Consider the following 121,896-nt stretch of genomic DNA (forward strand, 5'->3'; position numbering starts at 1 on the left):
CACACCTGGGTCAAGTGCCCAGGTCGGTCCAGTGGATCTTTCTTGCATGACCCTGCTCTGATGCTTGCTCTGCCCTTCTTACCGGTTTGGCTGAAGGGTTTGTTGTTGTCAGACTTCCATATAGTTCAATTTTCTGTGGTTTGGCTGCATTTTTGTTGCTAAAACTTTGTTGTTTTTAAACTTGGTTATGTGAGGAGGCACAGTGCTTCCACCTACGCCTCCGTCTTGGCAGAAGTCTCCCAAGGGTAATTTTGATAATAAGATGGTTTCTTTTATTTCACACTTCCATTCTATTTCATATGTTTTCCCATCCTAATAAAAGACCAAACAGCATTTTTTAACCCTATTTTGTAAATGGGAAAAAATGTTTTTAATGTCTTCTCTAAAATTGACAGAAACATAAAATTAAAATTCCTTTAGATGCTAAAATCAACATAATAAAGAATAAATTAATAAGATTTTAGAAAACTTTTTATTTCCTTTAGCACCTCCAGCTAAGAAAAAACATAAATTCAACTCTATAGTCTGAAAATTTTTTCATGAGAAATAACTAAGGCTTGGAGAATGAAGTATAGGAAAGGAGGGGAGAGGCCATTCTTCCACTGTGGGGATTAATTTCCAAGGTTAACATCATTCATTAGGTCCTGAAAACTTATGTGGATAACTTCTATATCAGAAGAAGAAACCATTGTCAGGGATTCCATCTACAAAGGATTAACTGTTGTGGAAATTGCCACCTGCTATGTACAACTAGAAAACCAGACAAAACAGTTGAAACAAATGTTTTCAGACTGTGGACAACAGGTGATGTAGGTCAGTACTTTGTGGGAAATGGGGGGAAACAGGGTAAATCCTATAATTACCCTAGATTACTGCCTGGAGGCAGTTGCTAGGACCAAAAGCAGTGAGGCAGAAAACAAAGAGGCTGAAGTTCTCTGAGTATAAGAGATCACTTTGGAGCTTGGAGAAGCCAGAATGTCCAGACTTTTCAAGCCAGAACAGTGGAGAAGAGGGAGGTACACAGCCAGCCCCATCGATCTGCAGAACTGTCTGCTAAGGTCATTCTGAATACTGATCTGCACAAGCACATGGTAAAACTTCAGCAGGCTGGGGAAAGAACCAGAAAACAGTAGGATGGAAAACTAAGAGGAGGCAGAAAAATCCGGAGAAAAATAAATGAATATGACAAATAGATAACAACCATCAAGATGGCCAAATTAAGCTGAGATTATCAATAATTACATTTACATGAATTGTCTAATATCTGATTAAAAGTCAGAAATAATAAAGAAATAAAACCCAGCCCTATGTTGTGTCCAGAAAACCAATTTAAAATATAAGTGCCCAGATTAATTAAATGTAAAGGAAATGCCGTAAGAAATAATCGGAAGAAAGCTGGAGTGGTTATAGTAACACCAGACAAACTAGACTTCAGAACAAGGAATATCATCGGGGACTGGGATTAAGGAACATCTCATCAAGATAAAGAAGTCAATCCATCACAACACTAAAGGCGCTCAGACCTGGTGACAGACCTTCAAAATACATGAAGCAAAAATTGATGAAACTGAAGAGGGATATAGATAAATTTAAAATTATTGTTAGATATGTCAATATTTTCTCAGCAATTTAAAAACAAGTGGAGAAAAATATCTAAAATATTGTAGACCCGAGGAACAACATGATCAATCAATATGACCAAACTGATGTTTATAGAACACCCCCCCCCAACACAGAATAGATATGATTTTCAACTACTTGGAACATGTCAACTGTACATGGGACTCTGCATGAGTAGATTTTGTTCTGGGCCATAAATCAAATTTCAATGGTTTAAATAGAATGAAATAATGCAAAGTATGTTCTTTGACCACAACAAGATTAAACTAAAGTCAACAAAGAAAGATATCTAGGAAATTATTCTTTGGAAATTAAATAACACACTTCTGAATGATCCATGGCTCAAAAAGTATTGCAAAAAATGAGAAAATATTTTCAACTAAATGGTAATGAAAATACATCTCAACAGCTGTAGGATGCAGGAAAAGCAATACTTACAGGAAAATGTATTGCTTTAAACACCTATATTTAAAATAATAATTATAAAACACTTATTATTTAAGAAATTAAATCCCCAAATAACAAAAGAAAATGAGGAAAAAGGAGGAGGAGGACAAAGGGGACAATGACATAAAAACTGGATAAACAATAGAGAAAAATCAGTGTAACCAAAGGATATAAAAAAAGGATATAAATTACCATTATTAAAAATGAAAGAGGTGACATCTCTATTAATTCCACAAACATTAAAATGATAAGAAGATAATATAAACACATTTATGTCAATAACTTTGATAGTTTAAATAAAATGGGAAAATTCCTTGAAAGATAAAAAATGTTTACTAAAGAAAAGACATTGTTTACTAAAACAGTGTTTTAGTTTATTTATGTTTACTAAGTGTTTACTGAAGTGTTTGCATAAGTGTTTACCTTATGTTTACTAAATGTTTACTAAAGAAATAACATTAAAGACCTATATCTATCAAATAAATTGGACTCATAGTTTAAAAACCATCCCATAAAGAAAATTCCAGGCTTAAGTGGCCTTATTTGTCTATTTAACTAAAAACATAAGGAAGAAATAATGCCAGTGTTCCCAGAAAATAGAAGATAAAAGAATGTTTCCCTAAGGTCAGCCTTATTCCAAAACAAGGCAAAAAAATACACAAGAAACTATAGCAGAAGATTTTTCATTAACATAAAGGCAAAAATGAAGGCATAAAGTCAAACGCAATGAGCAAGTCAAACGCAGCCATGAACAAAAAGACAATGTATTCTGACCATGTATTACTCTCCAAAAGACACTGCCAAGAAAATGAAAAGATAGGCCACAGACTTGGAGGAAATATTTTCAAAACATATATCGGATAAAGGTCTTGTACCTAAAATATGCAAAGAACTCATAATTTGATAATATGAAGTCAAACAACCCAGTAAACACTGGGCGCATCATGTGAACACTCCCTAAAAGAAGATACTCAGATGTCACCCAAGCACCTAAATAGCTGCTCAATTCATCAGTCATTAAGGAAATATGGCTACCACTACAGGCCCACTAACTTGGCTAAAGTTAAAAAGACACACTCTACCAAGTGTTGGTGGGACTATGTATTTATTAACTAAAATTTTATACCTCAGTTCAATGTATAAGTAAAATTAAAATTGCTACTGCCACTTTGCAAAACAATTGGGCAGTTCCTTATAATGCTAACAGCATATTTACCCTACTACCCAATATAGTCCCATATATTTATTTAAGAAAAATGGAAATATGTGTCATGCAAAGATATATCTGAAATATTTATAGCAGTTTTATTCAAAATATGGGAAAAGTATGGCCAAAATTGGAAACAAACCAAATGTGCCTCAAGTGGGGAATGCCTGAACAAACCATACAGCCATACAAAGGAATACCATCCAGTCATCAAAAGAAATGCACAGCCAATGTACTCAAAACAGAGATGACTTTCAAAAGGAATCATGCAAATGAAAGAAACCAGAGAACTACACATTATATGACAAAGACAGAGCTATAGTCATTCTATAGACAGAAAGACCAGTTGTTGCTAGGGCTCAGAGCAAAGGAATGACTGAATGCAAAGGATCACAGGGGAATATTTAGGGCTGACATAAATGCTTTGTATTTTGATTGTGGTAATGCTTACTTAGCTGTATACATTTATCAAAACTATACAATAAAAACGATGGATTTTATTGTATAATTATGCAACAATAAAGCTTAGTTTTAAAAATGAGTGGAAGAAAATACAATCCACAGAAACCATCATCATTTATTTAAATATTATTATTTATTTAAAAAACTGCTCATTTTTTATTATCCCTATTATTATGCATCATGATGCATGTTTTATCTTTTATAGAACAGGAGGAAAATCAGGCTATTTAAACCTGAAGTTATGCAGAAAAATCTTCAAATAATGTAAATCAATTAATATTAAAATTAGAGTATTTTATAGTAACGAATAGTTTTAAGATATATTGTATAAATGCAAAGAGTACATGTGGGAGCACTCATTATGATTTATGACATAGCTGGCTGTATCTACACAAATGTCAATATTTACCACTTTCAGTACCTCATTTGAATTCTAGTTTCATTTAGAGCCTCTAATCTTTATAATCAGTAAGTCGTTCCTTTTTATATATAATTCTAATAAAAATAGCATTGGGATAATGTCATGTTTACCCTTATGCAGATTTACTTCTAGACTATGTTGTCAAAATTTGGAAAACTAATTCATTGATGGGAATAGATTTTTCCCTAGTTGGCTTTCAAATTCATTGTAATCAATTCTGTAACATTAAGCACATTTCCTCATCAATATGAAAATTAACTGACCTTATAAATAGATCAGGGAAAGCAGAAGGGCACTCAGAATAAGTTAATAACATTACCAGATAATCAAGCCCAATATAAATGTAGTGTTTGAATGTGCAATGTGCAGAATAAATCAAATGCAAAGATAAATTTCAAGCTTTTCAATAGCCTTGCAGAGTAAGAAAAGAATGACCTGGTAAATCATCATCACCTTAAATTGGGAACACTCTGAGTGTGCTCTGTGGTAGGTGTGAGTATTGGACACACACATGCGCACACACACTGAGTACATTAACAAATCAATTAGAATAATATTGGGTTGAACGACATAAAAACAATTTTCTCATATAAGGACTTCTCAGAACCTCCAGTATGCTAATCTGAATTGCAGTTGTTGGGAAAGACACACCTCCCCCAAATTATTTGACTGTGAATTCAATGATCAGCTACCGGAACTCATATATGGAAAACCAACTTTGAGAAAGTTCTCTTCAAGTGGTGTTTATTTTCCCAAAGAAGCACTTTCTTAAGTATATGAGCACAGTCCTCTAAACCACATCTCACTTGATCTTTTAATAGGTATATTGTTTCATTTGTTCTGCTTCATAAATGTCAGAAATAAATAATTATTTTCTTGGTTGTATTCAATATCTTGGAAAGTGTTTATTTGTATGCATGTATATACTGATGCAATTTGTTTTCAATAAATCAGTAATTCTAAAGTGTATATACACACATACTTTAACTAATTATACATGTTTCTAACTTATTTTCTCAACCTTGGAAAAGCTAGTCTGGTTTATATCAGATAAGTATACCCACCTCTCTGCAAAGGAACACACTTTCGAAACCAGAAACAGTTCTTAGAAAACAATTTCCATGGGTTCCTTGCATTTCTGCACATCTTGTGACCAGAGGCATTGGCAGCTTTTTCCAGCGCTGTCCTGTGAAAGACATTTGTATGGCAAACAGCCTTGGAAAACAGTCTCCCTGTGGGGAGAAGGGTTCCAGACCAACAATGGGCAGGTTTGTTCTGAACCCCTTCAAAAGAGTGGTTCTTTAAAAAGATTGGTTCCTGAGGTTTCTTTAAAAGTTCAGGACTTCTCAGCCATGAGGCAAAATCATTGCACGTAGAGTGTCTACCTGGGTTGCTCCACGTCACACCCGTAGACCTTGGGGGGTGAGGGGAACACTATGAACACGAAGTTCCTGCTTTCTGCTGGGCCATAAGCAGTGACACCATTGCCTCTGACCAGGGAGTCTCATATCTTTTACAAGCATCCATGAGACTGTGACAAGCTACTTATTAGCTTGCGAATGGAATAAAATCTTGGGCTTTTTATAGTTTCTGGCAGCTGTAACATTTGCATTAAGGTGACATTTTCAGATGACAATCATGCCATGTAAGAGCAGGAAAGGTTTGAAGAAGATGTCAGCGGAGGATTAAATGACACAAGATAGGGAAGGAGTAAGGAGGGTTAGTCTTGTTGGAAGAACTAAATTGGTTCCCAGAGACTGCCAATGTAAGACACAATGACAAAGAGTGTGATAGCAGCAGGATTTCAGAACACAGCGGTATTGTTTTCACGGCCCAAATGTACAAATAGAAGAGGGCAGTAGGATGCTGCAATCACGATAAGTACATTCTATGAATCTATAATATCTATATAAATATATGTTGTATTTATATACATACACATATGTATCTAGAAAGCTACAATAGTTCCATGTGTAAAATACAGTACATCTTTATTTTTATCGTCCTGTCATGATCAGAATATTCATTGCCTATTTGCAACTCTAGAATAGAAGGAGGAATTAGAAAGGTAACTTGTAGGAACAAATGCAAAGCACAACATTCCAGAAAAATAGATGCTCTGAAATTAGAGAAATAAGATTGTACTGTCTAAACTCATGGTTACTGCCTAATAGGATATTTCTGTATCATTTTGTTTATTATACTTTTTAGGACAGTACTGTGGAAGGCAGAAAATGGCCCACAAAATATCCATGCCTCAGTTTCCTGAACTTGTTTGCCAGCGGGAGGCGGGAAGATGCAGCAGAAAGGAAATTAGGAAGATCTGAAGTGTAAGAGGGACTCGACTCCCTGCTGAAGCGGCACCAAGCGAAAAGCAGGAGAAGCAATGTGGACAGGCTCCAGGAGGAAAATCCCTTGCTGACAGCAGCCAGGAAATGGGGGTCTCAGTCCCACCACCAGCCTAAACGAGTTTAAGAATGGACTTGTCCCCGGGGTCTTCAGAAAGGAGTGCAACTCTGCCATTGTATTGATTCCTGGCTTACGACACCAAGCAGAGGACGCAGCTAAGCTAAGATGTACTGGAGCTTCTGCCTGACGTACGGAACTGTGAGATAATAAACTAGTGTTCTTTTAAGTGCTCAAGGTGTGGTAATTTGTTATGGCAAAAATAAAAGCCACTGCAAATACTAAACCCCTGTATACCTGCTGATGGGCAATTTTTTATGAGGCTTGCCTATCTGAGGATTGAAGCAGTAATAACCAAATAAGCAAAGCTATGGAGATGTTGCCAGTTTTTAATTCAAATGTCATTTATTTGCCTACAGACATTTGTCTAGTAAATGAAATAACTTGATGAATAATTGAAAGTTTGCTGTTTGATACCTTTTCAATTATTCAATAACAAAAGAAAATAACAGTAGCACTGCCAGAGAGTTTAAATAAATATTTCTCTCCTGAATTTAGTTAACTCTTACACTGTGACCACAATGTCAAGGCTAACTCTTACACTGTGACCACACTGACTGAAGACTGGAGACTTCCTTTGAATTAACTCTTTTAGGAATTGAATATGAGGTCACGGCAGTTAGTGAAGCACATAGGTTAGTATTCACATCCTTCCCAGCATATGGCCTAATCCATCTAAGAGGATCTTTCCTGTTACTTTGAACAAAGGAAGCTAACTTCTTTGAGAACAAAATTCTTTGATAATCTACACAATGAATTTGAAGCATTGTAATCTGCGCTTTGGGGAGATGTTAATGTAACTGATCATTAGTTAACTCACAGCAAGATTATCTTTATTAACAAACCACAAGAATAGAACAAAAGAAGTATGCAGAGAGTAGGGGCCTCTCCAGGGTACAGTGGGTGATTCCAGAAGAGCCTGTTTACTTACCCAGTAACTCAGAGTCAATGCTCTAGAGGAGGAAGTGCATTTCAGGATCATTAACAAGGTCTTAACTCTTCTCATGGCTTCTCCCTTCTCTTCCATTTACCTTTAAGGTACAGTGACTAATAACAACACATTACCAATTGCCTCCTTCCAAAGGTAACTATTTCAGAAGCAGGCGATTTTGCCTATTTGCAGGCTTTTGAAATCAACAACGATGAAACTAGAGTAGAAACATGTGCTGGCACCTCCCTAGAAAACGCCCTCCCATAGCACAGCTTGGTACAGAGGCTGCATCCCTGCAGATTGAGCTTCCACTCAGATGGTAACAGTATCTCGCTCTCCTCACTTATTACCTATAAACTCCAGTAAAGGAGCAGCAGAGAAATTTAGGGGCAATTTTTTAATTGAGTCCACATTTATTTTTTTAATTGCACCTGAGCATGGTGAAGGGGGGGGCTCCAAAGGGAGCTTAAGGACCACACCAAAACCATCTCAAGGAGGATGGAAGCCTTTCCTATTTGAAAAAGTGCTCCAGTTGGGGAAATTCCATGGAGACAGAGTCCCAAGGCAGCGCATATCAATATAGCATTTGCAGAATATTTATTTTCATGTATAATTCATCTATGGAAGCTACCTTTTGAAAAAGTATTCAGTTAATATTTATTAAATACCTACCACAGTCTTATTTTTGTCTCTCATCTTAACAAGCTTTTGAACTATAATTTACACTTTAAAATTCACCCATTTTAAGTGTTTTTAGGTGGCTTTCATGTATTCCGAGGTGCACGATGGCCACCCACATTCTGGTTAGAACATTTTCATTGCCCTAAAAGAAATCTGTGAAAAGTCACCCCAACACCCTCCCTGCCCCAAGCCCTGACAATGACTCATCTGCATTCTGTGTCTATAGATTTGCTTCTTTTGGATATTTGATAAATCAATGGCATTGTACTAGACATGGTCTTGCATAGCTTTTTTCCACCTAGTAGAATGCTTCAAGGTTCATCCATGTTGTGGGTTGTATCAGTACTTCAGACCTTTCTATGGAGGGATATGCCACAGATTATTTACCCATGTATAAATTGATGGACATTTGAGTTATTTTCAGTTTTTGTTCCTTCTAAATAATACTGCTAATAATCATTAACGTACAAGTTTTTGAATGGATATATGTTTTCATTTCTTTTAGATGTTTAGTAGGAGTGGAATGATGTATCATTAGGTATGATTTTGAGGACCATTTTGAGGGATGGCCAAGCTGTTTTCCAAAGTGACTGCACAGAGTAACATTCCCAACTAGCAAGGTCTTGCATGTCTCACCACACTCGCTATTACCTTTTTATTACAGCCATCCCCATCATTATGAAGTGGTAGCTCATTGCAATTTTAATCCACATGAAGGCAGTTACTAATCACACTGATCATCTCTTCATGTGCTGATTAACCATTTTATATCTCCTTCAGAGAACTGTCTATTCAAATACTTTGCCCATTTATTAATTGGCTTATTTGTCTTTTCTATTATTGAGTTGTAAGAGTTATTTTGGATACAAATATCTTATCAAACACATAATTTGAAATTACTTCCTCGCATTATATGGGTCATTTTTTCACTTTCATGATGGGATTATTTTAAAAAACCTATTTTTTTACTATTGAATTGTCTTAACACCCTTGTCAAAATCAATTTACCATAAATGCATGGGTTTATTTCTCAACCCTTAATTAATTTACGTATTTACTGCCAATACTACACTGTCATGATTATTGTAGTTTTGTGAGTTTCAAAATTGGGAAGTGTGCTTCCTTCAATGTTTTTGTTTTATTTTTGTTTCCGAGATAGTTTTCACTCTTCTGGGTCCACTGAGATTCCATATGGATTTGAGATGACTTTGAAAATCTCTGCAAAAAATAAAAGCCAGGATTTTGATAGAGATTGTGTTGACTCGGTAGATCAATTTGGAGAGTATTGATTGGCATTTTAACTATATTGTCTTCTGATTCATAAACATAGGATGTCTTCTTTTACTCATTTAGATCTTTTATTAGTTCCTTCAACAATGTTTTGTGGTTTTCTAGTGCACAAGTACTTCTTTTATGAATTTGTTTTAACTTAATTTCTCTAATCATCTTAAAGATGTTTATTCATTCATAGAATAACCTTTAAAATATCAGTCTCGTGAATTAATTGCTGTTGTGTTTACTAACTAGGCACAGTGAATTCTCCTTTCTATGGATTGAATCGCCCACAGCACCTAGTTAAAGCATAAGGTACTTCATAGGAAGTTTGTAAGTGCTGAGTGAACTGTTTTACAGAAGGTTATTTTATTATAGATTATGGGAATGAAATGACCATGAACATAAAAATTAAGACAATATGCCAAGAGATATGGGGAAAGTCACTCCCAGAGTCTTGCCTAAAGACTTAAAATATGCAAGTCTCTGATTTACAAATGACCTTTGGCTGTATAGCAAATTCTGCTGTTTTTAAATGTTTTCCCTTCCAGAAACCTATATATTCATAAACTCGGGGGCTGAGGCACAAGAAGACACTTCAGTCCAGAGGAGTTGAACTTTTTATGCAAAGAATTAGGTAGCAAAATATTTTAGATTTTGTGGGCTATCTGTTCTTGGTTTCAACTACTGAATTATGCCATTGTAGCACAAAAGCAGTCACATACCATACGTAAACAAAAGACTATGCCTGTGTTCAAGTGAAACTTTCCTTAGAGAGACAGTCAGTGGACCAGATTGGGGCGCCAGTAGTTAGCCAACTCCTGGTCCAGCATGATGTACCTAGAACACAATGTTGTCCTTACAGACCTAGAGAATAAAATAAAATGGGCAGGGGGTGGTGTTTCAGAAAGAAATTGTCTTCGTTATTACATGGAGTATCAGATGCACATCTCCACCAGGCATTCAGCTGACCAAGAAGAAGACGGATTCTGCTAAGTCTATGCCTCTACTGATGACTGACTCCTGAGGATGTAGGTGGGAGAGGGTGGCTCATGCAACCCTGCAATGAAGAGCTATAATAGCCCAGGCCTTCAGGATTATTCTGCTAGGACTGTCGAAACAAAGTGCCACAGACTAGGGGCTTAAGCAACCAAAATTAATTTTTTCACTATTCTGGAGGCTGGAAGTCCAAGATCAAGGTATCAGCAGGGTAGGTTTCTTCTGAGACCTCTCTCCTTGGCTTGTAAAAGGTCATCTTCTCCCCATGTCTTCACATGGTTTTCCTCTGTTTATCCTGTGTCTACATTTCTTCTTCTTGCAAGAATAGCGGTCATATTAAATTAGAGGATAGCCTAGTAACCTGATTTTAATTTAATCACCTTTTTAAAGATTCCAAATATAGTCACTGTTCCGAGGTACCAGGGGTCAGGACTTCAACATATGAATTTGGAGAAGATATGAATCAGCCCATAATACCTTCTCTCTGAGAAAACCCAAAAATACCTCAGCCTAAAATCAGCCTCTGAATTTCCTTTTTCCTTTTGTTTCACCTCCTTGGAATCAGTGCTGCCCACTTTCTTTCCATGCTATGGAGAAGTCGGAACTTTTTCCTGCCATAGTCTACCAGAACACACACCAGCTCCCAGCTTCTGCCTAATTTCTCTTCATCATAAAGCATGCCATAGCACCTGAAGATTTTTAAAAGATTTTATTTATTTATCTTTAGAGGGAAAAGGAAGAAGAGAGGGAGAGAAATATCAATGTATGGTTGCCTCTCGTACGTCTCCTGCCGGGAACTGGCCTGCAACCCAGGCATGTGCCCCGACTGGGAACTAAACCACGATCCTCTGGCTAGCAGGCCTGTGCTCAATCCACTGAGCTACACCAGCCAGGGAAGCATCTCAAGATTTTTATAGACTTCAAGTAATTTGCAATAAATGTCCTCGCCTTCTTTCAGAACTTAGACCTTGTTAGGAGAGACAGAGTCACACAAGGAGAAATAATTGTGTATAAAATGAACCAAAGATGGTTCGTATATGTTATTGTTAATAATAGTAACTCACATTAACATAGAACTTTACCATACATATATTGCTCTTTAGTGCTTTGGTAGCCTGTGAGGAAAATCGGACAATCCCATTTATAAATGAAGAATCTAAGTTTCAGAGGAATTTGGGGATTTGCCTTAGGTGATACTAGATTACACACCTAGAAGGATCCGGGAGGCTCTGACTCAGACTTGGGATAATTGGTTCCTGGTACTGCTCCTATTTTCTAAGCTGCTACCTCCTGATTTGAAATGAAACTGAAAGTATGGTATTTCTGATGGAGAAAAAGGAGGTGAGGTGGAGGGTGGGCTTACAGGAGGAGTGATGAGCCAGTTCAGTCCCAGAAGAAGGGGGAAGAGGTAAGGGAAATAGAGAAAGGCTACTGCCCCCCACCCACCTCCGCTAAGTGGATGGTCCCCAAAGTCTGAAGCACTAGCTGGGGGAGAGGAGATGCAGAGCTGCCTGGCCTGCCTGACACATTTTCCAAGAGGAAAGGTGGCAGAAGCCTGTCCCAAGAGGTAGCTGCTCCCATGGCCCTGGAAGAACAGGCGTGAGGGGCTATTTCAGATGCTCCCCACACCTGTTTCTCAATGTGCCACCAGTGTATATGGTGGGCACAGGTGAGCCAGGGTCTGCCTGCATCCTTTTTACAGAAGGAATCATCTTGGGGAAATAAACCTGAGGAGAAATTCTCACATCAGAATGCTTCGTGTTGAAAAGAAATTGTGCGGTTTTTCCTCCCTATTCTCCAAAAGAAGGTGGTTTTTTAAATTTATTTTTTAAAGGCTATGATGCTTAAATTGCTCCAAACAAGGCTATGCAGAGCTTTTCAAAGGGGTTTCACAGCTGCCCTTGGGAGACAGTGTCAAAAAAATGTTAGATTTTGAACTCTAATTTGAAAAAATGTGTCTAATTCAGATCCCACAGTTTCCTTTAGTAAACTTCATGCTATAATTTCTTATTGTACTTCCTCCTGGCATTATATATAATCCTACCCTTCCTTTCATCTTTCAGATTGAAGTCAAGAGTTACTGCATCTCTTCAATTCATCACTTAACTAAGACATATAAAGCATATTGAGTTATTTTAGCCACCTTTTTTTAGGCTTAGGTCCTAAATATGATCTCTTTATCATCCCCAGTACTCTTCTGGCAATGGACCTCAAAGTTGGGAGGACTTTTAAAGATTGCCTTTGTCTAATCACCCAATGAATATCTAAATCCATTACCAAGCAGACCAAGGATCAGAACCCTAAATAGCTGCTCAGCCCTCAGGCAACTCACTGTCTTGTGAATCAAACCTTTATCTGGACAGTGGAGATGTGTTGTGTGTGTATTTTGTTCTGGTGGGGGGGAAAAGTCTGTGGCTACATGCTCTCCAAGCCAAGCAGAAATCAACCTTTCAAACAAACGGCCAATCAAATATTGAAAAAGCTTTCAAGCCCGTTGAAATCCCAAATGTAATGCGGTGCAGAGTATATCCTCCACAGTCCCTGACTGGGGGAAGAGGGCTGTGGATGATGCCGCATTTAAGATACAAGGTGTAACAATGGCAAGTTAGTTGCCACGCCTTCCTGAAGGGAAGAAGCATGCAGCCCAGTGCAAATTGTGTACTGCCCGAGAACCTACAGGGACTCCTGACACAGCCGGGATAGAAAACCTGCGCAGGAGATGGGCACCTCAGATGTCCATGCTTCACTGGGAAGTTTTGCTCTAAAGATGGCAGGCAAAAAAAAGGTAAAAGATTCCAGGGAACTGGCAAAAATGTCAGACACTAACACATCATAGGAGGGGCTAGACATGAAGTCACACAGGAAGTTCCAGGCCAAGCATTTACATGAGGCCAGGCTGAAAGAGAAAAGGGAGAAGCTACTGTGGTCTAGAGTAGGAGAGAGGAGAAGCCATGCTTCTGTGAAGGACGTACAGAGAAGCCACTCTCGTGGGCCTGTGCCTCCCTGGACTCCACCGTGATCCAGTGTAACAGGGCACATGTGTTCCTGACCACTACATGGAGGTCAAGAACAGTACACCCCAGCCCCTGAAGGAGAGAGCAGCTGGGAGAAGATGGTGACTCCAAGACCAACAAGTGCACACTCCAGAGAGGATGGAGACCTGCTAGGATGTGGGGACTTCTGGGTGTGGATTTGGCTTGTGGCCTTTTGGAAAGCAAGGGAAGCCCTGGGTCTTGTGGGAAAGGAGGGCTCTGAGCAGGAATACTCTCAGCCCCCACCCTGGCTGGAATTGGAACACTGTTAATAAAAAACTGTTTCTTTTAACACTAATTATTGGGTCTAGACACCAGGTGGCACAGCCCCAATTTGCTTGGTAACACCAAAACTTTAGTTAAGATCATACATTAGGTTCAACGATGAAGTAAGCAACTTGTTTACCTACCTGCTCATGGCCTGGACCAGGAATCACAAAAAAAGCATCAAAATTCCGAGTCCCCATTATCCCCTTGCCTTCTGTAGGCCACTGTCTGGCTTGTTCTCCTAGGAGAGCCTTTACTTGACATTTCCCCCATCATTTACCTGTAATTTTTCCCTTCAGTCCCTACTAGGTGATTGGTAAAACTGTAACATGTGAATTCAGACTAACAAGTAAATGTGATAGAATGACAGCCTTTCCTGTTAACATCATTTCATTTTATCCAAGACCATCATCCTTTAACATGAATAATTACATGATGTTGAAAACACCAGATGACCTGGCAGTTTGAAAGGAGTGAGGCCTTGAGATCTGAAAAGTGCTTTTGACCCTTTTAAAAGTGAACTTGATTTGTCTAGTGTAGGGCCTGGTGCTGGAGAACAAGAGTAATACATCTCAGATTCTAGAATGAACTACATTTCAATGCTGACATAATTGCTTGTGTTATTTGTTTTGGGAGGTGACTGAACACTCCTGGCAGAAGCTGCAAATCAGCTCAGCTGAATGCATTTGCATCCGGGAAGCAAGAAGCTTACCATAAGCATTCTCCCATGATTACTCATATATTCAAGGGAGAACACTCTTGGCTAAATCTTTACCCTCATTTCTAGAAATACCTTTATTCTCTGGATGGAGAAACCCTTTAGCTCATCTGTCTGTCAAGGGAGAACTCCTGAGCCACCCCTGACGGATGGGAAGATAGAGGTCTCTCAGGAAGGAAAATGTCACCGTGTCCTGGGGTTACTTTTTCCAAAGTGGCATTTAAATAACAACTGTGTGTCACCCTGCCCTTCACTAATTCCTAAACTTCTGAGTCTCCCTGCCCTTTTCTATTCTTCCCATAAATGGTATTTTCACTCTCCCAGCCCTGAGGTTAATCTTTGCTCTGAGTGGCTCGGAAAACCCCAGCAATTCCATTTGCTTCCAGAATGAAAGCCAGACCCAAGGGGGCCATCCAGATTCTTCATGAGGCAGCCCACTCCCTCATGACTTCCCACAATCCCTTCCTGAGGCCACTGACCAAGGCAAAGCCAACCGCTGTACCCAACCCCACAGCCATTGCCACACCGGCTGTGCACATCCTCTCTGCCTGGAGTGCCCTCTGCTGCTCGTGTCCAAGTGAGTGTGCTCTAGCTGCCCTTCTAACACTAAGGCCTCCGCGGAGAGTTCTTTAACACCTCTCCTCATTTCCCCTACTAAACTCGCAGGGAACTGCTCTAGTTCCTTTCTGGTGAGGAAGGAATAATCTAACTATTTTATCATCTTTCTGCCTGACTACAGTAATCAATGGCAACAGGGCGTAGTGCACTGCTTTGAATCCGTAGCGCTCCAGGAGTGCTTATCAAATGATAAGAAACCTAAGCCAGTACCATGACTTTATTTATAAGCTTAAATGCCAAGGAAAAGAAAATCAAGAAAGGATAGATATATAAATGGCATATATACATGTTCACTTTAGGCCCAAGGCCAGCTTTTCAGAATATCAACCTTGGGCACTTGATCCAAGGTATTTTGGGGGTTACTTCATTGAGCCCTTTGATAGAGGCATATTTTGCTAGTAGAAGAGAATGAACTAGCCCTTGCTTTTCATAACTTGCTTTCATCAAGTGTCAGTACTAATAAACCATCCTGGAAGGCCTTTTGCATTTCATTCATTGCCGGTTCCCTTGCAACTTTTGATTCCATCAGTGCTCTTGCATCCCTTTGAACATTTCTGTGCTGTTGTCCTGCCGCCTTTGGGGCTGTGGAAGAATATCGTTATGTCTCATAATTACAGAGGGCAGTGTAACAATTCCACTTCCTACCAACAGATAGGAAACCCTCCTTTGCTGCTAATTCTGAAAAGGACCAGAATACACAAAGAAAGCATCAAAGTACGATTTCCTGAAATAACTCCAGTCTCCCTGATGCCTTCTCAAAAGTAATGGCAGAGACCGAGGACAGAAGGTGCAGCTCCCAGAAGCTAATGATCATGCTGCCATCCAGGACCGAGATCAGTGAGCTCTCATGTCCTGAGCTGCTGCTTGTCATAAATCCTCCGCGTGTAAAACTTGAGCCTTGGCTGGACGAGATTAATGGTTAGCCGTGTATACAATATTTATTAAACCTCTTTTTATGTTGCTTGGCAATCTGCGCTACCATCAAACAAGTTGAAATAATTGACATTTAGCACGTCAACCTGCTTTTGACTGAGAAGCATGACATTCATGCAGATAGTAAACATTTGGCAATTGCTGTAAATGTCTCCAAATTTAACGTCATGACCTTTTCTCAGGTAAATGTTTTTGGATAAAATGTAAATAATGATTCACTGTATGTCAAATACCACAGTATGTCAAATACTGTGCAATGTCAAGTTTACTGTCTTGTTACCCTCCAGAGGTTCATAGATTGGTTGACCTGTTGCGTCTTTCAGTGAGAACTCACGATGATTTGTTGTAACTCGTTGGCTGTCCAAACTTCTTCCCCCAGAATATTCCTGGTGAAGAATAAATGTGGTTTGGTTTCACTGTTTAATTAAATGAAACTTGGCATTTAAAAAATCCATACTCAGCATGAAAAATTAATTCCATTTTAGGTACCTCCAAGCCCAGGATATATCCATGCCTCTGAACCTCTCAAACTTGTGACTTCAGATCATCAAAGTAAGACTATGCAAATGCTTTCACCTTCCAACTTTTCTGGGCTCCTCTCCAATCACATAACGAATGCTACTGGTATCAAGGCATAATGTAACTGCATCCAATATTGCTGCTCTGTAAAAATTCATGCTCATTCATCGGTGTGAAAAGTATCACTCTAATTAATAGTCCACTAGGTCCTCCCAACTGCTCTACTGTATTTAAATACTTTCCCTAAGAGGAGAAAGACTTTCCAAATGATGTTCCCTTTGTACACGTTAAGTGAAAATTGAATTTTTTCATAAGCCTTCCATTTAGAAATATGCCAGACATATTTCTAAGCTCTTTACCAATCCTAACACATTTAATCCATACAACAGCACTACAAGTGTATATGAGCCAGGTGCTGTTAATATCCCTACCTTACAAATGAAAATATTGAGGCACAGAGAAATAAAGAAACTTGCTCTTCAATAAAAGTGCTCCTCAAGTTAACGAGGCAGTGAATCCAGGAAAAGGAGTAAGCTTACAATGTTATGATGTGCATCGATGCTATAAGATTTCCATAATATGTTGTGAAGTGAAATATTTGCTTTTATATTTGTGTATGTGAGTGTATATATATTTTTATGGACAGGTTTGGAAAAAATATATATATATGGGTATATTTCAAATCTTTCCACAAAAAGTCCAGCCATTATTAATATAATGAGTGTAGTTTGCATGACGTCTATGTAACCTGGCAGCCAAGGAGAGTGGCCTAGAATGCACATGAACAATGATGACTTCACTGCAGCCATTACTAAAGCATTGAAGTGTGAGCAGCATGCATTGTTGAGTGAGCATGTGTACTGTGTGGCTGTCATATTCAAAATGACTGAACAAGTAGAGCAATGAATCTGCATCAAATTTTGCGTTAAGCATGAACATTCCTCCACAGAAACTATTCAGATGATTCAGAGGGCCACAGCCCTGGGAAACCGGTGTTTGGCAGCTTTATCATGACAATATGCCCACTCATGCATCATGTCTCATCCTTTTTGGCGAAACTTCAATCACCCAGGTGACTCAGCACCTGCTACAGCCTAGATTTGGTGCCCTGTGACCTCTGACTTTTCCCAAAACTAAATTCACCTTTGAAAGGGAAGAGATTTCAGCCATCAGTGAGATTCAGGAAAGTACAATGGGGCAGCTGATGGTGGTTAGGAGAACTGTGTGAGGTCTCAAGGTGCCTACTTTGAAGGGGATTGAGATGTCATTGTCCTATGTACAAAGTTTCTTGTATCTTGTATGTTTTTCAATAAATGTCTCTGTTTTCCACAGGACATGGCTGGTTACCTTCTGGACAGACCATTTTATACACACACACACACATATCTCCATATGTGTGTGTTGCTATTGTTTGGTTTAATCACCAGAGAAATTGTCAAAATATACTGTCCAGGCTTCTAACCCTAAGCAATCAAACAAAAATATCTCTGGAGGGGTCTGTACCATGGATTTATAAATAGGTGGCCCATATGAGCCTCCCCTGGTACAAATAAACTCAGCAAGGATGCAGTGTTCTAGTTAACAGATTAGAATAAGTTATATCAAGTTATAAAACCCAATAATCTTAAAATTCTTAAGTTATATTTATGTCTTATAAAGGAACAAATACACCCCACATCATGTGTTAGGAAATTCACACAAGGAAGAGGAAGAGCTGTCTTGGCTAATACTGAGCATCCATGAAATTGCTCCTGTCAACCATATGCCTGAAAAACAGGGCTCAGAATTTTAATGGTTAATCTCGGATTTAGACCATTGAACTGCGATGCCCTTTAAGGCTAAACTAAATTTTAAATTCAATTCACTGGAAGGAGTCCATTGGTGACCTTTGAGAAATCAATTGTGTAGTATCCCAGGAAAAATGGACAGTCTAACTTCCCTATCAACAGATGACCTTAGAAGACATGTGCCATCCCCACCGAGCAGACTAGGAGAGCAGTTTCGGCAGTGAAGTTTGACAGGAACCTGGTATGTCCTAACTCAAAAGTTTGTCTTCACAGAACAGGATGGGGCCTAGACCCCGAGGGCCAGCCCTGCACCTGGTATTCTGCAGACACATTTAGCGATTTTTACAAATATCGATCTTCCTCACTCATTGTTTTGACTACATGAAAAAAAACTAAAGTCACTTGTTGACTAAAATCTTTACTTTAAAAGCACTTGTTTTTAGAAAAAAATGGTGAGAGTAGTTTGTATATAGACAAACTTTAGAGGTAGTCATGGAAACAAAAATTTCAGAATGTAGATACAGAAAGTAGTAGCTACCACCGTGAATTGTCCTAAGTACCCAATCAGTGCACTCCCGTGAGTAGCCCCAGCTAGGCCATGTGCCCTCTGTCAGAGCACCAAGACCCCTGAACATCCAGATTCCAGAGTTCCTTTCCTGCTGCCCAAGCCGATTTCCATTGTATTTCTTACTGATACCCATGGAGCTCCCTGAATGACATATGACCTATTGCTGAGGACCTCCCTTTCTACATTCCCCTGGCATCCCAGGAAGCCCTACTTCCTCAGAAGCCCTGGCCCCAGCTCCAGTACCAGAGACAGAGGCAACCTTTTCAAAGACTCTATGATTGACTGCACCCACCAGTTCCTAATTTTCGTGACATTTATTAGTTTAATATATCCACCAGGGATGCAAACAACCGAGTATCAACTTGAGTCAAAACACTTGAGATGTCTCTTGATTTGTGAGATCAGCAGAAGCATAGAGTAAAAAATGAGGACTGGTCCAGGAGATAATGACAGAGGTGTTAAGATGTCCCACGTTTCGTCGGTTTTCAAAGAGTGTCTGTCGGTTACCCTCTGACTCCCCATAAACCACAACTCAGGTCCCATCTCCTATTTGCCTAGCCTGCAAAGGTAAGCATTGCTTTTCGGGACAGCCCTATATAAATAAGTTATGGACAATATATTGCCAGCTTCCACCAGCTAATAACATCATGTATTTTTTATGCATTGCTGGGATTTGTAAGTTGGAGGCATATCCATTGAGATGGATAATGGTTGTGTTCTTTATTTTATGCACTTAGCCTTCTTTTTGAGAACTGAATTAATCTTGTGTTTTATAATGGTGAATGCCAAAGAGGTGTCTCTCCTCTGTCTGTTAAAAAAAGAAGTCTTGTTTTGGCTTCTAATGTACTTGCTACTTCTGTTTATCCCCTGCTTAGACATTCTGATTAGTATAATTGTTTTTGGAAGCATAAACCAAAAGCTGGAATCTAAGGAGACCGAATTCCTATGGAACAGATTTATGATCCAATATGCAAAATCCCTGTACTTTGAAATGCAGTCCCTGAAGTCAGGAAGGGTTTGATGTCAGAACGTTTTTGAGTCATTTCCAAGAAAACATCTAAAATGAGTGCTGGAGACTCAATGTCTCCAACAAATGGAGTTAAATTTTGGATTAATTTCCATGATCTATCAAGGAGTATTAGGTGATTTAACCTTCATTAGTTTCCCGTTGTTATACAGATTAAATAGCTGTTTTATCCTAAATGCAAACAAAAGGGCAGAATGCAGAGTCTTCCTGAACTGTTTGAAATAGACTGTGCTTTTGAATATCCCTAGTACGACAGGTGTTCTCAACCCCTCTGACACGACCGGTGCTGCACACATGAGAACAAGCCCCACACCCTAGAAAAGAAGGCTTTGGCAGATACTGGTCTTCTGCAGCTGCAAACCTGGGTTGACATTCTAATAAATTTCCTAGTTTACAGAATGTCAGAGATAGAATGGACCTTTAAAGATAAGGTAGTCTACCACCCTTATTTTACACTGGACAAATCTGAGTAAGTGGATTATCACACAACTGTTTAGAGGAAGAGATTACATTAAAATGCAGCCCTATCTTTTACTAAGTGACCTGTTCATCAGACTGTATCATGTCAGTCTGACCATAAAAAAATGAAGTGGTAGTATGTACTGGAAATTACTTGCCACCCTTGAATAACAATGGGAAGGACCCCGTTATAACAAGAGAAGATTCTGATGTTAATGTTGTAAAAAGTGAAACTAAGTAAAAATGAAATTTTTTGTAACAATACTAACCTTTTCTCCTATTTTTGTTTCATTTTATTGATAGTTCATGGAACTTATTTTTACTGTTTCTCTAATCTTGAATCTGTCTTCAAGAAAGTGTTATTTCCTGATCTTTGTTGTTTTCACTTACGGTGCAGTATTCACGAAGACTTTGTTAAAATTTGAAAGGGACTATCTGCATCATTTTGGTAAAGCCATGAAGAGCCAGGTAGAGCTATTACATCTCTATCATCAATTACTCTGTTAAATGCACACATTTTCATCGTAAGCTCAACAATATGATTAAGATCATCAGAGTAAGAATCTGAAAGGACAAATCTAATTAACAAGCATATATCAATATTAAAAATTAAAATGTTGCACTACTGGGAATGTTCATTGGTCCTGCCACTAGGGAAAACAGAATAGAGGTTGAAATCACTATCTCACAAAAACACCTGCACTCCCAGTTTTTACCGCAGCATTATTTACAATAGCAAAGACATGGAAAGAACCTAAGTGCCCACCACTCAGGATTAAGTGGATAAAGAAAAATGTAGTGTATTTATACAATGAAATATTATTCAGCCATAAAAAGGAAAATTTGCCATTTATAATGAAATTAATAGATCTTGAGGGCATTATGCTAAGTAAAATAAGTCAAAAAAGAAAAACAAATACTGTGTGATCTCACTTATATGTGAAATCTAAAAAAGAATTCTCATACATACAAAGAACATATTGGTGGTTGCCAGGGGCAGGGGGTTTGGTTGGGTAGGTGAAATGGATGGAAATGGTCAAAAGGCACAAACTTCTGGCTATAAGATAACTAAGCCCTGGCGATGCAATACATAGCATGGTGACCAGAGTTTACAAAGCTGTATTGTAGGTCTGACAGTTGCTCAAGGAGTAGATTTTAAAAGTTCTCATTATAAAAAAAATGTAAGTATGTGTGGTGATAGATGTCACCTATTGTGATGGATGCTGGTCATTTCACAATATCAAATCATTCAGCTGTATACCTAATATAATGTCTGTCACTTATATCTCAAAAATTGATATGTATGTATCTTGCAAGAGTTAAAATTTATTGAGCACTTACTGTGTGGTTGGCCTTTGCCAAGTGACTTACAAATGTGTCTTTTTTTCCCATTTGCTTCTCAACGCAAAACTACAAAGCAGATGGCATTATTGCTCCAGTGTGCATTTAAAGATAAAGGAATTCCAAAGAACTTGGTTAAGACCATATTGCTAGCCAAAGATAGATCCAATTTCTGATTCTTGAGATCTGATTCCAGAGCCTTAGCCATTTATTGGGCACTCAGTTCTAACTACTGTGGCATATTGCCTCTCCTAGATTCTGTAGCCCATAATTGGCAGTCCAAACTTGACTAAAATGGTAGCATGAGCAAATATGACTCAGAAAATACTATAATCATAAAAACATGGTTTCACTGAAGGGACCCAAGGGAAACTCAGTTAACAGTTTCACATGGAGTAGATTTAAGACCATTCCATCTTCAACTGTGCAGGTAACACCTTCATGAGATTGGAAAGTTCTTTTTCCAATAGCCTCCATCAATGGCTTTCAATGTCTTATGCAAATGAATTTAAAGATATGTAAATGCAAAGTCAAGAAGAAATGCAAACCTGATGAATCTGTAATAACACCACCCTTGTGAACAGTCTATAAGGTTCCAAGGAGAATTTACAGTAGTGGCGTAATTATTCTATTTCTCGTATGTAGCTTCTGTAGTGGCACCAACTTTGTAGTTTGTCACATGGGTGACGGCACAAGTACACAAACAGCCGGTCATTGTTAAAAAGTCAGATACATCAATGGCATTCTCTAGCGATGACATTAGGGGATGTACTTATGAATGTGCAAGGACATGGACTTAATGGCACAAATGAACACATAAGTGAATATGGCAGACAATGGAACGCAGCGCACAGATAAACAGATGTGCTTTTACAGTTTGTCATCTTTGCCTTGATACACACACACACGTATATATATATATATATATATATATATATATATATATACATTCATGTGTGCTGTTTCTAGTTGATGTCAGAGTGACGAATGTCACCACGATCACATCTTGTGTGAAGAGAACCTCTTGTATCATGTAGTTATAAAGGGAAGAATGATAAATCTAAAATCTTCAGCATACATAAGCACATCTGAAAATACTTTGGAATCTTATTTCTGAAGTATTGGTAATTTTTTTATGTCATTGCTTTAAGGAAACTTCAGTATCTCGCTTCAAAGTATAAGATATTGATAATGGTCCCTGGCTGGTGTGGCTCAGTGGATTGTGCACTGGCCTGTGAACCAGAGGGTTGCCAGTTTGATTCCCAGTCAGGGCACATGCCTGGGTTGTGGGCCAGGTCCCTGGTGGCAGGGGTGCACGAGACCAACCACATATTAATGTTTCTGTCCCTCTATTTCTCCCTTCCTCCCCCTCTGTCTAAAAATAAATAAATAAAATCTTTTTAAAAAATGAAATAAAATATTGATAATAGGGTGATTCATAGAGAGTGATGACAGGAACCTTTTACCTTTATGGACTGTATAGGCACTTGTTTATGTAATCGTATACTATATATATATATATAGTGAAATCAGATGTATAATGTCAGAGGAGAAAAAGATGCTTCAGCCTAATTTTCTCCTACATCTTCTAGATTGAAACTCACAATGACACGTTTTCACATTAACTTAGTATGCTCAAAGAATTCCATCTTGGATACTTCCTGCACGACAGAAAATGTGGCGATAACTCCTAATGATCTTCACGTTTGCCCCATAACACCATGCATTTTCTTCTATTTTATTGCTTTGTAATTGTCAGTTAACTGGTCTCTCCCACGCCCTAAATTATAAGCTCCTTCAGATGGTGATTGTGTCTTCTTCCTCATTGAATCTTCATGTTCCTCTTCGGATCCTTGGTGCTGCAGCCATGCCTTGTGCACAGCAGGCTTGCAATACTCATTTCTGGAGTGGAGAAAGGAAGAAGAGGAGGGGAGAGGAAAGGAGGTACGGGAAGAAGAAAGGGAAGAAAGAAAGAGATAAGAAGGGGAAAAGGAAGGAAGGGAAATGAAGGGAGAGAAACAAAGAGGGGAAAGGGAAGAGAGGAAAGGAAGGAATGGGAGGAAGAAAGGGAAGGAGAAAGGAAGGAGAGAGGAAGCAATTCTGCTGCATCCTCATAAAGTAGGAGACTCCACCCTTGTGGTCCTAGCAATGGCATACATATGAAGGGCATAGAAGCTTTCTAGATAAAGATATTCATGCAGTGAGGATACCAAGAAAATGCATCAGCACTATGTTCTCCTGCTATGAATGCAGAGAAAACTCCTCTGGTTACAATGTACTTGCAGTTCCATTCAATTGGGTGAATCAAGCATGATATCATACTGATCACTGCTCTTTAATAATAATTTTAAAACACTCAAATAGTGCTTATTAAGTGTCTAGTACAGGCCCAACGTATTGCTAGCTGCTGAAATAAAAGCAAAAGGAGTTGTACACTCACCCATTCATTCAGCATTTATGGAGTATTCAGTAATTTGCCAGATGTGCTGAACACTTTCCCTGTCCTTGAGATAATCACATTTTTCCTGGGAAGCCAAAGCAAATAAGTATAAAATAGAACATTATGACAACACTGAGATAAATATAAGCATTTAATAATAAAGCTAGTATTAGCCCAAATTCAGTAAGTGCTACTACATGTCGGTCAAGGTGCTAAGCATTGTACATGCATTACATTACATAACATTCAATTGTGCTTTATACTCATTGTCATTGAAATCCCCATTTTATAGCTGAGAAAGCTCAGCTCAAAGCAGTTAAATAATTTGCTCAACTCATCAGTTAATGGCATGAGCCAGTGGTTGTTCTGGCTCCAAAATTCATGCACCTTAACATTATGCTCTCAACCTCTGATCACCTTCCTAAATATCTGGATGTAGGTAATATATTCCAAGGAATAGAAATTCTGTTCTTTCTAAAATTATTTTTTTTAAGTTTCATGGAAGAGATAAAATTTGAGATACAGCTCCTGAAGTGTTGACATGAGTTATACTACTTGAATAAATAGAAGAGAAATTGATAATATCAAGATGAAAGCAGGAATAGGAAGTTCAAAAATGTCAATGCAATTTTATGCAAAATGATGAGATCTGTCGGGGAGTAGACGGTTTAATGGGATGGAAGCTTTGGACCCATAAGTCTATTAAGACCAATGAATATGCCCAGAACGGTAACCTAGACCTTGGGAACCTCCACCCTCCCCTTCCCATCACCATTTAATGATAGCAAGTTCTGTTTCCTTAAATTCTGAATTAGTGTTCTCCTTTCCACCTCCACCCAAAAAACCTTTGTGCAGGGCCTCACAGTTTCTTCCTGGGACTAGTGCTTCAACATTAGCTTGCTTTGGATCACAATGGAAATATTAAGTCTTTCTCTATTCCTTGATTGTTGTTGTCATTGTCGTTGCTGTTGTTGCTATTGTAGTTTTAACCAGAGGAGTGGACAGGATAACAAACCCATTCCACAGGATAGTGTGTGTATTAAAGATGATCGGTGTAAAGTACATAGCTCAGTACTTTACCTAGCAAATACTATGAACTCAATAAATGTTAGCTTTGCCATGTTCTTATTTCATCTTTTTATAAAGTTTTCCCTATTACCTATCTCCTTACCTATGGCTAAATATAATCTGTCCAAAAATGCACATCTAATCACTTTAGCCCAATGCTTTAAATTTCTCCAAGGATTGCTCATTGCTGCAGATAAAATCCTAACTGTTTAATCTGATCTCGGCCTGACATGCCATGCATTCATTGGTAGGTTACTTTAGTTTCAAAAATAAGTGAGTCCCTTCTATGTGCCAGGAATGACTCTAGGTGTGCAACAATAACAACAAACTTGGTCATTTAAAGCACAGAGCCCAAGAGGAAGCTCTGGTCTAAAAAGAGAGATTTGGGAATCTCTCTTTCATTCTCTCTTTCATCACCCTACTTCATCATTAGGGTGAAACCAAGAGCATGGTTGAGATTCCCACTGCAGAACATGAGGTGTGAGAAGGAAAAAAACTTCAAGAATAAAATCTTTGAGACCACCAACCTTTAAGGGCTAGACAAAGGAAGAGAGCATGGAGCAGCCAGAGAAAGAACAGTTGGGAGAAAGAGAAGGGGAACGAGATGTGGCGGCCATTAAGTCGAGGGAGGAGGAAGTCAAGAAGAAGGGAGTGGCCAACCACACAGGAAATAGATCCTGCAGAAGAAAGCCAAGGGCAAAGTGTGCCCTGGTGAGGGGGAAGAGCTAACTGCAGCAGCCTGAGAAGAGAGTGGCAGTACGAACATGAAAGAAGAACTACAAGGTGGGTCTTGAGGTGCTTCTCAATGAAGTGGAAGGGAGATCCCTGTGCTCCCAGCCCTGAATCTCCATGTAGCCAAGAGCAGAACCTTCTTTAAAGGGAAGACTTCACTGGCCAGTAGTCTTCAACTAGGATTCTTATTAGAATCCCTTCAAGATATTTTAAGAAATAATGACCCGAGGACTATTGCCAAAATTCATATCCAATTGATTTGGAAACAGATCTGACACATATATTGTTTTAAAGCTTCCTAAGTGCTTCAAATTGCAGCCGGGTTTGAAGACCATTATCCTAGGTGACAGTGAGGGAACCAAGCCCAAGCCTCCAGGTCTCACAGAAGAAACGTGCAGACCCCTGTCACTCAAGAGGAGCTTTTAGAAATAACGTCTAACACAGTTTATGCATTTAAGCTGCCCTGTGCCCAGGAATTGACTTATAGCATCCTAATGTATCCTTAAACTCATGTTATCAGTTTTATAATCATCTCCATTACATGGCTATGGAAACTGGGGTTCAGGAAGGTTAGTTAGTACTTCAGCCAAGTTCAGCTCAAGAGCAGAGGCAGGATTCATAGGAACTAGACTGACTGTGTGCCTACCTCGGCTGCCTCCCACATTTAAATCATCAATCCCACCTCCAAAGCACCATGGCAGATGACACAAAATAAACAAATTATTAGCTCCTGGGGCTACGCAGACAAAGAGGATAAACCAGGTGTGAAAATTTAAGACTAACAATGAAAAACGCACTATATTATACATAGTGGAACCCGTAGTACCTGGGAGCACCCTGCTGTCAGTTTCCAGACTCATCCCTACATCATTTACTGGGCTAACTGCAGAATTTAATTAGCAGATCCAGCACGATCCAGATACACCATGAGACAGATAATTAATTTTGCTTAAATTTACCTTGAACCTGAATGGCACTTCTGTTTTACCTTCCTAAGTGACCCAAAACTAAAGGCATACAATGACATAAACCTAAATAATGATTTAGTAGAGCCATTACCAAAAGTTTAAAATTTTCTCCTCAATGATCTGTGTGAGAGAGAGTCCTAAATGTGCACAGAAGTGAAAGTTTGTAAATTACTCCAGAACGCTAAGCAGAAGAGCATCACCAACCGCCCAAACTGTAACTCATTGTCATTGAAATGCGATTCCTTGCACGCACGCACACACACATCATGCCTGTCCTCAGGGAGGGGACATAAACATGTTCGTGTGGGCATGCGTGAGTGCAGCACACACCATGTTCCTTCACATGTTCGAGCTGAGACCCACTACAGCTTCTGCTGTTGCCCCAACAGCTCCAGCATTGCAGCGGCCAAATAAACAATGGATACTTTTTAATTTGTAAGTGACAGGATGAAGAATCTTGTGGATTTTCCCACCAGACTGTAACAATATTAAGGTAAATCAAATTTTGCACCTCATTTACTTAACAATGTCGTTTTTCAGTTGCTATGGGGTTTTTTTTTTTTTTGCCTCTCAAAATACAAGGCTGCACAAATTTCCTAGAACTTATTTTTAAAAAGAAAAAAAAAGTTAGCTCTTGAACATTTAATTATAATTGGCTACGCTTCTTTTCTTTTATTAAGTGATAATTTATGAAAGACTACTTCAAGATCGTCTAAAATGCTGCCTTTGGAAAGACTGAAGCAAGGGAATATGTAATCACTCTGTAATGTAATCAGAATATTTAATTAACATGTAATCATAAAAGAACAAAGTAGTCTCATAGTCTTTGTGCCCAAAAGTCAGCAACAGGGATCTGTTGGAAAGGTTATATGTGCTTTTTAAAATATCGTAATGGAGAATAACATAATTTTTATGAAGTATTTGCTCAATCATTGTTTTATTTCAAACAGAAAAAAACCCAAAACCTTGACCTACAATTTCACACTGAAAGGGCACTGCCTCTGGTGTCTGAACGGTGCACGTGCTCTCTCCCTTCCTCAGACATCACACAGCTCCCCATCACTCTGCTCCCCAAGTGCTCCCTTAACCACAGCCTCCTCCATCCATCTCACAAACTGCATCTTTCTCTTGAGCCTTGGGTTACTGCTTAAGGGCATCCTCCAACATTAATCTCTAGTCATTTTTTTTCCTATTTAAGGATCCATAAGAACATGCAGAAACAGTTTTAGAAAATCGCTGAGGAAGAAGGATACATAATTTTGTGCACCAGACTAATAGCAAGCGTGGGTCAAAATATTAATTCGATTAAGAATCAGTAAAGGTAATACTCAGAATTATAATCAACATAGCTCAAAATCCAGTGTTTTTTATGCAGTGTTCCTTTATTCATGGACATGAAGTGGTTAAAACATTATTTTATTAAGCTGCAGTAAACGTTTGTGCATGTCTCCTTGGGTACGTGAGTGAGCGTTTCTTTAAGGCAAGTATCTAGAGAAACGGCTAGGTGGTGGCGTGTACACTTATGCAAGACAGCTACACTATTAGCAGCTTTCCAACGTTGTTACAACAATTAACACTTCCACCCACAGGCTGGAAGAGTTCCATTTCCTTCTCCTTGCCAACTCAGTAGAATCTGTCATTTTAATTTTTGCCAATCAAATGAGTAAGAAAGAATACTTTGTTTCTTCAGATTGTATTTCTCTGATTGTTAATGAAGCTAAATTTCCTTGTATACGTATGTGAACCAATTTGATTTCCTCTTCTCAGAGTTGTCCAGTTTCATTTGTCTAATTTTCTAGTTCTTTGTCTTTCTTCCTTATGATTTCTAGAATTTGCTTAGAATTTTCCTTATATTAAAGATAGTAATCTTACATGTTATATATGTTAAAATTTTTCTCAGCTTTCACATTACTTTAACTACATACTGCATTTATTATTGCATAAATTAGTACTTTAATTTCACTGTGCACATTTACACATATTCTCTTTTCGAGTTGTGCTTTTTGCGCCTTGGGTAAGACATCTTTTTCTAATCCCAGGTGATAATTCTATCTCACGTTCTTCCTTCTAATAGTTTCACTTTTTTTACACCTTCAGGTATTTAATCCACACAGAACTGACTTGTAGGTGATGGGAAAGAAAGTACTGAGTTGTATTTTTGCCATATCAAAAGCCAAAATTTACCCCCTTATCACGTATGAAACATCCTGTCTCCTCCCCACAGAATTGCAATGCCTCCTCTCACGTAGCACGTTCTCACATTAGACAAATAAGCTTGTAGACATTATAGTCTGTACCATTCAGCAATTTGTTCTCACTCAAAAGCACATTTTACATTGTTTTATACTATATGTTTTATATATTTTTTTAATTAAATGTCACATTAACCCTTGGTATCTGGTAAGGTCATTATCCTTTCTTTGTTTATTATTTCTTTTGTTTAATTTTTTGAGTTGTCTTAGATATTTTTGATTTATTGATATCATTTTTAAGCTTTTTCTCAAAGTGCAAAAACTTACTAGCGGGATTTTGATAGTAATTGCATCGAATTTAAATGTTGATTTGCAGGGGGCAAAAATGGCCTCCTCCTCACTGTGAGTCTTCACATCTATGAACATGGTATACATTTTGCTTAGTTTAAACCTACCTCAGTATTTCTCAGCAAAGTCTTGCCAACTTTCATGTTGTTATTATTTGAAGAAACTGACCAGGTTGCCTTACAGAGCATCCAGGTATTATTTTAAATTTTCTACTATACTCAGTATTTTTTTAAATTAGTGGTTGGGTCTAGAGTAAGGCTGACTAAATACAGTTTTCAATATTTTATTTGGAAAAAAATTTCATAATGTTTTGTATCATAAAGAAATTTTAAATGTCTGACTGAACTTCTTTTTTCCATGTTAACAGCTAGAGATGGACTCAAGGTGAGTTAGTGTTCGACTCAGAGCCAGGAGGCATAAAACAGTAACTTGAAAATGTTATCATTTTTTTACAGATATAAGCTTGAAAGCAGTCCTCTTAAAAAGAGAATTTTTAAATTCAATTATTTGATTACCCTGGGTACCATTCAAACAGAAAGACAGCATAAAAATGTAAAAATACTTTATTCTTTGCCTAAATATGTTGTCAGATAATGAGCTTCCAAAGGTAATGAATGAGGTGCCCTTTTTAAGTATCTTTATGAAATCATGCATTTAAACATATTCAATATGTTATCATTACTGGTTCTTGAATTGTCCCATCTTTGGCCAGTGGGAACTTTCTCAATGTTGCCAATTTGGCTCCTAAGTCTTCTTGACATGTTACTAAGTCTTTGATAGCTTCCTTGCTTTCTGTCTGACGAGATGCTCCAGGTTCTCATAACTTCCCTGCTCCCAACCTAGATTCAGCCACTTCCCAGGGATTCTGGTTCGTTTCCCTGGTAAATGGCATTCAGACACGAGAATGAGTGAGAATTGTGCTCATTGCCACTGCCACTGATGGTGCCTCTGCCCCACCCCTCCGGCCAGGCCTGTGTTCACATATATAAACACAGCTGGAAAATAATCTTTTAGATGAATATATATATATATATATATATATCGTGACTGTATACTGATGCTTCTAATTCAAATCTGCAGTTAATAGAATTTCTACTTAGCCTGAGTGGCCTCACCTCAGTATCATTTTTCCTCACATAGAAAACCTTGGTTCTCAACAACACCAGTGGGAATATTCATTTTCTTTATCCTTCAATACACACAACAATCTTAGAAGAATAGTATCAACTGAAAGTATACTGTAGTTTTTTTGTCCTTATAATATAGAATTTTAAATGTAGTCATATAAGTTTTTAGAAATAACTTGAAATAATTTCTCTCTATGTAGTTATTGCTTTTTTTAATCCTAATCATTTAGATGGTAATTATCTAATTTATTGTCTATGGGGCATTGGCTTTGTACTGAACCTTGGGTGTATTGGAGGTGAAAGAGGATAAATAGTAACGGGAAAAATACAATTAAAAATAATAACAATTTAAAAATTTTTATAGGTAAGGGCATCCTTAGTGTTAAGGGAAAGCCAATAGCTGAGTTCCACCTCTCATGGGGCATTTTTCAGTGCCTCTACCAAGACCCTAAAACTTCACTGGGTGTGATTTATCAATTATTTTACGTTAATTTATAGTCCCATGTTCCCTCACCTTTCAGTACAAACTCAAGGTCTCCACTCTCAAGGCAATTCTTTCCTCCTACAGCACGAACCCTTGTCTTCCAGGCTTTCAAGCAAAGATGTTCCTGCTGAGAGGTAACAGCAATGATTACACAGCTTCTTCCACTGGGCAGGGAGCCTGCTATCTCATCTCGGGTATACCTGGAGCATCTTCTCAAACCTGTGGATCCCAAGGTGAGTTTCTATCTTGGAACTCCCCTCTCACAACCACTGCTTTGCATAATCTCTTCATTTGGCTAACAGTAGTCTTATTTTTATTATAATGCTCATTGTAGATTTCTTAAAATTTAAAAATAGTTAGGCTGACACGTCTATGGATTTTAAGTAGTAGCGGTGTTCTTGCATCTAAGGCCACAGCCTTGACCAGACATCTCAGACACTGAACTTGTACAGATATATTCACACAGTCCAGAAAATCCGGGAGGAATTTGATAGTATTTGTAAACATCAGAAAAACTTTCACCTGGACACTTGTGGTCATGTAGCTCTATATCCAATTTAATATCTGGTACTCGTTTCAAAAAAATGTTTAAACATTTAATCTCATGGCCTATAGTATTTTGACCTTGAGCATGATACATAGGCTCTCAGTGACTCGATGCATCTAGACCGTGTGATTTTAATGGATTTGTGAATGCAGTGAAGCCTAGTAGATCCTACAGGCTTGAGCTTATTCTCTGGGTGTGTGCAAAGCACTGTAGGGGGCGCTGTCTCTTCTGGTTCAGTATCCAGTCAGTCCTCGTTGAGGAAAAAGTCCAGAGCTCCAAAAATGCCTCATCTGCATTTTAGTTACTATGCTCCTCAAACGCAGCCCCCATCCCTTTAAATAGTTTAATTTTTTTTTAAAGAGAATGAATTGTATATTTTCAACACTTTCTTCTTTAAGGTCTTAAATGTATCTTAACATGATTTTTAAAACATATTTAAAAATTAAATTTATCCCTTGGCAATCTGATTTGTAGGCTAAAGAGAACAAACTTTTACAAATGAAACACTTTTAAATAAATCATAATTAATTAACTATGGAAATATATCAAATAAATTTGGGTACATAGTTAGATGACTAATTGCAGTTAAGAAAGGTTAGAAATTGTGCCACTATTTTTTAATTCGCTTAATAGAATATTATAATTGGGGTTGCTTTGATCATGGGGCATGTCAGAGACAATAATTTTTCAAGCTTGGTTGATTTTAAAATCATATGGTTATAGTATTAGCAGCTTAACAGAGAATGTGGTTCTGTCCACAAAGTTAAAAGAAATTATTTTTGTCATAATAAGTCATATTAATTGAATTAGTTGTGGATAGTTTTTGTTTGAAAATGAAAGCAGAATGGCAGTTGGTAGATCTAGTTCCTAAAAACAAGAAAAAAGGATTCTTTGATATTTTAATTCCATAGAAAAAATTCTGCCTCTTCAGGTTTTATGATTTCACATGCCCTAGAATTTTTAAACACTCAGTAACTCCTGGATTCCTTCCGTCAGTGTTCCCGGGGGCTTGGTGCTGGGCCGGGGAGGCCTTACCTGGAGGTAACTCTCATGTGTCCTTTCCTGGTCCCCAGTTGGCCTTCTGGCTTCCAGGATCCCTTCTGCCAGGCCATCTTGTACCCTGACACCAAGGTCATCTTCTAATGCAACAATCCGGGGCCCATGCTTCCTGCTTTTAAAGGCTCATCTTCCCACAAAGCATGGCAGTTCCAAACACGGGCCACTTCCAGCCAACAGATGTGTTTGCTTGGGCTCCTGCTGCAACATTGTTCTTGTTTGTGTTTTAATTTAAATTTGACTCCAAACTCAAAACTAAGACAATTTCATATAAAATGCTTAAAATCTGACTTGTCTTCAAAAATTAAAAAGCCAATAATGTTGGTCAACATTCCTTCTCCAGGTGAGTGGAGGCTGCCCCCTTCAGATGAGGTCGGTCCCAGCAGATACCTCAGGTCCCCTACCCACGGACATTAACCACCTAAAACCTCAGTCTGTCCCTGAATGTGGCTCAGGTCCACTCTATTATGTTTCCTACAAGGCTGTATTTTCCAGGTTGAATCGTGACCTGCAAGAGCTGTCCACTTGGAACATCAGAATGTAACTTTATTTGGTATAAGGGCCTTCGTAAATATTCTCAAGATAAGCTCATCCTGGATTAGAATGAGCCTTAAATATGGTGACAGGTATCTCGTAAGAAACAGAAAAGGAGATGACGTAGAGACAGATGACGTAGAGACAGAGAGAAGAACGCCGCACGAAGACAGAGGCAGAGATGGGAAGTGTGCAGCCCCGAGCCAGGAACGTCAAGGAGGCGGCAGCCACCAGGAGGAGACAGGAGTAGCGGGAAGCGGTTCTCCCTCAGAGTTTCCAGAATGAATCAACCCTGCAGGTATTTTGATTTTGGACTTCTGACTCCAGGACTGTGAGACAATACGTGTCTTTCGTCTTAAGCTGTCAATTTTATGGTAGTTTTTTAGAGCAGCCCTAGGATATTAATGAACACCTCTAGTGCTCTGGCCCCTGCCTGCCATCCAGTCCCCTCTCCTGCTTGTCCTGCCTTCACCTTCACCTCTGTGTGCATGCTTATGGTTCCACGACATCCGTGTGGTTTTGACTCTGTGTTCACACCTGCTGCACCCTCTGCCTGGAAAACTCTGAAACCTCTGTCTTCTTGACTGGAGGCAAACTCCTAGGAAAATCCCGGACCTCCCAAACTGAGCAGGTTGCTGCCCCCTAGTGGCAAACTGTACCTTCAACTACAACACCTCTTTGAAGCACTTAACCACACCAGACAAATTATTTCAGGGTAGGAAATCTTCTACAGGTGGTCATAGTTGAACTAATCCCTTCAAGGGAGTTCAGTTTAGAAGACATGTAATGGTTAACTTAATATGTCAACTGGACTACACCAGGATGCCCAATGGCTTGGTCAAACACCGGTCTAGATGTTGCTGTGAAGGTATGTGTAACATTGAAGTCCCTGGACTTCGAGTAAAAGTCTGCAGTGTGGGTGGGCACCCTTCAATCTCTTGAAAGCATTAAGAGCAAAGACTGAGGTTTCCCAAAATAGAAAGAATTCTTCTCAAGACTGAAACAAGGTGGATCAATACATGGCTCTCCCACCACCTTTGACAAAGGCCCAGGGACCCTTGGCCAGAAGAAATGTGCATTGTTTTGGGAATAGATTATAACTCCCTCCTCATCCCTTTTGGGACTGGCTCTTGTCCTGGGGCTTCTCAGTGATCTTTTCTTCCTGCATGGACACACCGAGGTAATGTAGTTGAGTCACGAGTAGGAGATGTGACTCATTTGTCTGGGACCCCTTACAATCAGCCTCAGACTGGAGGGGGTGCTGCCATTGGTGCATTCCCTGTAATGGGAGTAATAAATGGCATGTGCGTATCCGGAGGACTACCTCCAGGTGGTCTTTTGGAATATCGCACACATGTAAGCAGGTCCCCAGTTTGGGTCACCTGCATTACAGAAGGAAACCCTGACTGAGTTTCTAGCCTGCCAGCCTGACAAATTGCAAGCTCGCCAGCTCCCATAGTCTCGTGACACCATTCCTTAAAATAAATGGATCAGTCTGCATGTGAGTATGTGTGTGTAGGTCATATTAGTTCTATTTCTTGGGAGAACCCCAACAAATACAAGGCAGAAAAGAGAAGAAAGAACATTCCAGAAGGCAGAAACAAAATGCACACAGGTGTGGTTGGCTCAGATGGTATCTGAAACCCGGGAAGAGACCCAGCTTAAGTGGAAGCTCAAGGCCATCCTCTTATGAGTGTCATCTCAGACGCTCATAAGCCGAGTCTACACACAATTTGCTCTGTGCTTTAGAAAGAAAGGCAACCACTCTGGGTGCAGACTTGGAGAGACTCTGAACAAAAAATGGGTTAGTCAGGGACTATGGCTATGGTGGCAGCACAGATTCAGCTGACACTTCAATTGGCTGAAAGTGTTGAGTAACGTGGAGAGGGATGTAGGAATTGAACCAGGCATCAGTAGACCAATACACTCATTTTCAACACGGTTCTTGAAGTTAATTGCTCTTGCTGAAGATTCTTCTTTTGAAAACCTCTCCAACATGGACTTGGAGCAATTATTTTATTTTCTCCTCTTGGCCAAAAGAAATACTAAAAGTAGGTCAATGGAAAAAATAAATATTGGTTCTAAATTACATAACAATACAAGGCATCCCTTCACGACAATTTTTCCATGAAATTGTATTCTTCCACTGGGAAAATGTATGCTTTAAGTATAAACCCTTTAACTTTGGCATAAAATCTACACTCTCTCAAGAGCTACATTGTCAGGGAGGTAGGGCAGAGTAGGACAAGCTGACTGATCCTATCTTTGCATGTGACAGATCTCAGCCTAAGGGCTCCAGTCATTTGGAATCATATTTTTTCTTTATTGGCTCAAGTTAATTAGCCAGGCCATCATAAAATGCATTTAGCTCTAGACGCCAATCATAACAGAAGCATCCGTGCACATAGGGAAGTTGTCATCAGAGGTTTGGGTAATGCATTTTTGCATCTCCCTTAAAAGTAACATGGTCAGACAGGCAGAGCACAGTCCAGGGGGTCAGGCACCATGTGCTTGCAGCTTAGCCATGACATTTACTAACCAGGAGATCTTGGGAGAATTACGGAGGCTCTTTGTCTCTCCACACCCTCCTCACCTGTAAAACGGGCCTTCTCCCATCCTCAGAGTTCTGCAGGATTAAGTGTCTAATGCACAAAACGCCTGGCATCTGGTAACCCTCGGGAAACACATCCTCCAGGATGCTGGAGACTGATTACTCCCTCCCTATTAGCATAGCTGGCCCTGTTGTCTAGGACTCAGGCTCCTGGAGTAGGCTCTTTGGAGATGCTTTTTGCTAATTCCCTCATCTGTCTCCACCACAGAGCAAGAATATGGAAACAGAAGTGAGTGATGTAATGGGGTAGCCCATGGACTTGAACACCTGGGCCCTAGTCCTGTTTCTCCACTAAACAGCAACAGGACTTCAGACTAATCCTTAAAATGAAAACACTGCTCTACACCATCCCTAAGATTTCCTTCCATTCCTGAGTACTACGATTCCAGGCAATTTTAATTCAGAGTGTGAGGCTCTGCAACCATCTCTGAAAAAGGCTCCCTGAGTATTTGTGTGTGTGCATGCCCTGTGCTGTGAGATGATGGCGACGGTGATGACCATGAACAAGGTTGTCTCATTTTTCCAGCTTCTTGTTTACTGTTTATTGAATAGTTGTAGAAATCTAGTCATGACACCAAGCAAACAAAACTTTTTTCTGTGCTTAGAATCCTTTGTTCCATTGTTTGAAAAAATTTGTAGCATTTTGGTTCAGCTTCTTAATGGCCCTTTGTCAACAAAACAAATCTTCAAAGTCGTCATGGTGCAAATATGAATAGTGGAGTAGAATGATAACAAACTGCACTTGGGAAGACAAGTGAAGAGCCAGTCATTTCATCCTGGAAGAGAGATACGGCTGAACCTGTCGAGTGACATTGGCACCCTTCAGTACAAATGTGCAAGGCTTTCTACAGCTCACCTTTTCACAGCTGGTGGTTTTACTGTGAAAACAAAATAATAAACCTTTGTTTGAACTTTCTGTTCCTCTGAACTCTGGCCAAATTGTCCCACAGCTTGGCAAACTATCTTGTAAGTTGCTAACGGACTTAAAAGTAAACCTTCCCGCTTGTCTAAGTGGACCACGACAACAGAATATTTCAAGAGATGCTCATTTGCTTTCTTACTTATTACCAGAAAATTCATGGCTCTTGCAAGAAATATTTATTTATGGGAAGCCTGGTTTATTTTATTTCACCCCTCCTCTCTCTATTAAATCAAATGGGTATTATTCACTGCTTGATTCCAGAACCTTCTCCCGCGGCACACGGGGGATTAGCAAGCGTACATTGAGAAAGAGCAGCAAGGAACGATGGTTTGGAAGTGCTCTCCTCATCACAAATATGTGTCTTCAATATTTAGTTGTTGTGGCATGAAAATGGCAACAAATACATGAACTGTAAACCATCTGGCTTGAAATATGTTCAAATATAAATGTTCATCCTGAAAAATGAAATCTATGGAATTCTGGCATTCACTTTGACTTTTGAGATATGAACAGCTTGGGTATGCAAAGAAGGGATTTCTAGACTAGCCTTCTTCAACTTCAAATTCTCCTGAATTCAGAAGTTAAATGATTCACTGCCGAGCTAGGAAAACTTCCCTCTCACTTTTCAACTTTAAGGAAAAACACGGACTGTTTAAAAATCCCTCAACAGCATCTGTGTAGAGATCGGTACAGAACGGTCTTAACGGTTTAAAGAAGCAGAGAAATGAATGCAGTACTGTGCTGATTAGTTAACACCGACGAATTCCAATGTATGCTGACAAAGTACAGAACCTAAAAGGTATGACAATTCCAGCTTCCGCCAGATTCCCAAACCAAAAAGTTAAAACTGGCCAAGTTGAGGACTTGAGTTGTGCCACGCTATCTGGAGGAAAAAATGGTGAGTGGGTCCCTTTGTCCTCTGTGGACTGTGTTTTTCAGGTACCAATGTGCGTGTCCTGCAGAAGCAGCTCTCCAAATGACTGGGAGAAGGGTTTCAGTGACTTGTTAAATATAACGTGGTGCAAACATGCACAAACGTGAGGAAGGCGAAGGTGAGAGAATGGAACAGAAGAAGCCCTGAAGCCCTCTGGGCTGAGCAGACCATTCCAGAAGTTACCACAGGAAGAGAGCTGGAGGCAGGAGTATGTTCTGTGTGCTGTTTGATATTCTGGGAGCTTATTCAAGTGACCATTTGAAAGCCACAGACCCTTGACCTTATTCTCCTCCTCTTCTACACACTATATAATTTTTGACCAAGCTCGATCCACTTCTGGAGAGAATTCTTCAGAGGGACAATCCCTCACCTAGATGCCTTTGTGTTTCTGACACCCCCAGGAGTACAACCTCTGCCACTCCAGGGCACTCTCACCTTTAAAAGATTGATCCCTTGTTGCACTGGTGGCACCTGTCGCCTCCCTACTACATTGTAAGCAACTGAGTGATGGGACGCAGACCTCTGACCTGCATGATGCCTGGCATCCAGGGAGGCTTGCAGTGGTCTCAGTGAGGATTCATTGCAAAAATATAAATAAAAGAATGATGCCAAAGGTGGGGGAAAAGTGTTCACTGGATCACGTAAACTAGATTTATAATACAAGCCATTTAAAAATGATAATAAGAGAGCACAATGTTTCCTGAAATAAAAATACTTAATTCAGCAAAAGGTAGAATATTGGTGACTTGCTTAATTAAATTTCATTTGAAAACTTAATATACTTTAATGTATGAACTTCCTGACCTTTTGTGTTTATTCTAATTTTCTTTTTAAAAATGAAATTTATCAAACATATGAATTATCTAATATAAATACCCAATTATCACAACAAATGCACCTCAAATAGCCAAATAAAGACTTTGAGATTACATGTGCTTGTATTTTTCTCTGTTTTATTCATCTCTTTTCAACTTAATAAGTAGATGTATATAAATGCTTTTAGGAAAAGGAATATCCAGTGTTCAGTGCTTGGAAGAGGAGAATTTGGCGATGTTCTTTTTACACTCTAGGAGCTCTGCTCTCTCCACGGGGAACTTGGTTTTAGTATGCAGCAGCCAGCCTTGCTAGATGATCAATCTTGCCCTTGAGGATCAAACTGTTTCTTTGTTGGGTCAACTGTTTAACTAAGTAACTAAAAAGAATGAAAAATATAATAGAGCAAATCCAGTCCAGGCATACAGTGTGGAAAATGCAGAGTTGGTGTTCATATGTACAAGCAATTAGCTTCTCTTTATCAACAACTTTGTTCTGTTTCCCTCCTTTTTCATGAGAGAAAATTGGTTATTGATGATCTTTACAAGGGAAAAAGCCCACATGTCTTTTGTTTATTTGCTGGAAAAGCCAACATACATATCCATTTAATGAATTAGACTACCCAACTTGGAAACAAGCAACACAAATTTCACTCCATTTGTTCTGAGAAATAAAAGGGGTACTGCTTATTAGCAATGAAAACAATTAGGTGAGACTACATCCAACTTTGAGCATTCACATCACTTTAGTAGATCTTGTAGCATTTCCTTTCTCTTTAGGTACAATCCCATTAACTCGGCCCAATTCAAATAGTCTTAATTTAAAACTCTGATCTGTACAGATCCTTTCGTGGCAGTGAAAACTGAGGCAGACACTTGGGGCATGATGGGCATTCCCAAACTTTCACCAGGTAAACTAAAAACAATGAGAGTAATCACATTGCCCTATTTACCAAAACTGAGAGCTTTGGGGAAGGAGCTCAGAGGCTGAACTGAGTTGGACTTGGGTGTGTGATATGATATAATATCTTGAGTCTTAGGAAGTCTGATTCCAATATTGTAAACCAACCAGGGATGTTATCGAATTATTCCTATATGTGAAAATGAAAAAATTGAAAAGTAAAGGTATGTCCCTCTGGATGAATTTAGATATAATTTGAAGTTCACATATTTTGATATGAGAGAACTAAATGTCACAGCAAGTTCTACGAGAATAAAACCTATGAAGAAAAACATTGAAATTAAGTCATGGCTTACACTTTCATAATACAGCAATGAACCGTTACCATACATTATAAATGAATAATAGCTACATTTAACACGATGTACCTTTCCATATTCAAAAGAAGAATAAATACATTTTAGAAATAACCATGGGGCATGCAAAGGTATGTTTTTAAACCTAAACCTTTAAACTTTGTTTTTAGCACCAGAAATATTCTCAGCAACTAAGCAAAAAAAAATGTGCCCACATATTACTATTCAGCAATATATGCCTCTCATTTGTAACACTGTGTGAAATGTACAGAAGGCTAGAAGATTCCAGCTCTTCCTCGCACTCATTGAATCTCAAATAGACAAGATAGTAAAAAATTCTAGGTATATTCTCTCTGAATTAATTTTTATACCCCAACTGAATAAGGTCTCTAAGATATGTAAATCCTAAGCACTTCAGAAATAACAAATCATTTCAGAAGATTATTGGCTTACAAAAATGACTAGGAAGGCTTATATTACTCACTGTTAAAGAAGCCACTGAAGAAACTTCACTAGTTGCACTCTCACTTCAGGTTAATGCTGCCAAAATACCTCTGTTTTTATCTATTTCTAGAGGGGGAAATTTCTTTTAAAAGATTTATTTTTCTAAAGAGAAGAAAACCCGCTAAACTCTTACTGGCACATCTAAGATTTCTCCTAAAGGGGCACCATCTTGTGTGTGCGTATGTGTGGCTGTGTTTATGAGTGTCTGGGTGCCTGAGCATGTGTTAAGGGGACCGGAGGCAAAGGAGAAACAGGACTGGCTTTATGAGGTAGATAGATTTAGCCCCATTAAACAAATGTGAAAATTAGGGCTCAGAAGAAGTGAGACAGGGCTGGATGACAAGTAGAAAGCTTACCTATTTATCGGAGTGTTTAACCTCTGATACTGAAGTTCAGGATGGTTAGACATAGAGGTGTGTTAAAATGGAATTTGTTCTAATCGAGTATGGTAAGGTGGTAGACATCTGCCTTGAATGAAGAGTATGTTACCTGTAGCTCCCAAGAGCAAGGGGCACACCACGCCGTGCAGTGCCAGGTGGGGAAGCAGCCCGGGCAGTCAGTAGGCTGAAAGAGCAAGGGGAGGGCATGGGCCAGAGCTTTCATGGTGGTTTTTGCAGAAAAGAATGAGCAAGACAGGGTATGCAAGCTAATCAAATTTAGGACTGAATAGTGTGAAGAATTTCAATAGACTCTGGGTGGGAGGGTGGTCCCTACTTGCTCAGTCAGTACCTGGCCCTGGGATGAGGTAGGCCAGAGAGGATGTGGAACTGGTGAGAACTTGATCATGGAAGTGATTGAGGTCGTGAGCTCTGGATGGGTTCGTTGGCCCTTCAACACCTTGCGCTCATGAAAGCTGTTTGCCACTACTAAGGATTAGCCTGTCCTGAGAGGATGGCCTCCCCCATGTCAGCAAGGACCCTGCTGCATTAAAGACATCTTTTTATATAAGAAATAGAAAGCATGATTTGTATAATGGAATAAGTTTATGTGTCTATAATTCATTGGCATCATGTAGAAATTAATAGCATGTTCAATCATACATAACAACATTAATAAATTAAACTAACTGAATTTCTATGGTTTAAAAAAGTCCAATGTATAGGAATGATATTAATATCTGCATATTATCTATATTTGATGCACAAATCCATATGTTAATACTTCACAAAATGTGCAATATAAGGTCATGTTAAAAAATAAAGATGTGCAAGTCAGAGAGAACTGAGTTCAAGTCCTGACCGCTTCTACTACCCATTACTCCATCGGGCCGATTTCCACACATGTGTAATGGAACCCTACTGAACAGAGTTAATGTGTGATTTAATTGGACAATACTGGAAAGTGCTAAACCTAGTACCTGGATTATTTTAGTTAAGATTTAGAATAATGATGATTTAGGTCAATGAATAATTATTATTTCTACCTGGGTTTTTTAATATTTCAGTTATTTTAGGACAACTAAACAGATCCCCCATAGGGATGACAAAGAAAGCTTAGGTAATCATTCAAATCTCTTCTCATTTTCATCTTAACTGTCTAAAAATGTTCAATAAAATACTTGGGCCAGGCCCAGCCAGAAAACATGTTTCAACTGCCAGGGCCATTGCAGTCTCTGCACTAACAACAATGGCACACCCACCAGATCAGAGAACGGCCAGGTTCACGCCCAGCCCCTCCTGGAATCACTAGCATGAAATGAGATTCTCGTTCACCTCATGGGTGCACCACGGGGGATTCAAAAAAATGGGTTTATTTCATTAAGCCCACAAGTATAATATACTTCATTTTTTATAGTCACACTTAGATTTATGAGAGTTTTCCTATATGTGATTATTTAAAAGATCTTTTTCCCTGTTCTTTACCACATCCCAAAAGGTTGTCCTATTCGTATTTATTTATGCACCATTCTATGTCTTTTAGAAGAGGGATTTTTTTAAGGTGGGGAGAAGGAAAGAAGAAAAAAGAAACAAAGTAGAGAAAGCTCTTGTGAAGTGTTTTTGCTGACTACCTTCAGCAGTCAGGTTATTCCTCTAATTTACATAAAGACTTATTATCATCTTGACTGCAATCATGTAGAAAATGAATGGGGTATCCTCATGTATAAAGTACATGAGGGTAATTTAATAAAAATGAGCTTTCTTTTCTTCTGAGATCTTTGAAGAAAGGAATCATTGGACAGAGACTTGCCTTGTATTCAACCAGGTCATGAGGCATGTCAGCCTGGTGATGTGCATTTGGCAAGAAGTGCTTAATTAGAAATTCCTCAAGAGCTGCTCCCAGTAGGTGCTTCATAAGACAAAAAGACAAAACAATTTAGCAGAGGAGACCTTACTAAGCATATAACTCAGGTGATTGAAAGAAATAATTTGCCAAAAGCACAAGAGCAAAGCTGTCGTGATGAGGTGCTGGATTTTGAATGAGAGTCTCTCTGGCATATTAGTAGTAAGTTTTATTTCTGTTATTCCACTTTAAATATATACATTGAATAGTCTTTGATTTTTAGGCTAGCTGGTATAGGGATGCAAAATAGCTTCATATATTACTCTGGTTAAAAGACTAAAACTTGTTGGAAAACATTCAGTAGATATATGTCTAATTTACCCTTGCATAATCATGTAAAGTTGTTTTCCGACTGAGTTTATTTTTAATTATTTTTAAAGTCAAGTAGTTTGTTTTTGCATAATGTATGAATGTTTCTCTAAATCAAGTGAAGTCTTTGAATTAGACTATGAAATTGGAGTTTTTCTAGAGCACTTTCTGAGTTGTTTTTAAAGAGTTCCTGCTTCTTCTTAGCGTCATTGGTGTAAAATATTATAGTAATGTTGATTAGGAAGGTTTCATACTTTCCATTAGATTCCTCACAGAATACCCATATGCGTTTAAAATCTTTTTAATAAAGCTAACAACTTCATATGAAAATAACTACTGTTAAAAATTAGTCTATAAAATAATTATATGGATGAATTCTGATTAATATTGAGAAGCTCATTTTACTTGAACTGAACCCCCAACAGAATCTCAAATGATTTTGGAAAGAAAAGAAAAGCTTGAAGATAGTATTGATTGCTTCTCTTTTCATTCTGCTCTAGCTCTTATGGTTGGGAGTTAACTTCTATCTGTTTTTTGACACATACTGTTGGTATGAAGAGGAAGAGTCTTTCTTTTACACACGAGTCATTCTGGGTGTAAGTAGAACTGTGACACTGTGTTATCATTTCGGGAAACCCAATGCATTTCTGTTTTCCCAGTTGCCTTGTTTTCACTTTATCTCTTTCTCATATCTTTACACATGGACAGTCAACACTGGCTTGGGCAAGAGCCTCTGCGGTCTGCCTGAATTTTAACTGCATGCTAATTCTGTTACCAGTCAGCCGAAACTTTCTTTCATTCATAAGAGGAGCCAGTGTGGTAAGTATTCAATGATCTGACATAATTTTAGTTGTTATAACTAATACAGGTGCCATTGACAACAGAGATGTACTTTACTCTGAAATTCCCAATAATCTTGTTTAGATTTTGTTTCTTTGTAAGGGAGCACACTGACTAAAAGTGCAAATCAGGAACTGGTACATCTGACTTTACTTGTTTCTGCCCCTGACTCCCTGCTTGCACTCTCCCCGATGTATTTGCTCCATCTGAAAAAGTAGGACTAATAAAACTGACCTGGCTCACAAACATGACAGTGTTATAACAGCTTGCACTATTACCATTTCTGATTTAAAGGCGACGAATACGCAGGTAAGCCAAAGACCACACAATGGAAACATCTAAGTTCTCAACACCAGAAAGCACAACCACAATACACAGATTTTACTCTGAATACTGTAACTCCCGGCAGACATAATGGAACCTTTCCTAATTATGTTGATTTCACAGTGTTGGCTACTCAGCAATGGCTCACGTGAAACAGTAACACGCACAGAAAAACGAGACCTTCAATAACCTTCAGTAGAAGGTTAACAAAATAAGTTATTACATGCTCATCATCACAACCGTATGAATATTTAGGTGTAAATGACTGTAGTGCCTTTCTCTGCGTCATGAGGAACAATTGCAGACTACTAAACCAGATCACTGACAAAGAGAGCTATCATCTTCATTTCCCAAATCAGCTGAGCATAACTATTAGCAGATTGTCCTAGAGTTTCAATGTATAGCCTGGGTATTATTAACACTGTCATTTTTATTGAGTCGAAATTTTAGGAAAGCCAATAAATAACCACTTGGTTTTGCCCGTTTGATGAAGCCGAATCAATGGCCACTAATTGTCCTGTCTCATTGTCCCACTCTGATGACATTGTCATCACTCTGAGGTCTCCCAAAACAAGATTGTTATTTTTGTCACTCTAGTGCTGCACAGGACCATGGAAAAGGCAATTAGACAAAAACCTCAAATTCCATAAACTGGTCGCCTATGGAATAGCTGTTAATGCAAGTAAGTGCTTGTTATTAATTGACTGATGGATTTTACAATGCCCCATATTTAACTCTATAAGTTTGTTTATTTCCTGTCACCAAAGGCTCACCCTTAGGTAAAAAAAATAAATAATAATAATAATAATAACAAATCTTTGCCTTCCACCTGACCATATAAACCTTATACGAATAGATTTTTAAATGTCTAATTTGTACTCATGCAGTTTGCCCTACCAAGCCTTCTGTCTCTCTAGAAAAAGTTTATGAAACTTCACTTTCATATGTGACTAATTGAGCTTGTTGATAATACAATGATAAATGACAGCTTGAAAACTGAATACTTTGTTATTCAATATAAATCACATCAGAAATAAAACTGACCTATATTCAAAATTTTATTCATCTTCATAGCAAGTGACTATCAACTGGTTTCATGGGCAGTAAAAGGAAAAAAGAAAAGCAAGATCATGTGAACAGACTCTGAATAGTGCTGCTAGTGAATATAAAAAGATCTTGAAAAGATATGAAGCTTTATAGGTACATAAAATGTCATTGTTATTTCTTGAATTAGAAAACAAGAGAATCCAAGAGCAGGGCACTAGCAATTAACATCCAAGGCCAAGGTTAAACTCTAGTTAGAAAGACAAGTAGACAGGCATTAACCAACAAGTTTGTGGTGGTGTTGGTCAAAAAATTACATTAAAATAAAAGGCTATCAGAAATGATAAAGACATGATTCAGGACTGTTTCCCTCCACCTGATTTAACTATAAAATGTTTTCCTCATTTGTTTTTATCCTCTCATGCATAAAAAATAGCAGAGTAAAAAAAGAACACTCAAAACAAATGTAGATCTAATTAAGCAGCAAACCCGCGGCAGACGGTGTCCGAGTGCCAATTAACAGAACTTCGGGTGCATGGTGACACCTGGGCAGATTTCCCCATCAACCGTCTTCGACACCAGATTAAACCAACCCAATAAATGTTTGCAAAAGGTCTTTGTACTTTGTTAAGAAATAAAATAAAAAGACAACATGTTCTAGAGAAAACCAGGTAAGGGACAATAGGCAAAGAACATGGCTAATTCCTTGTTGTGTTTCAAGGCTTACAGTCGTGCTAAGTACTATACACAGATGCCGATAACCTTAGATGAATGAGTGAGTGTGTGAAAAAATAAAGGCTCAGGGAAGATTTCATCTCAGAAACCTAAGTCTTTTCCAGGCCTTGGAAATTATCTAAAATGAGAATGAGGGTCCCCTGAGAGTACTGCATTCCCTCCCTGTCCTCGGTGATGTCCAAGTGAAGCCAAAATCATTCCTGGAAGACTCTTCAGAGGAAGAATTTAAGAGATCTCTAGGCTTCCTTAAAAGCTTAAGAATCCTTAATTCCCACTTTAAAATAGGATATAGAACACAGTAAAATGACAGGAAGGATAAAACCACCAGGTGGTCACCTAAAGACAGAATTGGACTCTAAGAGAAAGTTATAAAGATAGTATAAACAGAACAACAACAAAAAAACCCTACAGCATCAAATACATCAGAAAAGAAAGCAAAGAACCAGGGAAAATATGTTATGAAATAATTTTCTCCTTAAACCTTTGGGCATGAAAATTTCTCCATACGTAATTGTATATCAATAGCACAAATGCCTAAGTGACGTGTATCAGATGACTTCCAAGTGCAAGATATTCTGGCTGGGGCCAACCACTTCTCAAACTTGAGTAGCAGGTACTGTTCTCAGAATGGAGTATAATTCAGTAGGGGCATCAATTGACTAGAATCAAAGTTCTTTTATGCCCCGGTAGTAGGAGACTGGTTGTGTGATCTCAGATAAATTCCTTAAACCCTTTCCTCTGTGGAATTAAAAGAACACTAATACAATGTATCCATCTCTATGAAATGTGCAGACTAGTTATCTAGAGTGGGCCGCTTGGAAACCTACAGACTACAGGTCACTCACTTAATTTCTAGTAGCAAAGCAATCAAATCCAAGTTTAGCCAGGCGGCAGGGCTTCACGCACCAGTCCTGCCCTCTGTTCCAGCCTCATCTCTCCCCACACCCTTTTGCTTTTTCCCTTGGGTGTACCCAGCCACTGGCAGCCCAGGAGTAGCCTGTTGCCTTCACTCTTGCTATTATTCCCTGTGTCTGAACTGCTTTTCCTCTCCTTCAGTGGGTAGAATGTCCCCTTATCTAGGACTCCTTGACTTCTCTGCCTCCCTCGGACCCAACAGGTCTCGGCTATCCTCTCCCTCACCTGGGGGCCACAGTCACACCTCCTACCACAGAGAGAAATTTCTCAGGCTCTGGTTACCCCAAGGGCTGAAACTGTGCCTATGCGTCTTAGGTCATAACAGTCCTCAACAAATTTGTTAAGCCTGTGGATGAGTAGGCATCCATCAGCAGGCAAAAGAGGTTGAAGGAATTACTTAGAAAGGTACAAGACAGGACACTGCAGGAACCCTTCAGGGCACCTGGAGCTGTTCAAGGTGCAGAAAATAGGGTGTGGGCAGGGGAGAGATTCAAAATGACGCCAATTGTCCAAGATAATAAAGTCACATTCTGGCACAACAAGAGAAAGCAGGGTGCCACTTCTCCCTCTTTCCCTCGCCAACCCCTGGAGAGCCCCCCTCCACCTGAACCCCCTTCCTCTGCTCTGCCTGCTCCTCCTCTCCCACCGCCATGGCAACCAGCAGGCTGCAGGGGTTTCCATTCCTGGCAAAGGCAGGAACACGGGAGAAATCGCTCCTCTTCTCCCAAACCCTGACAAAGCAATTATTACATTTCACATTAACTCAGAGATGCGGCTGGCAACTGCACTTTTAGAGGGGAGGGAAATGCCGAGCCCTGATTTCATAGATGTACCTTTGCTTTTCACATTTCGTCCTTCTGCTGTATTCGCCTGGGAGCCACTGACTATGTCCCCGTGCTTATTTTATTAGCATCGCCCATTACACTGCTTTTCAAATAGCCGACTGACTTAATAGAGGTGTGTAACCTTGGAAAAGGCGCATCCACACCGAAGTTTGCGTGCCAGCCTCTAATTTCTCATCATTCTCCTCTAAGCTGAAGTGCAGGCTTTAATTGGTCAAATCATTAAAGGATGTAATTAGAGGCTGGTGGAAGCAGGCTGGGAGGAGGAGGGAAGAGGCAAACAATAGTATCTGTAATCAAGGGCATCACTGAAAATGCAGCGAGAGGCACACGTCTCCTTTTGGCTTCCTGCCTTCCTGCTTGCCTGCCTCTGATAAGAGCTTCCTGAGCAATTCTTCAGCCACCAATAAATCACTTCCAGGGACCTATAACCCCCTCTTTGTTCTGATTAATACAGATCTTTCTGGACTCTCTGGTCCACGGTAGACCTCGGAGACCCTCCCAATTGAATAGCAGTATTTGGAACCTGAACTTCCCTCAAAGGGGGCTGCAAACAATGACCCAGAGAGCCCTCTCCGGCAAATTCGCAGCTTGCATCTGCTAGTTAACAGGGACCTGCAATTACCCGTGTGCAGCTCCTGATGAGTTGCTAAAATTAGTTTACAAACCTCAATAAACACACCAGGGACAGGTTAAGAGGAGAGAGCTCATAACAAGGGTGCTGAGAGAAAGAACGATTTGAGGCCCCAAGGTAGATAGGCCTTAAGTCTCAGGACTGGATTCCGAAAGAACTGCTACTAATCCTGTTCCACTTCAGGCTCTGGGCGCTTCAAGGAGACTCCCTCCCTGGTCCAGCCAAACGTGATTAAATGTGATTTATAAATGAGTGGCCTGTACAGAGCACCATTGTCACTACATGGTCCTGCAGAAGCCAGGCCACAAACGTGAAAGTTTGGGGCCAGGTTCTGACTGTCGGAGTGCAGCCAGGATTTGTCCCTGGGTCCTTATTTCTAAAGGCTGCTTAATTAAGAGGTGACCAGCTCCACAGTGGCTGTTATCACTGACAGGCAAGCAGAAAGAGACCACCCTTCCAAGACTCTCCCTCAATTATGTGTCCTTTGATGTCCTGAAGAGAGAAAAAGAAGGAGAGAAAGAAGGAAAAGGAACTTTCTCAGGGCAACTGGCTCTAACTGTAGCCTTTATGATTTTTTTGTTCACTCTTCAATACAATTCCTTATTCGAACTTAGAAGCTCACACACCAATTAAATGTGCGTTTGTAGGATGTCCAAGATTGCTGCTCTCTTTTAACTATAAAAGTACTTTGGCAAGAAAATAAAACTGTGGAAAGGCCCAATTACAGCATCTTTTAGCACAGCATTTGGGTGGGTTCTAGAGAGCTTCATCATGGGCTCTTCCAAAGCCTCAGCAAGAAGTCCTCAGAGGCGCCAGGACCAGTGCACCTGCGTAGTCGATGGCACTGGATTTGCCACAAGACTTAAAACGCCCCTTTCAGCCAGTGTTGATTTTGAACACATAATAAAGCATGAGTTTCATGTATGCATTACTTTCATGTCAGACTACAGATCCCTTTTGGTGATTAACTTCAGATCAAGACACAGGAGACAGGCAGCGAGAAGGGAGCTCAGATACCGTGAGCCTCGGTCTAATTTGCCCATTCCACTGAAGCCAAAAAGTGTCACGTTACTGAGACTTATCCTCCTCACTACGCTTTCTCCTGCTTACTATCAAATCTAATAACAGGATATGATTCTGATGGCTTAAGAGACAGAAAAGTAAAGCCACCTCATTCCTTGATCACATACTTGAAACCTCCCTCACTGTAAGCATAGGTATTTCAACCCAACCACCTCTATTAGCGACACACTCAGGGGTGAGCGCCAAAGCCCGGGAAAAGTGAGTCATGCTCCCTGGGGTCAGCCCCTGCGCAGTAGCTCTTCTGCTGTAGCTACAGCTAGTCCCCCCAGTTGATCAGCCTGGGGGCCTTGCCAACAGCAATCAAGGTTCAACTACAACCAGGAGGTACACACAGCCCACAAATGGGATGCACCTGGAGCACCCAGCTCAGTTGACTGGGTAGACTGTGCCACTGGGTATTACAGGATACCTACTAGATAAGGCAACTCCACCAAGATTTGGAGATGTAGCAGCTCTGACTAATACACAGAAACAAACACAGGCAAGCAGCCCAAATGAGGCTGCAAAGAAATGGGTCCCAAATGAAAGAACAGGTGAAATCTCCAGAAAACAAAAAACAGATGAAATGGAGGCAAGCAAACTACCAGACACAGAGTTTAAGACGCTCAAGGAACTTAGTCGAAACTTATACAGTATAAAAAAATGAGTATTGAAATAATAAAAAGGGAAGAACCAGTTGGTAACGGGGAATACACTCACTGAAATGAAGAATATATTATAGGGAATCAAGAGTAGAGTAGATGAGCCCTGGCTGGTGTAGCTCAGTGGATTGAGCACAGGCCTGTGAACCAGAGGATCAGAGTTCGATTCCCAGTCAGGGCACATACCTGGGTTGCAGGCCAGTTCCTGGCAGGGGACACATGAGAGGCAACCATACACTGATATTTCTCTCCTTCTCTCCTTCCCTTCCCCTCTAAAGATAAATGAATAAAATCTTTAAAAAAACAAAAGACACAAATAAATTTTTTAAAAAAGTAGAGTAGATGAAATAGAGAATCACATAAGCAATTTGGAAGATAAGGAAGCAGAAAATGCCCAAACCAAACAGCAAAAAGAAAAGAGAATCCAAAAAATTGAGGATAGTATAAGGAGACTCTGGGATAACTTCAAGCCTACCAACATCATATCATAGAGGTGCCAGAAGGAGAAGAGAGAGAAAAGAAATTGAAAACCTATTTAGAAAATAATGATGGAAAACTTCCCTAACCTGCTGAAGAAAACAGACATACAAATCCAGGAAGCACAGAGAGCCCCCGAAAAAAATGAACCCAAAGAGGCCCACTCCAAGACACATCATAATTAAAATGCAAAGGTTAAAGATAAAGAGAGAATCTTAAAAGCCAAAAGAGAAAAGCAGCTAATTACCTACTAGGGAGCATCCATAAACTACCAGACAATTTAATAACAAAAACTTTGCAGGCCAGAAGAGATTGGCACAAAATGTTCAAAGTGATGAAAAGCAAGGACATGCAACCCGGACTACCCAGCAAAGCCATCATTTAAAATTGAAGTACAGATAAAGACCTACCCAGACAAAGAAAAGCTAAAGGAGTTCATCACCACCAGACCAGTATTACAAGAAATGTTAAAGGGTCTTCTTTAAGAAGAAGAAAAAATATATAAATAATGAAAATGGCAATAACTACCATGTATTAAAAGCTTTCTTCATTTAAAGAAACAGCAAAGGTAATTTAAACTGGTTTTATGATACATTATGACATCTATTTTTTAAAATGTTTTCCCTTTAAAAAGTGTTCCCTTTGCATCAACTTCAACCTTTTGGTCAACATCTCCTGTAGCACAGCCCTTTCTCCCACCTGTGTCACCCACATAATGTTCACATGCTCTGTGCACAAGTCTATTGGTTTCTGACCACTTTTCCAAATTATGGTGGGGGGTGTTGATTTGGGGTTTTTTGTTGTTGTTTGGAAGGGAGGCACATGTATATTAATTTCCTCGGGCTGCCCCAACAAAACCACAACCGATTGGCTTAAACAATAGAAATGTAATGTCTCACAATAAATTCTGGAAGCTAGAAGTCCAAGGTCACAACACAAACAACAAACAAAAAGAATATACAGAAATGTTTTGTTCCATAAATACTGGTTTATTTTAATCCATTAGGAATAACACATGCAATTATCTGTGTGTTTGAGTATGTGTAGGGATATACATATATAAAAATATATAAAGTAAAAGATACAATATTTCATCCGAAAGAGAATGAAAACAATACCCCACCCCAGCATCTATCACACAGATCACACACACACATATGAGGTCTGTTCAGAAAGTATCCAGCCATGTACTATGAAAAAAGAGAAATTTATTGAAGAAGATACAAGAAACACTGTACATAGGACAATTATGTCTCAGTCCCCTTCAAAGCAGGCACCTTGGAACCTCACACAGTTCTCCCAGTCACCATCAGCTGCCCCATTGTACTTTCCTGAATCTCATGGATGGTCTGAAATCTCTTCCCTTTCAAAGGTGATTTTAGTTAGGGAAAAGCAAGAAGTCACAGGGCACCAAATCTGGGCTGTAGGGAGGCTGAGTCACCTGGGTGATTCAATGTTTAACAAAAAAACTCTGCACAAGACGTGATGCATGAGTGGACATGTTGTTGCGATGAAGCTGCCAATCCCCAGAGGCCCATTTCCGTGGCCTTCTGAATCATCAGAGTAGTTTCTGTGGAGGAATGTTCAAGCTTAACACAAAATTTGATGCAGATACATTGCTCTACTTGCTCATTTTGAATGCGATGGCCACACAGTACACGTGCTCACTCAATAACATCTGTTGCCCCCACTGACTAGTACAGTGAAGTCATCATTGTTCATGCATGGACATTGCAGTCCACTCTCCTTGGCTGCCAGTTTACATTGATGTCATGCAAACCATTCTTGTTATATTGACAAGGGCCGGACTTCTATCAAACAGACCTCATATATCAGTGTGTTACGAGGTACAGTATTCTAGAATAATGTTTTCTGATTTCTTGGAAAAGAAGTTTTATTTGTAACCATGTTGTGATAACACCTATTCCACTTCTAGATTGATCACGTGCTTATAATTAAATTGTGGTGAACTGAGATTTACTTTATTTCTTAATATAATTAGTATGAATGTGGAAAACCATACAATGTCTTAGGAAGCCTTCAGTTCGTTCCATTTAAGATACTGTGAAAGATGTCTAATTCACTCTGCCTTGGAGGCTACAAAACCGCAACAGAGAGGCTTGACCATAGAGTCTTTGCGTTCCTGAGGAACGAGAAAGGAAGAAACCCGTGCGGTGCGCGTCCCATGTTGTGTCCTCGTCCACAGCCATCCACGTCGTGGCGCACGTGTGCAACCTGGAGCACTACCGCTGGAGCCAGTCCGCGGAGGCTGAGGGACTTGTGGCCACACTGGCCAGCCTTGGCGATGCCCCTAATGAGAGCTACCTCAACCCCATGCGGACCTTCCACACTGTGAGTTCTTGCATGTGACTTCCTTTTGCATCTGAGAGACACCTCCTTTTCTGAACCCTTTTACAGTCAAGAACACTTGCAAAGCTTTTAATAAGAGGAGCTCCAGAGAAGAAGTTTCTATAAAATGCTAACGTTAATTTCACTTTCTAAAAAATAAAAGGTTTTTTTTCTGCCATAAATGTTCCAAAGAGGTTATGAGCACAGAGAAAAACTGATGCCACATAGTTTTTTATAGCAAAAAATAATAATAAATATGCCTAAACAGGAAAGCAGTAACCTGTTAAATTCCTAATATTTTAAATTTTGAAAGAAGGTTGTGATTTTATATATATATACACACACATACATATACATACATATATGCACACACATACATATACATACATATATGCACACACACTATATATATATGTGTGTGTGTGAGTATATATATACTCACACATGCATGCTGATGTTGGAATTATAAAGAATGCAAAGGCCATATAAATCCAGGGGTTATAAATCAGGTGTCTTCATTCTTAATTTGCTAATTATTTGCTAGATCTATTCTCCTGTGTCATATTTTGGCACACATGCAACTAGCTGGTTCTCCAAATCAGATGCTGGGCGAAGCAGTTCATTTCTCAGTGAGACCTACATCACTAGTAACACCATTAATGCTAGTTATCTATGTGCACAGAGTGGCAACACATGTGGGAAACAAAGAAGACCAAACACGTAGCTACAAAAACCCATCTGCAGAGGTTGAGACATTTCTCTCGCTTAATCTGCCCCTGCCTGTCCTCCTAGTTGATCTAAACCTTGGCCCTGCACTACCATACTATGCATCCGGAACGTGAATCGGGCTGTTTAAAAAATCTCTATTGCTCAAGAAGAGCACTAAGACAATACACTCCAGACATGGAAGTCTCTCCATTGCCATCTGGACCCTTTTTTGATGAACCAACATTCAAAGTCTCTTTTGGGGGAAATTCTTCTATGTCATGTCCCCTAATTATCCTAAGATGATTCCAATATCAGGCCACTGATCAAGTGGACTTATCTTTTCTTAGCTGCAGCAGTTAAAAGCACAAGTTTCAGAGTTATAAACCAAAACCACAGACACCCTAAGCCCGTGGGACCCCTCGGTGTCCTCATCTGAGCCACAGCATTTATCGGGGCACCTACTGGGGTTAACGGTTTTCTCTGAACAGTCTATATAGTAAATAACATTCATTCTAAATACTTTTAAAGCAATTTAACAACATGATTAAGTTACTTCCAATATAGTTATTTTAAAGTTTTAGAAGTAATATACTACGTAAACACTGATTAAGCCCAGGACTCCCTCTAATTTGGGGTATGTGGAGAATGATGAGCATCAGTAACACAAAGTATACTTTATGGAGTGTTTCTAAATAGATGCAGTGGGATTCTTTTAGAGGATACATTGTAACTCAAACCAGTCTATAAGTACGGTGCAGGAAAAGGGAAGTGAAGGTTTACTTTAATAAGCAAAGAAGAATGGTTTAAGTTAGCACATCGTATGATGGAAATGGATTTCTAAAATGTGTGAGTACACTTGAAAAAAGCTCTTCAAGTGTTTTAGACACACCCTTTCCATTTTACTTCCACTGTTTGCTCTACGAAGAGAAAATAAACATCAGACAAGTCCCTGTCCAAATTACCTGGGGATCTCAAAGCAACCCAAATTAATGAGATTTTACTGACAAAAGATACAGCATGCATTTAATAAGCTGATGGTCTTCTCAATGATAGTAACACAATGTATGAATACTAATGACTTGACAAGAATATGGGAAACTCACAATAAAAACAAAGTGCTTCGTGATTTATATTCTAAAAGGCTATTTGACCATCCCCTGAACTACCAGGTCAGAATTTCAGCCTTTTGGCAGCATATACCAGATAAGAATAGCTGTATCTTTATCGATCACCTAGGATTTACAAAGTCTTATGCCAAGTCTCCTGAGGTGGCATGAAAGAAATGCAAGTCATGGTCCTTCCAATTAAAAAGCAAAAGCAAAAGCCAGGAGTAGCTAACTACCAGAGGAGCAGAGTCCGCAGCTGCTTTGTTTAGAATGTTTCTTTCTCTTTTCTTATTGTTGTTAAATTACAATTGTCTCCATTTTCCAGCCCCGCCCCCCTTATCTCCCAGGGACCCCTCAAAAAAAGGGTTTCTTTTTTTCCTTCCTTTTATAAAATATATTTTATTGATTATGCTATTACAGTTGCCCCAGTGGTTCCTCCTTTATGCTCCTCTGCCTGGTACCCAGCTTCCCTCCCCCAACCCCCCATTTAATTCATGTCCATGGGTCGTACATGTAAGTTTTTGGCTGTTCTGCTTCCTATACTGTTCATAACCTCCCCCTGTCTGTTTTGGACCTGCCAGTGATGCTTCTTAATCCCTGCAGATTTTCCCTCATTCTTCCTCTTCCCTCTCCCAGCTGATAACCCTCTGAAAGATCTCCATACCGATGATTGTGTGGATCTCCTGTTCTGGTTGTTTGCTTAGTTTTTTTGTGTGTTTTTGTTGGTTCTTTTTTGATTCAGTTGTTGATAGTTGTGAACTTGTTGCCATTTTAATGTTCATAGTTTTGATCTTCTTTGTCTTAAATAAACCCCTTTAATATTTTATGTAATAGTGGCTTGGTGATGATGAACTCTTTAGGATTACCTTGTCTGGGAAGTACTTTATCTGTGCATCCATTCTAAATGATAGCTTTGCAGGATAGAGTCATCTAGGTTGTAGGTCCTTACTTTTCATCACTTTGAAGACTTCTTGCCAGTCCCAGCTTGCCTGAACAGTATTTTTTTTTTTTTTTAGAAATCAGCTGACAGTTATGGGAACTCCTTTGTAGGCAACTCTCTGCTTTTATCTGGCTGGTTTTTTTTTTCAGTTTGTTTTTATATCTCTGATTTTTTCTTTTTTTTTAATGTTTTATTTTATTTTATTTTATTTTATTTTATTTTTTTTAATTTTAATTTTATTTAGTTATTTTTCAAGTACAGTTTTTTGTCTATTTTTCCCATCCCAGCCTCCCCCCGCCCCTTGCTCCCCACCTCCCTCCCATTTCCACCCCCCCTTAGTTCTCGTCCCTGTGTCCTTCCTATTTGTTCCTCCAAATCCCTCCCCCTTTTTCCCCTTAACTTCCCTTCCTTCTCCCCTCTGGTCATTATCCCCTTGTTCTCTATTTCAGTGTCTTTGTTTTTGGGGTTTTTTTTTCTGCTTGCTTGTTTGTTTTGTTGTTTAGCTTCCTGTTAAAGGTGAGATCATATGGTATTTGTCTTTCAGCACCTGGCCTATTTCACTCAGCATAATGCTTTCCAGTTCCATCCATGTTGTTGCAAAGGGTAGTAGCTCCTTCTTTCTCTCTGCAGCATAGAATTCCATTGTGTATATGTACCACAATTTTTTGATCCATTCATTTACTGACAGGCACCTAGGTTGCTTCCAACTCTTGGCTATTGTAAATTGTGCTGCTATGAACATTGTGGTGCATAGGTTCTTTGAAATTGATGTTTTAGGATTCTTAGGATATAATCCCAGCAGTGGAATTGCTGGGTCAAAAGGCGATTTTTATTTTTCTGAGAAAAATCCATACTGTTTTCCATAATGGTTGTACCAGTCTGCACTCCCACCAACAGTGAACTAAGGACCCCTTTTCCCCACAACCCCTCCAACATTTGTTGTTTGTTGCTTTGTTTATGATAGCCATCCCGACTGGTGTAAAGTGGTATCTCATTGTGGTTTTAATTTGCATCTCTCTGATAGCTAACGATATTGAGCATCTCTTCATGTGTCTCTGAATGTTCTGTATGTCCTCCTTGGAGAAGTGTGACAAAGGGGGCAGTAACATAAAATGGAGTAAAGATAGCCTCTTCAACAAATGGTGTTGGGAGAACTGGACAGCTACGTGCAAAAAAATGAAACTTGAGCACAGACTTACACCATACACCAAAATAAATTCAAGGTGGATAAAAGACTTAAATGTAAGTCGTGACACCATTAAAGTCCTAGAGGAGAACATTGGCAAGAAAATCTCAGATATTTCACGCAGCAACTTTTTTACTGATATGTCCCCTAGAGCAAGGAATGTAAAGGAAAGAATAAACAAATGGGATCTCATCAAAATAAAAAGCTTCTGCGTGGCTAAAGAAAACAGTGTTAAATTAGCAAGACAACCAACTGTATGGGAAAACATATTTGCCAATGATACCTCAGACAAAGGTTTAATCTCCAAAATATACAAAGAACTTACACGACTCCACTCTAAGAAGACACCCAACCCAATTAAAAAATGGGAAAAGGACTTGAATAAGATTCTGTCTTTCTTTATCTTTAAGCTTTGGTGTTTTCATTGTAATGTGTGGTTCTCTTTGGGTCAAACTTGTTTGAGACTCTCGGTGCTTCCTGAACTTATATGTCTATTTCTTTCACCAAATTAAGGAAGTTTTCTTTCATTATTTTTTCAAGTAAGTTTTCAATTTTTTTATCTTCTTCTTATCCTCTGGCACCCCTATGATCCAGATGTTGACACCTTTGGAGATGGCCCAGAGGCTTCTTATACTATCCTAATCTTTTTTTTATTCTTTTTCCTTCTTGCTGTTCTGGTTGAATGCTTATTTCTTCCTTATGTTCCAAGTCATTGATTTGAATCCCACTTCCTCCCCTTCACTGTTGACTCCTTGTAGATTTTTCTTTATTTCACTTAGTGTAAACTTTATCTCTTCCTTTGTTTTGTCCTCATACTCAAGAGTTCTTTGAGCATCCTGATCACCGCTGTTTTGAACTCTGTGTCTGATAGGTTGGTTATCTCCATTTCATTTAGTTCCTTTTCTGGGGTTTTGTTCTATTCTTTCATTTGGGCCACATTTCTCAGTCTCTTCAATGTGGCAGCTTCCCTGTGTTTGTTTCTGTGCATCAGATAGAGCTGCTTTGACTCCCTGTTGTAGTAGCATGGCCTGTTAGAGAATAGGCACCTGTGAATTGCGTGGGGCAGAGCCTTAGGTGATCCCCTGGATGGGGCAAACTGCTTCACCGCTCTGTGGCTCTGTGTTGGGGAAGGTTTCGGAAAGGGACTGTGCTGCTGCCTGGTGTCCAGAGGTTTGCCTGGAATCGCCCATTTCCAGTCTCTTCGCCCACTCCCAGGATGCAACTCCCAGCTGTCTCTCCCGTGCTGAGTCCCTGAGTGAGTGGGTTTGCATACATTCTAAGACTGAGGGGGGGCCTTTAAGCAAAGTCTCCTGAAAACCGGGCAGTTTTTTACACTGCCCCAAACCCCCCACTGGTTTTTATAGCTGGGAGTTATGGAGATTTATCTTCCCAGAGCTGGAACCCCAGGTTGTGCAGTCTGGCCTGGGGCTGGAATCACTTGCTCCCAAAGTGTCCCTCCCAATTTTTATCCACCACATGTGAGTGTGGGACCACCCATTGCACCAGTACCACCTCTATGTGCCACACCTCATCTCCTGGCCTCTCTGCCTGTCTCCATGTCTCTGATCCTCCTACCTGTCTGGGTGAATGTGGCTTCTTTATATCCTTTGTTGTCAAACTTCCACACAGTTCAATTTTCTGACAGTTCCGTGTGTTATTTTTCTTGAGGTCTAGTTGTAATTCTCTCTGTGTTTGTGCAAGGAGGCAAAGCATGTCTACCTACACCTCCATTGTGACCGGAAGTCCCCCCAAAAAAGGGTTTCTTAATTAAAATGCAATTAAGCAAGATGATGCACATTTTTATTTTAAAATTTGAAAACTTGAAACTCAGATTTATTTTACAGTATTTTACCTTAAAATAGATTTTTATATATTGACCTAATTTTAGTTCAACATAGTAACTTTGACCAAAAAAAATGATTTAATCAGATTAAAAAAATGAAATTAATGAGATGCATTTAATGAAATTTTCACAATGTGCCTGTCCACCATCAGATGGGAGAGAGCAAAGGGCAAAGGACCTCCACTCTTGAGTTGTGTGGGGACCATTCTGAGACTAATACACGGTGGGGGAAAAGTAAGTTTACAGTGTGAGTACATGAAACAGTTTATTCTTGTATTACCATTTTTTATTTATCTTATTATTTTTCCATATGAACAACTAAACCTACTTTCGCCCCACCCTGTTTTGGGGTCTGATTAAAACCTTTTGAATTGCTCCTTGCTTGGACTCTCAAATATCGGTCCTTAGAGGGAAAATTAGAACGAAGACATTAGTGTCCTGGTGTCTGTTTTCTTTCAGAACACAACCACTGAGTTGCTGACAACAATTGCGGGCATTACTGGCCTGACGATCTCCCTGGCTTTAATCTTGATCATGACCTCTTCCACTGAGTTCATTAGACAGATCTCCTACGAGTTGTTCTGGTACACACACCACGTTTTCATCATCTTCTTTATCAGTCTGGCTTTCCATGGGGCCGGGTAAGTCCACGCTGTGCTCAGTGTATGAGATTTTATCTCTGTGAACCTCAAAATAATCTTAGAAAGTCCTTTGGATGAAGAAAGACGACATGCAGAGGACCAAAGGACACATAGATCACATGAAAAAGCACATTCAGTGTGGCAAATTCATCATATGTACCTTTTTTAGTAAGACAGAAAATAAGCAACATAGTCACTGAAGTGTTGTATTTGTTTTTTCTAGCTAACTCTGCTGGGCAATCTTGAAGTGTTTATAAAATGTAGGAATTATAAGGAAGGTAGATGACAATATATGAATGTTTCACTCAGAACCTATTTCCACAATCCAATTTGTGTGCCATAGGTCAGGATATGTATTCCTGACACACTTCTTGACCAAAACCATCCACCAGGAAACCCACTGTACAGGGAGGAGATTGTATATGAGATGTCCCATCTGCCTGGCCCTTTAAATTCTCTGGACACCAGTTTCCCATCTGACCTCAAACATCCCTGTTGCTCAAACATCCCATGAATGCTGTTCCGGCATTCAGTACCTATGTGATACTGTTAGTCCTCTTCATCAAGAAGCTAAAATAATGCCTGAAGTATAACACTCCCCAATATAATGTGTTCAGTTGTTTAGGTATTAGCAACATAGTTTTTGGACCAATCAACTAATTGCTGTCTATCAAGTAATTGTCCCATATTAATTATTTCACAAATCAGTGCCTTTTTTCCCTTGTCACAATTTGCAAAGCACATCCATACACGTGATCGATTTGCCTCTGAGAACAGTCCTGTCCAACAGAGACAGGGCTTTCTCTTTTCCTCCTTTCATCAGGAGGAAGGAATAAGCTGCTCAATGAGTTCACTGATTTGCTTAGGGCTTCTTGACAAATAAATGCCCGACTCAGACCTAGGATGCCAGTCTTCAGACAACTGAACCTTTCCTGGTAACAAGCCCTGAAAAGTGGGTCTCCAGTTTGAGAATTAAACGTTCCTCCTCAACACCTGCCGGAATGGGGTAGCGATGCTGCAAACGCCACACGTGGCTTGAAGCAGCTCTGTGTCCTGCACCAGGAGAAACCCTCTCCTGCGCCTTGATCTCCCATCCCTGCAGCTGCTGAGTGCTGAGGGGCCTGGTACCCAAGGTGGGCCCTGCACTGCCCAGACCTGGAAGAAGTCACACACAGCTGCGGGGGTGGCACAGCACGGGGACTGTGGGCCTTTGGGGCCCAAGGCCATCTCTTCTGGACCTGCCCATCAGCAAGTCACTGTCTCCTACCACCACCCTCACACTAGATGTTCCTTCCATCTCAGCCCCAACTCCTAGGAGCGGGCCACACTTCTACTGTTGTCCCTTCTATGCCTAAGACATGCCCCACTACCCACTATCCATGGCCTGTCTCACACACAAACATTGAGGAAGGAAGACTTGCCCCTGGGGGCACATTGTATCCTACCAACTGCCCAACCCTTTGCTGACCCTTAGGGATCCAGTCAGTCAAGTTCACATTGCTGCTGCTGCTGCCTGGCTAAGGCTTTCTAGTCCCTTTGAGCTTCAAAATATTTGCAACTGACTCCTCTCAGTGTGTGATCAACCCTTACCCTGAGGACTCATATCTTGAAGGCGAGGTCATCCCAAAGGGTTTCACACCAGAGACCATCAGTCCCTCCGTTCTCCTCAGACTTGTTCCCCAGTACCAGGTATCAACCCCTGCAGTACCTCTGAGAGGCTCTTCCTAAGCCACCCGAGTCTAGAAGCCTCTTCACAAGAATTATGCATGCACTGCCACCCCCATCCCGCTGCCCCTGTGTTCACGCCCTGGCGCATTGTCCAAGAACAAGAAGATTTCAATGGGCAGTGCTTCATCGGAGATATTTTTTAATACCCAAATACCACATTTCATAAGATGAAATTTTTAGTCACTTAAACTTAGTTGAAAGGCTTATTTTAGGATAAGGGCCCCATTTAATCTTCTCAGCTTGAAGTATTTTACAGCTACTGTTTACAGCAAAAAGTAATTTGCAAATTCCAAGTAAAGTAGGATTATTGGAATGTGTTAAAGCCCACTAATCTTCCTATTAGGGGGTGGCAGAGATGAAGACATTAAAATTTTTTAATTTTTAAAAAGATACTGCATTTGTGGCAAGTCCCGAGGCTTCTTGAGACAATACAGGGAATGTTGCCTAAAGCCTGAGCTTGAAGGTATTAAAGTTTACAGATTCTTCTCCTCCAGCTCCCATCTATCATTCACCCTTCCTGTATCTGGGCATCGAATGGGAGATTCAGAGATAGTTTTGCTCATCTAACTCAAAGGGATGTTATCAGGTTTAGTGGCTTCCATGAACAGACTGGGACAAAGGCCAAGAGGCCAGTTCTCCTGGCTGCTTCCAAAGGCACGGCTGCCCCCTCTCCTATGGCCCACAATACAGAGGGGCATATGGTACCCCACAGGCTATCCGGGACAGGAGCTGATGTGATGCTCCAGTTTCTCAGTCTGTGAGTACCATATTTTCCACAAATAAAGCAGGGTATTGTATTCATTCACACTCAGGAACTAAGCAACTCCCAGATTACACAGCCTCAATGTCATGCTCTGCAGCCTGGGCACCAATGAGCACAAACTGAAGAGCTTGTACCAAAGCTACTGATCAAAGGTCAGTCAGCTCTGCATTTGTGACACATACCACACAGAAGGATCAGGGGACTCTTGATCCAGTGCTCCCTTCACAGAGCCTGGTTTCCTTTCTCACTTTCAAATGCATCAGTATAGTCCTGAAGAGACCCCGTACGCTGACCTCTTTGACCATGTCAAACACTAAGCCTGCCAGTGGTCACTGGGGGGAAAAGTATCAGTATTCAAGGCACTTTTTTTGACTTCTTCACTTGAAAACTTTTAGGTGCTCGGAAACAAACCAAAAAGGGTAGAAGTTAAATAAATCTGCAAAAGACCCAAATAGTACAAAGTTAGCCAATTAGCACGAATCAGCAATCAGGACAAGATGTGACCTAATTAAATTCAACAGTCTACAAAAGGATGTGTTCAAACAATTTCCCCTCATTATAAATTCTCTAATGCAGACACTTTCAATTTAACACAGGATACCATAGAGAGGCACTTCTTTTCTGGGATCTTCAAAGTTACTCGAAGCTTCTTAAATTCCCATCTTTAAAGATGCTAAGGGAAATGAATGAGTTACAGCCCATCGCGAGACACTGGAAGTGTTATTCTAGAGCCCATTGTAGAATGTGTATCTGTGGTATCACAAGACTGCACAAAATCCATTTTAAATTTTGGTGTTTTGTTTTGTTTTTAATGGCAAGTCGGATCGTTCGAGGCCAAACCCCCGAGAGCCTCTTGGTACACAACGTCACCTTCTGTAGAGACCGCTATGCTGAATGGCAGGCAGTGGCCCAGTGCCCTGTGCCTCAATTTTCAGGCAAGGAGCCTTCGGTAAGGACGAACCCAACTGCTTTTAAAAATAGCTGTCGCCATAGTTAAAATAACTAGAGTTTTATATGCTCGCGGAAAGAACAGCCCATGTCACCACCAGACAACGCCAAGTCTTTATTAAGTGTGCTAATGGAGAAATCAAGTTATGGATAATTTTAAAAGAGGTTTACTGCCAAAAGCACTCTGTCTGTTTTGAAACGTGTTCTTCTGCTTACATTTAAATGCGAGTATCTGATATTGTGGGAATTCATGCCACTGCAAGCACAATAATGTCTCTGGAGGAATTAGAAAGCCGTGTGGCTCTCCACCCCCCATTTTCAGCAAGCTCAGCTCCCTGTCCGCCTTCTCCATTCTGAGAATTAATAGCATCACTTCTCAAGCGAACATTAAGCAACAACCAAATGAGAACATGCCCTCTTTCTAAGCTTGCCTTTCTTCTTTCTCTAGCTTTTGGGAAAGAAAAAAAAGGGGAGGGGGTGGTAAATGCATTTACTTCCTGTTCTAATTAAGTTCCCATAACAGAAATAATGACAATAGAAGCCAAAAAGAGACTTAATTAGAGTAGAGGATAGTGCCCACAAGATCTCCAATGTAAGATTTCCAGGGCACACTGTAATGATTTCCACTGAAGGTATAAGTAAATAGAAACAAATAGAAATAATCTTTTTTGGTTTTCTTGGGTATCTTGGAACAATACAAAATTTGGGACAGCTGGATGATGTGGGTGGGTGCGGGGGTGTGGGGAAAGCCAAGAGATTAAAACTAGAAGAAAACAAGTGCCAAAAAAAATAATGTCATAAAAAATGGGTGTATAGTATATGATAGAATATAAATCACAAGATTTAGGAAATTAAGCTGTCAACTTTTGAAGAATAAAATAATCACCTTTTTCTAAAATCCTCAAATATATTAAATTCAGCACTGGATTTTAAGGTGCAACTGCTGGGAAGAATGTTTAAAACAGGGTGAACCTGAATAGATGTGCCCATAAGACTGTGGTTTCTTTAATGGCCAGTATAGATTGTCTCTGTCTTAAACTCAACTATCAGTAGCTAGTACCCGGCCTGCATATTAATGGGGAACATGAATGCCTCTCTAAAAATTTCAGCTACAGCATCTCCATAAAAAAATCAATACCCTCCTACACCTCATGAATACAGACCAGAGCCTGCTCCCAGCAGCAGCAGATGCCGACATTAATTATCATTAAAAGGGAGAACTTACCCATCTCTCTAACTCTCGCCTGCTACACCTCCTTGCACACCCAAACCCATGTTGTCACTCTTTCCCATTATTTTTAATGGATCCTAATTCAAAGTGTGTGTGGGCTGTGCAATTACCGCTTGGCTGGATGTACAATATTCTCTCTGATGTCTTATAGATACTGAATCCAGGAGGCATCCCAAGGACAAGGAAGGGCTCCTGTGCTTTGCTGCACCACATGTACCCAGTCTTTGTGGGGCTTCATCCCTTCCTCTTGCCTCCCTTAACTCAGTGCCTTTTCATGGTGCTTTTATAAACGTAATGTTTCGATTGCCCATCAGTACTGCGCTACTCCCTCTATTTGGACAGAGAATGCTTTGTACTTCATCTCTTAGAAACTGAACTGATCAAAGGAACCAATTATACATTGCGGTCCCTTCTCTCTGACTTGTCTCACTGCCCCTCTCATTCTGAAACCCACAGACACATACAAGACTCCAGAATCTAGAATTGTTCACACAATGCATTCTCAAAAGATGCATGGCCTTCCTTAGCCAAAGAAGCACCTCATTGCACTGACCTATAGCATCAAAAAGTAATAATACATAATGACAATGATGAGGATGAGCATAATGATAAGGCTGATGCTTTTTAAATTATTAGGGAATGACATCAACAATAGAGGGAAAGCTTTAACTGAGGGAGAGTCAATTCAGCAAATTTTCTCCAAGTGGCTATTATACATTTGGACTTGCACTAGAGGCAGGCTTCAGAGACGTGTTCCTGCCCCTGGAAATGTTATTGTCTAAAAAAAGAGGCCATTCACAAGCACACACATAAAATAAAACCAAAGCCAGCATGTTCTCATTTTCTGGTAGGAATGAAAAACCAGGAATGAAAGTAGAGGAAACAAGTTTCATTACTGCAGCTTTTAAATCAATGTGATTTTATTTCTATCATAAAATACTGTACAGTGACTTTCTGAGTATTTTTGGAGAAGAAAAAAATCCACAGACTATTTTAGCATTAAAGAAAGGTAAGTGCTAAGTAGTCAGGTCTCTTTATTTAACAGATAGAGAAAAAGATGCCCCCAAAAGTTTTAGTTTCTTACCTACGGTCACAAAGCCCCTTCTGTGCAAAGCCACATCAAGAAACCAGAGCTTCTAACTCTGTGGCCACGAAATTTCATCTCTATTCTCCTCGGCATTCATTCCGAATCTCTGGCCTTCTCCCGCCCCTCGCTTTGTCAGCTTTCCACTGATCTCTGTGAGCACAGGTTCCTGACATTATATTTATCTCTGTGAATAAAGCTAAAACATTGAAGAGCGTGGAGAGAACCCAAAATAATCATTTCTTCCAACACATTTTACAAAACAGAAACTTTGATCATAAAAGGCTCAAGATGTGCCTTAAGGCATAGGGTTATGGATGGCAACCCTCAGACCAAAAGCAGGTCTTCTGAGACCCGGCTCAGGTTCTACCTCATACCTGCCCTTCTTGCTTTGATCCAGGGCCTCCTTGGCCTCCCTCACCCTGTCTGCATTGGCCATCACTGCTGGGATGATCTTCCGAGATTCCCCTCTGGCCATACCTCTCCCTCACTCCCTAAGTTCCAGAGGCTCTATGGCTATCGCAGGGGAACTAAATCAGGCTTTCTCCTCCTGAAGCAATTTATATAGTAGAGTAGAGAATCGAGCTGAGGATTAATAGCTTACATTCTCCTTCCCGACGAGCCATACAAAGAAAACTAATCCATTCCATTGCATCAACATGGAAAATTCAGGGACTGTGACTGATTTGACACCACCCCAATCTAGTCTGTGATGTCTAAAACTTTCTAAAATGTGTGTGGAAGATTATTTGTTAAAACAAATACATGGAGGCGATGTGAGTGTTCTGTGCGAAATTTCTCTCAATTTATATAGAAAGAATTGTATTCTTGCTATCATTTCTATAAGTATCCGGACCGATTCTCAATAGCATTTTTCATTCATTTGAGCATCAGCCACCTCCAGAGCCATTCCCTTGGTGTAACCCCACCCTTCATGCCCACCCCTTCCTGTCTTTTCCCATGCTCTGCTCATCATCACAGCTGTGCCGACAGCATAAGTGGACAAAGGCTTTATTCTCTCTGTCATTCTGAACATGTCACCGAACCCCACTGAGGCAGAAAAGGATAAGTGGGTCAAATTGCTTTATGTTGCCTGCATAAATCAAGCCTTGTTCAGGTAAACAAGAGACTCTCAGGAAAAAAGCAGAGAAGGCTGATGTGGATGAGAAGGGGTACCATACAAACACACCCAGAAATAAACAAAAAAGGACTAAACACAACAAGAAACATAACAAGAAGTAAAAAGTAATGCTGAGGGGCTGGTGACCTGTCCACAGAAAAGAGGGACTAGGGTAGCAGGTAAGGGACTAAGGAGTAATGAGATAGTGAGTCAGCCAGTGAGGGCTTCGTGAGCACCCTCCCTGCTCCTAAGATAATAAGCATACTAGGTTAAGGTTTTGCTGGATTTAGAACACCGGGGAGGGAATTTAGGGAAATTGTGAAATGCCTTGAGTTATGGTCCTGGCTGTCTGGGTCTGTCTCCCTAGGCAACTCATACCCATTCCCAGAACGTCTGGTTTTTAATTCTATAAATGCAAAATTAGACTAGATTTCCAAGAACCCTTAACATCCTGGAATTTAATGAATGAATGTCTCAGATGTTTTGTAAAACAAGTGTCAGTACCAATGTTGCTGTTGGACAGGAAGAGCATGTGTACATGGAAATGCTCAAGGGAGGCACCGGGGTCCTAGAAAGAGCACTGTTCAGGTGGCCGGGCACACTGGGGCTCACATCTTTACTGTGCGTCTTATGGCTGTTGTGGCCCTGGACAATTTGATCTTGCTGAGCCTCAGTTTCCTTTTCTGTAAAAAAAAGACAGTGTCATACGCCCTGTGGGCTTGTTTGGTGTCAGACCTAGGAGAGACCTTCAAAAATTTCAGGTTTACTGCTTTGATTTCAAGGAAAGAAGATGCTGGTGTTGTAACCAACACCTGATACAGGAATAGCCTGCTAGTCCAATGACCATGCAGTTTAAACTTAAGGAAGGTCAACATAGGAGGGGCTTTAGTGAAAATAGAAATGTCCACTGTCACAGTTATCCAGACAATTGTTGAGGCGGTCGTTTTGATTCTGTAAACATGGATGTAAAATGCTGGGAAACTAACTTTATGTTTTATTACAGATAATATTGGCTGCGCATGCATGTGTATATATGTGTGGGAAGGGATATTTCTTCAGGCAGACCCCCAAATTGTGATGTATTGCTCACCCCCAAAATTACTCTTCAAAATGTTTTAATTCAATTTCCCATGTCCTGTGTGGCTCAGTAACATAGCTTTGTAAGCCTTCGACTTTGGCTGAGTTTGGGAGCATTTATGACCCTATCATATGTAACATAAACATCAATCTACTTCCTTATTCCTCTGCAAATTCAATTATTTCTAATTACATAAAGGTACCATTGATCAAGTAAGCATAAAAGCCAATACAGAAGAGTTTAATCTCTTAAATAAGCTTGTAGACTTCAAGGAATAATTGAATGTTCTAGTATTTAATACAAGGAGACATCTTTGTTGTTGACAACTGGCCCAAAGTTAAAGGAAAATGTCTAAACTCCATCATGTTATATATTGATTTGGTTCAAATTGAAAATATTTGGATTCTATTTTTGTGTCCCTTTCCTCTCTCTCTGTAGGCTTGGAAGTGGGTGTTGGGCCCCGTGGTCTTGCATGCTTGTGAAAGAATAATTAGGTACTGGCGATTTCAACAAGAAGTTGTCATTACAAAGGTATGCATGTAGCTTTACGCCGGAATAAAAGCCTGAGTGTAGATGAAAATTTTTTATTAGCCCAAGTTTTTAATTTGCCATTTTGATTGCAGAACTGTCTGTAATTTAAAGGCTCATCTTCTGTTCTAATAATTGCTTGCATCCTGTGCCTCTTTTCGTGTGACTAATTTTACTGAAGGCAGGGATCAGGGCTCCAGTCCAGTGCACAGAATTCTGATAAAGGCTATGGGACAGCTCATGAATCAGCTGTATAACGTCTATTTCAGTTTCTCTCCAGGGGGAATCAGGCAGGGGACTGAGTATGCTTTCCACTGGTCATAGCAACTTGAAGTATCATCACTTCCTTCACCACAAAGGCACAGATTCTGCAAACACACAAATGGTATGGGTGCAGTTTCAAGCCCATACACTCATACCTAGAATTCCTGAACAGAAGAAGGGTGAACAGTCACCCTGAGGTCCAGAGAAAGGAGAGTGCTGAGGGGTTCAACTTAGAAAGGAAGAGCATCAGAGGAACTCTATCCTGGGGAACGAGTAGCATTTGCTCTAGGGTAGCGTTTTTCAATCTTGCCAACCCTACTCACAGTACACAAATATTTACCTTGTATGGGGGGAGGATGTGACCATGGTAGACCAAGATGTATTCAGGTAAACCAGCAATACATAGTCTAGGAGACTGAAGAAGAACCACATACTTTCCCCCCAGTTTTTTAAATCTCTAAGAGGAAATTCTCTGCTAACGAAACCTATACCGCCTTGCTAGTACAGTATTAATGGAATACTATATCTCTTTAACTGTCTTCATGAGAGCAGAGGCCTGGAAATTGCTTCATATTTCTGTTTTAAGCTGTTTTTGTGTTGCTGTTTTCAAGTTTAACACCAAAGGCTACGAGGCTGTATCAAAAGCTAGACAGTAAAACTTCTAGAAATCTACTGAAGCTGTTACTAGGGAGACAATTTAACTGCAGATTCAGAACCAATATCAGTAGGGAGAGGAGAAACAGACGTGCTGATTAAAATGCAGTGAAATTCTCTTTTGTGTGGAAAAACACTGTCACAACATCTAGACACAAGATTTGGTTCCCTTATACCCCTTGCCACAGTAAAAGAGCTGGGGACCTGGAGCGATATTTCAGAAAACAAGGTGAGAATCTAAAAAAAGGAAAATTAATTCCTTTCCTCTGATAAACAGCAAGTTATGAAGTTCTTTTAAAGGGGATACGAATTTAGTATGATGCTTTCTATATCTAAAACTCACAGCCTGGATAGGAGACTGGATGAGACAACTAAAACAAAACATTTCAGAGTGAGTTTGAAGATTGTTTTCCACTTCAAAGGAAGAAATACAAGGGCTAATTCACAAAGGATTGAGAAATCATTGCAATCATTTAAAACAGAGCCTACATTTTTAAAACACAGAGATAATTCTGTGACTATTTTAATAACTTTAAGCACAATTAAGTACAATTCTTGATAGTCGAGCCTGTACTTTCTTGGGTCTGGTTGACTGTGCTAAGGAAAGCTTGGCCACTTGAGACATGAAGTCACATGCCAGATGCAGCCACTCAAACGTCAGACTTCAGTAGGAAGGACATAAACTTTAGTCTTGCTGGATTTGTCCACCCAGATGTGAAAGGGATGGCAAAATTCTTCGGAGGCTCGTAAACAACAGTGCATGTAAATTATACCTCAAAAGAGCTGATGTGGAAACAGGTGAGCTTTTGATGTAACAAAGGCCACTTTCTTAGTACTTGACCTGAGTAAGAGGACCAACAAGTCCGTTGTTCTCATTCAGGTGGTAAGCCATCCGTCTGGGGTGCTAGAACTTCACATGAAGAAGCATCACTTTCAGATGGCACCAGGGCAGTACATCTTGCTCCAGTGCCCGTCCATATCCCGGCTGGAGTGGCACCCGTTCACCCTCACCTCCGCCCCGCAGGAGGACTTCTTCAGTGTGCACGTCCAGGAGGCAGGAGACTGGACCAGAGCTCTGTGCCAGGCCTTCCACGCTGACAGACAGGCCCTCGGGGAGCCTCAGAGCCTGCCAAGGTTGGATCCCATTCCTTTCTTATGTATAACTTGGAATATTTTTAAGAGTAAGGTATTTTAGTGCATCAACATGCTACCAAATTTAGCATGATCTTCTTTCTAGATGGTAAGCTTGAGTCTATGTTTTTAAAATGTGAGAACATGCATAGATAACTGTAGTCATTAAGTTCTGGGGAGTCAAGAGGGTGGGTTTCTCACTGCATGTGGCCAGTGACTCTAGCCCCGCATTGGTCAAGGGTCAACTGTAATTTTAAAAATTTCCAATAGAAGCAAGTACATTGCTTTTAAAAAATGCTCACCAAAGGCAGGCCATGATGTGGGGAACAGGAGACCCCTTTTTCCCAGCTCCAAACGCCACTTGGTTGGTGACAGGCAGCCTGAAATAGCTAAGACTGCCCTGCGAAGTTTTTGTTGTTAGGCTGGGGTTTATAAATTGTATCTGTGAAGTTTGGTCTTCATAAGATGCATACTTCATGGTCAGAATGAACCTGGCAGGTTCCTTACACTAGAGAAAGCACTAACAATTACAGATGGAAGCTCATGAAAAGACAAAAATGATCAGAGAGTCAAGAAAGGTGGTAGCGTCGTCAGTCAGTCCTGCCTGTGTGCACACAACAGGCATTGATTGACCTCCACTGCACACTGGAAATACGGAGATGGCCAAACACTGCCACCGCCTTCTAGGACATCCGGAGGTCTGGTGCAAGCAAATGATTTAACTTTGTTACGAGAAAGATGTGCAAAAGGTAGGTCCAAGAACATTGGAAAAGCACTGATGCCATCTGGATTGGTCTCCTTGGGAATAAGACCAATCATTTGCATAATGGGTCTCAGGTTCTTCAGATGGGAAATAGCCTACTCCAGTGCCGCATCAAATGCTCCAAGGCTAAAATAAAAACCTGGGCTTGAATAACTAACCTGGGAAAAGTAAAGGAGCCTTTCTCACTAGGGAGTTGAGACAAAACTCGGGAGCCACCGACTGGGTGGCTGAAAACAACGGAAATGTATTCTCCATTTTGGACTTTAATCTCTCACAGTTCTGGAGACTACTGTCCAAAATCTAGCTGTCAGCAGGGCCCTGCCCCCTCCGAAACCTGGAGGGGAGTATCCTTCCTTGCCGCTTCCTGGCTGCTGGTGGTTGACCAGCAACCTTGTTTCCTGGGCCTCCAGCTGCAGCATCCCAGTCTCTGCTTCTGTTGTCACGTAGTGTTCTGTCCTCCTGTGACTGCATCTCTGTGTTTCTGCAACCTCTCCTTGTAGAGTTCGTGTTGGAGTAAGCGCCCCTCCCCCATCTGACCTCATCTTCCCTTGATTAATTATATCAACAAGAAACCTGTATCCAAATGAGGTCACATTCTAAGGTGCTAAGCAGTTACAATTTCCACATATCAGCCTGGGGGACACGAGTCAGTCCAAAACAGCATCCTGTTCAAAAACACCTGGGCACATGACAGTGTAAGTTACCAGCCCCTGGCCTGAGGCTGATTCCCACTCTCACTGCAGAATTGCCTGATAAGCACACGGAGCCTGTGTCTAGGGCCCCAGACAGACAGACAGACACACACACACACACACACACACACACACACACACAAAATGCTAAGAAAGACGTTTTTGAAAGAACTGATCATTTCAAAAGAAGCATCAGGAGGTTCTCTTTTCTGACATCCTTGGAGGGTATAGAAACTACCAAGCAGCACCATTGCCATAAGAGACGGCGTGGTGGCCACGGCAGAGACACACCTGGAACGGAACTTCCTGGGGCAGGATGTTGTCTGTTGTCTTTTGTGGCTGGTACCTAGCAGTGTCTGGCACATAGTGGGTACAGAGTCAATGCCTGACAAGGAATGAACACCTGGACCCAATATGGATGCTTTAGCTCACTTGACAATTATTTACAGATAGCAAACTTGGCACTAGAATAAATTTGAGGCACAGAATTTAATCAGTGTATTGTCCCTTCTGTGCCCCTTCTACTGGACACTGACCTGTAACTATGTGGCCCTGGACTTGGGTGCTTCATGGGTAGGAAGAACCACATGCTTTCACTCCAAGCATTAGCACTGAACAGTGGTATGATATCAAAACGGACTAGTGCCCCAATTCAGATAACAGCACCTGACTATTCCATTAAGAACTTTTTTTTTATCCTGGAAAAGCAGCAATGTAACAGAACTCTAAGATTCAGAATGTGGTATAAATTCTTAAAATCAGGAATAAAGGTCAGCACACACACACACACACACACACACACAGCCCACTGGTCTGCCAAGATCCATACCTACATCTGATTTGCGAGCCTGGTCTCTGCTTTGAGTATAGATAGTTAAAAGGCCTGAGTTAAAAGCCCAACTGCTTATGTGATCATGGAGAATGTCTGCACCACCATGCCTCAGTTTCCCCATCTGTAAAATGAAGGGGACACTAACAGTACCTAAAGCTTTGTTTGGGATTACACGTGACAGTCCACATAAAGCCCTCAGCATGATGCATAATGAAAAAAGAGTTAGCTATTATTATTAGCAAAATAAGAAAGGTCACTTACCACGGAGATGACAGTGAAAGTGATGATTAGATACGGAAACCATATAGATGAATGAAGTCACGGGTCGAAGAGACAAGAGTAGAAGAGGATGAGGTGGATGGGGATGCAGCTGACCAGAGCAACCAGCAGCAGCATGATGCAGATGCTGGAAAGCCAAATGGTTTTCTGGGCTGCACTGTTGGGAATTGTCTGTTTACAAAACAAGGAGGAAGTAGCTGAGTGAACTTGACAAATATGTATTGTAGAACTGTACACCTGAAACCTATATAATTTTATTAACCCATGTCACCCCAATAATTTAAAAAAAACAAATTTATTTAAAAAGGAATTAGCACCATAATGGGAACCTCCCCCCCCCCCAAAAAAAAAAAAGAATTTAGGCAAAGGAAGCCAGTTCGAGATTAAGACAGGTCTTGAGAAATATGACATTTGGCCCAAAAAGAGTCATTACAGTGTCATGGCAGCTACAATCAACTATTTAAAGGCCTGAAATGCAGGGAAGAGAAAAGAGCTGAAATGTGTCTCTCAAGAAGACAAAAGTGAGGAGCTGTCAGAAGACAGATTTTGGGGAGACATGAGAGCGAACTCTAATTCTTAGAGTGCCCCTGAATGGAGCAGGCCCCCTCAGTATGGAATCTGCCAGGGCCAGCCATCGGGGATGCGGGAGCAAGGGCCAGCCATCGGGGACGCGGGAGCAAGGGCCACCACATTAGCAGGCAAGGTGGACTGAACATTTTCTCCTGCTGCTTCCAGTCTCAGTTCTAATTATGAAGAAATTCGTGTATTGTGTATTTCTGTGGATTATATAACACAATTCTTCTTTGCATGTAATTGTTATCTTTTCAAATCAGTGTCAAATAAATTCCAAATATGACTAATTATAAAAACAATTACCAATAGGACATGTTAATCCGTGGAGGTTCACCTTTTCTCTCTCAGTTCCCCTTATCTAATTATTTATGAAATAATCTACAGTAGGCTGAAACACTAACCCTTTCTGGTTAATGACCTTTTATTTTTATTCTTCCATTTCCATATATCAATATGTAATAAAGCCTTATTAATTAAGATTAACTGGAGGAGGGTTCATTTGAATTACTAGGAGCTCTGGCATATGGAATATTTTTAAATAAACCCAATTGAACTTTCATGGCACATCATAAACCCAAATGGGCCAACCTGGGGTGCCTTCAATAGATAGCCCTTAGGGATTGGTTATGAATAACTTAGGCCCCTTTTAATTAGCATATCTTTGTTCATATGTAAATGTGTGCTTTTGGAATAGTTGGCATTTTTAAATACAAATTGCTGACTGAAATCTTTTAAACATTCCCTCTACGACTTAGTCAACAAACTGGTATCAAACAATGACGTTCTGGGGAGCCCAAGGCGCTGGGGTGCAGCAGCGGGCGAAGGCAGACACAGAACAATCACGCACGCACTCCCCAAAGCAAGTGTGAAACTGCAACTGTGACAAGGACTGTGGAGGAGGGGTGCGCGGTGCTGTAATTATATAAGAAGTGGCGTAACCCGCCTAAGGGCTCTGTGAATCTTCCCCAGGACAGTGGGGTACTACCTAATGGAAGGGCAACTGTCAACCAAGCAAGGGGGGAAGTTAGGCCAAGTGTTCCACGTGGTTACTTGGATTATGACGTGCAAAGGCCCCGTGGCAGAATTGGCTACTGGGATGTTACAGGAAGAGAAAGAAAAAAGTGCGGAGAAGTGATCGTGAGCCTTGGACTAGAACCCAGAAGCCAGTACATTTAGGGCCATGTTAAAGGCAGTCGTATTTATTCAGTGAACATGCTTTCTCCTTACAAAGAGAAATTTGCTGAGCCAAGATACTTCAGTGCCTCCCTGGCCTGATTGTTACAAATTTTGAGTTTGCATAATCAAAAATAACAAGTTTGAGGAATTGCACATATCTGACAAGTTATCTCAAAGTGTTTTATTTCAGACAAATGGCTTCCATTAGGCTAAAATTATGTAAGTATGTGGTAGCAGGGAGTGAGACCAGATAAACAAAAACGGGAGAAACGGATCCACGAAAGGACAGATAAACCTGTTAACCCCCCTTGATGCTTCTGCTGTGTTTCTCTGGCGGGCAGCTAGGAAAGTAAAAGGGAAGCAAAGGCTTCTTCCAGCAGGAATCACAATGCGGGGAGCCAGAACAAGCGCTTCTGCAACCTGTGAGAGGAGTGTGCCCCGCGGAAGAGGCGCTGTCGCCTGGGCCTGACCCTCCGGTCGACCCCCCAGGAGACAGGCCCCTCACATCTTCACGCTGAGGCCCAGCTCTGCAGAGAGGGCCTTCTCCAGCGCAGAGCCAGCCTCCCTGCACACATTCCCTGCAAACCCACCCCAACAAAAAGCACTGGTCTCGGCCGGCGTGGGCGTCGAGGGCCAAGTGTCCTGACGCCACACTGGCCGGACTTTGTGATTGCAGGCTGGCAGTGGACGGGCCCTTCGGGGCCGCGCTGACGGACGTGTTCCACTACCCGGTGACCGTGTGCATCGCGGCGGGAATCGGCGTCACTCCCTTCGCCGCGCTTCTGAAATCGCTGTGGTACAGGTGTTGCGAGTCGCAACCCCAGCTGAAGCCGAGCAAGGTACGGAGAAAAATCATTAGTGCACCTTTTGCGGATTCAAAGGCTCGGCGTCCTGATATCTATCATCTGCCGATTCTTGGGGAGGATTTTAATTAACTAGGAGGGATAAACGCAAGGATCCTTAACTGTACTTATGTTCTTGAAAATCTCCATTCAGTATTACATTTATGAGAAGGGTTCTGTCTAATCTTGTTAAAGATGACTAGACATAAATTTGATTGCTTCATTGCCATTACAGGACATGCAATTGCTCATGTCAGTAAAATATGGACAGGCTGCAAATGGCTATGTGACTGGGCTTCAGTCGGTAATATTAGCAGGCTGCCTTTCCTTGGTCTCTTTAGCTTGAGACTCTGGTTGTAAGCGTACAATTCAATATCTTCCTCTCATGGATTCTGGGCCTTAAGGAGCAGTGGAAATGCCGCAACTGGGATTCACCGGCTTGCTTACTTGGTGTGGTCCTCCACCCCCAAATCTCCCTTTCTTCTCGTTCGTTTTTTGACCACATCCTCCATGGCTGCCTTCCTTTCTTAGACCTCACTAGAAACTCTGTCTCGTGCTTTAACGCTCCTAAGACCAGCAGCAGACCTTAGAGCAGCGAGGAGAGAAACCCTTGCTAAGACCAAGTGGTGTCAACTCAGGAGGACCCAGGATGTCAGGCGACCCTGGTTCTGGTCCTGATTTCGGTTCTGCTACTTCTTGTCTGCTTGACGCTTTAGCTGCGGTTTCCTCATCTGCCAGAGACAGATGCCTGGTTACATGAGCATGTCTCAGTATGTGTTCTACGGAGCATTAGTCACAGGATGCGGTCCACTAGCGAGAATTCTGCAGTCAGATGAATTTAAGAAATGCCAGTACAAATCCCACAGCAGAAGATTCACATCCTCCTACTAAATAAGTTGTGTAGGAAAGAATCTCATTTGGTTCGCTTCCCCCACCTCCCCAAGCTCATTTAACCATGGAAGCTTTCTTCACCTGACACTCACTCAGGAACAGCATTAATTAAGAGAGCGCTGGGGCAATGCCAGACCAGACGATCTCTGAAGTCGGGGCTTCCCAATTAAGAAGAGTAAAATTAGCTATCATTTCATGAGCTTCCAAGTGACAGCTTCTTGACATACATTTTCTTATTTGATCATTATAATCTTCTCAACAACCTTACAAAGTAGATAATAAAACACCTGTTTTTCAGATAAGGAACGGGAAGTGTAGCAAGACAAAAGTGACTTTTCTGAAAACACATGGGTAATAAAAGGCAGATTCAGAATTCGAACTCAGGTCCATCTGGCTCTTTCACAACACAGCAACAGGTGATAGACATGATTTCTCCCAGGGCACTGTGGGAAGATGGTGAGACTCCTGGTCAGACTCTAGTTCAGCCTCTAGTTCATTAGAAGCATCACTTGAAGTGAATCGGTTCTCATCGCTCAGCTGCATTTCCTGATCCACACAACATAAAACAAGAGTCTGTACCCAGGAGAAACCTGAGGCTCAGAGACCTAGTAAATGTGAGAGTGTGATTTTGAATCCAGGTCCTTCTTGTGCTAAAGACAGTCTTCTTTTCTCTATACCACGATGAATGTAACAAGCATCTTCATCTGGCTGCTATCCTCCGCCCCCCCAAAAAAATAGCATCACTGGATGGCTTAGAAACAACAGCCACTATTTCTCCAGTTCTGGGTGCTGGGAAGTCCAGGGTCAATGTGGTGACTCACCTGGTATCTGACCAGAGCCTGCTTCCTGGCCTGCAGATGGCCGTCTTCTAGCTAGAATTGCCATTATCCATAGCAGAAGGGGACAAGGGAGCTCTTCGTGTCTTTTGGTCAGTGGGAGTCAAGTTTATCAATTTACAGTTTGCAGATCAGTGAGGGAAAAAATAGATGTAGAGGTCTAGAAGGTTTTTTAAAAGGGGCGCTAATCCCATTCATGAGGGCTCCACCTGTCTGCCCTAACCATCTCCCAAAGACACCCCGTCCAAACACCATCAATTTGGGGATCGGTTCCAACATATGAATTCTAAGAGGCAAACATTCAGTCTATGACAGAAAGCACGCAAACCCACTACTGTGTTCTGTATTCAGGCCCCACGGCAATGCTTTGTTATGATTCATGAGGATTTCCAGTCCCCCTAAGTGCTTTCTTTCCTCTTGCTGTCTCCCAGGTAAAATCCACTTAGGGACATGTCTCCTTGCTTCATGGTTTCATCACACTAAACCTTACATGTCATGGGACCTGATGATGATGGCCTGTGTCTGGTGGTCATTCACTTACTCACTCAATGAACATTCGTTCAGCACCTAGAAAGTGCCAGGCCCTCTCCTACTGACATGAAAAGCCCACCATTCTCCTCGCATCAGGCTTACAATACCTCGCCCTTCTCTCAACACCCACCTCCTTCCCTCGTGCATGTTCAGGTAATATTTTATTTCTTTGAGCAGATTGCAAGCTCCTTTGAGCCTGGCTTATTTAGATCTCTCTCTCCATATATATATGAATTTTATACATATATATAAATTTTGAATAAATCGATGAGTGAATAAATGCCTTTGTGCCCCCCAAAACAAAAATGGATTCTGTGCAATTCTCTATAAGATTCTAGGTTACTAAGGTTAATTCAGTTTTTAATTTAACCAGAAAGACTGTTTGTTCAGTAATTTTATAATTAAAATAATGTATCCAATTACTTCACTACAAATAGAGCAGAAAAATTCTCATAAGACCCCACAAAATCTTACAGTCCATATAGGGACCTACAAAATTGTAACACCCCTTCCTCCCACCCATGCCATTGTTATTCCTGGGCACTGTTTGGGGGGGGGGGCGGTTTCAGGGCTGTTTCGGTGGGAGGGTTAACACGAAACTATAAAACAGAGACATCGATCTTCATTCCAAACACAGAAATTGAACATAAAAATCAGTGCTTCTATAATATAAAAATTGGGGGTAATATTGGATCAATATTCAGCTGAAAGTAAAGGTAGGAATAATGGTAAATGGGAGCTAAAAGCATGGAATCACAGAACAACGTGAGGAGTCTAAACTCCTCGCTTTGCCATGGCAACAAAAGGTAGCTCCCATACTTGGCGTGGGAGGTGGTCTGTCCCAAGTGAACAGCTGGCTGGCCACGGAGTCAGGATGGGAGCCAGTGTTTCTGATCCCCACAGCAAAGCTTTCCTGAAAATGAGATTTCACGCTATTGAATGTTTAGGCTGACAATTATACTAAAGGGCCACTTCCTGAGAGTCTGCACACGCGAGAAAAAGTTTCAGAAGTTTCTCTGTTTCAGAGCAACTTTGTGTTTGTTTGAGTACAGTTATCACTAGGCTTATATAACTAATATTTGTCAGGGCCACCCACATGCCTTTGAGGTATAAATGCTACTTCTTCCATTAAACTGTCAGCATCTATATAATTTTTAAAGTACAGCAGAGCAGAGCAGTATATATTTATCTAACAGCATCTTCACAATTATAGTACTGGGCTACAGTTTTCAGATCGTTTTCTTCCATAACAGGAAAGGGGGCAAGCAGCATTGGGGTTCGGAGCTGGATTTTAAGCCCAAATGGTTAACTACAGTGGCTTTTCTCCTCCTGAGTAAAACACCAGTTGGCACAAAAGCATACATTCTTTTATTTGTAAAAAGCCTGATGTTACAAGTCTACAATTAGAAAAAAAATTGCACCAAAGTTTTGTGTGTTATTTTCACTGCAGACCATTTTTTTTAACCCTTTTGCCCTGCCACATTGTTCTAGAACACTTCTAAGTAAAATGCAGATTGGCCCGCAGGACACCTGCTGCTTCCTTGATCATGTGTAGCACTTTCTATTTGAAGGTGCTGTTTAAAAATTTCTTCCTAACAATCTTTTATTTTTAAAGATAGTCAGGAGGCGGTGAGAAGGAAGGGAGAGAAGTAGTTAGGAGGAGACTTCCCGAGAAGGCAAAAGAACAGCAGGTGTAATAATGATGGCTTGCTGATAAGAAAATGCAGGGAAGTTATAATACATGGAAGGGATATTTTGAACGCTGGAGTAAGAGCCCAACTTCACTTGGCAGAAGGCAGGTTAGAACACAGGCTGCTTTGGGATGAGGGAAGGGCGCACAATTGGTCAAGTCTCAGTGGTGCAATGTGGAGGAAGCTGGGTGCTAAGGGGTGGAAACGCCCTTTTGCAATGGGCACCCTCCAAATCCTCCAAATCAATCCTGCCAAAGGGGCACGATTGATTCCACATCACACTCAATTTGTGAACAGAGCTTGAAAAAATGAAGGACAGTCTGCAAACTGTCAGAATGATGAATGCAATAGGTGTGTATGGGTGGGGAGGGCATGGGAAGATTGTTGACATGAAAACATTGGCTTCCACATTGTAGCTCGCACCAATGTCATAGCCAGCTGTGCAGACAGAACTGAGAGCAACTGCCAACTGGAAGACTGGGTTCCCATTCTTAGCTGCACATGTAATCTTCAGACGCTAATAAAACAGATTAGAGAAAAACAGAGGTAATCCAATTTCTTCATAAATTGTCTTCCTTCATCAGCTTAGGAATATACAACTGTGCTAATGGATATTTATAGTGTGTCCCATGCAAAATGGCCTTTGGTTTCTTAACCTAATATAATAAACAGGTAATTCAAATAAAAAGACAGCCTGGGCCAGTGGGAACAAGACAAAGAGGCCAAGGAAGACAAAAATCCATACTCTACTTAAATATACTAATGAAACAAAGGAAGGCCTGCTCCTTTTTCTAATGAATGAAAAATACGTTTAATTGAATCCGCTCAGTTTGAGAAATTGTTCACTTCCACTCCCCCTCACACGGGCACCGTGGCTGCTCCTGGGACTGATCACGTCTCCTGACCACCTGCCGTGTTGCGCTCCCTGAACAGGGAGCGTGGGGCCCCCTTTGCCTCTCCAGAGACACAGGTTCTTCTCGTCTTTCACCAGGTCATCTCCAATGACTTCATCCTCCATCAGGCCACACCACTGCCTCGTGGGGAGGTGACCAGTATTAACGTTTTTAATATCTTGGCTTATTAATCACATACACCATACACGACCAAACTGTCCCTGTAAAAGAATCAAATAAAATACTCAAACAGTCCAGAATTGCCCTTCATTAGTTTTTCTCCCCAAACTCATCACCTCTACTTTACTCTCCAGGGGGCTCACCATTAAACAGTTGAGTGCATCTTATTCTGCTCCTTTTCCATTCATTTGCCCGAACATATTCACCTATGCCTACATGCAGGGTGTTATTTTATTTTTACATAAATACTGATGGAGTAGGGGGTCTGCATGTGTGAAAGAGAGAGGAAGAGAGTCTGTTGTTTTCTTTTTGCTCTAACATGGCTTATAGCACATTCATTGTCAATGCCTACGGACTGACTTTATTTTACTTTATGCCTTCAGGGTATTCTGTAGTATGAATATCTCACAATTTATGTGACCATTTTATTATTAATGCCATTTTGGTTGTTCAACAATTGCTGTTTATTATAATTAGAACAAACCAAGGCACAAACAAGGCCAGGGCCTAGCCACAGGGCAAACCAGCAATCCAGCCATGCAATAGTTAACTTGAAGGGTAATGGCTTTAAGAAGTAGTCTTGAGGACTAAAAATGTTTGACAAAGTCTGGTCTCAGGCTGATAATGCCTAACCAGAAATATAATTGTATAATTATGTTTTTTTTTAAACTGGACATGGAAGCCTGTTAAGGAAGCATCTCAATAAGAAGAAGTGGTTGTTTCAAAATTTGTTACTGTGTTCATCCAAGATGACCATGGCAACAACAACAACAAAATAAAAACCAGGAAAATAATAGCTACTATTTGTTAAGGAGGTATTATGTTTTCTAAGTATCAGTCACAGTCTTTATCTTTTAAGAGCAAAACATTTTCCTTTTGGAAAATGGTCATGATTCCCTCCATATAAAGTCTCCATTATCCTGTTAGTCTGAAGCTTCTGGTCAGTTCTGTTATCTCATGCAGTGTGGTTGTCTTAGCCAACTCAGGCTGCTGTACCAAAAACACCACAGGCCGGCTGACTTAAAACAACAAACATTTATTTCCCACAGTGTCAGAGGTTGGAAGTCCAAGACCAGGGAACCGGCAGGGCTGGGTTCCAGTGAGAAATCTCTTCCTTGCTTGCAGGAGGCCACCTTCCTGTGTGCCCTCACATGCCAGAGAAAGTGGCCTGACCTGTCCCTCTTCTTAGAAGGGCACTGATCCTGTTATTGAAGGCTCTGGTCTCCTGACCTTATCTAAATGTAACCACTTCTCAAAGGCTCACTTCCAAATACCATCACACTGGATCTCAGCATATGAATTTGAGAAGCACACAGACATTCAGTCCACAACAATGGAGAACAAAGAAAGAGTGTGGCCCAGGAGGAGGCAAGGTCACACTGCAACTGCATTGTTGGTGGAGGTACTACCCAAGGTCAAGGTCTATCCTGGCACCCTATAAAACTCCATGTGGGTTCGGCACACATGGGGCTGGCATTGCATTTTGTTGGTGAAAGACCTCTTTTCTCAGGATTATGTCCTTGTGACAGATGTTGAGGCATTCAGACTGGTACTAGAGATAAAGTCTGGTGTCACCTCCTGTCAGTGACCACCATCCCTCCAATTCCGAAGTGACAAGTGGGAACACAAACCTCCAAATAAGGGAACAACCCCCTTTGTGCTCCAAACTTGAGGTGTTTATTCTGTAACCTCTTTCAAACGACTCTGACAATAGCAGCTAACAGCTCTGACCTCAAAATGCCTCTGTCATTGTACAAAATGCTTCCATGGGCCGTATCCTTACCTCTTCACAGTAGCCTCATGGGTCGGTATTCTGTGTTTGCTGTCTGCTTTTTGCCATTTTACATATGTGGCCATCTAAGTGCAAGTTGAACCATCTGCCCCCAGTTACTGGTAGATGGTGAACCCAGACGTCTAGGACAGGTCATAGGACTCAAAAGCGCCCAATGTGTGATTATCGTGCCTCAGGCACAATTGCCTACTTTAAGGTGGCAAGGCATTCTGGGCCATAAATAAAGAAATAAATAAGTAGTTTTTGTCTCCATACCATCCTCAGGAAATTGAGTTGGGGTCTAAAATCCAGACTGTATTTGCAAACACGTCTGCTGCCTGCGTCTGTGGACGGCTGCCTGGGACTCGGCAGAAGAAGGTGTTGGGGGTTGTCTGTGAACTCTGGTAGTAAAACAGATGAGTAGCTTCCCTTGCTTCGTTTTCTGAAATGGTTTATCAACACACAGCACAGGTTCATTTTCTACTGGCCCCAGATGGCCGCGAGCTGGTCCTCCCACAGAGCACGGCAGAGCCCTAAACAGAAGCCCGGGCCGGGGGAGCACAGGATGAGTGGGGTTCAGGGAGAACACAGCACAGGAGGCCACTCCGACCCGGCCCTCTGAGATGAGACTTGGCTGAGTTTGGTCTGGTGGCTCATGCCTGGGAATGCTGTGACAGTGACGGCCTGTGACAGGCCACACGCACACAGAACTCCTCACCCCCATGACGCAGTCCCGGAGTGGTCCCCTAAAACATCTGGAGAGCCATTATTTAAACTGAATCTATTGCGGTGACATTGGTTAATAGAATTAGGTAGGCTATAGGTGTACAATTCTAAAATCCATCATCCGTATTTTGTGTAGTGTGTTTCCCACCCCAAGTCAAGTCCCCTTCCGTCACCATTCATCCCCCTTTACCCTCTTGTACTTCCCCCCACACCCCTCTTCCTCTGCTAACCACCATTCTGTGTGGTGTCTGTGAGTTCTTTTTTTCTTTGATCTATCCTCTCACGTGTTTCACCCAGCCCCTCAACCCTCCTCCTTCCGGACACTCGTTGGTCTGTTCCTTGTGTCTGTGAGTCCGTTTCTGTTTTGTTTGTTATTATATTTTGTTCATTAGATTCCACCTATGAGTGAAGTCATATGGTATTAGTCTTTCTCTGGCTGGTATATTTCACTTAGCATGATGTTCTCCAGGTCCATCCATGCTGTCGCAAAAGGTTAGGTTGTTTTTTTTTTTTAAATCTGAGCAATATTCCATTGTATAAATATACCACAGCTTATTTATCCACGTGTCTACTGCTGGGTACTGGGGCTGCTCTCAAGTCTTGGTGATTGTAAATAATTATAAATAGCACTGCAATGAATGCTGAGGGGCATATACTCTTTCGAATCAGTGTTTTGGGTTTCTTCAGACGTATTCCCAGAAGTGGAATTGCTGGGTCATGAGGCTGTTCCATTTTTAATTTTTTGAGCTAACTCCATACCGCTTTCCACAGAGAGAGCCATTTTGTAAACACAGGAGAGAAATGTGTTGAACATTTTCTGTTAAAGAAATAGCTTCATTACTCTGAAAGTTCAGAACTTGCATCACTTTCCTGAGTGGGAGTTTCTGTTTTCCAAGACTTTTTAAAGTAATCTTATGTATTTTGGGGCTTCTGATATCAGCTACAGAATCCTGACAGCCATGTTTTACCCAAGTAACTGGTTTTAGCGTCATTTTATTTTTGGAGACTGAGGAGGGGTGAGTGTTGGGGAAGCACAGATCACAGAGGTATAGCCTATTGTTTTGGGTGTCAGCTGTGCCATTGAAGCAGGCCCATCCTGGTGGCTGAAATGCAGGAGGGAACCTCTTCTGTCCCTGCATAGCCAGTGACCGTCACCATTAGGAAATGAAAGAGAGTCAACGTCAACACCCTTTTCCTCTGTCCAAAACCTCTTTTTCTCTTGCCCTGCCGGGAGAACATCCCTGAGCCTTCTCACTGCTCTATGTTGCCTTGTGCCCCAAAGCTGCCTGGTGTCACCTGTAAGGCAGTTATAGAGGGAAGGACACACCCAGCCCTCGCAAGGACACAAAGGGCATAAAAGGCTTGGCAAACCCGGAGAGCGCTGACCCAGGGCTAGACCCCAAGGAAGAAACGATGGGGTGACTTCTGTTTGAAAGGAAGGCTGAGATGGAGGTATTTTTCAAGCAATAATGATTAGGACTGGATTTGAAATGAACAGGTTTCTTAAAAAACAAGTGTTTTGGTTTATTATTTCTCTATGCATGAATTTTAAGCATGTTCCTTAAACAGTGGAAATAAGAGAAGTCAATGATGTTTGTTCTATAGCAACTGTCACCATCAACATTTTTGGGTAACACAACCTATGGAGAGCGGGAGGAAGGGCAGGTGCATAGGTGAGAATGGGATTAAATTCAGTGGTTTTTCTACCTCTGTCAGGAGCCAAGCAAGCTAAAGGGAGGGCCTAGGTTTGCAAAGAATGATTTCGATTAGGCACTGCACGCAAGTGCGGAGAGAAGACAGCAGTATTCATCCCCCATGCAGAGAACGACGTCAGCCTCCTGGCCGCCATTCTCTCATGCTTGCCCACACTCCCACACCACACACAGCCCAGTCTGTTCTCAACACGGCTGGAATGGCCCCTCCCTCCTGGACCTCCCTCAGACCACGTCACTGCCCTGCTGGGCACTGACACTGTGCCGTGACCCCCCATCTTGCTCCAGCCATCCTTCCCCCTGGGTCTTCCCTGAGAGGTCCCACTCAGGGTTCCTTCCCTCCGTGTGCCCTCCACCCACAGAGTTCCTCCACTAACTATTCCACTCCCTTGCCTCATCCAAATCTCTGCCTAAATGTCCTCTTTTCTTGACCATTTGACTTAGTGTTGCAACCCTTCCCAGCCTGCCTCATGTTTCTCCCATTGGCTGACATATTCTATACATTGTCTTAACTTATTGTCTTCCTTCTCCCTCTAAAAGGCAAACTCCATGAGGACAGTGAATTTCTGTTCCTTTTTTTTCTCTTATAGCTCCAGAGCCAAGACAGCATTGCCATAGAATAGACATTTAATACATATTTACCAGGTTAACATGTGAATGGATGCACACAATCACAGCGCTTTCTTGTGGGAGTTCATGGGGCGCTCACCTAAAGGAACCATTGGCTTCCAGTGTCACAGCCAAGAAGGGACAGGAACTCCTTGTGGGGGAGCGGTTAACACACTTAGAGGTTACCTTTTGCCCTGCAATTAATATGCAAAATACCCTTCCAAGTAGCAGCAATACTTGGATGTCCAACGATACACGTAAGCTCTAATTCTTAAGAGAACAATGTCTTATCATCACTAGCTTCTGCTTTTCCTGATGGTCAATATTTGAAATTCCTGTGCAAACCTGGAGAGAAAGAGCAAGATGGCTCATCTTGAAATACATTCTGTGATTTTTACTTCATGACTTTATCTGTTAATTAATGTTCATCAATAACTTTAATTATATGAGGGTGAGCTTGCAGGCTGGCTGGTGGAGGGGGAAGGGAGAAGACCAACTATTGGACAAGATATTTCTTGGTGGAGCTCAAGACCAGCCCCCCTGGTAGATCTTGCTCTGCAGTAGAGAGGTGCCTCTTTGGGGAGGGGTTAAAGAGAACAGTAGTGGGCAGCAGGAGGTAGGAGTGTGAGAAAAATAAGGAGAATTAATAGATCTGTCTCCTGTGGTTTCTTCTGGAGACAATTATCTAAAGTTCAAAGCACAAAAACTAAGCCTTTATTTTTAACAAACCCAAACTCCTTCTTGTCACGTGCCATTTGCTAACACGGAGAGGTTTTTTTTTTTAATGTTTCTAGACATAATGTTATTATAGCAGTCGACACACAACCGTAGCCACTACCCACCAGCTTTTTTGAACAATGATATGTCTGATTGGGGGGAAACTTCTGGCCTCTGTGGCCTGATTCTGTGATTTCCATAATCTCCACCCTCTGAGGGAGGGCGGAGCTGGTGAAGTGGATTAGCACTCAGCCTCTGGGGTGTCTGGAGACAGGAGTTCCAACCCCCAGCTTAGGTCATAAGTAAAGATGAAGGGGCTGGTCTAACAGTTTATCCCCCTCTGGGAGCAGTGAAAGGCACAGCTAGTCGTGATTATTAACCTCGTTCAGAAGGAGCACAGCCAGGCACGTGGTGAACTGATCCTCATCCAGAGAAACTGGCAACAGCCAACAGGCTCCAGACTCTGAATTCACTCTGGGCTTTTTCAAACGCAATGTGAATTTTTTTCAAAAGAAACCACAGTGTGACTGTTAACTGGCAGAAAGAAGCATGTTATTTTAAAGAAGTGCCCATTTGGGTTCAAATAATTTAATGGAGATAAAGTAGTCTGCGATTATTAGCACATTGTGAAAAGAGGGGCAAATCTGTTCTCTTCTCTTCTGGCGACAGGTGTATTTCTATTGGATCTGCCGGGATTCCAGAGCCTTTGAGTGGTTTGCTGATCTCTTACTCTCACTGGAAACACGCTTGGGCGAGCAAGGGAAACCCCACCTTCTGAGTTATCATATCTTTCTCACTGGCTGGGATGAAAACCAGGTATTGATGGGACTGAGGATGAGCAATATTACCCAAGTGATCTAATCATAGAACAAAGGGGAAAGAAACAATTTCAATAATGAGCTATAGAGTTTTCTGATAGCATGAAAGAATTATTGTCACATTCTTAAAAAGGAAAGGAGAATAAAATAAAACCAGATTAAAAAGAGAGATTCAAATCATAGCAATGAAAGAACCTACAGTTAACATGCTAAGGAACAGAAAAGAAGAATGAAAAAGGGGGTGGTCAGTGGAAGACAATTCTAAATTTGGAAATCCAAGAAAAATTATAAAACATTATGTCACTGAAAGGGGCATTTGTCATTTTAGTGACATCAAGTGAATATTATTGATTGGCTTTATTGTCATGCTGACCTCCTAATTGGTTCTAATCCTATACTTTGAGCTGTTCAGAGTTAAAGAGAAAAAAATCCCCTGGCGTTTATATTAAACATTTCATATTTTAAAGCATGCAAGTTTCTACTGAAAATAATCATTATGAATCCATGATTTAGCTGTAGATGCTTTATTTTCTTAAGGTGTTCTTAGAAATCGTGTGCACGTGTGTTTATTCACCAAAGATCAAGGTCATCTTCTGTTGTGGCAGGTGTTCTGCACCATATTGTATTAGAAATATTACAGTTGAATTTAGCAAAAACAGTTTATATCAAAATATTTCACTATGGTAGTATTTCAGTGTTGAGAATATTGAACGATAACAATTAAATTTTAAACCATTTTTAACTCATCAAACATGAAATCTAACAGTGACATGATTACTCAGTTATGAGACGTATGTTCAAATCATCATTTCTGTAGTAATTCTTATGGATATTCACCTTACAGAAAGTGCGGGAGCCAAGAAGATTTGCATTAATCACTAAAACTCACAAATGAATGCATTTCTGTCTTCTAGTGAGTTTCTCTCTCTGTCTTTTTCAAAAGTGTGTTATAGCATATACTTTTTTTTCTGAATAGAAGTAAATTAAATTAATGTTCTTAAATTCTTGCCATGACATGTTGGAAATATTTTAGATGCTCAAATTCCTAGAATAAAATAATTGATGTGATCTGTTGGTAAGAAATCAAAAGGCTGTTTTAGGAATAGCCAATTGTTAAACCAAATCCAACAAGCTCAAAGTGGCAGAATGACAAGCACAGAAGGGACAGATGGAAAAGGTATTGCAAAGGGCAAATCAACAGGGTTTGGAGATTAATTGAGCCTTGGGCTGAGAAGTATGAAAAATAGTTCCAAAAGCTCAAACATCAGTGATTGGCAGCTCAGTGGTACCACTATTATAAGTAGGAAAGGCCCTGTTTTACTATTAAATAATGCCCAGACTTCAATAACTAGTAAGTACTTTGAGTCCTTTTCTGGTGTCACCAGAAAGGGACCTAATGACAGCCTGCCTTGTCCTATCCACTCTCGTCATTTTCCTTGGGCACGGAAGCCACCAAACAATGCAAGCTTCAAGTTTTCCCTTGTATTGTCCCCTCCCCCTGACATGTCCCTCCCCACTGCATGAAAACATTCTTCAAAGCCCAGTCCCCTAGAAAGCCTTCCCCAATTCTCTTAATCAAAACTACTCAGGGCTTTGCCACAGCAATTTGTTCGCTTCTGTGGAGCACTTGGTTTCTGTCTCTAGGACAGAGGATCTTGGGGGACTCTCAGTGATGCACATGGGCTGCCCAAACCTCTCCCCCACCACCCCGGCCAGTGAGCAGTTCCTCACAAAGCGGGACCTTCTCTTTCCTCTTCGTACCTCCCATACGGCATACACTGCCTGCTTCTAAGAGCCACTCAACAGCTGAAGTCACAAATTATTTGGGAAGACTCATTTTTAGCTACGATGATCAATTTGAAGGAACAGAAAGAATTCTTCATAAAAATGTCTTTGGGAGTTTGAGATGCAGCACTCTACTTAGGCAGGAAGATGAAGGAAGAAAGTCTGGATTCATCTTTGTAGGCCATACTAGTCAGGACTACGAAAGTGGGAGCTCTTTGGGGTGTAATGGGCCAAGAAAGGTTCAGAGAGGAATTTATAATGCAAACAGAATCAAGAGGAAGCAGCGTTCGGCCACGTGGTGAAAAAGCCGAGGAGAGTAAGGCCTGAGCTGGTCATTAGATCTGGCACATAGTCAACAGTAAAGTGACATTGTCTTCTTTGCCTACAGCTTATGATATGGAACTGATCGATCCTGCCGTTAAGCCAGAGGCTGCTGGGGTGGGTGCAAAACGGCCACTCTAAGCTGGGGGCTAATGCAACGCTGACTTCCACCAGTTCTGATAACAGGTCTTCTGCCCATTTCCAAAGCTCAATCCTCACCCACCACCTCAGCTCTTACTCCTGGACTCTTGTCTGAACTTCATGTTTCACTCTCTGTCTTGATACATCAGGTGTATCAGGATTCTCCTCCCCAGTTTCCTCTCTCCTCAAGTCCTATTCCCAAATTCAATCCCAATAGCTACCTGGGGTCAGGCCTGGCTTGGTGGCAGCTTCCAGCAGCCTGGATTTCTGCGATTCCACTTCAGTCTGCCATCATCAGCTGGGCCTGTTAGGGCTCTACCACTATTTTCTGCTCAACCACCCTGTCCCTGGTTGCTTTCTAGGCTGATAAGAAGCCCAATTGGGGAAGTCAGGTGCAGCAGGAGCCTGGGGCGGGATTGGGTCTAGCAGGGTTGTTAGCTACACTGTGGGGAGCAGGAAAAGTTAAGAAGGGAGCAATCAGAGCTGTGAAGTGTGAAGCACAGGAATTCAAGAGCTGTCCTGGGGTCTAACGGAGGAGCACAGGAGCCACAAATTCCAGGCATAAAAGCAAGGTAGCTGCCAGAATTCAACAACAAAAAGTTACCACAGGCACTGCTAGGCCCAGGCTTTTATGTACTGACAACTAGTTACCTGGTGTCTCTGTGCATTGGTGTAATTTGAAGGCAAACGGTTGGACACAGACCTCCGACCAGGCCCCTTGCTATGTTTGGCCATCGTGTCCTACCTGCCAGACTCAGCATCCTCCCTGCACTTGAACGCAGACAGTGCACTTCAAATCCTTTCAACCCAGTAGGCAGATCTTAGTAAGATCTTCCTGGATGTTCCCTGTCACTGTAATCTGCCAGTGCCTTTCTCAGATCCCCAAGGTTTAGTCTTAAGTGAATGAGGACAAAAGTACTGATTAATTTTTGCAAAGTTTGGCAGAAAAAAAGAAGTACCTTAATACGAGGTTTCCTTTAACCAAATTGACTCTATTGGTCTCATTTTTAAAGAAAAATTTCCTTTCCAGGCCCATGTTACTACTGTACATCTACTGTGTCGGACGTGCTTTGTGCGAACTGTGATCACGGTGGAATACAAGATAAAGGACATATTATGCTTGTCCTGGAATGAAAAATTATTGATATCTTATTATCATAATAATAAGTATTTCCAGTCCCATAATTTTTTAGTATTAAATCTACGAATGAGGATAATTATATTCAGTAGCAGATTCCTATTTTTTCCTAAATGTCACCTGATACCACAATTTCTATTTTAGGCTATTCACATAGCTTTACACTGGGATGAAAACACTGATGTGATCACCGGATTAAAGCAGAAAACCTCCTATGGAAGACCAAACTGGAACAATGAGTTCAGGCAGATGGCCTACGACCACCCCAGGTAAGGCACTCCTTCCCCCGCCCACTGGGGGCTTCCCTGGAAAGATGCAAGTCATTGCTGAAATGGACAGCTCTTGGGCACACCAGTTCAGCTGCAGTAGTGAGCATCAGTCTAGAGACAAAATGTCACCCTGGGGAGAGCTGGTCATAGGATGTTTTAGGAACCACAACGTCTGCTTCACTGGCTTCCAACACCTGACAATCAGCAATGATGTTGAACCCTCTCACACTTAAACTCAAAGATGGTATTTCTCACACTGCCTACATCTTCAAGAAATCTTTGATGTACATAGCTGATCTCTAATTACCCAATGGGACCTAAGAAATCAGTTCTGTCCTGCTGTGAACTGGATCTGGCACAGCAGACAGAAATGTTACAGAACCAAGCAGGGATTTTGCGTGGTACTTACAGACCCAGGACATGGAGCCCAAGTGCCTGGGTGTGAATCCTGGCTCTGCCCTTGCCACTGTTTTACTCAAACATGTAGTTTATTCTGCCACTGTCTTAGTCTCCTTCTCTGTAGACCACAGATTATAATAGTGCTTGTCTCCCAGGCTTCTATGAGGATGAAATGCATGAATATGTATAAGGTGCCTACAATAGACTTTAAATTCAGTAAGTATTCTCTGCTATCATTATTATTTCAATTGTTACTATAACTATTATTATATATAATAAACTTCTATGTAGAAGCAGAAGAGCTTTTGCTCTGGGACCATGAGACAGAATCGAAGGCTGTGCTTTCTGATTCTAGACAGCACTGACTACGTGAGCTGAGCTTGTTCAAGCCTTCAGGCTCTGTATAAAACATGGATGATATTGTACAGTCATGGTGTGGTTTTTGTAATTTAAAAAATGGTATGTGGAAGAGTTTGGTAGAGTGCAAAGCACTAATGCACACATTTCTCATTGTTATCACGTGTCTCCTAAACCAATGTTTGTTTTCAGCCCCCATCATCTACGGCTCCTGAAAGTCAATATGTCCTAATATTGTCCTTGTTTAAAGATTACTTTACTTATCTGAGAAAAGACCTGAAGGAAATGAGGGAGTGCGGTACATACAAAGGCCCTGAGACAGGAGACACGGTTCCTGGCCAGTGGGGGACTGGGGGACCATTACAGGTCATTATAAGACTTTGGGTTTTATTTTGTGAGGGGAAATCACTTTAAGTTTGAGCAGAAGAATAGCATGAACCATCTTATGTTTAATGGGATCGCTGCTGGCTGCTGTGAGAGGACAAATTGAAAGGTGCTTACAGCAGAAGCGGAGAGGCCAGAGGAGGTGGCTTGGATTAGGAGCAGTGGAGGTGCTGAGAAGCAGTTGGATTCTAGATGATATTTGAGGGCAGAGCTGGCCCGACTTGCCCATGGATTGCATGGGAGGTGGGTATGGCCCAAGCTAGAATGGACTTACCACTTAAGGATGTTTGGACGACTGTAAGAGGAGAAGATTGGCAGGTATGCCATATCAGAGGTTCAGGTTTTCAATATGTTTAAGATGCCCATTATACATCCAAGTGGAAATGTTGAGTAGGTAGATGAATAGGAGTCAGGGGTTTAAAGGGGAAGTTTGGGCTGAAGATACGCACTTGGGAAGTATCACCATATAAAATGTGTTTGGAGCCATAAAACTGGATGAGATCACCAAAGAAGTATATGTAGATTGATAAGAGTTCGAACCATGTCCATATCTGGAGGATAGGGCAATATATTCTAACTCACAGCTAGGTTATTAATTGTGTCATTTAGGTATTTTATGCCCTGGCCTTTTTTCTGTCCACTCTCTCGGTATTGAACCAAGAAGAGTAAAGCAAGACCTACTAGGGCATTTCTGACTAATTCCCCATTTCCTACGATTTCCCTATTGTCTTGTCATTTCTCCCCTCAGTTCTGGTATTACTGCTTTATGGTCTTCCTTCATAGAGGTCATCACTTCATTAAACCTTTTGTAATTCCCTAGCATTTTATTTTATTTTCATTTTTTGCTCTCTGGAATACTTTGCTGGTGAATATTGTTCATCTTTTGGTCAGTCTGGCTGCTTTTTCTTGCATTTTTTCTTATATTTTTACTGTGTCAGAAATGGTTCATTTTCTTGCGTATTGTCATTGGATATGTTAGACCTCCCAGGAGCAGCTATTTGAAGGAGGTTTAGGAAGGAGGGAGGAGTGGAAGAAGTGACTAGCTAACTGTCCAAAGTTGGCAACCCAGTGCTCTTTTTCTTGCGAACTCACTCTGACTTAAACTGGCCCATGCACTCTAATGCCTCTGGCAACCCTTTGTATGCCCTATGCCCTGGCAGTCTTCCTAAGGAACCCTGGATGCAAAACAAGAGTGTTCACCTTGGAGGCTCTGCATCAGCCCAGGCAAGAGATAGTGCTTGTTCGGACTTACTCCTGATCTTGACTAGTCCTGAGAGTAAAAGATTTCCAACAACAAAGGCCAAGAAAAGCTTAACTTTTGTCTTTAGAGTTAAGAGAGGGAGAGTGGACAACCTACACAATCACTTTGTCCCCCCTCAAGGTCAGCCTCAGATGACCTTTAAGAAGTGGCTGAGGCCCACAGCAAGTGGCCTTAGGACTTTTCAGTCACCCCTCCTAAAACCCACTTACTCCTTTCCCTCTTGACTTCACACTTGCTGACTCTTGGCCTAGAATCCATTTCTGGGGCTCCATTTCCCCTCCAAACATGGTGCTTCTAACCCAGCCTGGCTTCTGGAGCCTGCAAATCTGGTTCCCTTGTGCTTCTTACTCAACACCCAGTCCTGTCCCCTGAGCCCCCTGTGAGCCTCTGCTGAGTGCTACAGGTCACCACCTTTATCTCACACCCATCAGATAGCTGTCCAGAGACAGACACTGACTCATTTCATCTGCTGATTCTTTAAAAAGACTACGTAGGTAACAAAGAAAAACATCATGAATGGAAAACTAACACAATTTTACAAGTGCATGTGTTGCAGCCACCACCAGGTTTTTTGGTTGCTATTTTCTCCTTTTGGGGAAAAAACAATATATATTCATCTAATAAATGTTTCATATTCCATTTTCAATTATCATGAAATGAATGTTCCCCCTTTGCAGGCTTCTGATGCAGACACGTCTTGGTTTTCCAGTCTTGTAGATAGGACTACTCTTTATTATGATTGTTTCTTACTGATGTTTCACAATGCATTTTTTTTTTGGTCACACATGAAGTTTGCAGCCCAGTGGGGAAGGCCTTTGAAGCCAAAATATTTAATTATCTCCCTTCCCTCAGAAAGGTGTGAGCCAGAAACAACAGCATCAAAAGACTGAGAGTGGAAGTGAGTTTGTACACAATCTGCCCCCAAAATTACATCGTGTGGTGCTGAGGAGTATGCCCGACACTGCAGGGAGTAAGGAAAAGAGAACAATTCGAAGGTGGAAAACAATGTAGCTGTCACTTCTCTTGTTGTCCTGGTGAAGAGTGTACTCATTCCTTTTCAGAAACCATAATCAAAGTTTGGTGCATAAGTGCATTTAAAACCCAGTTAAATTCTTCAGCACATTAGCAATGTAAACTTTTCTGATAGATGACTTCATCCTCCCCGAGTAGAAGAGGCCCCCTGAGGTTTGGATGTCACTGAATTGGCCTCTACAACTGACTTCCTAGCTCGAATTTAAAAAATAACATATTTGTAACAGCCTCAGTTACTAGAACACCACAACTTGTTGTATAGCTTCAACTATCAATGTCATTAATATTAGACACATACAGGCAAAGAACAGTGATCATTTTATCCCTAGAATATGCCAGCTCCCTAGGAAGATGAGTCACCTATAAAGAGCTTAGCACCACCCTTCCGAAAGACTTCTAAAATGACCTCCTTAAACTAATTTTGTTTTCTGCTGTGAGAAAGAAGATTTATGTTTAATGAAGCTTTTAATGAAGAAATCTCGGAAAGAGAATGCCAATAAAATCTAATTTTTAAACATGAAAATTTAATATGGAAAAGTATTTCAATATCCTGGCCTTTGTCCAGATATAAATGAAATACGCAATCCAATTACGGTTCTACACAAAGGACAAAGTAACATTAATTTTCCCTGAGATGGTTATTAAAGAGATAAACAGCATGTTTTCCCCTGATTATGTCAAGGATACGTTTGTTCCCAAGACTACTTGGCTAGTCTTACAAGACAGGTCTGTCCTGTTGTTAGTTCATATCTTGTGGCAAAGATGGGTCAGAAAGAATTGGTGGGTTTGTTAGTGGCCTCAAAAAAGGTTCTTTGTTCTCGAGGGCCTTTGAAGTGGGCTGTAACCCATCTCTGTTCATCAGTGTGAAGCCGAGGAATCTTCAGGCTTGCTCTTCTAAAAACATGTACCTGTTTGCTCAAAGCTGGAGTTTGTTCTTGTTCTTAAAAAAAAAAGTTAAATCAAAAGAATAAGGGGAAGAGGGGCAAAAATATTTTTTATAGAACATGAAAAACAGCACCAAAAATAAAGCTCGAAGGAAGCAGATCAAAGAGAATAGTGCAAGCTATAAAGGAACCAGAAAATTGCAAAAATAAGAGTAATAGAGAAACAAATTGATGAGCATCAAAATGAATACAAATAAGGAAAGGAGAAGAAAATTAAAAAGAGATCAAAGTCTGAAAGTTGAAAATGGGAAAATATTTTCTATTGTTTTTATTTGCAACTAATTTTCATAATTATGTCAGCTGTTACAAACACACAAATGCAGCTTTAAAAGAAGGTCAACCAATAGTAAGTGGATGTATAGCAGCTGAGTCATTGGTTGACATACCCCAAATCACATGTATGTGACAACTGTCATATACTGCTAATTGGACAAGCACAGAAGAGTACTCTAAACACAAAAACAATGAAAACTATGCTCCCAGTTAAAATATGGCAGGTTAATTAAATACATGCATTGATGTGCATATCTTATACAAATATGGAAATTGTATTTCATTTATATAGGCATTTTCAATATGTCCCCAAGCTTTAGGCGGAGATGTTCAGAAGGTCAGGCAATCATCTCCAAGAGGACAGAGTGAATGAAAATAAATGTACTCTTGTCACCCCTAGCTACTGTTTTGATAAACACATATGGTGCATATAGTCAACCTTCTGGATATATAGATCAGTTGTTTTCAATTAATTGAATAAAATAATTTTCCATAGACCTTCGATCTTTGAGCTTACACTTCACATACTTGCAGTTTGTCACTTTCAACTTATTTACTGATACCTTCACCATGCTTTGCAGATGTGAACCTTTGCATCCTTAATTACCATGAGAACTTTAAAGAGTTGGCCATTTTTTCCTAACTCCGATAGAGGTGTTTCTTTCATCCGGAAGTAAAAAATAAAGAATACAGGAGTACAAGCATTTGTTAAAACAGTGCAGCCCAATCCAATTGACTGGGAACTGCTAGTCTACGCGACAGGAGTGTATTTTAGACTACCCATTGTTTCCAGAAGTGTAAAAATACCTTTGTACCAAATTGAGTCACTGTGTCCATCTGGAACCACATTGGCTAGTGCGCCACCCTCCACTTCTCATTTGTACGTGCATATGTGCAACATGGTCTTAAATGATATTTTTAAGAAATTCACATTCTCATTATAGCATACAAGGCCCTCTGTCTAACAGGGATACCAAACATTTGTTATAGGGCTAAAATGTTCAGTCTACTCAAAGAAATAGACTTAAAAGGAAATCCCACATATGACAAAGTATAGCTTCATGGGAAAACTAATGCCATCATAAATTTATGACTGGAATATCATTAGCATATTTAAATAGTGTCTTTGCACCAGAGGATGCTGGCTCTTCAGTTATAATCAAGTGAAGATTCAATGAAAATTACTGGCAATGCTCCATTTGTGGTAGGCGGAATTAGGAAGGTGAGTGAGAACAAGGTAGATTTACCATTGTTCTGCAAAGTTTCTATAAAATCATTAACTGTGGCAAATAATATTAGTATATTTCTCTGTGAAGTTGAATGTATTTTAGTGTCCTTTCAAAGAGGAGAGGGAGACAGGGTTGGCAGAAAAAATGGGTCTACCATTTTCAGGGGTCCAATGCTACAAATCAACTACCTCCATTTCTCATCCTTATCTAACCATGACGTCCTCAGGGACAGTGACTCTGTCCGTGCCCCTCAGTACCGAGCAAGTGACCAGCCTCAGTGAGCGAAGGGGCAGTAAGAGGGAAGAGGGGGCTGGGACAGGAGTCCTAATTCTTGCCAGAGAAGATTGAATTGGTGGGAAGAAGGAAGAAGAGCCACAGCCGGGAGCAAGCTGTCAGGGTCACCTGTAGGTCCTAATGAACACCTGAGTCATTAGGACACAGAGAGAAGTAACAGGGCAGGCTGCTTCCGATCCACTGGGAGATGGACTAAAAGGCGAAACTGGCCAACACAACTACCATCTGTGGTTATGAAAAAGAAGGTGTTGCACAAAATACAATTACACAGTGAATCATTTGGAGGCATTTGTAATGAAAAATGTCCCCTAGGAAAGATTACCCAGAAGTTGCGTCCATTGTCTGATACCGAGTCTGTAGCTCTCATCGTCCTCCTTCTAAGCCTTCATAAATCCATGGGAAGCTTCTGTGTATCGATTTTATTTGCAGAAAGCACTCAGGGTATAAAGTAATTTGATTTTTTTTAAAAGGGGTTTAGGGTCTGCCCCTACAGGGTTATAACTTACCAAGCATAAAAGCCAACACATAAAAACAAACACACAATTTAGGGAGAGAAGAGCTCAAGGCAGCAGAAGCAGAGAATCCAGCAAGATGGTGGGATGACTCTGGGTGCACCCACTCTCCCGTATATCTGCTGGTGGGAATCTCCTGGTGGGTGACATTTTAAATGCCTTTCATGCATGGCATTGCTGAACTATTTTGAAAAATATGCCAACCCCATAGAGAAAAGATGATAGTTACTTAGCAAATAAGAGAGGAGAAAGAGGATTTTCTTTATTGTTTATCAGAGTTAAATACAAGGCCGTCGTGTTAGCTGTCTTTGCAGCCCGTGCAGAATGCATCCTTTCCTCATCAAAGTCGGCAGCTCAGACGGATCAGTGCTGCTAAAGTCCCGGATCCAACTCCTGCCTGTGCGGGCTTGGCAGGCTATAAACGGAAGAACAATGCCTCGCATTTTTATACTTCTCTTACGGAGAATCTGTTCTTTTTGTACATTCTAAGCAATCGTGAGTAATTAAACTTTATAGAAGTTTTTTTTTTCTTTGCCAATCCCATTAGGGCTCTGTTTCACTTGTCCATTGCCTCATAAAAAAAAATACAGCCACATCTGTGTCATAACCACTTCGTGTGGATTCTCAGCTCTGTGAGTCACAATTCGCACGGTGACAAGAAATCTCGGTATTTGAGATCACAAGTGCCAAGTAGGATAAATAAGGCAAGCAAAAATATGTGGGGACAGGGATACACAGAGAGCTAGCGAGGGACTGCCTTTCTGCCTTAGTGGAAGGTAGACAATAAATGGCCTTTGTGAGACTTAGCTGTGCGGTGGAATAGTCGCAACTTCAAAAGAGGCAGGGTAGTAGTGAGCTGCCGGGGACACCAGCGTTCCACCTGGCAGGCAGCAATCAGAATCCTTTGAAATGGAGCCTTAACAGGTGGAGCATCAAAGGGCGGCCTCAGCTTCTGCAAGCGGTCACTGCCTCTGCAAATGAAGGGCAGTCTTAGCCTGTTGGGAATGGGCCGGTGGCAATCTCTTTGGTGACACCCACACTAATAGAAAAATATCACCACCCATAACAGCACCTTTGAACCTAGATGCAAGGGTACCTCTGAGCATCAGACACAGAGCCAAACAGTGACCCCTCACTGGGAAAGGTTTTGCGTGACCCATCTATCATCCAGAATGTCTTTAGTCCAGAACTCAAAAAGCCTGCTGATAGCCGTGTTGATCTGGGAAGTCTGCAATCATCTCTAGGTTAACAGTCCACTTCATACCTTCTGTTCAGCTTCGCAGAACAGGCAGACATCACGGAGATCGTGACAGAAGCTACCTGTTCCTGAGAGCTCATCACGTACCAAGCCTGCAGCAGAAAGCTGTGCCTGCAGTTCGTCTAATCCTCATGGGGGGTTAGAAAATGGAGTTCTGAGGAGGTCCTTAATGCACCCAAAGTTGATCAGCAACAAAACTGTGGGGACAACAGCACTCTTAACTCCCGCCTTATAATCCCATAAACACATTTGCTATATGAAGTCATAAACACATATTTTTCAGTATGAAATGTTTTCTGAAAAAAAGTGCCTTCTCAAATTTAGCTATGGGAATGATATCTTTAAAAATAGGACTCATCCATTTTAAACATATTATCATTTACAAATGAATCCACTTGATAAGTTTCTTTCAAGCTAGAGTTTGAAATGTAATTGAACCATCAATTTCTACCAAAGATATCATGGTCCTGGAAAACGCAATTAAATGTGGATATGATATATGGCAGAGAACCACGTTGTTGTATAAGCTAAAGAGGAAGAGGCTTTAGAGGCACTTTCCAACAAAAACTAGGTAAGAAGACCGAGAGGTGGGATGGTGGGCAGGGCCTGGCATCTGAAGAATTCTTCCGAGACAGTGTTTCTCAAAGTGTGGCTCATACACCACATGCCTCAGTATCACCTGGGACCTTGCTAAAAATGCATTCTTTGGACTCAAGCCCAGGACCCTAAGTTTTAACAATCTGCCTACATGATTTTATGCACAGCAAAGTAGGAGAACTTTTTATCTTGGCTGGAATAACTAATTAAACGATACCAGAGTGAAAATGGTATAAGGAATAGCACAGTGCAAGCTAAGGGAAAACATGGTCTCTGTAAGTCCACATAGAGAATAGCCCCTCCCATCTTGCAGAGGTAACCTGCATTATTTCCCTGATGGCATTGTTGATAGATCAGCAGAGTTGGCAGTAGGGCTCATGGGGGATTTGAGCAACCCTGTATGCAAAAATACCTCTTCAGCGCTGTTTTCTGAAATGCCATGATAGTGATGACAACTTCTGAGTGACTACATTTTCTGCAACATCTTTTTCCTTTCAACTCTTCTCTTTGGTCTTCTTTGAAAATTAAAGTAATTCCAACCAAAGAAATAAACTAGGTTGTTAGGACTTTAGTATAAATTGTATTATTTATAAAAAGGCAGGGTTGAACAGAATATGAGTAATAGCTAACACTTTTTAAATCTTCATGAATGCATTATTGCATTCTGCTTTCAGTAAAGCATATAATGTAGTCATTATTACTGTATTTGTTTGCACATGTGGAGATGGAGGCCCAGTGTCTTGCCCAAGACCACACAGGTAGTAACCTGCAGAAGCATTTATTCATTCATTCATCCAATAAACATTTATTGGTGGTCTACTGTATGCTGGGCACTATTCTGGAGGGCGGGATTACAATAAAAGATGAGTGAAAAACAGTCCTGGTTTCTGCTCTCAAGGAGTTTACATTCTGCCATCCAAGAGGACATGAATCAAAGTCACCAGGCCAAAACTCCAGGCCATATCACCTTTATATTGAAGCTGCCCTGCCCCCCCCAAGTCATCATGACTCTACAGCCTCAATCTTCTTGACCCCACCTACTGGTGTGATTTAGAGTCTAACAGGGCCCTGGGAACCTTTAGGAGACCATGATGCTGTAAACAGGAAATGAAAATCTGAGAAATAAGGAAGTGCGGGGAGAAAAATCAGTAAGCCAAGTGACAACCATAGCCACCTCCTGGGTTTTAAATTCCGTCTCGGCTTCCGCTAGCGTTGCCCTGCTTAACGCTTCCCTTCCTCTTTTGCCCTGCCCGCAGCAGCAGTGTTGGCGTGTTCTTCTGTGGGCCCAAAGCGCTCTCAAAGACACTTCAAAGGATGTGCCGCCTGTATTCATCTGCCGACCCCAGGGGCGTCCACTTTTATTACCACAGGGAAAGCTTCTAGACTTTGGACATAAAACCCACATATTGTGTAAGTGGTTACAGTTATATGGGTCATGGGTTGGGAAACTTTTCCTGTGAAAGAGCAAATAATAATGGTTTTAGACGCTGTGGGTCACGGTCTCAGTCACAACTATTCAACTCTGCCATCGTAAGGTACCAAAGCAGCTATGAACAAACAATATGCTATTGAATGGGTGTGGCATGGGCCAATAAAACTTCCTTTATGGACACCAAAATCCAATTTTATATAATTTTCTTGTATCATGAGATACTATTCTTTTGATTCATTTTCAATGATTGAAAATGTAAAAGACATTCTCAGTTAGTGGGCAATCCAAAAGCAGATAATGGGTAGTTTGCTGACCACTGACACAGAGCATTTCCCAAACTCATTGCATGCTTAATGGTGCACCCAACATGCAGACTAGCACGGCAGCTTGGGTCATGGTCTTCCTTAGAATCATTCCAATTCCCGACACCCTGATAGCAAAGACATCTGCTTTGTGTCCACCCCTGATCCTTTCTGCTGACACTTAAACTCCTTCATGCTTTCTTCTATAGACCTGAGAAATCACTGATGGGAGTTACCCTTCACAAAAATCCTTCATATACTCAAAAATGACAATAAAATCATCCTGTCCCCATTCCTTTCCCAGTCCAAACAACACTGAATTCTTAAGCTTTCAGCCTAGGATATATTTTGTAGCCCTTCAATTTTTGTTGTTGCTCTTCTTTAAATCCATTTCTATTTCTTCACATGCTTCTAAATTGTACTCACTGAAATGCGACATAATATTCTAATAGAAGCATGACTAGTGTTGAGTGAAGTGATGCTTTAGATCTTGTATGCCATACACTTTTCAAGACAACTAAATTCTGTTTGTCTCTCATTTTTTCTTCCTTCCTTATTTCTCTCTCACTTTCTTCTAAAAAGTACTTTTAGTCACTATAACATTTTGATCTGTAATCATTGTGACAGTCCTGCTTACCTTCCACTGGGATCTTATTTTAAGTTATGTAGTCTGTCCTTATCCTGCTGTTGTTTTACCCCCAGCAGTGCTCCTGAAGTGTTCTTCATATCTTATAGTCTTCTCTAATAATACTGCTTCATTTGGAGGGAATTTTTCTTCTAATATTTCAAGATTGTGTTGAAGTTTAGCATCGGAGATGAATACAAGTACTTAACTTAGTAATATCTTTAAATTTAATTAGGAATATCTCAAAACTTTTCTGTAGATTTTTAATCATGTTATTGAGCCCAAAGAATTCTACCATGAATTCTGGCAACTACTAGTTACTATGGGCTTCCATCTGGAAACAAATTAGCAATAACTAGCCCTTGAGAACAGTGTGCCATCCCATATTTCGTAGCTTATAAATAGCATGCCATATATAATAGAACAAAACATTTATTGAAATTAAAATAGATCGTTCTGTCATAAAAGAGAATTAAACTGGCCTGACATGATTTATTTTTATAAAGTCAGGCAAGCCAGTTGAGCTCTTTTAGATTTTTTCAGTTATAAATTAATAATCTCTTTTACTTTATCCTCAGATATTGACTTTGATTCTATAATTTTTAAATATGCTTTAGGAGAAAAGTTGGGTACATTCTCTGATGTCTCAAAAATTATTACTACTAACTCTGCACTGTAATTTCTCAGTATCTTTAAGTATTGCTTGATGCATGTCATTCAAACTCTACTAATTTTAACATACCCAGTCTTTCTGTGTATTTATTTCCTCATTTAAGTTTGATTCAGTCTTTACAACTAGAATTTTCTGCAGTCAAATATACATACTAAATCTTTAGCAGGAAAATTAAATGTAGTGAAAGGTTTTCTCTTAGTTGTGTTTAATTCTTAGTTTTCAATTATTACTTTTCTTTCCCTGGATAGTTAAAAATAAAATACACTTTATTGTTAATTTGGTTTGTTTAGTGCAGTAGAACATACTTGTCCTTAAACAAAGATTTCAAGCTCTGTCCATTTCTATCAATTTTGTTGTAAACCTAAGACTGTTCTAAAAAATAAAGTCTTTTTTTAAACAAAAAAAATGTGGTGTGTTTTTTCACATCTCTACTTGTTTGTATCCCCTTTTTGTTTTGACCATTAGGCTACTTCCCAACATATTATGAAGAGTCAGACTTATCCAGATAGAAAACAATCAGCATATAACTTTAATGCAGAACCAAGCAGAATGTGTAGCTTTTTTAAAAAAGAAAATAATCTCTTCAAAATAGAAATAAAATTGTAGCAGGCCTGTATATCCACTTAACAAGAATTGTGCACAATTATTTGATAAATGAAAAACCATTGATAGACATTTTTTAAATGGGTAATAATATGTTTCTAAATAGTAATATTGAACATACTGAAAACATCAATTTGTTTCAAATTAATTAATAGGTTAAATAAAATTCCAATTAAAATTTAAATTCTCTTAAATGTTTTGAAACGACAGGTATTCTAAAGTTCAGCTAGGGCACAAGTGGCAAACACAAGGCCCACAGGCTGAATCCAGCCCTCCAACTTGTTTTATCCGGCCGGGCACCTTCTTTCTACCCAGTGGCAGTGCCAAGCTCCTTGTCCCTAGTTAAGGACTAGTTACATTTATACAGTCCTAAAATTACATTCGGCCCTTTGAAGGCAATTGCGAGGCTGATGTGGCCCACAGTGAAAGTGAGTTTGACGTTCCTGATCTAAGAGAACATATATGAGAAATAAAGAAGCAAAAAAAATGGGAAAAAATGAAGGAAAGGAAGGAGAGGAAAGAAAAAAAGGAAACAAAAAAAAAAGGAAAAGAAAATGAAAATCCAACATTCAGAAGCATCATCATGAAAGGGAAGACCCTTAAGTGAACAGAGAGAAAAAAGTTAAATCTCCCACAAATGAACAGCAATGAATCTGACAGCTCCCTCCTCAAAGAGACCCACAGAGATCAAAGGATGATGGGATGTCTTCAAAATGTTGAAGGAACGTCAATTGGGAATTTTGTGCCCAGTGAAATTATTATTGAAAAGTGAAGGCAAAATACAGATATTTTCCAACAAAAGCAAATTCAAATCCATGACCCTCCCTGAAACAACTACCAAAGGCTGTATTTAAGGAAGGAGGAAATTCAATTAACAAGATACGAGAGGCAGTGATGAGCAAAGAAATTTTAAAACATTTTGTCAAAATCTTTAAACATTGACTCCAAAAAAATGAATAATTATTCCAGAAGGAATGTTTTTAAAAAGGAAAACTAAAATACTGGACAACAATAAGATAGAAGATAGGAGACAGGCACTGGAGTTAAGGCATTTCGAGATCCATATGTTGCTCAGAAGGACAAAAGAAATATTGGTTTAATGTAGCCTTTGCTAAGTTCTATAAATAACTTGAAAGAAACAACCTTAAATAGATTCCCCGATCACCACCATTCATTGTTGGTTAATCTTTATTGTGTTTTTCTCCATGACCATTTAGCCCCCATATGCCCCTCCCCAAGCCATCTCCACACTGTTGTCCACGTCCATGGGTCCTTTTTCCTTTTTGTTCAATCCCTCCACCTCCTAACCTCCATTGTTTTTAACCTAACTTGTCTATTTCGGAATTTTTATTAGCCTAAACTACTAATTTGTTGGATGAATTGTCAACCAATATATTTTAAGAGACTCGTGAGTGTTATATTCCCTGATAAAATTTATATTTGAGAATGTCAGCCCGTTGCTCATTCATTTCACTGATAGTTGACTGGATATCACATTTTTTTAGACAACATCCTCTTCCCTTGAGAAATTTACAAGACACTACTCCAGTATTTTTTGCCATTAAATATTGCTGTGGTTAAGTACGAGGCCAATTTCATTCTTTCCCCATTGTAAATAAATTACTTTTTCTCTGCCTCACTGCCTAAATAATTCTTTACCTTTGAAGTTCATACCTTGTTGGTATTAAATATTTCATGTAAATTTTCCTCTATGATAGTATGTTATTTTGAACATTGTTTTCTTCATTGCAGAAAAGTTTTCTTGTATTAGGTCTTTGAATACAGCTGTTTCCTTTGTCTCCCTATTTCAGAGACATCAGTTATCCTAACAGTGGATCTTTTCTTACTTGTTTTCAAGTTTTTCTAATCACTTTAATTTCTTTGTCTCTTTAATGTACTTGTGGCTTCTCTTATTTTGTTACTAGCCCAGAATCTCTTTCTGAAATCCTAGAGGCAGATATATTTTAGAATTAAAAAGTGATTTCATATTTCAGAAAATAACAAATGTATTTTATATATATATATAAATACTCCCAGTAGTGTCTGGGGTAGTACCCAGTCCTCAAAATTTTTACTATTTTTTCTCTTTTTTTTGGAGGGGATGAAAACCATAGACATGAATACTCAAATAAATGGGATAAACAAAGATTATAGAGAACTTTACATCTGTTCAGGATAAACTATGTTGATGGTGGTAGGCGGTACCAAGAAATTTTCTAATTATTCTTAGTTTTTTGGAGTTAGGTAGCTCATCTTTGAGAGAGAGCGTGGACTAGGAATTCAGCATTTGATAATGCTGATTCTATTCTGTCCTGCTAGCCAATCATAATGAGTTCTGTGACGGTGCTGCATGGAGCCCAGATTTGCTGCGTTAGGCCCACTGTATCCCCGTAGATCTCATTCTGTTGTTTTATAATTTTGTTTTTCTTCTACCATATTAATGTCCTCATTAAGTTCTCCATTGCATGAGACAACATTGAGGAATTATCTGAATTATACTTTCTACTAGATTGGGTTTGCTTTTCTTACTCTACATGACTATTTTCCCTTTCTTCCTGCAGTATCTGCACAGCTATTTCAGTCCTCCTATTTTTTCACCTTGCTCATGTTAGTTGACTCTTTCCACACATTTTATCATTTTATTGGTTCTTCCACATTATAAATAATTTCTTGGGTTGTTTTTCCCTCATTATCTCTAAGACCATGTTCCTCTCTCTCCCTCCCTCCCTCTCTCTCTCCAAAAATATAGCTTTTTTGACATATAATTCACATACCATAAAATTGACCCATTTAAAGTATACTCTACATTCATGCGCAAATTTTTGAGTGGATCATGTTTTCTCATCTAAACCTTGGTTTTAGATATTTTATGTTTTATTCACTTTTCTGTCATCCAGAAGAGCAACTGGGAGAGGATGGTGTGTAGGGAGGAAGGAAGCTTAGATTGGTTGGTGTGCAGACTCTGTTAGATTCCTGGGCTCTCTTTTATCTTCTGAGATTATACTGGCTGCCCCGTGTCTTCATTTCACTCCAACTAATTGGACGCTGGAGGAGAGATAGTAATGAGTTTCCATGAAGCCACTCTTGGCCCTAAGACCCTTTCCTTCAACCAGATGTAAATTTTGAATCCCACTCTTCCAACAGGGTAAGTCAGCTCTACAGATTTCTTCCCCTACTCATCCATAACTTCCCAAAGAAGAGGAAAAGGATAAGGACATGACCCCTTCACCTTTTCCCATGAGTAAGAGTCCATATCGGGGCCTCATGAGTGGGACTGAGAGGAGTAGGGCTGTGTGGAAGCCACGTCACACTGCCGTCTCCATTCTGCTCCACGATCCTTTTCCTGTGCGTGCGTTGTTGAAATTTATCAAATTAGGTGTGTCCTTTTTCCTGTCTATGGGAGAATGTATGTTCATTGCAAAAGCAGTCAACTCTCCAAAATAGTGGCATGTGCACAACATTCTCTCTAAAACACTCCTATTGCATTGTTATCTCCACACCAGTACCTATTTGCAAGGTCTATCAGAACACCCTATGGATGTGAAGTTCAGCTTCTTTTTATTGTTAGCAGCAACGGAAATGGCTGACCACTTCTCCATTCCTGAAACACATTCTTCTTTTGACCCTGGTGACTCTTCATTTTCTTCTCAGGCTTCTCTGCCCAACCTTAAAATGTCACAGTGTCCTAGGACTTTGTCACAGCCACAGCCCTTCTCCTCTTTTTCTGTCTGGCCCCCACCCTTGAGTCATGTCAGATATTCTCAGGGCTTCAAACACCATCTGTTTTCTGTTTGGTGATTCCAAAATTCAGATCTCTAGCATGGGCTTGTCTCTGATTCCAGTCTGGTACATTCGACTGCCTAGTCCACCATTAGAAATATAACAGCATCTCAAATTGTACATATGCAAAACCAAACTTCTTATTTTTCTCCTTACAATTCTGCTCTTTGTTCAGTGTTTCTTATTTCAGTTAAGGGCACCATCATCTACCCTAATACTTAGGCTAAAAATACTAAGTACCTTTGAGTAGTCTTTAATTCCACTTTTCCCCCCACCACACTCTCACATCCCTATCCAAAACCACTGTTTGGTCATCTTATTCATTCCCCCTTTTCATGCAAACATTTCAGGAAAGCATAACTTATGCTTTTGTGACCTTCAATATGTATAATAGAATTTCCAAGTTAACAGCATTGCTTATGTATATTCCAACTTTGGGCAACCAGTCCAAACTTGTAGGCAAAGCTGGTCCACATAATTGGCACAAAGAAAGCCCTGCTCATCAGGTTCACTGGTCTTTCCCTCTTGGACAGGTGGGCGGCATCCTAGTCAGGCATGTTTTCGTCTACACAGGTCACCTCATTACCAAATAATATAAAGTGTCTTCTTAGACATCTCCCAGCCATTATCATGCTGGGTCTTTTTCTTTTCTTTTTCTTTTTTTCTCTTTTCTTCAATTCTTAAATTGTTCTTTCTACCAATTTTCATTAGAATATCTGCAGTCCTCTAAGTTACTTTTTCCCAGTTCTACCCCTTAGACTGAACAGAATAAAATCTATATTAATAATGATCAATTCTAAACACCTTCAAATTATTATCAACATTTCTGATTGATCTTGAAGAAACAGTACAATAATGATCCAGTCTCAATTTCCTGATTTAATGAAGTAATTCTCTAGCTACGGAAAGGAACTTCTCCATTACATTTTTGTGTGACAGTCTTGAGGCACACCTTCCAAATCTCAACCAACTTACCTCAAACTTCAAATCTAGTTTTTAAAATGTTTAGAAGTGTAAGAATAGCACCAACCAATATAAGATGCCAATAAATAATTCCAAAAAAATATATGAAACCTTCTAAAGAAAATTATTAAAACTCTATCAAACCATATCTGCCACACAATAACATGATCAGAGGTGTTATTCTTTCCCTTTCCCTCTACCCCTCCCTGAGACTGTAGGATGGAGACCTATAGTCACTCTTGCCCAACACTAAACAAATGTCTAGCAGAGATTACAGAGAGTTTGGGGGTGAGGGTGATCACAGAAAGAAGGGAGGTGAAGAAAAGGATTCTAAAATCTGTGTATGAAGTCCTGGGCAAATTCCAAAGAGGCTACAATGTGAAACCAACCAGAATCAACACAGCAAATGATTAGAGAATTGAGCTCTGGTGAGGAATACCTCCCAAGTTTCAGATTGGCCTCTGGGTGCACACAAGAGGGGTATATCAGAACAGTATTGAAAAGGCTTTGAAAACTAAATTGGCAGTGGAACTACAAACCCCAAAAGTGGGCCAGGCTGTGTGTTCTGAACCTAACTCAACCTGTCAACTGCCAGCTAAAATAGAAGATCTAAATAAGAACCGTAGTGTCATAACATTATACTCAGAATGTATAGGATACAGTCCAAATTTTTTGTTATATAAAGAACTAGGAAAATCTCAACTCAAATGAAAAAAGAAAATCAACAAATGCCAACACCAAGATGACACGAATGTTGGAATTCTCTCACAAGAATTTTAAAGCAGCGATCATAAAAATGTTCCAATAGACAAGTGCAACCACTCGTGAAGCAAGTGGAAAAATGGTCTCAGCAAAGAAATAGAAGGTATAAAAAGAACTAAATAAAGTTGGAGAACTTGCAATTATAATAAATGAAAGAAAAACTCAATAGATGGACTTGTGGTAGGTATAAAGGTCTCAATAAAGATACCCACATCCTAAACCCTGAAACTTGTGAATATGTGGGGTTATTTGGCAAAAAGAAATTAAGCTCCCAGATGAAATTATGGTTGTTTTGACATGATTTTTGTGAGGTGGAAAGATCATCCTAGGTTTTCTGCGTGGGCCCCATGTTATCACAAAGAACGTTACAGGTAGAAGCTGCAGAGAGCATTATGCTAAGTGAAATAAGCCAGGCAGTGAAAGACAAATGCCATATGATCTTACCTGTAAGTGGAGCCTAAACAACAAAACAATCAAGCAAACAAAATATAACCAGAGACTTGGAAATAAGGAACAAACTGACAGTAACCAGAGGGGGGCTGGGAGGGGAATAATGTGGGAAAGAAGGAAAAGGTCATAAATGAACGTGCATAAAGGACCGATGGACAAAGCCAAAGGGTAGTAGGATGGAGGGTGGGAGGTGGGCATGGGTGAGGCTGGGGAAAGTGGTGGTGGGAAAATGAAGACAACTGTATTCAAACATTAATAAAAATATCAAAAAATAACTAGGAGATGAAGGTAGAAGAGGAAATTACAGTCAGAGAAGACATGGTGACAACTGGGGTTGGAATGATGTGATTAATAGCTTCAAAGGTGGAAGAGGCCACAAGCCAAGTGATGTGGAAAACCTCTAAGGAAAGCCGGGAAGGCAAGGCGATGGATTCTGCCCTAAACTCTGAAGGAAAACGAGTCCCACCAACACCTGAATTTTAGTCCAGTGAGATTCATATTGGAGTTTGACCTAAAAATACATATGACAAAGTTTGTGTTGTTTCAAGCTGCTAAGTTTTCAGTAATTTTTCACAGCAGCAACAAATAATACAGATGGAAAGGTACAACAGCATCGATATACCAATTCTCTTTAAAATAATGTATAAATTCAAAGTCATTTCCATCAGAATTCTGAAGAGGTTTTCAATGAAACTTGACAGGCAATAGCATATTGTAACAAGTATATTTAGGAGAATATAGGAGTAAAATTAGCCAAAGCAAAATAAAGAACAAGAATTATATTTTTTCCATAAAAAGCCAGGCAATAAATATCTTAGGTTTTTGTCAGCCACATATGGCCTCTGTCATGATTATTACTTTGATTTTGTTTTGTATTCAATTCTTTACAAACATAAAAACCATTCTTCACTCAGGGGGTGTATAAAAACAGACTACCCGTTAGATGTGACCCATGGGCCATAGTTTCCCATTCCCAGAATTAGAACAACATGAATAAGCCTCACAATCATATTCAGAAAAAAAAAGTTATAGATGAATGCATGTAGTGAGGAACTACTCAAATAAGACTATAAAACATGCAAAACACTATTATTTATTTATATACACATAAAACCACACATATATAAGCATACAGAAATGCACAGAAATTAAATTCAAAGCCCCACATGGAGAACACTGGTCATTCCTGATAAGGTTGAGGACACAGATTGAAGGTTTCTGTCATCTCAGTGATCTTTATTTCTTAACCTGGATTTTTCAAATTTGAGACACTGCAATTTTATATGCGCGTGATATGGTTCATAATATTAAAACATCCTGGGTAAATGTTTGCTCAGCTAAGCGAGGGCTGATTCCTTAAAGAGGAACATGGGACAAAAAGATTGTCCTCAGTGGATGGTGTTTCCGAGTTCCTCCTGGCTAAGGGCTCTCTATACCTATCCCAAAAATCAAAGGTGAGATTTTGGACACTTGCTTTCCTGGAACCAAGAGGACATGTCCAATTCATTATCGTGTCTGAGACAAGGAAGGCTCGCTTATCTCCCAACTATTGATGCCTAGAGGTTTCTCAAAAGTCTGCGGCAAGAGAGACCAAGGCCCTCTTGGCCTGTCCCACCTCTGCCATCCCTCACACATGACCACATCTCTCAATCACTTTGGGATTCAGACTTTGAGGATTATGCACCAATACGTTGCGGTCCACCAAGATGTCCTTTCCTAGAGCTCAGTATCTTTGACTGCAGTCACACTCTGCTGAGTTCTAGGAACGTCTGTTTCCCTTCTATTTAATAAAACTTCGCAGTATGTCAGGAACATGGTATAGACAGAATAAAGGAGAAGGGTGAGGAGTGGTCTGGCACAAACATTCCCAACTACAGCAGATTGGGGGCTGGGAGGCGGGCCCAGCCTAGCATCCAAGAGCAGCTGGGCCTGCAAGGCAAAGTGTAGTGCCCAAAGAAGACCTGTGGGTCAGGCTAGAGTGGACATTAAGAGGAGGGAGGCCCATCTCAGGAAGAAAAGTAAACCAGGGTAACAGAAATCCAGGGTAAGGCAGCATATTGGACTGAGAATGTCCTGTGTCACTAACAGGAAGCTTCAAACCCAGCATCAGGGTACAAACTGCAGGGCTGGGCATCAGTAGCAGAGATCCCTGCACTCATTTGAGGATGGCACAGTAGTGAGAACCAAAACGGAGTTCAGTTCCTAGAAGCAGAGCACTGGGGGCATCACAGGGCTCTGGGGTCTGGGAAGCTCACGTATTAACTTCCACGGAATGAAACGATAGAGCTATTTAAATACTGCCCATTCTGTTGTCTGGCTTGGTCCCAGAACCAGGGCAGAGCTAAGCCTTGTGCTGGCTGAATGGGAAGACGTGGCCCAGCCCCGCACTCCAGGGAAGGCCACAGGATGAAAAAGAAAAGGGCAAAAAAGAAAGGAAGGAAGGAAGGAAGGAAGGAAGGAAGGAAGGAAGGAAGGAAGGAAGGAAGGAAGGAAGGAAGGAAGGAAGGGAGGGAGGGAGGGAGGGAGGGAGGGAGGGAGGGAGGGAGGGAGAGGGAGAGAAGGAAGGAAGGAAGGAAGGAAGGAAGGAAGGAAGGAAGGAAGGAAGGAAGGAAGGAAGGAAGGAAGAAAGAAAGAAAGAAAGAAAGAAAGAAAGAAAGAAAGAAAGAAAGAAAGAAAGAAAGAAAGAAAGAAAGAAAGAAAGAAGGAAAGAAGGAAAGAAGGAAAGAAGGAAAGAAGGAAAGAAAGAAAAAGACAGTGGCTGTTGGCTGTTCCTCTTCTGCCTACACTTGTCTATTTCCTCCTCTCTCCCCTGCCTTGACACCTCACTCCCCTGACATGGGCATTAATTATTTGTACTAATATCTACAGCACATTTTTTCAGATATATTCATTGCTGATATAAAGAAAACACCACCAAATAAAGTTGTGTTATTGTGTGTTTAAAGCGGTGCATCTTTGTTGGAAAATTGCTTAAGTTTTTTAAAGGTCTTCCCATCCACCCTGATAAACGTGAGACAAACAAGGGAGCAGCGGAGAAGGAGAGTCTGAACCAGTTCACCTAGAGGCATTTATCTTTTTTTTTTTTCTCCCCCTGATGCGTGCTCTGAGCCTCAGGGTAAGCCGACGATTTTCTTTCTTTTTTTTTTTAACAAGTTAAGCTTCATTTTCTTTTTTGCGTGTGTTAAGAATCCTGAAGGGACCGAACAGTGTCTGCAGCCTGCAATCCCAGCCGCCAAGGCAGGAAGGAAAGAGGTGGCAGTTTCCCGCAGATTCTGGAAGATTGTTTTAATGGGGCTGCAGCAGAAGTAACTGAAGTAACAGGTAACGAGCACAGAGGTGCTGCGCTGCCAGGAAAAGCACGCTCTCTCTTCCCCTGGCCTCGCGCTACATGATGTAGCATTTAGCTTCTGGCTTCACGCGGCATCTCTTCCCTGCTTTGATTTATTCCCACTTTTGCAAATCACAGAGGTATGTTACGGGAGAGGCGTTTAGAGCTGTTGTTATGGTTCACTGAGGAGCAAGGCTGTTATCCCCACGGGAGGAGAACCTCCCGCCTATCAGGGCGAGTGACCCAGAATAAAAGCAAAGGAAGAAAGGGAGTGCGCAGGAGTGTAGATGGTATGCTGGGATGAAATTGTATTTACCTTGATTGAAAACTCTTTTATTATGAACATAATTTAGATCAGAATGGAAAACAGAACTACTGGGCTCCTTGCCTGGCCAGGAGTGCTGCTGAGCACACAGCCGCGGAGATAATGTAAGTGTCCGCGTGATGACTGTGTTATTGTGTGTATGTACAAAGGCATTACGCTCCATCAAAGGAAATGAAAGATATCTTCATTGGCTTGCTCAGTCAGCTTCTTTAGCAGAAAATGCTTGGAGGTATGGACTAGTAACGGTGGCCAAAACAGACTGTTGAACAGCCCCACAGGTTTGTGTGCAAGTCAAATATCCATCTGCAGCCCTGAGGAGCTGATCACTCCCTGGAATAGTTCGTGCTGGGGCCTGAATTGTGTTTCTGGTACGCTTACCCCTTGAGCACGAATTGGGCCCACAGATGTTGTGTTGGGTGAAATGGGGCCTAAGATGAGGGCGCTGTCTGCAAGGAGCTTACAGTTCAGTTGGGCAGCTAAACAAACACACAAGAGGACCTTAAAATGCAGGGCAGGAAAGTCAAATGAGTTGCTTAAATGATCTAATTAATATGGAAAATATTCTAAGAATTAGGCACTCTCCACAGTTTATATTTACATGTTTTTATACATAATATATAGTTTTACCTTTTTTTCCTAACAGAATTAGAAAGTCTCTGTTTCCTTATTTCTAGGACGTTCTCCATGTCCAAGCTACACTAGGGACCACAGAACTGAAAGAGAGTGGAAGCACTTGTCTTCACGTCCCACCCACAGTACGAATGGGCCCCTAGATGTTTTCACTGTCCGTTCAAGCTCTGTGGCATGGGCTAATTAGTTTCTCACATCCGATTCATGGAAGTCCAGCAACAGCAGGAATCTGTTCTTATTGCCCACACTGTATCCTCCTGCCTAGAGCTGGGCGTGGCAGGTAGGACCTGCTCAGGAAATGTGTGTTGAATGGGTAAGTGAATGAAAGAATCAGTACAGCAAATCTGTGTAGCATGTTACCCCATCTTACTGATGGGGACACATGGACTCGAAGACTGAACCATTTGCACATGATCACACACCAAATTCATAGTTGCCTGTATTCTTAACTAATTAGGTCTGACTTCCAAGACCAGGTTCTTCCCACATTAATATTGTTTCCAAAAGGCAGGAGGCCCAAGGCTGCCCTCAAAGGCCTTAGGCCTGTCAAATAGGAAAATAGTGCTTAGCATACAGAGACAGCAAGAAGCAGCTCAAGGCAGGTGGTGATCAAAAGCAATGAGCACAGTGAGCCCTGGTGCATGACTCTCCCGAGCCCTCCTTATGCTCACCACACCCCAGCACCCTGCCCCTGGCTGCAGTCCTGACCCGCTCGCTCCCACATCCACATCACAAAGAGGAAGGAAAGGGACAACCAACACACTTGGTTTTTTGTCTAGCCATTTCTAGCCATGTTTTTCTAGCCTTAAGTAAGCTAAGAATAAGAATGGAAATAAACAATGTAAATATATGATACCAGTTTATAAAATTATTTTTTCTGATTCTGTTCTCATGAATTTTTCTGATGCTTCTGGGGTACCCAGTTCTCTGTCATTTTCTTCTTTGCTTGCACCAGCTCATGGTGCAGACACGTGCCGCTTAGAGAAGGTCAGCCACCCCTCTGACTTGGGTTAAAGATGCTGCCAATGGGCGGTGGGATGAGGAAGTGCTTAAGTATATAGAATCCGGGTCACATGCGGCCATTCATGTGCCAGTCAAATGTGTAAAACAACCCAAGTTGTGAGGCTTAGATGATGTCATGCAAAAGGGGGAGTCAGGCTCTCACCACCTTCCCCAATGACCAATTTAGTGCCACTGTTGGGGAGACAATCACAAAACCTCCCAATGCAATGCAAGATGCCATACACAGCAATGCCTAGGACGTGGGTATCAAACTCATTTTCACCAGGGGCCATGTCAGCCTCACGGTTGCCTTCAAAGGGCCGAAATAATTTTAGGACTGTGTAAATGTAATTACTCTTTAACTGTCAAGGAGCTGAAATTACATTCGTCCCTTGGAAGGCAACCGTGAGGCTGATGTGGCCTCAGGTGAAAATGAGTTTGACACCCCAGCCCAGGACATATTCTTGCCAAAATGGTTTACCTAAATCTAATTGGGCTTTAAAATGCAAGGGACAGAAGTGTAGGTTAAATGACACCACAAGGAAACAATCAGACAGATACGGGAGGGACATTATAAAGAGTAACAGTCCTGGTCTCTTCAACGAGCCAATGTCATGATTTAGGGGGAAAAAGACAATGGTGCACTGCTTTAAAAAAATGGAAGGGACAACTATTCTAGATCAAAAGGTATTTAAGAGATATAATAAATGTGACAATCTGATTGTAGTTTAAACAGCTGAACTATTAAAGACATTTGTGAAGAGAATTAAGGAAATTGGAATGTAGACTGAGTGTGAGATATTGAGAATTACTGTTAACTTTATCAGGGGTGATAATGATGTTACGGTTATGTACGAACGTCCTTATATTTCAGAGATGGATACTGAAATATTCAGGAGTATAATGTTATGATATCTTTAACTTCACGTACTTTCACAAAAAATGACACAAATACAGAAAAATGAATATTAAGTTGAGATGATGGGTTTATGGGTAATGCTTATTCATATGCTATATTTTTGTATATAAATTTCATAAGGAAGTTTGAAAAGGTGATATGATGCATGCGAGTTGTTTAATAGATTCCCTGACACACATAAATGCTTAATAATGCTGACTTTCATCCTCACGGCTGCTTTTATCATCTCCGGGCTGTCGCTGCGGTGAGTGCCAACATTCCCCTGAAGGCCGCCACCACCCGAAGGCCAGGGCATTCCTGTCACTGTGGACTGCGTTCTCCAGTCCCAGCCTAGGCTGCCAAAGCCAGTGTTGCCAAATAAATAAATCTCAATAACCCAGATTTTTGTACTTTGGCTTTTTGTCACTCTTAATACCACCTCTTTCATGGGAACTGGACCGGTAAAGAGCCTGCGTGACTGACCCTGGAGATACTGAAGAGCCAGCTGTGCTGTGGGGGGGTGAGGGTCTGAGGAGGGAGGCTCCTGACCCCCAGCTTCACCTTCCCACAGGAAGGCACAGCATCAAGAAGACACTCTTGCAAATGCCTCGCCTCCTAGCTCATTCTTCTGTAAAGAGGAGGATTGAGCTATTTTACAGGCAAATCTGAGAGCAAGCGCTAGGCAGGGGCAGACGGTTCCCCCCTGCCTGTATGGAACACGGTGTCTAATACACATGCGGCCTACATGCCACAGCTTAACAGTGAAGGCTCTGCACCTACAGGGGAAGGCTGGGATCTGCCTGGGACTGGATGGGTAAGTTCGTCTGATTCTGAGATTCAAGATGGAAGCCTACATAGGCACTCCTAAGCCATGTGGTGAAGTACCATAAAAGTGCCGCGTTCCCTCTGTATCCTTCTTATACTTTCTTGTTTGGGTTTGAACTCAGACGGAGGACAAAGGGAGTATAATGTGTTTACCTCCACCAACCCCGATATCCTGGGCCAAACACATACCCTTCTAATTCTGCTACTGTGATAAGTTTTTCTGCTGGTTCTTTGTATAGCTAGGTATACATTCTGCCCTACGTATGGGTCATGTAGATATGCCCAGACATGCTGAATTTTAAGAAAATACAGTTGATTTGAGATTTATGTCTTTGTGCTTTAAATAAGCTCAGTATACTAAATATAACTAGATAGCAAAGTTGAAGAACTGGGCAAATAAAGTTTCCTGTGATTTTTATATTTAAGAAGTGGCCAAGTTAGAGAATGTTCTGAGTAGAACTTAGTGAAATATGAAGTTGCCACCAGCTCTTCTAGGTATTCTAATATTTTAAACTAAAAAAAAGGAGAACAAAATTCCATATGCCACCAGTATAGACTTAGTAGTTTTTTAATGATTCATTTTTCTATGGTTTGGAGAAATGCTGAAGCTGATCTTGGAGTTGAAATGTCTTTGGCACATCAGACCCCCCAACCAGTAACCATCTTGACCTCTTCCTTGCTTAATCATTTCAACCATGAAGAAATGTATTTCCTCGGAGTGTATGCTGCCAAATTCATAAGGGGAGACAACTGATACAGTGCATTTTGATAAGAGCAGAAAACATGTACCCATAACCCAAATAAAGTACCAACAATGAATTTTAATACATTTTAAATTGTGATAAAATATACATAAGGTTTATGACCTTAACTATTTTCAAGGTACAATTTAGGGTCAAGTTCATGCACATTATTGTGCCACCATCACACCACCCACTTCCAGAACCCTTTCCTCTTGCAAAACTGAAACTCCATCCCCATTAAAACAACTCTACCTTCACCCCTCCTCCCAGCCCCTGGCAACCACCATTCTACCTTCTGTCTCTATTAATGTGACTACTCTAGGAACCTCATACAGGTGGAATCATTTGTCTTTCTGCAACTAAAGGCACTTTATCTGTAAGTGGCTTCTTTCATATCCTCTGCCCATCACTTACGTATTCCTTACCATGTGTTTATTTCTCTGATAACCCACCCAGCAATGGCACCAACACAGAAGCTAGGCTGTTTTATATTCAGAAGACCACATCTTTCCACTTGACTTTGGAATCTAGCAGTCACCAGGCCAAACACAACCTCTGTACCACAGCCCATTTTCTTTCTTTGAAGTGAAATTCACAACACTGTCCAACGTGCGTGTTGCAGAAAGCTCCCCGTGCACCAGTCTCTGGAAGCCCTTCACATGTGCAGCAAACAAAAAACGGGAGACCAAAGACAGACTCAGGGAGCCAAAGTAAGCAGTGGGGTGTTTGCAGGCCAGGCCATAGAGAAAGGGTCACTGTCAACAGCCAACATTCCAGACAAGGAGGTCAAGACTGAAGAAAGGACCACTGTGCCTTTTCCATAGAACCACAGGTGTCCAGCAACTTGCTGCATGAGGCAGATGCTGACCTCTACCTGCAAAATGTGTCTGGTAGATGAGACATACTAGGAAAATATATTCTCCATTTGTATTGTTTAATATTAAAATAAACTATTTAGTTCAAATTTCTTAACTCTATCTCATTTCTGTCAACAGGGATGCCAAATCCAAAGACTGAGTGAACTCTTATGAGAATTGTACATAAACACCTGGCTTGACTTTTCTAAAAAATTAAAATTAAAAAAATAAACTTAGTCTTGGTATGAGGAACCAGAGAACAGTGGGATCTCTCTCCTTGGACAGTTGTTACTCTTATGAAAAGTGGTTTTGAAAATAAGAAGTCAAAACCAGTTTGAACTTAGGACCTGAAACAGAATAAATATCATAAAACTAATCATTGGAAATAGTGTTCAGCAGGAACCAATGATTATGTCTCAAACCGAAACTTCAATTCATGTAACTTTGTATTTAATTCTGGGACCTGGCAAGTCTTCTCCCATTTGGGCAGAGTCTGCCTTTGTGGGTCTCAGATTCTTCACCTGCCTAGTCCAGGCATCATTCTCAGCTCTTTGACCGAGACATTGTCATTTTCGCCATCACTGGGGGACAAGACACATTAAAGAATTAAGCAATTAAAACTGAGGACTGTACTTCACATGCAACGGTCTTGGAAATCACATCTCTATATGCCAATTATGGTGCCACATGCATGCGTCACTGTTCCTAATACATTATCCATGACAGAGTCTCAGAAAGTTGGACATAGAGTTTTGGAGACCAACTACATCAAATTCTTTGTCCTTCAGTTGAAGAAACTTAGGTCCAGACTGATTTAACTCAGTTAAGATATGTAACTAGAATTAAAATTCATATTTCTTAAAGCTTACTTCAATGCTATTTTCATCACACCAAAAAAATCAAAATAGTGTGAAAATGAATTGATCTTTATTCGAAATCCAACTGCTAAGACATTCCCAGAGTCACTTGCCCTAAACCCACTTCTCCAAGAAGAAGGTGCGACTGAGTGCAGAGAAGTTGGGGCTTGTTAGTGGATTCGGTGACTTTCATAAACAGACTGTGTTGGCCGTGACCCAAAGACTGAACTACTGTGAAAACACCCACAGTGACCTGTATGGAATAGGCTCCTGGTGTTCAGGAGGACAAATGGTTAACAATCACGGGAACTCACTTTGAATCATGTCTGGGTCCCATTTAAGGTACAAGGCAAGCAACTTCAGTCTAACCTTCCAAAGCAAGGTAAGTCCTACAAAGAACTTTAAAGACGAGCAGATTTTCAGAGTCTCAATATATAGACAAGATAATGGTATGAGGAAGACATCTGCAGATTACCAAGAATCAAGGTATTTTTCAGATAAGTAGAGTCTATATAGAAAAACATAGACTGAGGCAAAATAGCACCAGACAGTCGAGGATATTTTTCAACTTTCAGAAAACTTTAAATTAAGAAATGAGGACGAAGATGGATACAAACAAAATATTTAAGGTATTCAAGATTCAACTAAAGCAATCAGGGAGGGAGTGGAGTATCTGAGCAAAATGAAGATAATAAAATAAGGATGCTCTAATGTAAGAACTAATGGATGGGAGACGTAGTGAAGGACCAATCCACTGTGCATAACCGCTTCAAATGCACATTAAAGACTTACCAGACCAAATGGCCAGATGGGAACACTTGGCAACAAGTGAGGACTGGGATATAATTAGCCCGTAAGGGACCAGATAGGCTCTCGTTGCCAAACAGAAATTCTGTATAAGAAGGATATGGTGCAGGCACATGGGAGGGGCTGTGGCTTTGTGTTTTAGGACATCTTAAATGAAAACAAATTATAGAACTTAATGGAAAAAGGAAACATTTACCATAAAATCACCAGGGGTAGAAATGCCATAATGCAGTCCCCCCTTATCAGTGGGGGATACGTTTCAGAACCTCCAGCGAAAGCTTGAAACCATGGATTGTGCGGAACCCTATGCACACTATGCTTTTTCCTCTATACGCATATATATATTGTGTGTATGTACATATGCATCATATATATACTATGATACAGTTTACTTTGTAAATTGGGCACAGCAAGAGATGATCAACAATAACTAATAGTGAAATAGAACAATTATAACAATATACTGTAATAAAAAATACTTGAGTGAGGCCTCTCTCTCTGTGTCAAAACATCTGAGAACTACTTGACTATCCTTGAGTAAACATGTGGAGCCACTGGGCAAAGGGATGACTCACGCCCTGGGCCCAGTGGGGTGGGATGTGTGAGATTTCATAATCCTACTAGTTACGAAGTGTGTACCTCTGAAATTTTTCATTTAATATTTTCACACCACAATTGAGTGTGGATAGCTGAAACTGTGGAGTGTGAAACCATGGGCGAGGAGGGCTGCTGTATTTAATTGTCAAGATAAGAGACTGGCGATTTATGGCCTATAGGCTGAATCCAGCCCACAGCCTATTTCTGTATAACCTGCAATCTAAGTGAAGTTTTTTAAAAAAGGTACTGTTTGAAAAGACACCCTATTAAAAATAAATGCCCCCAAATAGAAAAATACAAGGAATGGCATACATAGAACAGATGCCAATGTAAAATTTTCTTTAAGCGAGCTAAAACAAATTGGGGGACATTTCTGAGGGACTAATCCTAATATTAAAACCTTTGTTAGAATCACAGGAGGCAGAAAGACAGCGAGAGAATCGATGAGACCAACTGATTGATGACCACAATATAAAAAGTCCATGCAGGTCTGAAAAGGAGGCAGCAGAACAAATCAGCGTATAACGGAAGGCATTAGTGACATTCTCACTCCTCAATTAACTTTGAAGCAGCTCAGTCACAGGTACAAAATCAAAGAGCAATAAATAAACAAGATGTTCTTAGCTGGATCAATAATGCATTTTTGTCACAATTTTCTTTCCCAAACTTGAGTAATCACTAGAAACAAATGAGCTTTACCCAAGAGGTTAGAAGAAATTCAGTGGTGAAATGTTGGATCCATTGAAATTTGTGCACATAGATCAATTTAAATACTCAGTGAGACTTGGGGAAGATTCCATTTTTAAAAACTGTGTGTATTTAATAATATTTCTAACTACGAAAATATTATCTATTCTTTGTAGAAAATGTGGAAAACACAAAGAAGCAAAGTGAATAAAATTGAAATCATCCACAATCTAGCTAACAGAAATGTCCACTGTTAATATGTTGCTGTATATAACTTGGGATCAAATACAGAATGTAATTAACTGTTTTATCTTGGAAAAGAACTGACATTGGCTCAAAAAAATGTAGAGAAGGGCAAGGATAAATATTTTTTAAATGGTTCTGACTCACAAATGGATACTAAGATGTAACAAGAGACTGTTTGCAATAAAATCCTCAGTTTTGCACATGATGCTAAGTTCTTTTTAATAATGAAATATCATGCCATTTACACAGAGGAAACTGTGAAAATTTCACAAGTCTACATATGGGAGCAGAAAACTGGCAGATGAAATTCCTTCTAGACAAGCGTCAGAGAATACATCTAGGGGATTGTAAGACCAATTATTCTCGAAAAAAATGATGATGTCTAAGGTTTCCATCACCATCTAGAACATGGAGCATGCCATCATTATAGACTATATCTTAAAGACAATATTCTGATTCAACAAAAAAATTTAAAAATGACACAGAAGGCAATATTTTATTCTCTGAAACAATCATATCCACAGCAAGTATGTTCTGTATATTTCTAATTGTACCTTAATATGAGCCAAAATAATTCAAAGGAATGATTGAAGAGGTCAAAGATGTGAACACATAGTCTATTAGAATCAGTATTAATAATTGCATTCTCCTATATGTAAAATCTGATTGTTATAGCTGACATCTAAATGAGATAAAATCTATACAGAGTGGTATTTCTATATTAAATGATGTTAGTTAACCTGGGGTGCATGGACTTCAGAAAGTCTATAAACCCCTTAAAATACCATGCAAGTTTTTCCATATCTGCATACAACTTATATATGTTTGTAATATGTAAATATATATTTCTCCTGTTGAGTGAATGTATAGTTGTCATTATATTCTTAACAGGAATCATAGCCCAAAATCTCAAGAACTACAGGTCTAGATGTTAATTGTGTGGATTTGATAACTAATTCCTAGGAGCAGACCTTGAAACTTGAAAGAGAAAGCTCTAGAACAAAGTAAGCTGCATTTACCCCATGGAAAACGAATGTGTAGAGCTCATTTTCCTGGGAAATGCTATAGAATAAGAAGACATTTTCATGTACTATTTGAAGATAATCTCTATGATTATGCTATTGGGGACTCATGAGTCAAAGGCTGATGTCTGTTTTGTTCACTGCTCTACCAGCTGTGCTCAGAACAGGGCCTGGCACACAGTAGGTACTCAGTAAATACGTGTTGATCACTCAAGAGCTAGATTGGTTTCGGTGACACAATCAGAAACAGTGGCTGCATGAATGCGGGTCTGTTGCTGGTGGTGTTTTTGGGTTTTTTTTTTGCTTTTTATTAGTTGTGCCTTCTTTTTAAAAATTTATTTATTTTAATTGTTGTTCAAGTACAGTTTTCTGTCTTTTACTTCCATCCCAACTCACCCCCCAGTGGTGTTTCTGATATTCACAAAGGTACGGCTGCTGCCTCCGACCCCTCCCCATGTCTCTTGCTGGACCATCTACCACTTTGAAGGCATCCAGATTGTGGAGAACATGCTGCCTGCCGTGTCAGCAAAGAACTATGCTAATCTGGCCTCAGCCCAACACAGAACAAAACCTAGAAATAAAATATCAAAGCAATAAAAAGTTTACAAGAGTTTATGAACATAAAATGTGTACAACTGTTAATGGAACACTGTCAAGCAGATTAATTACTTAACATTTGGAAAGTGCACTGAAGATGAATATTGCCAAAAAAGGGACTTTGAACCAATTTCTCACTTGTTGTAACAGGTAGCATGAGAGTCAGGTCCACAAATAGTTGAGACAAATATCGTGGCCAAGAGGAGGGTCTCTGGCCCTCGGGAGGCTGAGTCCAGAATATCTCTTCGCTGGGATCTGAGTGAAGTATGTCAGAGCGTGTGTGAGGTTACAGCTGCAGGCTGTGCCCTGGCCCCTCCCACCCCACCCCCAACCAACCTTGCAGTTCTCTGCTTCTGTTTACCAATTTCTTCTACCCTCTCAGGCCTGAAGTCAGCTACATGCTCCAAGTAGGAGTCCTCTCA

At 40.6% G+C, this 121,896-nt stretch overlaps 1 protein-coding gene across 1 annotated transcript; it reads left to right on the forward strand.

Moving 5' to 3' along the window:
* Nucleotides 1-42,663: 42,663 nt before the first annotated feature.
* On the forward strand, nt 42,664-99,846 carry NOX3 (NADPH oxidase 3; the record flags this gene model as incomplete). Its single annotated transcript, XM_037126232.2, has 13 exons — nt 42,664-42,753; nt 43,401-43,496; nt 43,609-43,719; nt 44,662-44,746; nt 52,642-52,787; nt 59,027-59,208; nt 62,519-62,648; nt 67,599-67,691; nt 69,487-69,740; nt 74,729-74,891; nt 86,121-86,267; nt 89,799-89,923; nt 99,720-99,846. Coding segments are annotated over 13 exons (1,749 nt in total), but the record flags the coding sequence as incomplete, so codon positions are not given.
* Nucleotides 99,847-121,896: the final 22,050 nt, after the last annotated feature.

Source organism: Artibeus jamaicensis, unplaced genomic scaffold (assembly GCF_021234435.1).
Source record: "Artibeus jamaicensis isolate MK-2021 breed Jamaican fruit bat unplaced genomic scaffold, CSHL_Jam_final contig_497, whole genome shotgun sequence".
Taxonomy (NCBI): domain Eukaryota; kingdom Metazoa; phylum Chordata; class Mammalia; order Chiroptera; family Phyllostomidae; genus Artibeus; species Artibeus jamaicensis.